This window comes from Oryzias latipes, chromosome 17 (genome assembly GCF_053564925.1).
Source record: "Oryzias latipes strain Hd-rR chromosome 17, Olatipes_Hd-rR_3.1".
Lineage (NCBI taxonomy): Eukaryota > Metazoa > Chordata > Actinopteri > Beloniformes > Adrianichthyidae > Oryzias > Oryzias latipes.
Genome location: NC_136253.1, coordinates 28,646,963 through 28,750,068, shown reverse-complemented (window position 1 = coordinate 28,750,068; position 103,106 = coordinate 28,646,963). Strand labels below are relative to the sequence as shown.

At 39.2% G+C, this 103,106-nt stretch overlaps 7 protein-coding genes and 3 long non-coding RNA genes across 27 annotated transcripts; 4 read left to right on the top strand and 6 right to left on the bottom strand.

Moving 5' to 3' along the window:
• Nucleotides 1–284: 284 nt before the first annotated feature.
• Nucleotides 285–10,388, bottom strand: si:ch211-13f8.1 (uncharacterized). Of its 2 annotated transcripts, none has more exons than XM_011486805.4 (10): nucleotides 10,127–10,388; nucleotides 8,365–9,559; nucleotides 6,323–6,395; nucleotides 4,481–4,630; nucleotides 2,693–3,849; nucleotides 2,117–2,264; nucleotides 1,611–1,830; nucleotides 1,355–1,467; nucleotides 1,064–1,254; nucleotides 285–984 (listed from the first exon to the last, which is right to left on the bottom strand). In XM_011486805.4, exons 2-10 carry the CDS (start codon nucleotides 9,524–9,526, stop codon nucleotides 791–793), a joined length of 3,408 nt encoding a protein of 1,135 aa, XP_011485107.1. In that variant the 5' UTR covers nucleotides 9,527–9,559; nucleotides 10,127–10,388; the 3' UTR covers nucleotides 285–790. The 2 variants fall into 2 exon arrangements, with proteins under 2 accessions (XP_011485107.1, XP_078791239.1); XM_078935113.1 differs by having other exon boundaries at nucleotides 1,064–1,269; nucleotides 10,127–10,364.
• A 2,484-nt stretch (nucleotides 10,389–12,872) lies between these two features.
• Nucleotides 12,873–30,558, top strand: rc3h1b (ring finger and CCCH-type domains 1b). 8 transcript variants are annotated; one of them, XM_078935117.1, is made up of 20 exons: nucleotides 12,873–13,074; nucleotides 14,238–14,634; nucleotides 16,290–16,410; nucleotides 17,561–17,800; nucleotides 17,937–18,112; nucleotides 18,270–18,470; nucleotides 18,592–18,724; nucleotides 18,863–18,981; nucleotides 21,569–21,681; nucleotides 21,821–22,057; nucleotides 22,220–22,425; nucleotides 23,394–23,803; nucleotides 23,893–24,036; nucleotides 24,199–24,357; nucleotides 24,628–24,850; nucleotides 25,538–25,625; nucleotides 25,760–25,847; nucleotides 26,093–26,266; nucleotides 26,361–26,464; nucleotides 26,565–30,558. In XM_078935117.1, the coding sequence occupies exons 2-20, from the start codon at nucleotides 14,404–14,406 to the stop codon at nucleotides 26,716–26,718; spliced, it is 3,321 nt and encodes a 1,106-aa protein (XP_078791243.1). In that variant the 5' UTR covers nucleotides 12,873–13,074; nucleotides 14,238–14,403; the 3' UTR covers nucleotides 26,719–30,558. The 8 variants fall into 8 exon arrangements, with proteins under 8 accessions (XP_078791243.1, XP_078791241.1, XP_011485105.1 ...); XM_078935115.1 differs by having other exon boundaries at nucleotides 26,358–26,464; XM_011486803.4 differs by having other exon boundaries at nucleotides 26,066–26,266.
• Nucleotides 30,559–30,750: 192 nt separating this feature from the next.
• On the bottom strand, nucleotides 30,751–33,903 carry zgc:110366 (putative oxidoreductase ZK1290.5). Of its 4 annotated transcripts, none has more exons than XM_078935119.1 (9): nucleotides 33,815–33,903; nucleotides 33,523–33,593; nucleotides 33,344–33,447; nucleotides 32,738–32,986; nucleotides 32,485–32,586; nucleotides 32,178–32,269; nucleotides 31,663–31,845; nucleotides 31,515–31,574; nucleotides 30,751–31,142 (listed from the first exon to the last, which is right to left on the bottom strand). In XM_078935119.1, exons 3-9 carry the CDS (start codon nucleotides 33,417–33,419, stop codon nucleotides 31,047–31,049), a joined length of 858 nt encoding a protein of 285 aa, XP_078791245.1. In that variant the 5' UTR covers nucleotides 33,420–33,447; nucleotides 33,523–33,593; nucleotides 33,815–33,903; the 3' UTR covers nucleotides 30,751–31,046. The 4 variants fall into 4 exon arrangements, with proteins under 4 accessions (XP_078791245.1, XP_078791246.1, XP_004079383.1 ...); XM_078935120.1 differs by having other exon boundaries at nucleotides 33,344–33,424; XM_004079335.5 differs by having other exon boundaries at nucleotides 33,681–33,883.
• On the top strand, nucleotides 33,870–36,267 carry extl2 (exostosin-like glycosyltransferase 2). Its single transcript, XM_011486799.4, has 5 exons — nucleotides 33,870–34,162; nucleotides 34,488–34,933; nucleotides 35,027–35,097; nucleotides 35,212–35,327; nucleotides 35,418–36,267. The coding sequence occupies exons 1-5, from the start codon at nucleotides 34,158–34,160 to the stop codon at nucleotides 35,812–35,814; spliced, it is 1,035 nt and encodes a 344-aa protein (XP_011485101.2). The 5' UTR covers nucleotides 33,870–34,157; the 3' UTR covers nucleotides 35,815–36,267.
• Nucleotides 36,268–36,639: 372 nt separating this feature from the next.
• parla (presenilin associated, rhomboid-like a) lies at nucleotides 36,640–41,136 on the bottom strand. Its single transcript, XM_004079232.4, has 10 exons — nucleotides 40,985–41,136; nucleotides 40,181–40,364; nucleotides 39,814–39,918; nucleotides 39,599–39,731; nucleotides 39,415–39,510; nucleotides 39,180–39,329; nucleotides 38,893–38,963; nucleotides 38,704–38,805; nucleotides 37,821–37,918; nucleotides 36,640–37,425 (listed from the first exon to the last, which is right to left on the bottom strand). Exons 1-10 carry the CDS (start codon nucleotides 41,062–41,064, stop codon nucleotides 37,293–37,295), a joined length of 1,152 nt encoding a protein of 383 aa, XP_004079280.1. The 5' UTR covers nucleotides 41,065–41,136; the 3' UTR covers nucleotides 36,640–37,292.
• Nucleotides 37,333–40,576, top strand: LOC144986830 (uncharacterized). The gene is made up of 4 exons (XR_013650676.1): nucleotides 37,333–37,470; nucleotides 37,756–37,843; nucleotides 39,852–39,961; nucleotides 40,144–40,576. It is a non-coding gene; the product is annotated as an uncharacterized LOC144986830 (long non-coding RNA).
• Nucleotides 41,137–44,986: 3,850 nt separating the features above from the next.
• On the bottom strand, nucleotides 44,987–48,813 carry LOC144986829 (uncharacterized). Of its 3 annotated transcripts, XR_013650673.1 has the most exons (6): nucleotides 48,693–48,802; nucleotides 48,538–48,620; nucleotides 47,295–47,440; nucleotides 47,075–47,135; nucleotides 46,746–46,875; nucleotides 44,987–45,109 (listed from the first exon to the last, which is right to left on the bottom strand). It is a non-coding gene; the product is annotated as an uncharacterized LOC144986829 (long non-coding RNA). The 3 variants fall into 3 exon arrangements; XR_013650674.1 differs by lacking the exon at nucleotides 48,538–48,620 and having other exon boundaries at nucleotides 48,693–48,813; XR_013650675.1 differs by lacking the exons at nucleotides 44,987–45,109; nucleotides 47,075–47,135 and having other exon boundaries at nucleotides 46,745–46,875; nucleotides 48,693–48,799.
• Nucleotides 48,814–49,099: 286 nt separating this feature from the next.
• Nucleotides 49,100–53,898, bottom strand: LOC111949084 (uncharacterized). 2 transcript variants are annotated; one of them, XR_013650672.1, is made up of 7 exons: nucleotides 53,763–53,898; nucleotides 53,137–53,244; nucleotides 52,925–52,996; nucleotides 50,928–51,101; nucleotides 50,764–50,851; nucleotides 50,574–50,648; nucleotides 50,339–50,478 (listed from the first exon to the last, which is right to left on the bottom strand). XR_013650672.1 is itself a non-coding variant. In XM_078935126.1 (6 exons), the coding sequence occupies exons 2-6, from the start codon at nucleotides 53,184–53,186 to the stop codon at nucleotides 50,529–50,531; spliced, it is 504 nt and encodes a 167-aa protein (XP_078791252.1). In that variant the 5' UTR covers nucleotides 53,187–53,244; nucleotides 53,763–53,898; the 3' UTR covers nucleotides 49,100–50,528. The 2 variants fall into 2 exon arrangements, 1 of the variants encoding a protein (XP_078791252.1); XM_078935126.1 differs by having other exon boundaries at nucleotides 49,100–50,648.
• Nucleotides 53,899–54,412: 514 nt separating this feature from the next.
• Nucleotides 54,413–56,904, bottom strand: LOC144986831 (uncharacterized). The gene is made up of 4 exons (XR_013650677.1): nucleotides 56,722–56,904; nucleotides 56,244–56,316; nucleotides 55,073–55,151; nucleotides 54,413–54,913 (listed from the first exon to the last, which is right to left on the bottom strand). It is a non-coding gene; the product is annotated as an uncharacterized LOC144986831 (long non-coding RNA).
• fgf12a (fibroblast growth factor 12a) lies at nucleotides 56,345–87,793 on the top strand. 4 transcript variants are annotated; one of them, XM_078935121.1, is made up of 6 exons: nucleotides 66,203–67,207; nucleotides 68,418–68,465; nucleotides 71,441–71,551; nucleotides 76,693–76,796; nucleotides 85,830–86,028; nucleotides 87,385–87,793. In XM_078935121.1, exons 1-6 carry the CDS (start codon nucleotides 67,012–67,014, stop codon nucleotides 87,498–87,500), a joined length of 774 nt encoding a protein of 257 aa, XP_078791247.1. In that variant the 5' UTR covers nucleotides 66,203–67,011; the 3' UTR covers nucleotides 87,501–87,793. The 4 variants fall into 4 exon arrangements, with proteins under 4 accessions (XP_078791250.1, XP_078791249.1, XP_078791247.1 ...); XM_078935124.1 differs by lacking the exons at nucleotides 66,203–67,207; nucleotides 68,418–68,465 and adding an exon at nucleotides 56,345–56,471; XM_078935123.1 differs by lacking the exons at nucleotides 66,203–67,207; nucleotides 68,418–68,465 and adding an exon at nucleotides 60,702–60,972.
• Nucleotides 87,794–103,106: the final 15,313 nt, after the last annotated feature.

Sequence of the window (103,106 nt, the reverse complement as noted above, 5' to 3'; positions counted from 1 at the left end):
AATGTCTTATTTACGTTTAAAAAATAATCTTATCAAGAAAGTTTTTGAAAAGCACAATAATCTTAGTTCAGAAAACACTTTTTAGTAACTGGAATTTTTTTCTTAAAATACCATTCATATTTTGGTAAGAGTATTTTCTTTACTCTATTGGCAGATTATGTTGCTTATTTAGACAACATTTTACCAATTGTAAGAATTTTTGACCCAGTGTAGTTCTAATTCTTGACATTTCATTTAATATAAATGAAGCTCGATAACTTTGTGGGCATAAATGTGCATCAGACTTGTTTTTTTATTTGTTGTTTTATTTTGAAGCAATAATCTCACGCTAGGTCATTGGAAAAATAAAATATACTATAGCCAAACATATACACTACTTTAAGTCAAGCAAAACAACAATAAAATCGTTTTTAAAAAGATTTAGTTTTTCATATGTTTTTAGCTAAGGAGTCTATGGGCGAAAATAAATTACTTTTTTAAAAACTTTACAATAGAAGCAAGATCTTACAGATTTAAATGTGTGTCAAAATTGCATCATGTCCAGAGCTAAAAAACAATTATGCATTTGATTCATTCTAATCACAAAAATAAGTTTAAAATCCATAGATATCACACGTTTCCCATTATTCTGCTTTTTGTTTGTACAATAAACAGCAAAACAATATCTAACTCCTTTGGGTGCATCTATTTCCTCAGTTCACTGTTTTACAAAATAAATTCATTTGTTCAGTCCGTTCATCAGTCAGTTTGTTGCTGGAAGAAGCATCTGTGAGGCGTGCTGTCCTGCCTGTCAGCGCTGATTGCGTCGGGCTGGCAGAATCCGCAGAGAAGCAGTGCTGTCTCGAGTCATGAGTCGAGTTACTTGATCCAAACTAAGCCCAGCCACTGCTTCTCCATTCACCTGCAGAATTTCATCCCCAACACCGAGGAGGCCGACATACGGGCCCTCTCCACTGCCATCGCCCACTTTTTCAACATAAACACCTACAAGGCCAGAAAATGAATCAGTGTCAATTTAAGAGAATATGTATTTTGGATTTAGAAAATGCAATACAAATCTTACCTGTGTCTGGACGACCTTTTCCTCTTGAAATCACAAAACCAAAGGGACCATTTGGTGGTTTAATGAGCTCCAGTAGGAGGGACCCATCCGGAAAAGCCTGGGTCACACGGCCCAGCGGACGCACTATTCTAGTGACAAGCACGTCCTCCACACTCAAAGTCCTGTGAAGCTCAAGCTGTGGGCTATCTGGGCTGTGGAAGCAGATACTGAAAGTCAAATTCTATGTGTCCAACTAAACCACACCACTTTTGTATATATTCCTGTTTCTTGCTTTGGTGGTGTAACACTCACCTGGGTGCCAGGCCATATGGTATCTGCACCTCTCCAAGAATAGTTGACCGCTCTGTTCTTCTCTCCAAACTTTGCACCGAAGAGGCTTTACGCAGCTGGGCCAGCGGCAGCACCTAGTGGCAAGAGGGTGGTATTGTAAAGATGTGAGGTGAGAGAACTGAGGTGTACTTTGTGAAAAGAGATTGTGTATTTATAATGTTTATTTTGATACTTTGCAACCTTTTTGGTATAAAGAAATATAGGTTGTCTGGCTCACCGTGTGGAGGGTCTGCAGAGACGGTGTCCTCTGTATACGAATGGAGGGCTGGGGTCTGCGTGTAGGACTCGGTGAAGCTGAGTTTGCTCGGGGAGCTGAAGGGATACTCAGCTGTTCCATACTACTGGAGCGACCTCCTTTCACAAGTCTGCCAACGCTGTTCAGACCGATGGAGGAGAAGAAGCGACGCAGGAACAGCTTTGGCCTCCCATCGAGTTTTCTGAAAGAACACATTGCAATTGCATTCCAGTTCAAACTAAAAACCTTTTATTTTGCTCTCCTCTTCATGTGCTTTAAGGTGCATTGCTTTTCATCACCAAAAGGGGGCAGGGTTCTCCAGATTATTAAAAACGTTTCAAACAGCGACACCCTGTGGACTGTAGGTCAAGGTTTTACTCTTTCAAATGCTGCCTGTAACATGCTGAAGTTAGGACCTGTACTGATGGGGGACCAGAGATTTGGGATCTAATTGGCAGTGAAAAAAAAACACTCTTATCTAGGCTCACCTAGAACCATCACTGTTCTCCTCCCATAAGGCCTCAGCTTTCAGATGTTCTGCTCGCAGCAGTTCGGCTCTGAGGTCCTCAGCCCTCGACAAACCCGGGCCTCGCACAGAGCGGCTGTCCAAACCAAAACCAGAGTCTCCACTCAGACCTGAAGAGAAAAACTGTTGTTAAAAAAAACAACTTCAAAATATTGATTCTTTGATGTAAAAATATATATATGAGTTGGGGGTAAAGGCTTCCACTGTGTTAAAAACTAGACTTAAGTCCAGTAAAATCTTTTACATTTTGATTTCTTCAACTCAATTTCAACCATATTTTCCTTCTTTCTCCATTAAAAATAACCATTTTTTGATTGGGTTTTATCACAATATGTCCCTTATCAACTGAAATCTCATATAAACTTAATTCAAAATTTCTCCCTGTCAAACCCAGAAGTAGCTTGAGGCTCCTGAAGTCACATTGAACTTCCACCTTTGATTTGTATGGATATTTTTGTTAAGAATTTCGTGTTTTTGTGAATCATAACAATAGTCTATGAGGAGGAAAAAACACATCAGGAAATACATTTCACATCACCTGCTGCATCTGGAGTGGTTTCCCAGAGGTCAGCAGATGGTAGATCTGCAGGGATTCTAGCTGGAGAGTATCTTAAAGTAGTGGGTCTGGCACAGGGTACTTGGTTGCTTGATGCTGTTCCCCCTTGGCTCAGGGACGCAGATGTCTCTGAAGAGTCCAGGAGGGGCGGCGATCCACCATCTCCCTGACTTGATGACATCTGAAACTGAACTGAGGACTGCCCTGCAGCAGAACGGTTCCTCGAGCTTGACTTCAGGGCTGACTTTATGGGCAACGATGGGGTAGGTGACTCTCTTGGCTCACCCGAGGGCGGCTGTGAGTGTGGCTCCAGGGTAATGGGACTGCCAGGTGCGAATGAAACGGTTCTGCACAAGTTGACTCTGTTCCGTGGATTTGAGTTACGTCGCTGAGCCCATGACGGGCCGTAAGGGCCGTGGCCAGACTCCAATCTACTTTCTCCTTTCCTGCTCCTTCTCCTAAGTTTGCCAAATCCAGAAGACTTCCACCCTGAACTTGTCTCTTTGTTTTCCCCCAACACATACGCCCCAGCAAATGTGACAGTGAGTGAAGCTTTAGGACGAGTGCTTGTATCTGGTTTGTTTAAAGGTACCCAGCGAGGAGTGGCTTTTCCCCGTATGTCCTCTGTGCTGCCTGCCTGCTGCGGCTCACTGCTCTGTGGATCTAGCGTGGACGCAGGCTGCTGTTCTCGGACTACTGAGCCACACGCTTCACATTTCTTGACCAGCACTATTATTTCTTTAACAACTGTAGCCGTTTCTTCACTTTTTGACACCTCATTTTGCTTGGGAGGAGGGGGCATAGAGACGCTTCTGTGGCCTCTGCTCCTCTCTGAACCACTGCTGCTGGAATCTGTATTGCTCTCCTTACTCTTGAACTTTGGCATCCCTGGCCTTTCTCGCTGTTTCACTCTGTCCAAATAGCGAGACTCCGCTTCTTTCTCTGATTCATCCTCGAAACGTACACGTGTCGGTGAACAACCGTGACGCCTGGGACGGCCTGTTTGGTCGGTGGGGGAAGTTTCTCTGCGCAGCGGGACAAGGAAGGGGCCCGAGACGGTCTGGGTTGAAAGATCCTCTTTGGTTTGAACAGCTTTCTGTACTGTGGTTGGACATGATGATTCACTATGGTGTTTTTTACTGCAAAAAATGAAAATAAACATAAAAAAACAGAAAAAAGGGGCAAACATTTTTAAAACGGTTTTTTGTGTGTTACTTGACACAACTGGGGATTTTATAGAAGAAAAGCTAAAGCTGATAATCTAAAAAAAAACGATTCAACCACCTCTAAGCATCAGGAAACGTTAACATCTGACATAAAAACCTACTTTTTCTGTAATCTTTTGTCAGATTATGTCATGATCAAAGATTTACCCTCTGTCTCTTTCTGTAGGCCAGATTTGTTTTTAATGTAAAATCCTCTGCAAATAATCTCAATCCTAAATTAAACAAAGGCTTCCTGTTTATAAAAAAAGGATTTTAAAAGCAAGACCACGTGATGTCCTCTCTCTTACATAAAAGGCATAAATGCTTTTTTTTTTACATTAACTTTTTGGATGTAATTATGAGGATAAAACGCCTCAATGGATGCTAATGCAAGTTCAACAGGGTGACTGACAAAACAGAGAGAAGGTGAGCCCCATATATAATAACTTTTCTTTCAAACCATGAAGTGATAGAAAGGGGTTAAAAAGAAAGATAAGTGAAAACTGAAGTTCAAGAGAAGTTGAAGGTTAAAAGTCATGAATATGAACATTTCTGTGCAACTTACACAGAGGACCTCTGATCCGAATGGGAGCGTCTGGGGCGATCGCCTTTAATGTGACTGGAGCGAGCTTTGAGTCTTGCACGCTCCAGAAGACGCTTGGCTTCCTCGTGTCTTGGGCTTAGAGGTAGTTCATCTCCAATTACAAGAAGTGACCTGATGTTTGACAAAAAAAAATCATTAATCAGCAGAGACTAATGCCACTTAGATGAGGGCGTTCTAACAAATCAGGAAATTATATGATTCATTTAACGCTTGTGCTATCTTAGATGACCCCACCCTTACATTGACGTGTTCTCCCTACCATGACAACAGAGGATAAAGGTGGAAAGATTTCATGTAATCCATGGACACCAGTGAAGATCACAAATCATTGAAGAAAAAAGGTTCAGAGCACTGTCTAGCGGGTCTAGATGACCCAACTCCCAATGTTAAAGTGCCTAGGATAGCACAAGGGTTAAAGTAGTTAGTGCTTGAGTGTTAAATAGGGAGAGTCTGGTCTCAGTTGATCCATATCCAGTAGTATTATATTTCCCAAAGACTGACTTAGAATGAATCAAGCTGCATCTTCCTAAGCTGTTTTATGTAACGTCAGCTAGATGGACCTGGGCGTGGTTGTGCTGGTGAACAGGTCAGAGAAACGTCATCCATCTTTCTATCCTCCCAAACTAAGCTGCTCTGCATTGTGCTCCATGGTCTGTTCCTGCCTTTATCCTCTGGTCCTGTGATAAAGATAGCATGATATACCATCCACATGGATTATCCTTGTGGACTGAGTCTGATTCATTCTCTCCTGTGTGTGAAGACTAAAACACAAGACAACTGTGTTTCAATTGATTAAAACTCCTTAAAATCCCAGAGTGGTACAGCATAACCACAGCAGGCATTATATGTTTGTAAGTTGTGCAACATCACAGAAACTTTAAGGATATTCCAAACTTTGACATGGAAACAAAATGTCCGTCTTGGTCTTCACCTTTTAAATTTAGTTATTAAAAAGCATTTTTCTCATTTACACCACCAGATTAGCAAAAAACAAAAAAACAAATTGGAAATAATACTTAACCATTGTTCTATCTTAGATGACCCCACCCTTACATTGACGTGTTCTCCCTACCATGACCAAGGTGGATAAAGGTTGAAAGATTTCATGTAATCCATGGACACCAGTGAGGTTCACAAATCATAAAAGAAAAAAGGTTCAGCGCACTGTCTAGTGGGTCTATATGATCCAACTCCCAATGTTAAAGTGCCTAGGATAGCACAAGGGTTAACTGAAAATACACAGAAACTGTTCCATTACAATTTAATTCCAAAAATGATTTTGCCTGATTTGGCAAACTATTCCAAAAATCTCTGTGTACAGAACAGATTTTGTTGCTAAATTAAAATAAATAAATACTGTGTCTTTTTCTACACACTGCAGTAATCAGAGATTGTTATCTTTTATCATTTCTGCAAAACAAAGTTGTTTTCACAGTTATACATAAGTACACAGAGACAGGATAATCTATCAAACAGCACTGTCAGTCTGCACATTATGACGCGTTTGCCGAAATAACCAAACAATCTAGCACAGCTTTATTTTTATTGAATGCCAGAATAAAGACTATTTGGAGCCGGTTAATATAGGAATCTCCTAAAGAGGTAAAAGTTTTTTTTTTTTACGTGCCGTATTGTGTAATAGAACAGAGGGGATAAACATGTTAAAACAAGCTAACTGACTTTAAATGGTATTCTAATGCCTTAAAATAAGAGGTTTTTTTACATTGTTTGATTGAATCAAATAAGGATAACTAGATTCTTGGGTTGATGAAAATTGATGTAAGAAGAAATGTGTTTACTTACCTTAAATAGGGCTCAAGTTCTTGAGCAAGAAAGGCAGTGTTGGTGTTGTCCAAAACACTGTGGCTACCTGAAACTGAAGAAAAAAAAGAAAAATCCACAACATTTGTCATGCGAGCTGATCTGGGAAACTAAACAGGTTTTTAAAAAGTTGTGACAACATGTAACAAGATTTCTTAGTAATTAAACTACTTAGGCATCATACCATAGGGATTTTTTAAAGCCTAATGCCCATAGATTCAGTCAATTATCTTTTTTAAGCCATCACAATTAAATACTTCATTTATTGAAGTGAAAAAGCTCTGCAACAAGACAGACTTTGATCTAACAAATAAAGTTCGTGACACTGACAGACTGCAAGCAAGAGAAATGATAAATAAAAAAAAGTGAAAATAGATAATCTGTCATCCAGCCTGCATACAAAGCCCTCCATTAGGGCTCAGACATAGATATAAATGTAGGGGCACTTCCCCCACTGCTCAGTCTGCTAATAATAGCAACAGGCTCACGCACATGTGCACATCTAACATCTGCTCGTTGCTGGGAACCTGCCAGGTTACATGTTGCCCTTAAACACATCATCTTGGATGGGTTGACAACAGAATCTAAATCATAACAGCTGGAAAACATCTCATATGAAGGAAATAAACAAACTCTTTTGATATAATGTTTATGTTGTCTTAAATAAATGATCCCAACAAAGACTAATATTCCAACTTTTCCATAATGATTTTACATGCACAATAATGTATGTGTCATGGCTTACTTACCATTTTAATAGCAGATGTTATTTTGGAAGGCTTATCCTGAATCAATGCTTAAAAATCCACTTCTATGCAAGTCGTATTTACTTTACAACGTATTTTTTGGCATTTTTTTTATAATGGAGGACACACATTAAGAAATTTAAGGTAAAAATGCATTTCTGAGTATGTCTTTATTCAAATCATTGTGAATCAGTAGCTAAAGAAAAAAAGCTGTTTGATAAAGATTGTATTTTTTATGTATAAAATATGCTGGGTGGGCCGTAAGCTCACTGCTCCGCTCCATTCTGATGCATCCATTCAAGCTACGTTCACACCGCCCTCAGCAGCGCATGTTCAAGGAGCCCCTTCCAAAAATAAAAGTCTACGTAAACACTTTGAACTTTCCTATTCATGCTTTGCTAGTAAATTTTCTGCTGCCATTTTCGGGCTCTACGTACAAAACGCACATCCATTGAACGCTTGTAGAAAGTTAAGCTAGGTTGAACTTTGACCAGTCAGAGACTCTGATTTGGTAATGACGTTTGGATGGCGTTCGTTGTACTTAACTGAAGTGCCAACTGTTGGACAATTGATCAAGAAGGAGAAATGCCAGAGTTATTTGACACCAAGTTATTAATTTATCGAAACAGAGCTGTAAAAGAAAAGCCTGGAGTAAGATTTGCACCACTTTAACATTTTGCATCAAGCCTCTTCCAACTGCAGATGGTGGACATGCGCCAGTATTGAGAAGCAACAATCCGATGTGAAAACTGTATGTAAAATGTGTGCTTTTAGCACATTCTTGACCCAGCATTATAGGCCCGGTGTGAACATGGATATAGATGACTAGATCCATGTGGGTCTTTGTTTCCTTCATCTGAGCTGGCAACATGGATAGCTCCAATTTCGCTCGCCGTTGTTGTTGCACTGGTAATGTCAGGTTGAGGGTGTGAGAGGCTGTAAGCTAGCGGGAAAGCGTGTAAACAGACAGCTCTCAGTAGTGGGGAGGGGAAGGGGGAGTAAGGTTGCTCTGCGCCAACAGTCCCACCTACAACCCAGAGGGGAATTTCTAAGGAACTCCTGCTGCTCTGCAGAAACTATGTCCAAGAAAAAGACACAGACTTGATTTTGGCTAAAAATGACATAATCATAATTAAAAGACCACAGCACACTTAAAATACCTCAAAAGATGATCTAAGTGGGACTTAAAGCATAAAATCAAAGCTAAGGAGTTCACAAGTCCTTCAAACATGGGCAAAGAATAATTATAAAGTTCCACTAAAGCATTGAAAAGCTTACCTTTATAATCCACTCTGTATGATATGTCTCCACAGTAGCCCACACTTTCTCCTTCACACTGATCTTGTTCCTCCCTGCAGTTTTGTTGTCGTTCCCTCAACTTTGCGTAGGCCCTCTCCTTCACCCGAAGCTTCAAATCAGCACAGAGCACTCCGCTCTGGGAAGGTAGCGAAGTGATGCTCTCCCAGGAGTCTGAGTTGCACAGTTCTTTGACGGGTTCAGCCAAATCTGACTCCCTTTGCTTCCATCTGTCCAGGTGGCACTCCTCACTCCCTGTCTGTTTCAGTTCTGAAGATGCATTGATGTCATCCAACCCACTTCTGGCTTCCTTTCTGCTGCTTGATTCAGGTTGTTCTAATTTCCTCCGAGGCTCTGTGCGTTCTTCTACCTGAGTGTAGTCCTTTAGAGGTAAACTAGAAGAGATGTTATCTGGGGCAACACCACTTAGGAGCAAGGTTTCTGGACGTGCAATTCTCCAGAAGCCCTTTGGAGGTGCCCAGTGTTTTGCTGAGGACAAGCTTGAAGTGGAAGCAGAATTGTTGGAAGCAGAGGAAGAGGAGAGCAAAGTTGATGGTGGAGGAGGCGATGGGTTGTCCTTCCTTCTAGAGTTGTCAGAGAGAAGACTTTCCAGACTGGCGCTCTTTTTGAAACCACGAGATCGCCCTTGCTGACAACCACTTTGGTGCTCATTTTTGTCAAATTTTTCATTTTCATCATCTTGTTCTTGATGCTCTATTTGTACATCAACTGGTGGACTATGGATCTGTAGCCTGACCTGCACCTCTACCTCCTCTTCTTCATCACTGCTGCTCAAGTGCTTCTTGACACCTGACTGCCACGAAGGAGCCGGCACAGATAGCTGTTCTCTTTCTCTGGCTCTGTGCCGCATAAAAACTTCGGATGGACTTTGTTCTGATGGACTCAGCCTTTCCCTTTCCTTCTCTCTGTCTCTCCCTCTTGTCTTTCTTTGAGTGAGGGACTTCACCTTCGTCTGTAACGCGTGCACGGCTGAACTTTGAGGAGGGAGTGAAGTGTTGAAGGACGAAGCGGAGAAAACTGGTTCTGGAACTGGGCCAGTGATGAGCCCCCAGTTAATGGGAAGCCCAGCAGGTACAGGGCTGAATTTTTTGTCAGTATTATTAAATGTGTTTTCTTCCTCCATTTGCTGGTCATGGGGAAAAGGTCCAGACCGAGTCTGAAAAAAGAAGACAAATAATTTAGCTTTCTTTTTGCACACAGGAAAATGTGAAACCAGTTTTCCAACACCGATACCTTTACTGTCTCCTGCTCCTTACAGTGGGGGCAGATATGTATTGTGGATTCAGTCACGTTGCCTTATCCTGTGATTACTTTGCAGGGCACAGGATAATCCTTCAGAATGAGAATAAGCAACTGCTGTCTGCTACTGAGACCTTTCAAGCCTAAGGAACACAATATGTGGTATATTTCTTTTACAAGTAATTTAAGACCTAAAAATCTGTCACTTGTGCAGTCAAAAGAACAGAAAGATTGCAATTAAATCACCCATAAAAACTCATCCATACATAAGAGCGTTAAGCAAACCTCATTCACAGAGAATTATGCAAAACACTTAGAGTATATTGAAACCGACGTGATTTATGTAAACAACCTATAAATTTAAAGGACTAATATACAATTAATGATATACCTGCATGTCTGGAGATCTTAAAGCACAGTTACAGTGATGAGCATCCAGAAAAAGTTACCGAAACAGAAGAGCAGCTGCACAAATTCAAGTTACCTTTCATGTTAACATAACCTGCGCCAAGCAGCCACGCAGACGTTGCAGCGCGCAAGCTCGGGTCTACTTCCAACATGCGGTGTGATGGGGGGAATAAAAAGAAAGAAGAAAAAGGCAGGAAAAAACGTTGTAATCCGAATCGAAAATGTAAATAAAAGTAAGATTTCTTAAAGCATCTCCAGGTCCAAAGGTGGCTGTTGTTTCCAGTCCCTCTGTGCGTCCATCATCCTATCCGAGCAGCGTCAGGCGAGCCGCGTTCCCTCTACCATGATTGGTCCGGTAATCCCTTCAGAAATCACTGGGATTAACAACGATGTAGAAAAAATGGATTTCAAAAATGCTTGTTTTAATTTCGCCCTTGACTCGGGAACCGACTGATGCTTTGTGTTACGTAAGTGCAGAGATAACACCACGTCCTGTGCGTTTAGGGAGCGACAAAGTGGAAGTAATCACCCTGTAGAAAAACAACAACAACAATGTTTTACATCTTATTACAACATAACAATGTGAAGCCAAAGAAAATGAACCACACATCTAATCTCAAAAGCAGTCAGATGGATTCTGTCAACCTTTCCAACGCTTATAATGATAAAGGTGCTATAAGCCTTTATTTAATATCATCCACTTTTTATTGTTTTTTTTTTTATTTCAGCTTGATTTTTAATGGATTTTGATTTATATTTTGGCTTATAATTAAAGTAATTTGATCATTTTGTGTCTCATAATGTTGCACTTCTTGATTTTCTGTCAAGTCTTAATTCATTTAGACTAATTGATTTAGTGTTTCCTTTACTCTTTCTTTTCTATTTATTTCTCACAGACCATTTAGTTTGTATTTTATTAAGAACATGTCGTTTTTTGTGATTGACATATTTTTTTATTGACCAAAAAGGGACCTTTTGTGTTTTCTGAAGGTCCATTCTTTCCATCATATCCACACATGAACACATCCAAATCAAACAATGTGCCCATGGCACATCTGACCCTTGATGTCAAAATGCCTTTAGGACAACTCCTTTTCACCAGATGGGCCCAGACAGGGCCTGCTCGGTGGCGTAGTGCAGTTTTTGTCAACTGGTGTGCTGTGGGAAATTATTGAATTTTACTTAACTGATCTAAAAAACATTTGCCATTGGCAGGATATCAGTTCTGTGGAAATATGAAGGTAGAAATATGAAGGATCATAAAAAAGACTTTTATCTGAGGAAACTTTGATAAGAATGACTTTATGTTGTTAATACAGACTTCAGGGTTTCTTGCTTTCTTTTTTTATATTTTCGGTTGGTGATGTGCTTTTGGGATTTTTGTTAAATACCTTGGCCCATTGACAAACACTGGTGTAGCTGTGAGGATAGGCCGTAGTTCAAAGCCCATCAGGTACTTTTCTGTGTGGAATTTGCTTCCTCTCTTCATGCATGTGTGGGTATTCTGCGGGATCTCGGCTTTCCTCCCACAGTCCAAAAACATGCTTCATGGATTATTTAGTCTCTCTAAATCGCCTCTATGCGTGCACGTGATTAAATATGGTTTTACTGGTGACCTGTTATTCAGTAGCTGGAAAGGCTCCAGCAACATTGTGACTCCAAAAGGGACTCATCAGGTTCGATAAATGGATAGATGGATGGAAATCAGACAGGAAACCAGATGTTAGCTGTGTTTTACTCTCCTCTAAATCTTACTTGATCATATAAGTTAGTTACAGGAAAAAAAAAATCTTTACTAAACACAGGGCTTGGGAAAATAAATAATAAACATAGTGAATACACACCTGATCAGGAAAGGAAAGAAGAATAGCAAAGAAGAATAAGTAAAAGGGAAAATAAGTATAGCTTTTTTTATGGCCACAGATTTTCATGGTGTTTTTTTAAACACCATGTTTTTTTTTTATATTATTTAATAAAACTTAATAAGCGAAATGTATGCATCAACTCAATAGAAATTTTAAAAAACTGGGTTGCACGGTGGTTAGTGCTCTTGCCTCACAGCAAGAAGGCCCCTGGTTCAAGTCTCGGCTGGGGGACCTGAAACAGAACATCAATGGGGGACCTTTCTGTGTGGAGTTTGCATGTTCTCCCCGTGCATGCGTGGGTTCTCTCCGGGGACTCCGGTTTCGTCCCACCGTCCAAAAACATGCTTCATAGGTTAAGTGGTTACTCCAAATTGTCCACAGGTGTGAATGTGAGAGTGCATGGGTGTATGATTTTTGGCCCTGCAACAGAAATAATAATAATCATAATAATAATGCATTGGATTTATCTGCGCACTGGCGACCTGTCCAGAATGTCCCCTGCCGGTATAGGCTCCAGGAGCCCCGAGACCCCAAAAGGGAACAAAGGGATCAGAAGAAGAATGGAAAAAAAAAAAGAATAGGCAAAATATGGCTCATAAATAATGTTGTTTTCTGTTAATAAAAACTCAAAACAACAATGTTAAAAGTATTAATGTTTGAACAAGTCGGGTTGAAAAGCACTTTTATTTTTTATTTTATAATGCAAAATATACATTTTTATAAGTACTGCATACACTGCAAGTGTGGGAATATTTGGAAACAAGATTAATTGAGGCCAGCAAAAGCCACCTTAAAGATGTGTTGTTTGACTGATTACCCAAAAATAATCCTAAGAAACTTCTGAGTTGAATCAATACTTTGGGCACAAATAAGAATCAATTACGAAATTCAATCTATTGTAAAAACAATCTCTTTTTAAAGATGGGGACATAAAACCGCCCCGTAATGCATTCCAGCATCACTAGATGGAGCCATTGGGACAGAAAAAAAAAAAAACACGGGCACGTACACACATCTTGCCCAGCTCAGCTTGCTGTAACCGGCTGGGAGTCCGTCGCCGAGATGACACCCTCCCAAAACCTCGGCAGTCGACATGGCAAGAAAATATAGCAACAGTTTTCTAAAGAAAGATGAAGTTCTTCCAATTCTTTTGGAATAAGTGAGTAATATATGCTAATGTTGATGATGTTCTTAATTGTCGGAGGTGAAGACAAGACGCGACAGGTTTTGTTTTAAGTCGTATGGAAATATTAAAACGATGTTTTTTGTTTCCAATATGAAGAAATTTTGCTAACAAGCTAACGGCTAGACGGCAGCTAGTAGTACTAGCATTTGTTCGTTAGCTTCTTAGCCTCTTGTGCTAACTAGCGGCACCTTTTGAGCTTATTAGAATGCAACAAACGTAACATGCCACCATAATCTATAACGCGTAGGCTACGTTGAATTGAATTTAGGTCGTACAGGTTTGCCTTGCTGCAGTAGAATAGGCAAAATATGCTTGTTAGCCTGAAATGCTAACGTTACATAATATCACTACAACTGAAGTCGTTGTTTGTAGTACGGTCCCGTATTTCTCGCTTCTGGTTCCTCGGCCAACGCCAAGAATCCATCAATGTTTTTGAAAGTTTAGCCAAGCTACTTTAGTAGTAATATTTAAAAAAATGTTAGAAGTTGATCAACAAAAGACTGGGCTTTAATTAGGAACTAATTTGTTTTGATCTGTTCACTTTTACTCGTTAGCAATGCTAACAAACTAGCCACCCTTAGCCGAAATGGCTAAAGGTAAGCTAGCACATAGCTTGATAATATTTTATCAACAAAATATTCGAATGCTTGTCACCGGGTCAGCGAATTTGTCCCTCATTCCTTGGAAATGTATAATGCTTTAAAATGACTTCATACAATTTGTTCTTCCTAGTAAGAAGTATTTTATGCATTTGTTGTCGCAGTAAGTCTTCTATGTTAGCTCTTTCAAGACCCTTTGTCCATAGTCATAGTGTTAACAAGCTTCTGCAAGTACGCCAGACATCAGTCGTTTTAGCCATTTTTGTTGTTGTTTTTGTAACAATATGAACTTGTAGAAGTGTTTGTTATAATCGATTGAACCTTTGCGTGTAACTAATCTTAGGTTGTAAGAAAAGGTTGCTCTTAATTTTAGTTTTTAGCTACTTCCTCTACATATTTAAAGTAAAATTCTGTTCAAATTTGTTTTAATATTGTTATGCTTAAATGTTTCCAAAAAAATGTTTACTCATGTTTCTATAATGCAGATTCTTTAATATTTTCTATTTTTTTTCTCTGTTTTTTCTTTTCTTATTTCAGGACTCATCACGAGATGTGATCCCATATCCACAATGTGTGAAGAGATTTAAGAACGTTTGAGTTCGGAAAAAAATTGATTCCAGTGGAATCTTTCATATATCTCTATATATATAATTATATTTTCTTTTTGTGTTAAGTCTTATTCTCGTCCCATTAACCTTTAACCATGCCAGTTCAAGCACCACAATGGACAGAGTTCTTGCTGTGCCCAATCTGCACACAAACATTTGAGGAGACTGTCCGTAGGCCGATCAGCTTGGGCTGTGGACACACTGTCTGCAAGATGTGCCTGAACAAGCTGCACCGAAAGGCCTGTCCCTTTGACCAGACAGTTATCAGCACAGACATTGAGCAGCTACCTGTGAACACAGCGCTGTTACAGCTGGTGGGAGGCCAGGTAAGACACTGTTTTTTTGTCACCGTACAGCTGGAACACCTTGGTGAGACACAAAAGCTATTTTTAACCAGTGTCTCTTTTGCAGCAGTGTGTGACTTGAGTGTTTTGCTCATTGAACAAAAATGTTTGTGACTAAGGCTACGTTCACACTGCAGGCTGAAACGACCCAATTCCGAATTTTTTGCCCCTAAGCGGCCCAATTCCGATCTTTTCATGACAGTCTGAATGACACAGATCCGATCTTTTCAATTGCGACCCAGGCCCCGTGGATTTGCCGTCCTGATTCCGAATTGTAGCCGTTCTTTTCAATTGCGACCGCCGTCTGACCGGCCAGGCGACTTGATTCCGAACTGTACGTCATCGACACGCAACAAACGTCATCATTTTGCGTTGAAGTAGGCGGGAACGAGAACGTAAACATCAACCATGGTGGACGATGCTGCTGAGATCAGTCAGTGGAAGAGAAGGGAGGTCACGGATTGGATTAATATTTGGGCTGATCGCTCTTTTCAGGCCAAACTCCAGGGCTCTGATCGCAACTGGGCGGTTTTTGAAAAAATTTCCAGATAAATGGCAGAGCGTGGTGTTTAACCTTTCCCGCGATGACTTTTTTTTCTTTCTTCCCTTTCCGACCGTGCTCAGAAGCGCAGGGGACCCGAGGCGATCCTCCTCCTCCTCCCTGTTCTGATCCTTAGATTCTCCGGAATGGGTTAATAAAGAGTCCATAGCATTTATTCTGGGGGAAACCTTCTTTTATCACCGTCATCCTTCCTCCGTAACACACAACATGAATGCGCGCACACACTGCCCCCCCCCCCCCCCCATTCTCTATCGCGGCACGCGCTTGCACACACACGCGGGCGCGCGGGCCCAACACATGCACATTTCCTTTCCACAAATGTGGGTACAGACGATCTCGATTCCAATGCCTTCTTAAAATGAGAAGATTGTAATTGTGCTGCTCCTTCGTGAAAATAAATTTAATATTACAAAAAGAGCTCCGCTTTTGACAACACTGTTGTTGACATCCATTGGTAACGTTTGCTCCTCAAACAGCAAGTGACGTCGTTCACCGTTGAGTATTCTTCTGGCTTCTGCGCATGCGGGTCTCGTTTGGGTCGTATCACGGTCACACTGGAGATCACAAAAGTTCGGATTTACTTGGAAATGTGAACGGTCTAGCAAACAAATCAGATTCTTTCAAAAAATCCGAATTGAGCATTAAGCCCTGCAGTGTGAACGTAGCCTAATGTCTTAACCCAGTTCTTTGCACAAATGAGCAAATACTATGCATTAGAATGTAGCACCAAAATAAAGTAGTTATGCGAGTTTGTAGACTCTGCTGACGGTACTAAAATGCTTTGGGTGAAACCAGTTTATCCTAATTCTTGTCCAAATGAAAGTGAAATTGCAGAATGACATGCCTGCTACAAACTAGTGCGAGAAATTGAAATCATGTTTGTTGTTGTTGGTTCACAAACAACTCTTTTCAGTTAGAGATGTTCACAAGTAAAATGGATATAGCCTTTAAATTAGATTTTTAAAAACGTATCTGTTGATTTGACCCATTCATTCATACAAGCTTAATAAAAAGTTGTCCTATATGTATTTTGTGTAGCCTGCACTAAATTTTGGTTGTTGTTTTTCTCTTGTAGATTCCAAAGGCTCAGCCAGTTGCCTTGATTACCAGTCCAGAAGACTCACAGAATTATGAGGTGGCCAGGCAGTGTGTAGAGGAACTGGCCCTTTATCTCAAACCCCTCAGTAACAGCCGAGGTACTTTAATACTTTCAACAACTTTCTCCTTCTATCCTTATTAGTTCTTTACGCACAACTTTTGCTCTCATTTTCTTTTATAACCTTCACAAAAGTTCAGACACATTCATGGAAACTGCCATTATATGTACAGTATTGTTTTCAATTGTACTACTTGTTTACAAAAATAGAAAAGCAGTTTCAAAATGCAATGCAAAAGTTCAATATCCCGAGGAAAAAAGGAATGCAGAATTATCCTTAGCATTCTAATGTGGTGCATAATAAATGTAGATTTGAAGCTTTAATTAATAGCTTTTTTTAAAATAAATATGATTTTCCAAACAATAATAGTGTTTTTGCGTAAACAAAGGACATGTGGCGTCTGTAAAGTTTTCCTAAACAAATCTGTAAAATACTTATATGATACATCAGATGGTTATAAAAAAAGGTTGTTGATGATTATCTGAATATTGTCAAACATCCAAAATATTTTCAAGACCAAATTCACTTTTATTGGTCCAATATTGTTTACACATGAAATCTATTTTTTTTACAAGGAAGAACAAATTGATTTTGCTGCTTTCATTTGATGACATTTTCCACTTTCTGTATTTAAGTAGCTCTCCTTGCATAGTCAGTTTTTTATTTTTTTTAATTTAATGTGCTTTGACCAAATACAACACTTATAAACTGCAGCATTTTGCTCATTGGTGTATTTTGTCAGAAATCATTGATCTAATGTATTTTTTCATTTAACTTTTGCCATTATTATAAAATTTATGGTGCAGTTTCATTACTTTATTTTTATAATATTTAGTTACTCTGTGAAAAATCTAGACTAAACTAAGTGTCTAGAAAGAGCTCAATGCATTTTTTAATTAGTTGATTCGTCCACAAAAAGGAATTCAAGGAGTTTTGTACTTTGGAAACTAGATTTTTACTTTAAGCATTGTGATGTCAATGTTAATACTAATGGCTCATAACAAGAACGTTTCCACTACAAGTCTTGGGTTCATGTTCTATTGACTTTTTTGTTCTCTCATTGTGGTTATACTCTAGGTGCTCCACTCGTTTATGTTTGCATCGACCTAAATGTAGAGGGATATTTCTGTGCTGAGCTGTTTTCTTATTGGTTATTTTTTGATTAACCTAGCCTGTGATGCGTCTGCAGGTGTGGGTCTGAGCAGTACAGCCCAAAGCATTCTGAGTCGACCCATGCAGAGGAAATTGGTAACTCTAGTCCACTGCCAGCTGGTGGAGGAAGAGGGCCGCGTCAGAGCCATGAGAGCTGCCCGCTCCCTGGGTGAACGAACTGTCACTGAACTCATCTTGCAGCACCAGAATCCACAGCAACTCTCTTCCAACCTTTGGGCAGCTGTTCGTGCTCGGGGATGTCAGTTCTTAGGTCCAGGTAATTTTTTTAAAAATTTCTGAAGTTTAACCGGGAATGCGACTGTGCATGTAATTAATAATTTTTTTAAAGATTTTTTTTTTTCCTTAAGTCTTTCGCCATGTAACATCTTTATTGTGGATTTCTCCTCCCATAGCAATGCAAGAGGAAGCTCTTAAGTTGGTCCTCCTTGCTTTAGAAGACGGTTCTGCTTTGTCCAGGAAAGTGTTGGTTCTGTTTGTGGTCCAGAGGCTGGAGCCTCGCTTCCCTCAGGCCTCTAAAACTAGCATAGGCCACGTGGTACAGCTCCTTTACAGGGCTTCCTGCTTTAAGGTACGTCTCCATCCGTCAACTAAACGAATGTCTCTTTTTTTTAAATATTGGACAAATAAAATCATTCTGTCTTGGTGTTGAGATAAATGTTTCAGTAATCATGTCATTAAATAATTTCTTTAAGCGTTGAACAGAGTTGTCTGTTTTGGCCCTTTAGGTCACCAAACGTGATGAAGATTCATCTTTGATGCAGCTGAAAGAAGAGTTTCGTACTTACGAGGCTCTAAGACGTGAGCACGACTCTCAGATCGTACAGATTGCCATGGAAGGTGGATTACGCATAGCACCTGACCAGTGGTCTTCTCTGTTATATGGAGATCAATCTCACAAGTCTCACATGCAGTCTATAATAGATAAGGTACACAACAGTTTGATTTTGCATTCAGTTTATTTCAAAATACATCATAGATATGCCTGTTTTGCTACACTTGTAGTTTTTTTTGTTTTGCATTTTCTGTACTTAATTGGTTCTCATTTAGCTGCAGACCCCAGCATCTTTTGCCCAAAGTGTCCAGGAGTTGACAATTGCACTGCAGAGGACCGGAGACCCAGCCAACCTGAACAGGCTGCGGCCCCACTTGGAACTGCTGGCAAACATCGACCCCAGCCCGGGTTAGAAAACTATTTTTTTTTATAAATTTGTGTTACACAGTGAAGCAAGAGCATGCCAGTTCAAGGAATTACATGACATAATGCAGACTTTGAGTGGTTTCTAACTGATTGATTCTGATTTATTTTAATTTTTTTTAGATGCTCCTCCTCCTACGTGGGAGCAGCTAGAGAAAGGGCTTGTAGCAGTGAAAACAGTGGTACACGGGCTAGTTGACTTTATCCAGAACCACAGCAAGAAGGGAGCTGACCCTCAACAGGTCAGTGTTTGAGTGACTGCACACTGCAAAAGAATATTGAAACGCTGTCAGATGGATGGATCTGGATTTTTGATCTAAAAGGTCGAACGCTATTCATGTTTAAATAGTCATTTTTTTTAAGTAATTTCTTTTCCTTGAATACCAGCATCTTGGGCAAAACAATTGGCAATGTGTTAAGTTGACTTTTGGAGAATCAACACACTGCTTCCACTAAATATGTTTCACAAATGATAAAGTTTGTCAGCTGTTGCCAAAAGCTCCCTTTAAAAATAGTTGTTCTTCTTGTGGCTGTCCATCAAATCTGGAAGTCTTAACAAAACAAATATGTCGGCAGAATGATTTCATTAAAACAAATATTGGCTTTTAAACCTAAAAAACGGTTACATTGAAATATAATTATTTTTACAACCTGATGTATAGATGGATGCTGTAGTAAATTATGGGATCTTCAGGAATGAAGGTCAGTGTTCGTTCATTTATCGCAGGGTTATGTTGTAAAAAGGACCTGCAAATGGTGAAATCCTTAAAGTTGGAGTCCAGATGTTTTAAGGCTATAAAACTCCTCACTACACACTTTATATGCTTTTCTTAGAACATACATTAACATTTTCACGCTTTTTTTCACACTTTTCTCTTTTGTTTAAACTCTTGAAAGTTCAAAGCTTTGTAGAAAAATATGTCCAGTGTTTATAGAATGAAAATATTTGCTCAAAAGCAAAGGTTTATATACATTTAGCAAATTGAAGGTATTCTGTACATGAGACATGGCACAGAGAAGATGGATTAAGAATGTCAGAAGGACACGTTCACAGTGTGCTGTGAAAGAAAAAAGCAAAAACAAGAAACATTGCAAAGAAAAAAAGTTGAAAAAAGAGAGGGAACAGTGTATCTTTAGTATTTGCAGCTTAATTACCGTAAATTCCGGACTACAAAGCGCACGCACCCACCCATTTTCACATGTTTAATTAGTTTTATACATACACAAGCCGCGTCAGAGTACAAGCCGCGCATGTGTTAGCCGATATTGTCATCCTGACAGATCACGGCCAGCATCCCAGAGTGAGTGCAATTTATTAGCACATTGTGGGTGGTGCCAGCTTTGCCTCAGGCTCACGTATTTGAGTATCGACATCTGTCAAACAGCATGGACCTCTATTCTGTTCACAAGTTCCTCAGTTATGGTGTTTTTATTTCATTTTTTTTAACTTATTGACAATCTAGGTATCATACATAAAATTACAAACAGTAACCATATAATCAACATTACATCCCTCAGTTATGATGAGGAAATTTACATCCGCGATTCCACATTTCCCATGAGTCTTAGGGGCTAAAGGCGGGGCCAATGCCCGGCTCGCCATACTGTTGTACGTGTTTAAGAATGAGCAAGTAGCAGCAGTGCATGGAGGGGTGAACGGGAAAAGCTCTCCTTCCGCTTGTGTCGCGGCAGCGTTATGGGAGTAACAGGACTGGTTAAAAAACACACCGGTAAAATACAGCGGCGACTGAAAAGCGCGCGCCTCAGCGTGATACGCGCGCCTCAGTGCGGCGCGTGCGGCGTGTGCGTCAGAATTCAGAAGCCTCTGCACTCCGCGGACGCCTCTGCGCTCCGCTCCCGCCCCGCGCGCTCCTTGTCTCCCCTTCCTATCTACTCCGACACCTCTGGCCAGGGCGGCTTCAAGGAGGAGCACTTCGTCCCCGTTGCGCCGGTGGATGGAGCAAATCGTTTCTGTGCAAAGCAATCGGACTTAATACTGTACGTTTTGTGTATGAGGGGCGGGTGCGTTGTTACGTGTGGGAGCCTTCAGACTGCCATCGGCCCCGCAGCTCAATCAGCAGGAGAAGATGTCTCCAGCTCACACGGAGGCTGTGAGTTTTTCAAAGCAAAATTCCGCTTTTACGGTTTCCTTAGAAACCGTAAATGGAGTGTAAATTCACTCCATGCGCTGTTCTCTCCGTCACGCAGCAAACCGGCTTTTCCAAACCCGTTGGTGACGGTGGACTTTTTTACGCTGCTTTTAACGATTGCTTTTAACTTGAAAGCTTCATCATATTGTAGCGGCGATCACGTGCACGTTGGGTCTAATGGCCCCAAAGGATTCTGGGATGCGGCTGGGCATGCGTGTTTCATTTTGTTGAACCATGACTGAAGTGTCTAAGACCTGAAGTCAAGTCCATGCTGTTTGGCTGCTTAGAGGTGTGTTGAATATAAATGCCTTGTGCTTGGTGTTAGATAAAGAATTCAAACTATTCACTGAGTTCGAAATTACGTACATGGCTGCCGCTAATTAAATCCATAAATTAGCCGCGTCACTGAATGAGCCGCAGGGCTGTAAGCGCAGGAAAAAAGTAGCGGCTTGTAGTCCGGAAATTACGGTAGTTTTTCAGAGAAGCTGGATTTGGTGGTGACCCCACTGCTGGTTTGTTTTACTCGCTGCATGTGCTCATGTTGATGAATACAATTAGTCTAATTGTTTTACTCGCTGCATGTGCTCATGTTGATGAATACAATTAGTCTAACAAAAACCTAATTCAACAGATGCTTACTCTGTCGTAAACATGTGTGATGTTACTCATTTACTTCCAGCCTCCTCAGCATAGCAAATACAAGACATACATGTGTCGTGACATGAAGCAGAAGGGAGGCTGTCCTCGTGGAGCCAGCTGTACCTTTGCTCATTCTCAGGAAGAACTGGAGAAGTGAGTCTAGGATACTGCTACAGCAATAATGCTGGATTCTTTCTTTTATTCTTTTATTTCTTTCTTATTTCTTGTTTTATTTCTTTCTTTTATTTATTGTCATCAGTCCAACATTTAATTTTGTGTTTTCTGTTGTTAGGTATCGTAAAATGAATAAGCGTCTGGCAGCCCGGTCAGGTGGGCTTATGTCAGACGAGGGGATTCCTCTCGAAGCAGGAGTGACTCGGAAGCCCTCCCCCCTCACCAATGGCACTGGGACACCAAATCTACCCCAACTTATTCCTCGTGGCACCGACAATGTCCCATATAAGACTCTGTCTGATCCCCTCAAGATGGATGGAAGAAGTTCAAATGCCCCTGGATCACCACCAGATGCGTGAGTTATTTCTTATATTTAAAAAATGAAAATACCAGCTGCGCTGATTTTCCTCTCATTACTTTGACAGTGATTTTTAGTGACAGCGTATTTGAATATGCCAAAGTGTGTCTCATTTAAATGCGTAAGAAAACCCACAAATTTATTTAAATATTACTCTAGCCTGGGCCATGGACCGAAAAGTCACATGCCGATCCCACCTCACGCAATGGGCCACCCACGGATGCCTGCAGATCACCTCCCAACGGTAAAGCATATGCCTGTGGTAGCCAGAGGTTCGCCGGTGTATCCTCAGCGACATCCTGACATGTGCTATGACACTCGTCCACCACCTGCCTCTCAGTATGAGCCCCCTCATTACCCCCCAAGTAAGTCCATAAAAAGAATTCATTACTATTTATTCTAAAAAAAAAAAGGTTGAGCAAGTGAAAAAATGGGATGTTGACATTTATGTTTTGTGGTTCTTACCCTTAGTGGTTAGTTGCTACGGTTACCATCCAAGTTCTGCTCTTTTTTTAAAATTATATACTGACATTTAACACAAGTTTTGTTTCGTTTTCTGGTGTTTTACCACCAAAACGGTATAAAAAGAAATTGGATTTCCTTTGTAACTGCAACTGCGAGGACTAAATATGTCGTCATATGTGTGCCAGAAATGAAGTCGGCTATGCACCTTCAGAGACTCGCCTCGCATCCAAATACTTGTTCCTTTTCAAACGGGAAAATCTACAGCCAGCTTCTAATAAACAAAAGAATCGAAAAAAGGATCAGAGCATTTAGCTGAAAAAGACTAAATGTAATCTCTCACCAAGAAATACTTCATAAAATACCTGGAAGGAAAGGAGAAGAAATGAGTTGAGTAGAGGCATGAGTCGCAGTAGTCTATCATTGTTTGATTTGTCATCAGCCTTTTATATTTTATCTGAAAACCAGTGACATAATCTTTTCCGCTGGTGCTTCCAATAACAGAATAATAAATAAAGACATGCATGTGTGTGACTCAAGTTCATTGTTTACTAAAGTAAAAGAATGGGGAACTCCAGGCTCGTCCAAAGTTTAGAGATTTTTCACAGAATCAAAGTTGTGTTTAGAAAAACTAGATATTCTAAGGAAAAGAAAAGGTCAAAAAATAACTAGCTGACAAAAAATTACATAAACTATATATATATATATATATATGTATGCGTGGCAGTTAAAAATAAGAAAAATATTAAATTAAACATACCTGTCCACTTTTTTATATTAAAGATTATTTTATTATTGAAAATTGTCTGTTCAAAAAGTCATTTTTGCACCTAGAAATGCGATTTTAATATCAACTGTTGTCTTTCTTCAGGTTACCCATACCAACCTTCACCACAGTATGTTCATGGGGAGTTCATGCGTAACCCGCCTCCCCCGAATGAGTCAGGACTGCCTTACCAAGACCCTTATGCTAACTACAACCACCAAGAGCATAACTATCAGCCCCCTCACTCCAGCCAGCATTTCCCATATCCCCACCCTCACTATGACAGAAATCACCCCGGTTCCTACAGCCGCCCACCACAGCCCCCACAGCCTTATCCGTCTCAGAGGGATGACCATGTCCGAATCCAGAGTCCAGCACCTCTAGACGTCGCCCCACCCACAGGAGGACAGTCCGGCTCCGTCTACCACCAAGAGACAAATGCCCGCGATCGCTACCCACCAGATGGCTACTATGCACCAGGAGCCCAGCCTCCCCCAATGAGGCCTTTTGTCAAGGTAAGGCCTGTTTATCTTTAGTCATTTTTATTTTTTGTAAACCAAACTACAGCTTCATTGTCATGTTTTCTGTTTTTGTTTGACCCTAGCCGTCACAGCCCAGCCTTGACTACCTGCATCAACGTCGGCGGGAGCTGATATCACAGCTTGAGGAAAGGAAAGTCATCTCCCCACCGCCATTCGCCCCCTCGCCCACTCTTTCCCACACCTTTCCCAGTGATTACCCCACAGAGGTGGGTGCAAAGTCACATTTAGGTCATTCAAGAAACTGTTTCAGGTCACACACAAATATGAATGAAGTGATAACTTTAGTTTAGTATTCACTCACTGTGCTGTTGGGATGTACAAATGTTTGCTTTGAGGTAAAAATGTTTTTTATATTTTTGTCTTTGCAGCGTTTGCATGATGATGGCTCCAAACCGATGATGAAATTCAGAGAGCCTGACTATGCGGGCCAGTACTCCCCTTGGTCTTGTGAGACTATAGGCTCATATATTGGTACAAAGGATGCCAAACCCAAAGATGTTATGGTTACTGTTGCCATGGACATGATGGTAAGAGCTGATACAGATTTAAATGCTCCAATTGTCAACATCAGAGATGGGAAATGTTGCATCTTAAATGAGTATTGCAGTTTGTGAAACTAGTTTGATTCAATCTTTGTGATTTTTTTTTATCATGTTTTTACCTGATGGTATAGTTAGAATTGACCTTTTACACGTTCTGACAAAAACGAGCAAGAAAAACACAAATGGTGTTTTTTCACCCTTTCAGACCTACACACAGTAACCTCTTGTGTCTGCATCGCTCCTCTCCTTTGTCAGAATGTGGACGCAAAAGGTTCTAGAGATCTAACATTGGACGTTCCACGGAGGGGCACAGAAGTAAAGGATGACGACCCTATTATCCCGTTTGGACCCCAGCCCACTGTGTCGCGCTTTGGCGCCATCTCTCGCACTTCAAAGACAGGTTACCAGACCAATTTCCCTGTGCAGACTATGGCCTCCACCCCGCAGAATCCCAGCTCTAAACACATGGCTATGTCAGGTATGTTACTGTGAAATATTAGATTAGATTTAGATTTGCTTTATTGTCACTGTCCATCGTACAATGAGAATATGAAGTTTGGTGACTAAGATCAATGGCAATTCGGTTGATGTGGTTTTAATCCTTCTAAGTCTTATTAATAACTAAGATTTGAGGTGAGCTGCCACCATATTCTCTATGCAGAAACCCCTTCAGGATTCTCTTGGAAGATTTGTGTGCTGAGATTCTTGCATAAAAACCATCACTAAGTATACATGAGGAGTGAATGAATAATGGACACATTGTAAGCGCTTTGAGCGTCTGGAAAAGCGCAGATAGATCAAATCCATTATTATTATTAATATTATTAAATACATCAGTAGATAAATAATCAATGTTTTGGTTTCTGGGTCTATTATATTTATGTTAAGTTCTCACAACCTCACTGGTTCTCAATATTAAAGGAGATTCGTTCATCTTTGGAATTTTTTTGGAATTAAAATGAGAAGCCTTTTTTTTTTTGGTTTTACAGATATACAAATTAAAACTATTACCCAAAACTTTGATGTACATAAACAATTTTGATGACACTCCTGGACTTTTAGGATTTTTTTCTGAGCCTTTCGAGGAGGTTCTGCCCTCTAAAAAATTTAACTTTCTCCTGAAAAAATTCTCATTGCTTTCATTTTACTGCTTTGCTGACAGCAGAATATTCATATGGGAGTCATGGCACATGGAGTGGGCCGTCATACCCTCCTCAGCAAACCACCTCCTCTCAGGGACATTTCAGTGACCGGTGAGCCTGCTGTTTCTGTCTGCTGTTACTAGTTGTTTCAATAGTTTTGCTAATAAACATGTTTACCTTAAAAAGGGTTTGAAAACTAAAGTAAAGGTTTTTTTTTTTTGTTTTGTTTTGCCTTTTCTTGACAGCCTTGCCCCTGACAGAGAACAGTTAAAGATTGAGCTTCAGCAGGTTAACCAGCAAATCAACCAACAGACTCAGTTGCACAATATGGAGGTGTGTAAATCTTTACAACTCAAAAAGCAAACAACAGCTATAAGTCTGAAGTCTGACATTCTTTGAACATTTTTAGAAAGGTTTGTGAGGGGGTAAGTACATTTTCATGGGATGTCGCCTTGATTGGATCAAATGGATATTACATTTTGAACTTCTTGTAAATATTGCTCATGATTCTTAAATTGCACCCCATCACACTTATTTCCCCTTTATTCCAGGCTGCTAGTAACTCTCTACTCCTGCAGAGAGAAGCTAATGCACAGTCCAGCCAGGGCCAGGCAGCAATGCCCTCACAACAGCAACAGCCCAAGTGGCCAGCAGGTGGTGCTAGTGCAGCAGCCGTTTCCAGTGAGCAACTCAGCATGGAGCTCCACCAGGTGGAGAGAGAAATTGGCAAGAGAACCCGTGAGATGGCTATGGTAGGAGGAGCTTGTTGAGCAAATCCAAGCTTTGCTGAAGGGAATATTGTAAGCAAATATACTGAAAGTTAATTTTGTCTGTTTTACAAAGCAGGAAAACCAAGTAAGCCATGATGTTCAACAGTACAAGATGAAGCCTGCAGAGAATGGACAACCAGAGCACAAGACTCAGCTGGAAGAAATTTCCCTGGCGCTTGGGTAGGTGTAAAATATACTTCACATAATAAATATATATTTTTCTTTATTGATTTTTTCTCATATTTGTTCTTGTTGGAATGTTTTTCTCCTCCTAATTCAGCGAGGTGTCCAATGGTTCCAGCAATTTGCAGGAAAGTGCAATGGGCGGGTCCATGCTGTCACTGGCAAACAAGACTTCTGCTTTGAGCCTGTGTTCTGATCCAGATGCCGCTGGTTCAGAAATGCAGAAAAATGGTGTCCATTCATGCTCTTAAGAAGTACTCATTTACACACACATGCAGATTTTATGAATACACAAATGTTAAGTCAATTAAAAAGCAGGACACATACAGCCGTTCTATTTAGAAGATGAGCAGTATCTGCCGTGAAGAATTTTCTTTTTTTTTGTTCTGTGAATGAGCTTTTTTTAAATGACTTTCCTTGCCTGGAAACCAGAGCATATGACAACATTTGTGTATGTTACTTTTCTTTAACTGTTTTGTATTGGATTAGATCAGCAAAGCTTGTGATTGATATACAAGGAGAAAACAAATGATGGTGATGCTGACAGTGTTAAGTAGAAATGGCCATTGCATTTTTGAAACACAACAGAGGTGGCAAAGGTATCGGACTTCACTAGCTAGGTTTGGTTTAGACGTTTTCCTGTGAGTGACCTGTTAAATGTAGCGATTCACAAGTTAACTAGCATTGTCCTGTCACATACTCAGAACTTTTCTAACCATCACAAGGTCTACAAAGGTATTATAGGAACGAACCGACATCTATGGCTGCGTACTCGCCCCCAAAATCGTTAGAGGTTCTCCAGACGTAGATTTCTGAGGAGGGAAACATCAGACTGTACCACCTACATTCAGTTTTATTTTTTAGGGGGTCTTAAGAGTTGGACTTGGTCATTCCTCACGGTAAAAAAATTTTTTGATTCCTGCATTTTTATGAAAACACAATCTGTTCTTATTTAGGACATTTAATGAAAGCATTCTGTTTTAAAGATTGCGGCAAACAATAAATGCCAACCTAATATATATATTTTTTTTGTAAAATAATTATTTGGAGTAGCTGCAGCTCAGGTGGTGCACTTTGCTCATCAGAAGGTCTGTAGTTGAATTCTTCACCCTCGGCAGGTCATGGGTCCTTGGGCAATGCACTGAATTTCTCTTGCCCTTAATGTGCGTTTGATGGGAGAGAACAAAAAAAGCACTGAATTAGTAAAAAAAAAAAAAGAAGGAAAAAAAAGTGCCTCATGCAAAAAAGCTGCTGTATGAGTGACTACAAAGCTTTTAAATGGTCACCAAAACTTCAAAAGCTTCAAAAACAAGTGATCTTTCTTTTCTTTTTCCAGCTGTTTTCCTCCGTGTGTTGCATTTAAATGCATAATTTATTGTCTGATTTTTACAAAGTTTTTTTTTTTGTTGAGTAAATGTGCATTTGCAGGGTTAGAAAAAGCAGATCTTTGCTTCAATAGTTGATCATTTCCCTCCTCAGAGCTTCTAATCTGGCCACATGAAAAAGCCTCCCCATTGGGATCATCTTGTCTTATGTCCTCCTAACTTCTATGAAGTTGCCTTTATTGGTGTTGCATTGTTTAAAACTTCTTTTTTTTTGGTCTTGTGTTTTACATTAGTAAGATTTTGGGCGGTGCAGAAAACCACATTACATCTTTTTTTATATTTGCAGCTGGAAAATAAATTAAAAAAAGAACCAGATCTTCAAAGCTATGTGTGCTCCGAACAGATTTACTGCAGTGCTTTAAATGTCCAAACCATTTATTTATACGTATTATACAAAACCTTGCTTTTTGTGTAACGTGCTGTCACCATCACCATCATTACTTACTCTTGCTCTTTCTCCATTAAATATAAATTGTTTACTGCCGATGCTCAACATGGAGCTCTTTGCCTTTTTGTAAACAGTTTGGAAACCTGCTAAGAGCAAAGGAGTCCTTGTGATTAAACGGTTAGAAGATGGACTCTAGATGAGACAAAGTTAAACGTTGAGTCTGTCATTTGGTCAAACAAAGGGCCCTCAGAAACTGACTCATTTTTTTTTTTTCTATCAACCAATGAGTAACTTTTAATAGACACAAATCTTTGTGTTTGACGTGCTCAATGGTTTTTTCACCATCATTATGGCAAATTTTTACCTTTTTGTTTTTTCATGTTTTTTTCTTTCATACTTCCATCTACTCTTAAAGCCTTTGGCTGCTCTGCTACATTTTTTAGGTACACAGCTCACTTATACATACAAGTATGTATTCATACATTAATATACTAAAGCACTATTAACGTGCCACCTCTTACTCTACTCGCTCAGCATTTATATTAAATGATCTCTACTTAGAATCCTTTTTTTTTTTTTTTTTTTTTTATTTGCCGTGTGCGTGTTTGTATTCTGTCCAGTGGTTGCCAGCACAGACTTTATCCTTTTCAAGATGAAGGACCTCTGTGTTTATTGATGGTTGTTCACTTACTTTTGTGTTCAAACAAAGTTGTTCTTTATAGGCTATGATTTCAAAGACGACAAAATCTGTAACTTCAGAAAATTTAAATGGAGATATCTTGTGTGTGCTAGACTGTATTGTAGAATTGTACCCTGATTCAGCTTTCTTTATTTTTTTTTCTTAACTCCCTTGAAAGTGTGCTGTACCAGTCGATAGTGTTGAAGATAGAAAGCAGGTTTTGGGTTTTCCAGTAACTGACTCAAGAAAAGAACAGGAAGAAAATCTGCTAAAGTTGTCGTCCTAAAACCTTCTTTAGTGCTTCATTCCATTCTACCTGGCTTTGGAGGGGAAGATCAATACAATCATGGACTCCGAATAGTACAACATAGGTGGACTCTAAAAGATCTTTTCCTCCTTTCAAAAAGTACAAATTTAAACTGAAATGGCAATGATACAACTTTCTTTTTTTTGGAGGGGTGAAATTTAGTTTTTTGCTTGTTTTGCAGTAGTTGAGTATATTTACTGACCTGCAAGTCTTTAATGCATCGTCAGGATTTATTCATAGTCGACAGCTTTAAGAGTGACTTGAGTGAGGTAAATGGCTTAAGGTTTTTTTTTTTTTTCTTATTTCTCTTGTTTGGATAAAATGATTCTACCAAAACTTACCATAAAATATAATTAAAGGAATAGGACTTTATTATTATAAATTGGCTAAATTAATTTATGATAATTTAAATAATTCTTCTATATGCAAGTCAACCCCAACGTCAGAAAAGCTGATTACACATCTTAAAACTAAAATTCCTTTAGCTCAGGAGAATCTCCTCCCAGTAATGTACAGGAACGCTCACCACAGCTGTGTGAAGGGAGAGTGTGCGGTCTTTTAGCCCTTAAATCGGGTTGAAATGACCTCAGAGGGATGGCAACGCACTGCTATTTACCTGCTTAGAAAAGGGGCAGAGGCAGTTTGTGCAAAAAGCTGTGTACATGCCATTTTGAAATAGTGCATAGAAATACCTTTAGCCCAAAGTTGTGTGTGTTCATCTGAAGTACACATGTGGTCATAAAAAAAGATAGAAGTAGTTTACTTTTCACAGGGCTGCATGGCGTAAATAAGAAAAAGGAGCTGTATTCCAGTCTTATTTGTTTGTTTCTGAGTGGAACTGCGGCCTACACCTCTTCCAGACAGTGAACCCCCTTTCCCGTCGCCTTTGACCACTGACCTCTGTTACTGCTCTTTAAGGCTCACAGTGTTTTCCTGGACTTCCTGGGGAAAAATTCACAAATGGCTTTTTATATGACGAATCCCTTGTAAAATATCTCTTAAATTAAGGTACAGGTTTGATTTCAACAAGAAAAGTTTTTATATGTATATTATACTCCATTAAGGAATGTCTAGAATTATCTTCCTCCAATGTGGATGTAGCCATTATAATGCCATTTTATGACTTTGTAAGAGAATTCACTGTGTGAAAATTGGTTTGCATTTTTGTATAATACAATCTGCTTTTTTGTTTTGTTTGATATGAGGGGGAGGTCAAACTGGATGTTTTATTAGAGGAAAAAAAAGATCCTGTTAAATTGAACACAATGTAAAGTATGTGCAACAGTGATTCTAAGCTGAGGGAAAAGAATAAAAGATATTGCTAACTCTTGAGTACCGGGAGTCTTTCAATATTTCACCTTTTTGCTTTATTGAAACATTTTTTTCAAAATCATTTCAGTTCAATTTTCTTTATGAATACTAAAGTCCTTTTTTTTTAAATATATAGATTGGATTCAGATTCTGATTATGAGGCCCACACTGCTTTTTAGTTGAACTGGCTATCAGATCGAGGTTAAAATAAAGTTTGTAATTGTGGGAAAAAAGTTTATTTTAACATTCACTACACTTGGATTATTCACATTTTAAATTTCAAATTCTAATTTTCATAAACACGCATGGTAAGTGTAGATTTTCTGCTGAACAAAGCAAGTTAAAACCAGAAGTACTTTGTGAAAAACGCATGAAATAGAGGAATAATCATGTGCTGTGATTATTATCATTATCCACAATGCTTTATATTAAAAAAAGCAACCACAGAAAGGGTATCAACACATTAGATCAGTTCTTTCCTTACTGAAAGAGGGTTTCAGGACAGTTTTTTATTTCACATTAGTTGGATCCCAAGTGACGCGTCTTCCATCATGCAAACTTCCTAAAGCAGTCATGTCTGTCTCCTCCAGTTGAAAGTCAAATACCTATGAAATAGCAGAGGAAAAGGGGGAACTAGCAAAATAAGAAACTTTTTAAATTCAAATTTAAAAAAGGATTCAAGGAGTGTTTATTGCCATTTTCAGTGAACAGAGCAGTTTCACAGAATTGGAATTTGCTTCGGTGCTTTCTGTACTTTTCTCTTTTACCCAATGGCATTACTTTTTTTTTTAATCTGTAAACTGCATTTACATGATGCTGGCTCAATGAGGATCTTAAAACAATTAACCTATTAACCAAAAACTCATCTCTACAATTAAGTTGAGAATTTTTCTGCTTAAAGATGTCACAGTGTGAGTAACTACAGCAATTTTTATTATAAAAAAAGAAAAAGAAAAGATGAGTGTCTTTTGACTTACTTGACAATTTTCTTGTATCCTGTTCTTTTTAGTAGACTTTGGTATTGTGACGACCCCATTCTGAGGAAAAAAATGTAGAACCAAAGGCAAAGGTGTTTAAAAGTATTTTCAAAAACATTCAAGGGAACTAAAAGGATTCCTCAACAACCTGAATGCTCCAGCGGACGCAGATCTGAGCTGGCGTTCGTCTGTACTTGTGTGCGATGTGACAAACAGTGGGATCGCTGAGGACCTGACCCTTGGCCAGAGGACTATAACCCTCAAACACAATGCCTCTCTCAGCACAATACTCCATCAGGGCTGTAGGCTGCTGGTATGGATGGAACTCCACCTAACAGGTCAGCACAACCACCAATATTCTAAGATTCAGAGGACAAGGTTACCAACATAATTATGTTTGATTAATTTCATTTAGATTTGCTCTTTTTGTATTCATAAATACTTCAGACTTATTTCAGAGGGACATTTTTGCAAACAGTTTTTGCACAAAGTTTATATATCTCTATGATCCAAGATACTTATAAGCGTCCAATTTATTTATAAAACCAACAGTGTTTGTTCCTACTAGTGTAGAAAAAACATCATTCTCATTGATTATTAATCAGTAATGTGACACTTAAAAACAAATAATCCATTTAAATAGAAGTGACAATAAAAACATACCTGGTTAACATGTGGTATCACACTACAGTCTTCTTTTAACTGCTCTAGATGGTTAATCAGAAAGTTACTCACGCCAATACTACGACAAACACCTATGAAGACAAAAATGTATTTATCAATCAGTGAGATGCATCTCACCAACAGTACCACGTTTTTATGGAACAGTTGGTGCAGCGGTGATTATATAACTAGGGTTGATTGGATTTAACTATTAGAGAGTTTTAATTTAATTTAATGTGAATTTAAGTTTGTGAAGCAACTTTGATTTGTTTTAGAAGGAATCAAAAGTAATGTTTTACTAAATTACCTTCTGTGTAAAGTTCCTCCAGAGCTCTCCAAGTCTCAGCTCTCACCTCTCTGTTGGAGCCTCCGTGACTCAGTGACTCTGGCCAATGCATTAGGTACAGATCTAAAAAAAAAAGGAGACTGGGATTAATAAAGAACACAGAAAAAAAATCAGAATTTAACTATTTGAGGCTACTTTTTTGAATTTTTATGTTAAAAGGGCTACTTGAAAATCCTCTGTGGTTAGTATAGTATAGAGTTTAACATGGAAATACCAAAATATTCAACTCCCATCTGTGAGCATGAGTCCAGACAAGCTTTTTTGGCTGCTCTGTATCCATAGTTTCCTGGCCAGAGTTTATTTGTAAGCCAGAGTTCACTTCGCTCTTGTCCACTTTCTTTAATGGCTTTGCCCAGATCCTCCTCACACCCATAGCGCTTTGCGGTGTCAATATGCCGCACGCCACACTCATTGAGCGCATAAACAATGGCCTTGTGAGAATATCCACCATCGTGGGACGTCCCTGAAAAAAACAAGGTCATTACATATGTACTTTGATAACATGAAATGTTATGTTCACTTCAAATTTGTTTTTGTTTTTTTTAAATAACAGATAATCCACTAATGCAACCCAGCATTTGCTGTAGCTTTGTAATACTGTTTTCCTCCAATGTTTTTGCCAAAACAACATGCAACAAACTTTGCAACACTTTTTCTTTAAATCAATGTGAGGACTCACAACTTAAAATTTGGATATAAAAAAAATCACATAAAATTATTCATTACGTCTTGGATTTCTGCAGATTGTAAACACGTCCTAATGTATGAATTCATCCACTTCCGGTGACCTAAATAACATTGCTTTCAAAATAAAACTCACCCAATCCAAGAATTGGGATCTGCAGACCGTTGGACAGCGGGATTGTAGAGTGTTTTAATTCCGGAACTAAAGGCATATTTTCTGTTCATTGAGGATTGTAGAGGCTGGTCAAGGAGGGGGAAACTGTTTTGCTTTTCAACTCGCAGGAAGTTCTGCTAAAGTAACATTGCATAACTTACCTGGTATTATTTGTGGACAAGGAAAGTTTTCATAGTTTACTTTCTGAACGCGGATCTGCTTCTTCCACAACCTAAACAGAAATAAATGAAAATCGAAAATGTGTCTTCTAAAATAGCGAATTATTTGAACTTTCAGCTATGCAGAAAGGGTGACTCACAGTTTTGTGTTTAAAAAAAGCAGCATAAAGTTAATGCATTGTTATTGCAATTACCGCAATATCCACCAGAGTTATTTTTGATACAAAAAGGCAAAAAATCTTTATAAAAATAGTAAAGTAAAAGGTATACTAACAAAAAACAAATTTCGTTATCCAACGCCAGAAGGCGGGGCGCGTTGTTGTCCAATCACATTTCAGGAAGTAAAATCCCCACCACACACACACACACACACACACCCACCCACACACACACACAAACCATCGCCTCCTTTTTATACCTGTTTCTGACCGAACTGACCGAACATATTGTTTTCAGAGAAGCTTCAAAATTCAAAAACGGGAAAAAACAAAAAAAAAAAGAGAGAGGGGGGGGGGGGACTCCATAAAAAATCAGAGTTGACGCCAGATGTGACGTTGCGGCTACGTGACCAACATGGCGTCCATGTAGCGAACTGAGATGTCAAGATTGTGCACAAAATGAGGTAAGTTATGGGGAAAAACACAAAAACCAAAAAAAAAAAGACAGCGCGACGTAAACAATAATTATTCGTGTATTTTACGGGAGGGGCGGGGTTTTATCCCGCAAGAAACGAGATTTAAACAAAAATGAACAAATTATTTGGTAGAATCAAAAATTCATTTTAAAATTAAATCGCAAATGTTGAGACTGACCGACTTGAATTTTCAAATTATTGTGTTGTGGCGTTGTTCTCTTGGGTATTTAACATAATTAAGACAAAATTTTACATTTATGTGCTCACAAACATCGCATGAATGGAATCTGAGACACTCCTTATGTTTATGCAGGCTTTCCCGTTGCTGCCTCGGAATTCGGCCCAAGTTTGTCGTCTTCCCCATCCTGCTCATCCTCCTGGTGGGAGCAGCGTTGACTTCTCTGCTTCCACCCGCTGAAGACCATGGAGGTGATGGTGTTCTGGGAGTTCTGAGGAGGGCATCGCTGCAGAACAAGCCCGAGTCTGCCCAGGGCCACAGCCCTGAGGGCCCACAGGAGAAGTTCACCATCATCATCCAGACTTATAACCGCACAGATGTTCTGCTCAAACTTCTGAACCATTACCAGGCTGTGCCTCATCTTCAGCGGATCATCATCATTTGGAACAACGTTGGCGAGCAGACCCCAGAAAAGTTATGGGACTCCTTCAGTCCTCATCCAGTACCTGTGATCTTTAAGGAACAGAAAAGCAACCGGATGCGGAACAGACTACAGCCATTCTCTGAGATTGATACAGATGGTTTGTAAATCTAAATCAACTCACCCCAATAGGTGTTGGTAATCCAAAAATATTTAAAAGTATTTGAATCCTTTGTTTTTCCTAATCCTCTAGCCGTTTTGATGCTGGATGATGACACGCTCATCAGCGTTCCTGACATCAGTTTTGCTTTCTCCGTCTGGAAGGTAATCCTTTTTTCTTTCTGACTTATATGTTGTAATTTTGTGATACAATATCTTCAACATACACACTTTTGATCTAACGGGTAAAGCATGAAAATATCTGCATTCCCCCCCCAGCAATTTACAGACCAAATTGTTGGTTTTGTTCCGCGAAAACATGTTTCCACAGCGGCAGGAGTTTATAGTTACGGCAGCTTTGAGCTGCAGGATCCAGAAACTGCTGGAGGAGATAAGTGAGTTGTTTTCTTTGTTGTATTAATTAATTAAATCTTTTTCTTGGACATTCTCTTACCAGCCGTGTTTTGACATGAACTCATATGCAGATACTCCATGGTTTTAATCGGCGCGGCCTTCTTCCACCGCCAATACTTGAAGCTCTTCCAGGATCAACCTCAGGAAGTCCTTTCTTTGATTGACCAAACGCAGAACTGTGATGACATTGCTCTGAACTTTGTTGTAGCATTGCATGTAGGGAAACAGTCAAAGGCGAGCATCAGACCCTCTGGGGTTTTTGTCAAACCTGTAGACCTTCGTAACCTGGAAAAAGATGCCAGCAGTGGATATCAGGGAATGTGGCACCGTCCGGAACACCTTCTCCAGAGGTCCTACTGTCTGAACAGGCTGACACACATCTATGGCGTCATGCCACTCCGCTACTCCAACCTGATGGTGTCCCAGATGGGTTTTCCAAGCTATGCCAACCATAAGACTAGAGGCTGAGGAGTTGCCTTCTGGCAGAATAAATAGATGAAACAGCTGAACTGAAGTAACCCGCTGGTAAGTTAGTTTAAGTGTCACTTGGTGACCAGCTGGTGTTTCAAAGATGGTGACCTCTGAGGAGCAGCTCCATGTTCTTAAAATGCAAATGTATTTAAGACAAACTTGAGGAATAACATTAGCTGTTACCTTTTGGAATTCCCCCCCCAAAGTTTTCAGTTTTTTCAGGGAAATGTTAGTTTGAGAGAAGAGGAACCTCTACAACCAAAAGGTCCACTTTTGATTTACTGAAATAGTTAAGAGTATGTACATTTATTTAAAAGAAAACCAGCAAATAAAGCTTTGTTTACAGCCATACATGTGTAAACAATTTAGCTATTCTCTTTTAAATTGACTGATTTTTAGAATTATATTTTGGTAACTTGGAGCTGAATAAAACCTTTAAAAAAACAAAAATGTGTTCCCAAGTTTTTTAAAATGTAAACAGAAGCCCAAAAATAAAGATTAGAGTTGGTAGAGAAGTTAATCTAGTTCATTTTCCATGGAAAAGGCTTTTGTGTATGTCTGAAATCAGAAACTTTTTGTCAGTACGGAAGAGGATTAGGGCCATAGAAGAAAAATAAATCAGAAAATTCTCACTTATTTTCTTTAGAATTCTGAGATTAAAGTCATAATTTTCTATGCCCCTTTTTGTTTCTCTGTGGCCCTAATCATCTTCCATACTTTTGGACTGTACCACTTTCAACTGGAAAAAATAACTTTAATAGTTGAGGCAATTCTAGAAATTCTGACTGTTAGGATAAATTCATGTGTGTTTAATCAGCTTAGTTTTTTAGTGGAAAATGTTACTTTAATGTTTATTAGTTATTTTGAGACAAAGAAAATATTTTTGTCTTTAACATAGAGTCTTGTTAAAAATAGTTGGAAATGCATTGACAAGCATTAAACATCACATCTTTTTCTTAAGGTCTTTCATCTAAAGGTTTCTTGATTTAAAGTAAGTATTCAACCTTAAGAAACCATTCGGGATAGAACAAATTATTCAAAACTGAATTGAAAAGCCAACCAACTTCAGGCATCTTTTCTTTTTTTTTCACCTAAAAATGCCACATTTCAGTGACAAGTCACACTTTACACTCAAAGCCATGAGCACTGGACACGGACACCAAAAGCAGAAAAAATGGGGTGCATGATTGTTGGATAGTATTTGGCTTTTTAAGAATATTCCACTTGAAAATCAACCAAACTGCTAAATTGTTTCAACTGTACATTATAGGACCACTGTTTCCTTTGCCTGTCCCCTGCCAAAAAAACAGTTTACATGCAACCATTAGACAGAAAACTCTGAAAAAGTCATGAGTTTAGGCGGTTCTGTCTTTAACAGACCTTTCAAACAATATCCCCTGATATCCCATTGTATGTCACTAAAGAAAATGAAAATCTTTGCATATTTAGCAGTAAGTTTTGGATCTCTGGGAGTTTTAGGGGTTTCCAGCTCCTCCACCAGCGCCAGGTTTGGATCCCTTAGAGCCTGGGGAACGCACGTCATGCCAGAGTTTTACAAGAGGTTCCCTTTTCCTCCAGATCAGTTTGTGACCGTATGCCACGTACCATCTGTGTGACAAGATAGAAAGTGTCAAAATGAGTCTTTGCAGGAAGGTATTTACGACAATATTTAACATCTTTCTTTGGAATGGAGGCTAGACGGTAAAAATGTATTTGAAAACATGTTTATTAGGAGCAAATAAACGTATCTGATAATTAAAAAAAAACTTTTTCTACATCATCATAGATTATCTTTTCAATTCTTCTTAGAGCTTTCTAGGAATTTCAGTTTTAGTCAAAAACAACTTGCTTATAAGTTTAAAAACATGAGTGAGTTATACATTATAGAAACAAGCTAAACAGATCCTAACTTTAGACTTTTATTTCCACCTTCCACAGGGTTTTATACCAACTGAACATGCAAATCAGGGAGGAGTTGACTATAAAAGTAAGAAGAGACTCACACTCCAAAGAGAGCTCCACCAAGGTGAGCCGCATGGTCAAACAGCCGCCATCCCAAAATTAGCCCAACTGTGTCCAGGGCCACGAGCGCTTTAAGGGCCTACATGTAAAAGCAGGGCAATGAGCAGACTAGCACAAAGATTTCTTGTAATGATGTGCAGATTTACACATTTTAGATGCGGTAAACAAATATTAGTTATGTAAAAGGAATTGTATGAATATAAAAAAAAATCAGGTGAAATTTAAGCATCTTCTTTATTAATTTTTCCCTTGTTTGCCCATAATCTGCACACTTTATAAAGAATAAAGAACTGGGTGTCACTGTCAAAAATGGATTCAAATACATTTGAAATCTAAATTCAAAATTCCACCAAAAAACTTGTCACAAAACTAGAGATTTTAACAAACCAAAGGTGGATTTGAGGACTTCTTACACCCAAAAACTAACTGAAAGGATTTTTTTTGCCCTCAAAAACAGGAGAACTTCCTCAAAATAAATGTATTGATGGATTTGATTAATAGATGATATGTTTGAACTGATTTAATTTCAATGGGTTAATAGTTAAAGGCAAATGTCCATGTATTTTTTAATTGATTTTAGTTATTTATGTTTTAACTCTTTTAGTGGTCAAGTGACATTGAGTGTTCAGAAAGGTACCTAATTAAATAAAATGTCTTATTATTAATAAATATTATTATATGAGAACCTGCACCTTCCTGATTTGATCACTCATTGATTAGCCTACATGACTGCACTTTAGGAGAGACAAACAGCGACGTGGAATCATGACAAAAAAGAGCAAAAAAAAAACAGGAATGAGACCCTTTGCATCTGTTCTAATAGAAACACTGATGCAGCTTTTACGCTCAAAGACGCCGACTTACATTTCCAGCACTGAATGTGAACATGGGAAGGAAGATTATTCCTAACTTGGCTTCTGGTACCTTTGCGCAGACGGCAGCAAGTACAGCCATGACAGCACCTGACTGTAGACAGAGCACAGTCCTGGGTCAGAATCAGTGCTTCATGTTCTGAAGTCTTGTCAAATGTAAATACGTATGTCAATTCTTTACCGCTCCTAACGATGGATGGAATCGCCCTGTTGCTGTTTTACAAATGTAACTAACCATTGTAGAGATCACACCTAAAATGACACAAAGAGACACGAAGTTACCTAAAGACAACCGGACTTATGGTTTCATTAGATCCGACTGAAGAGTGTGTCTGCAAAATGAAAGTCAAGGCAAGAAACTTGACTTGAAATGACAGAAAGCAATTGCACAAAGTTATTGAATATATGTTTACAATAACATAATTCCTTTGTGTTGAACTATTTTAGGAGAAATGCATTTAAACATACCTGCAGAAAGATAAACTGCAAGGAATTGCTCTTTTCCTAGAAGAGAGACGATTCCAGAGGAAAATGTCCATAGGACATACATGTTGGCCACCATGTGGATAATGGAGTAGTGGCTGAAGGAGGACAGGATCATGGGAAGGCATCGGGTTTCTGTCAGTAAAGAAAAAAAACAAAACAGCGTCTTTATTTTTATGACAGAGGTTAGAACAGCAGAGTAAATAACTGGTGTGCTTACTTGAGACTGGGTTTGACGTGAAGTACTTAATCATGTTTCTCTGCATTGATGGGATCCGCCAGCAGCAAAGAACTGCAGTGTTTATTGCAATAATACCTAACAAACGAAGGGAATGAATGCTTTTAATCGGCACATGCTGCACAATAATCGCATCAGTTCAGTTTGAAATAGCTCGACGGCTTACCGGTGACCGTCTTCTGGCCTTCTGATAGGCTGCTCCAAAAATCATCCAACATGGACATCAGGAGGAGGGCCTGTCGCTGTAAACCGGAGAGCTGGTTCCACCAGTCGTGCCAATATGCCATGTCCTGGGAACCCTGGAGACAAAAAAAACGTATTTTAGTGAAGGACTGGACCAACAAAACGCCACAAACTACAAGTATCATTAGGGATTCTCACCAGCACCAGTTTTTCTAACTCCTCTCCATCTTTTGCAGCCCGGGCTCTTGACTTCAGGGTCTCGTACTGCAGGATGGCCGCTGCGCCGAAGGAGCAGCCTGTAAACTGACATGGAATAAGAAAACAACCAAGGGAACCACCCCCCTCGGTACTAAATGTCATCAGAAATAATCCACACCAGTCCAAATTAAAAGCCCCTGACCTTTGGCTCCTAATGAAATTCATCAACTTAGCTCCAAACCTCCAGAGCGTGATCACATGACCTCTGTAGCTCTTTTCATGCATGAGCCGTTGTGGTTCATTTGTGCCTCTTTTTTGTTTTCTCACCAGATATAGCTGATTTCAGTAAAAATAAAGGACGACCTACCCCAACCGTGAACATGAACGGTCTGAAGAGACTCGGCCTTCGGATTTTGGGAGGAGGTTGGGATCCTGGCATCCCCGCCTCGGGAGGCAAGGCTTTTGTTTCTTTGGTGTCATTTCCTCTTTTGGTGTCCGACCTTTTTGCTTCACGACGAAAACCAAACCTCTGCTGGTGGTAGGGGTTGAATCTATTGTTACGACAATGGAAGCATGTAAAGACCGTAATTAATCATGTGCACACATACAGGACGATTAGTCTGATGACTTTACATCAGTGTTTTTGAACAGTAACGGGAAGCTGAAGAAATAAACAAAAAAATATATATATTTTTCCATCCAGAAAAAAATAAAAACACATTATTTGTAATGAATTTCTGTCTGATTAAAATCTCTATGTAAGTATGTTCATTAATCTGCTATTATTATCAAAATATACAATCGCTGGCTTGGTCATGGTTAATTATTCCAACTCTATTATTGCAGAAGGCAGTATATGGCACCTCCGATTATGACACACTTGCAGCTACATAAGAGATCCAAAGTCATACAAATGTATGAATATGCGTTGAATAATTGTGTTTTTTTTAAATAATAATTGAACTAATTTTAAATGAATGTGCTTTGATCAGTTAAGTAACCCTGATGGCTGTTGAAAGCCCACTGACTGACTGACTGACTGAACGCAGCAGTGCGGTTAGATAACTATCCGCTGTCGGAAGAGGAGACAAACACGCGGACAAACATCGAACGTGTCTTCGTTTTCCCCGATCTAACGTTTGTCCGCTGAGGGGATGCTCCATTTACTCACCTCGAACTACAGGGCTTCGTGTTCTGCGATTTAATGGACTCTATTTTGGACCATTTCACAAGACACCCCCTCCACGCCATGATTGTTGTTGTGACCTCTCAAAGAAGCCACTCCCACTTGTAGTGCTGCATTCACGGACTTTCCTGAAAGCTCGGACTTTTCCAATAAATGAAAGCTTGCAGTTCATTTTTTTGCGTGGTAAATTCACGGACATATAAGATAAAATCATAGACTTATATAAAACATATGATTGTTAAATTGTTATTCCGCCAATCACCCTTTTCTCAATATATCTTCTTTTTACTCTTTAGAGCAGCGTTTGAATCTGTTTCAATTGTATGAATCAAAAACGGCAGCAAATATCTAATGAAGAGTGCCCCATTAATTGTGTATAGCAAAAAGCAATACAATCATTCTGTTTTAAAATGATCTAAAAAAAGAGGTTAATAGGTAAAAGAGAGAGCAGGAATTAAAAAAGACGTGAAAATAATAGCTGAGCACAAAAGCAGAATTACCTGCACAAGGATTAAGATACTTAGTCATGTATTCTGAAGACAAATCAACTCTTTTGAATAAGTATGCTGTCAATAAATATATTTACAATGTTCTTTTATCCTATGTGCTGTTATGATTAACTCAGTTTTCAGTTCAAGTCATTTATTGATCCATAATATTAAAAAAGAGAGAGAAAATGGACTTTTAAGTCTTAAAATACTATGAATCTGGGTCATTGCATTAGAATATAACATAAACACACTATTAGATTAGTCGACAGACTGAAATTGTTGTTGCTTTCAAACATAGATGATAAAATAAAAGAAAAAGGAAAAGTTTACTCTTTAAAAGCTGTATGATTTGCAAAGATCGTTCACAACTGTGACCAAAGTAAGTGACTGAATCTGGAACAGAAAGGCTGAAAGTTAGATGAAGACAAAACTTCAAGGATTCAAGGATGGAACACTTAACTGTAAGAGGAATATTATTTCCTGTTCATAGATTATTTTATTGAAGAAGGCTGTAATGTTTCATTTAAACAATGATTCATTTTGTAACGTCATTTGTCATTGCTGATACAATTCATAGTTAATATTGCTTCACTGGACTGATCCGATTCGCTGACCTAAAATCGATCCAGGACATCTTTAGCCAGAAATTCAACCAGTGTGACACAGTGATAAATACCTACGTATTGAACAGTGCAGGTGAAGTTTTTTCCCATTCCTTGTATTTCTTGTTAGTTAATCAAGTGTAAATTAAATATGTAAACAAGAGTTAATTGTAAATCCATTCACATTTTAGTTTCCTAAAGTTCAGCCCACTGTTGTTTTTCCACATCAAAATAATGTAAAAGGGAGCATTATTAGAACATTGTAGTACACTGTATGTTCACACGTCTTAGCTAAACTCAAAGTGTTTCCAAACATTGGTCTGGAATGATGGACTGATCCATTTTTGCTCCCAATAGTCAAATAAACGTACCGTGCCTCAATTCAAATGGTATTTTCCAAGATCGATTATAACAGATTTGTTACTGACACTGGTCAATTCGATTAACAACTTTCCTCGCACAGATTGATGTAGTTGGATGGTAGGAATATAAAAAGATTAATCATGACACCTCTATTGATGAACAAATCATGAGAGATCGCTGTCTTCAGGATTTAAACAAATATGATTTTTGGGGCTACGAGGGCCTGTAAGCTAGTGGAAGAGTGTGTTAATAGAAGGGGGATGGGACATGGAGGCTGGGGGTTATTCTGCACCAACAGTTCCCCCCACAACTCAGGCAAAGTATCAGTTGCATTGCAGAAATTATTATCAATTATTATATTCGATTTTGAGCCATTATTTCTAGTCAATGTGTTTTTTATGCACCTTTTAGTTTTCACCACAAAAATGGCTAAAACGTCTCTGAATACACTAAACAGTTTTTTTCACAATTGCTTTGACCAGAATTATTGAATCTGGAAATTCTTTATATTATCTCCAACATCCAAAAAAATTAAATACTTTTAGTGTTTTTTCACTGATGTAAGCCTTGGACACTAGGTAAACAGTATTGACAGGCCTGGGGGAAAATTGCTGGCATCCTGACAAGTTCCACCACAACCCAGTCTCATCCTAAAATGTGTAGTAGCTACATTTGTCCACATGGAAATGCGTGAGAGTTTTACAAAAACGCCCCCTAAACTGTGAGGGGGATACGTTTCATTTTTCTATTCATTTTCTACGAGCCTTCTCAGGATCACGTGACTTTGGAGGTTTGGCCTGCCTTGAGCAAAAAACATGGCGGATGCACGTTCATTTTTTCGGTGGAATATCCCATAAAACAAGATATTTTGAAGACTAATTTTTATTTTGACAACATTTCTAGTGAGAAATATACCATTTTCTTTTAAAATATGCTTTCATTTAGGACATACAGTTTGTAGTTTGCTTGTTTCGTTCAACTTTTTCTCCCAAAGGCTCTCTGTTACGTTGGAGAAACACGTTAACTTTCATTCATATCTGCAGACGTGCGCGTGGGTCACGTGACTAATATGTTTCTCTTTTTTTCCGCAGAAAATGCCATAAAATAGGAGTGATTGTGGACTAATTTATTTTTGAAAACATTTCTAGCAGTATATATCCCCTTTATTTTCATAATATCCATTCATTGCAGACATGCAGTTCGTAGTTTGTTTGTTTCGTTCAACTTTTCCTCAAAGGATCTGAATGCGTTTGATCTTGTCCATAAATATATGCAGCCTGACGTGGGTCACGTGACGTGACGTGAGTTTCTCTTTTTTCATATAGAAGATCTCGTGAAAAGGTACGTTGCTATTTATTAATTATTTTTATTTACATTTCTACGGACCCGTGTATAGGTTTCATGCTGTGTTGTTGCGACTTTGAAGGACATTTAAACAAACCGGAAGAATGTTGTTCAGGAACGGACTGGAGAGTTCTCTAAATTTACTTAGCGATTTTTTTATTCAATATTCTTTTACATGTTAAAGTATTCACACTACAAGTCTAAATGCTGTGTACGATGTCTGATCTTTTCCATCATATCTGTGGGCTGACGCGGGGTCATGTGACGCGAGTTTCTTTTTTTTCCTGTGGAAAAATCTCGTAAAATAAGATCGTCTGAGGTTTAATATTTAGGTTTAATAACATTTCTAGGGACCGATGTACTCTGTCGTAAAGTCCATGCAAGCGTATTTTTTCAACATCAACTAGTTGAGTTTAGAAATACACTGTAAATAATAAAAAAAGACGTTTGGCTCTAAGCTGGTTTTGTGATTGGTCCCACGTTTATCGGGAAGGTTAAGTTCTAAAAATAAGCCCAGCGACAAACAGGTTTTTATTTTTATTTTTTTTACAGAAATTAATGTTTCCATTACTAATGCAAACTTTTTGTTTTGCAGGTATCATGTCGCATGACAGATTGCAGTTGTTTTTTATACAAACTTTATTGACTGTAACAATTCAAAACAACAATTCCCAACAGCAACAAGAAAGAAACAAACCAGAGGATTATTATGAAATTTTTCACAAAAACATTGAAAGTGACGCACAGATTGAATGTTTTAAATGCTTTCTTATGGTCAGAGTTTCTTATTGTGTTCATGTTTTGTTTGAACTCATTGATAAAGATAGAAAAATGGGGGGTATAATTTCTAACTTTGTATTTATGAATGTGCCATATGAATAAAAATAATAAAAGGTTAATGATGTAGAATTGTTCTTTTTATGGGATGGACAGTGGGTGAGGCACGACAGATTGCAGTAAAACTAAACAGTAAAACAGTCAAACTGCTACCACAGTAGCGTTGAACTTCTGTTGAGAATAATTCATTCATAAATCTGTCTATATATTAGAATATCAGCATCTGGATCATTTACGTCTATTTTAACATAAAAGGGTCTAAAAAGAACTAACATCAACAAACAACAACTACTAATAAATATTATAGGAAATAAGGAAACTAAGTATAAAAAAGTAAAACAAAATAAATGTACATAGTATATTATTTATTATTGTAAATAAAAAAATAAACATGTCTGACTAAGAGTGGGGGTTGAGGTCGGGGTTTTTTTTGTCTCTTTTTTGGAATCCAGCGTAGAGGCCATGACCCCCCCCTGCAAGAAAAGTAGAGAAGGTTCAATCAAACAGTGATAGACGATGGGCTACAGTTTGTTCACTCAGTGCTTACAGGACGACTGTTTTTAATTTGATTAGTGTCAGTTATCCTTTGTAGGAAATATTAGTATTATTCAAATATTTATGAATAATTACAATATTACATTGATTTTTAACGCATAGCACAAAAGCATCAAATAATCAATATCTAACAACTTGTAGAACATGAATAATAAAACTTGGACATGCATCCATCATCTACCCCTTTTGTCCTTTTATTGACAAAGAAAATTAGAAAATATTAATATAATTTTAAATAAACAAAAAAACAAATTAGGCTGATTATTATTTGGACTTATTTATTTGCGACCAAGCAAAAAAACTGATGGAAATTCATGTTGAAGAGGCACGTTGCTGGATTGTCCGTACGTATTTTAACCATAACCCCGCCTTCTTTACTTGCAAATAGGCACTTCAAAATAAATAAATAAATTCATTAATAATATATACAGCATAAAACATGACGAGCACTCCATTAACTCCATCTGGGTTTCATAAATAAAATAAAAACGTTTACCACTCAAAACAATCATCAGAACTCTAACACAGTAAATATGCCAAACAAATTAATAAAAAAGCATTTATATACATTAGAGTTCTACTTTAAAATAGTAATAATGTAAAATAAAAACTGCTCCTTTTTTCTTTAAATGTCCTCATTGCATATTAATCTTTTCCTCCAATCACACGGCTGCATTCTGAAAGATGAAAAGTGTAAACTTGTTTAAGAGATGTTTAAGAGGACTACTGTAAACTAAGATAAATGTGTTAGTTAAAATAAAGTAATAATGCATAGTTATTTTATAATAAAAGACTAAAAAAGGCAAATTAATAATACAAAATCCAAATCTTTACAAATTCTGCAAGTATTTTGTCGTATTACTTTTTACTGGTGGAAATGCAAAGAAAAGCGACAAATTAGAAGAACTGGTTTGAACATGAATTATTGCACAAAGACGGAAAGGTGGGCGTGTCTCCAGGAAAGAGATCCTCATGACAACCAAGATGATTTTTGATACGGAGGCTGATGCTTCAAGGAGAAAAGAAACGTCAACAGCCAGTGCTGATCAGAACACAATCCAATATTCTCATCATTTGAATAAATCCTGAAATGTTCATCTGCTGGTGTTTGTCTGCATTTCTTGATGAAATTTTGCTGCAAAATAAACCCATTAACCATCACTGTTCTGTCTGTGATGGAATAAACGCCAGGGCTACTATTGTAAGATATACGGTAGTCAACATTTTCTTGGAAAGGAATCCTTTTTTATTTAAATAATATTTTATAGAATCTTTTAATAGTGTGTAAAATGTTTTTAACTACAAAACATTTTAATTGCATGTTATATGTTTTATATCAACTGTAATGCCCATTAAAAAGAAAAGCACAAGTAAACTTGAACTGAATTATTTTTTTCTTATTAAAGATTTGAGGAAAAGAGTAAAAATAACCACCAGATGAATTATTCTGTATTTTCATATTTCTTTGGAGAAACATTTGTTGAGGATAAAAAACACAGGAATATCTAAAAAACATATCATTTTTGCTAACTGTGCAGAAAAATAAGATTGTACCAGGATAGTAAAATGTCCGAAGTTGGCACACTGGTGGACGGCTGTGGGGCTGAAGTGGTGGGAGGATGGATGTCTGAAACGGTTGATGGTTGGACGGCTGAAGCACTGGAGGGCTGCTGGTTTTTCCAACCTTAATGGATGAAAATGATAAAATGATTAGTGTGGTTGTTTTGGTGAGACATGACCAGATCTGCTGACGGTTCACAAATGAAAGTTTCTAATCAAACTAGAGTTCATGCAGATTGAAGATGTGGTGTCATCAAGCTTCCATGAATAATGAGGAACAACAACAGACTGAGGTGAATGTAAAATTATTATTACCAGTATACCTGATACAAGGCCTTCATCCAGTCAAAGCACGTTTCTGCTTGATCAGGGAACTTAGGGCACCTTAGGGGGCACAACATGTGTGTGGTAAGAGGCGGGACTTTTTGGCAGGTTTGGCAGCAATTTTTGTATCGTCATCGTCAAAATTTAAATTATCATACAACACTGTGAACAGATCGACAATTGGTTAATGACTCTGAGTCACAGATGGTAAATACATACCAATACAGACACTTCATCACATGTGAGGCGTTCTCTTTTGGCCTGAAATCTTTGTAGCCCGCCTGACATTTGGATGTTTTGGTGGCCACAGCGATCACCGCTTTGCAGTTGATGGAAGACGTTGTCGAGCCTCGTGGCAGATTCAGCTGAAAATAGGAAAAGCAGAATTTTTATGTCTCCAGTTCCACATTCTGATAAGATTTGGGGAAAATATTGCCATATCAATGACAATGGTTGTTAGTTTTACAATTAAATTAAGGTAGCAATTGAAGTCTAACAGTTTTGTAAGAATGTGCAGGTTATTAGTTCTGAATTTTAAAAAGAAAAGTTATAAAAAAAAAAGGTCATGAAGACTTGGTTTTGAGCTGAAGATGTCTTTCCTCTTATCCAAAATGATTTCTGGAATAAAACTGGTAAAAAAGCAGTTTGACTGGATCAGAGAAAAGGTCTGAGCGAGTGTGACGTCACCCATTTACTTCCAGATCCATCATAACAAATTCAATTCTGTCGTCGTTTCTCTGTGATAAAGACGTCACCACGTTGGAGCCAGTTGACAGTGATTGATCTGAGTCAACATTTCTATGGCAACTACTGTCGCCAATCAGGAGTAAGCTTGTTGAAAGTCCACACTGCTTCCACTGAAAGTGAGCTTGGTGGAATTTGTCAAACAAACATTCAAGGTGGCACATGCTATTACTGAGGCATCTGTTGGTCAGTCTATAATTTGAATAACTTGTGATAAAGAAACAGTTTTGTAAAACAAATAACTGGAATTAGCAAAAACATGTTTAAAAGGGTATCACAACAAGAATGGTTAATCTGACCCATAGAATGACTGACTAACAGCTGTTTGTTTCTCTTTAGAAGTCTATAGGATTTTGGCTCCTTGGAGCCAGCGGGTACTTCCTGTTTGGAACGTGAGGGGGAGGAGTCAGTCAGTCCAGGTCTCTGAGACAGAGACTGTTTTAAAATATTTACAAAACCAAGTCCAGATGATCGTTGTTACAACGTTTTTTGTGTAAATTTGGAGAAAAACCCTAAATAGGTCAATCATAACACTTTAATATATCAGTAAATTACTGTTCCTTTTTTTTGCCGGGAAACCGGCGGTGGCGCGAGCGCTGCCATAATCATTAGCTAATGTAACCCCGATTCTCACAAACCTCCCTTCCTCTGCTCCACCACAATAACTATACAGTCGAAACAAATAATTAATACATTTTTCTATGATGATCATAGTAACCTGCAGTCGTGTTACGTTCAGTCTCTCGATGGAGGCCGTATTTTTCAGCCCCGCTCTACAGTGATAACAACAGCGGCATTCATCTGTCAGATGAAAATACTTTTAGATGATCATAAAGTATTTTCATTAATGCCTCGTGTGTTCACATTTCTTACCTTTGAGACTTCTTTAGCTCGTGCAGAGATGCAGAACGCGCGACAACCAGATTACCTTTATTGACGCCCAGCACCCACCGACCGGCGCGCGGATACGTGGGGGTGGGGTGGCTTTATGTGCACGGCGCGCACGCATGCGTATTTGCACTAAAATTTTCACATGGCATATCTTTGGCATATAAACCTAACATTTCTATCATTTGTGTCTAAATTACGAGCATTAAATAACACAACTTGATGTGTGTGTGTCAAAAAATATTTCATGTTGGGTCTAAATCAGATAAGCATTGTTCATCACATCAAATATTTACATATTTGCTGTATTATACTGTTTTCATTTATTTGTTACTTTTATCATCTAAATTGTCCTAAGATTTATGAAAAAATGAAAATCACACACTGAAAAATAGGGTTTGCTTTATCAGTTTATTCTGCATAATGGAATGTTTGGCTCAGAACTGAGCTCTTTGGCATCAACTCAACCATTGGGTTTGGAGGAAGAGAATTGCTACCTATGACCCCAAGAACAGCTTCCCCACTGTCAAACATGGAGGTGGAAGCATTATGCTTTGTGGCTATTTTTCTGCACAGAGCTACGTCACCACGTTGATGGAGCCATTAATGGAAAATCCTGAGTGAGAACTTCCTACCCTCCTTAAGCCAGGACCCTTCAAATCAGTCATGAATGGGTCTTCCAACAGGTTAGTGACCTAGAACCTACAGCCAAGGCAACCAAGGAATGGCTGAAGAACAATCATATCAAGGTCATGGAGAGGCCCAGCCCATGTCAATCCTATGGAGAGATCTCACAGTCGCCAAGCAACAGCCACCAAATATTCATGATGTAGAAGGGTCAAAAGAAGGGCAAATACATTTATATAAATTCTTTCAACTTGATTTCTTTCTAGGTTTGCAATTCTGCACAACAAACAAAGGACAAAAACTTTTTTTCCTCCAAATAAAGGCAAAAACCTTGAAACTTCATGTGAGTTCTTGGCAACTGCCATTTCCCAAATCCTGCTCATACTGGACCCACATCTCCATGTCTTGGATATAAGTAATTAACTTGCCAATAACAAAGACTTATTAAAGGTCACTGAGGTGAACTTTGTAGACAAGTGCGGAAACTGTATAGTGTAAGGCTGATCGGCAAATAAAAGACCATGAAAGTCATCTTGGACTTTAGTAGGCACAGAGGAGGGTTCACAGCTTCCCTTTCCTGGGCATCCCCATCTCAGCTGATCTAACTTGGTTTCCTAACATCCAGGACGTTATCAACAAGGCACATCAGCACGTCTGAAGCTGCTGGCAACCTACCGCTCAGCCAGTCCAACTGTATCATGGTCTGGCTCTCAGATCAAACTGAAGAAGAGCAGTAGAAGCTTCTGTGCTGAAGATACTGGAGCAGATCATCGGCTACCCCCTTCCCTACCTGTCATCCTGTCTGAGTAAAGGAACGTGTCAAGGACAGCACCCTTCCTGCAGCTAACATACTGATAAATACACGTATCACTCCACACTTCTAATATTCTTAATTTCTCATGTCATTTACCCCTAATTTAAGATAACTCATTGTCATTTTGCTACATTTTACTTCAGTCTTGCTACAATTAAAATGTAGTCTGTACCCTGACATGCATGTCTCACTGGGCAGAGGCCCTAAGGGAGACCCAGGACACGCTGGGGAGACTACGTCTCTCAGCTGGCCCCGGGGTCCCCCAAGAGGAGCTGGAGGAGAGGGAAGTGTGGGCATCTTTGCTAAGACTGCTGCCCTCACAACCTGGTTCTGAATGAATGGAAGAAGATGGATGGATGGATGGAACATGTTCAGTCCTTTCAGCAAAACTCCACGACGGTAGACTGCGATCCTTCCTCATTTACTTTGCCAGAAGACTTGTTGGAGGACTCTGGTGCTGCCACAAACTTTCCTGCTCCACATCTCCCATCTCCAGGATTCTATCAAAACAAATGAATGTCGTATATTAACATGATGATATGACACAAAATACAATAAAACATATATGCAGGCGTGTTCCTTTTCTTGAGGAAGAAGACATGAAAATAGCTTTACATTTTCTATTTCCCCATGAATGCAGTTCACAAAGGAGGTCTCCACAGTGTTTTTGGTCAGAAACGCATCTTCAAAATAACCACTGAGCCTAAAAGAACAGAAAAGTTTACATAAGAAAAACATTTATACCATCAAAAATGTAGGTGGAAAAAAAATTTACACACCCCAGTTGGCTCTCAAAACAGTACATTTTGCAAGTTCCATCCACTGCTACGGCAAACATGGAGGGAGAGCATGCAGGACCCTGAAACAGATGAACCTGACAGCCTCTCCACCTCAAAGTTAGCAGATCAGTCCAGGAACTATTTGTACATGTTGTCTCCAAATAACTGACCAGTCTGAGAGAGGAAAGGGAAAAAAACATGAGGTTCTTTTATGTATATACATACACACACAAAAGAATCAGGAATCAGACATTCTAACAGAATTTTTAGCTATTATAAAATCGTTCCCAGTGTTTTTTTTAATTACGATCATTTTGTTTTTAAAGACATTTTTCTGCAGCACAGCAGCTCATAAGAATTTCACCTCAGAGCTGTGGTGCAGATGTTTGCCTCTGCTAATTTCCCATAAACCGTTTGTTGATTCTCTCTCCCGCTAGCTTATAGCACCTCACAAGCCCTAGCCGACATTAGCATAGCAAAAAAAAAAATCAATGAGCAACATTGGAGCTATCCATGTGTACACTTTTGAGCCAGATACCAGCTCAGACAAGGGAACTCAGGACATTAATGGATCTACTGGTTTTTGTCTGCAAGTGGATGCATCAGAATTGGAGTGGAGCAGAGACTTTGGCCCATTCATGGCAGTTAGAGCGTCACAAATAAGAGCTTTTTGAGACAATGAGTTTCATCTTCTCCTGATCCATCGAGATTTGAATAAATACTCAGAAACAGTTTTAATCTTATATCATTGTGTATCTGTTTATATTTTTGTTAATGTTCTCAATAATGAGAAAAATGTTTGATCTTAAAAACATGACTTCCATTGGAGCGGCTCTTTAACTTTGTTGACAACGCTAGGATAAATAAATGTGGTCAGCCAAATCAGCCATAATTGTTTAGACCAGGGGTCTACAGCCTGAGGCTCCACAGCCACAAGTGGCTCCTTGACCCCTCCTTTGCGGTTCTCTGACAAAAAATAAAAATGTTTTTAATTCAAACAAATATCCTATTTTTCAGACGACACAGCGCATCACGCAAAACAAAACAGTCAGATAAGTCAAACTTTACTCAACTTGGTGATCTACTCAACAGTTGAAGCAAAGTATTACTGTGCCAGGCTCCTGACTACAGTACCCATAATGCTTCAATAATCTATCAAGCGGTGATGCACAATATTTTAAGAAATTCCAGCATTTATGACAAATTTTTTTAAACCTGACAACGTACCACAAAAAATCAATTTGAGGTCAATACGCACAATTTAGAGGGCCTATACCATGCTAGCCATTTAGAATAAACTATTTCCTTGATCTCTGAGGCTCCGCCTTTCGTTTCTTGTGGGTGTCGCCTATTTCATGACATCAACCTAGAGTCGGCGTCGGCAGCGTTTCTGCGTTTCTTCCATCCAAACTTTTGCAAAGATGGATGTGAATATTGTGCAATGAAAGCATTTTGCTGATCACCGCTAGCTCCATTGAGAAAGTGGGCGTGTCTGTTAGCCTGGAGGCGGTTTAGCTGCACAGGCTCTTCCTAGAAGAGGCTGCTCCTCACTTATGATGACGTCACAATGTGAGGACCCTCTTATTGTGATTTGGGAGGGGCTGGTGCTCAGAGGGTTTCAGAGGAATGCTGAGAGATGCGTGAATGGATCAAAATACTACTGTGGATTTGTTTTTGTGAGGAATTAACATTACAATACACTTAAAATTTTAAAACGTTGATATTGCATGATATAGGCCCTTAAAGAAATACTGGCTGAGATGTACTAACAACATAAAATCTACAATGTGTAAAAAAGAAAAAGCCTTTGTAAACCCCAGTAGTTATCAAGTTTCCAAAATAACATAAATGCAAATGAGTGTTTGATTTTCTAAAAGCTGAAGAGACACCTTGTGTGTCCTACTGAGTTCTGGACAGTGAGACATTACAAAGGCTCTTAGCTGTTTAAAGGGCTGCAGACCCCCGTTTCTGGCTAAATGACCCAAAAGGAAACTTACCTCTGCGGAGACCACGTGACGTTTCCGCCCCCGTCCTCTATACAGAAGAGGCCTTCACCGTGATCCTGCGGCCTTTTCAATTTAAGATGGAAAAACGCCTCGTCATTCAACGTTAATCCTAAACAGCCAACACGTTTTTACTAAAAACCATCTCTGGTTTCCCAAATCTAAACATTACATTTCTACAGAGAAAAGTTCAAATCATCGCCCACCTTCCAGCTGTCCAAGAGTTCTTCAGCCGCGCGCCTTCCTGCGGGTTCATCCGGGGGGGTTTCCGGTGGATTGGGGTGGGGGTGCCCGTATGACGCTGCGTTCACTGGCTTTTCGAAATGCGCACTTCATGTCAATTGGGGCAAATTGAAGGCTTAAAAGCCTGTTTACTTTAGATAATATATCCTATTTAATATATCCTATTTAAAAATTTATTGAGAATTACTACAGGAAACAGTGATGAAACCTTTTTTAACAGATAAATTAGAGCACTTCATTGTAATACTATAATATATGAGATACGTCAAAAAAATTGACAGTTAAAGAAAAAAGAATATAATAGATCCTAATATTTTATAAACTCCATCAAAATAATTGTTTCATCTCATTTATCATAATATTTATAGTTTTTTTAATCACACACCATTAGACTCGTAGTGTAAATAAATTAAAATGCAGAAAAATCAATTTAAAGAACTCTTTGGTCCGTCCCTGAACTCAACATTTTTCCGGTTTGTTGTCACATGTCAATCAAAGCCTGATCGCCGCAACAGCAACACGGAAAGAGAAAACCTATACACGGGTCCCTAGATATGTAAATAAATGAAATTAATAAATCGCAACGTACCTTTTTACGAGATTTTCCACAGGAAAAAAAAGAGAAAGGCACGTCACGTGACCCACGTCAGCCCGCATATATGAATGGAAAAGATCAGACGCTTTCAGATCCTTTGAGGAAAAGTTGAACGTAACAAACTAACAACTTCATGTCTGCAATATTACGAAAATAAAGGGGATATATACTGCTAGAAATGTTTTCAAAAAAAAATCAGTCCATATTCACTCATATTTTACAATTTTCTGCGGAAAAAAAGAGAAACATATTAGTCACGTGACCCACGCGCACGTCTGCAGATATGAATGAAAGTTAACGTGTTTCTCCAACGTAACAGAGAGCTTTTGGGAGAAAAAGTTGAACGAAACAAGCAAACTACAAACTGTATGTCCTAAATGAAAGCATATTTTAAAAGAAAATGGTATATTTCTCACTAGAAATGTTGTCAAAATAAAAATTAGTCCTCAAAATATCTTGTTTTATGGGATATTCCACCGAAAAAATGAACGTGCATCCGCCATGTTTTTTGCTCACGGCAGGCCAAACCTCCAAAGTCACGTGATCCTGAGAAGGCTCGTAGAAAATGAATAGAAAAATGAAACGTATCCCCCTCACAGTTTAGGGGGCGTTTTTGTAAAACTCTCACGCATTTCCATGTGGACAAATGTAGCTACTACACATTTTAGGATGAGACTGGGTTGTCCACCAACTTGCCAAAGACTCTAGAAATAGAAAAAGAAGGTAGAATTTGTGGGGTGAAGTCTGCACTGCAGTATCTGCAGAGTAGAGCTCTCCCCTAATGCAAAATCTGCACTCGCTGTGTTACTTCCACTCTGTATAACATTGCACAAAGAACTGCTGTAATGGTGTTGAGGGGGGTGTGTGTGAAAAAAATTAATGCTTTGGAGTAACAAAACAAGTAATTTATCTTCACTAAATGTGACAATGTGTCCCTGTTTACAGTACAACACTGTCTCTGAGTTTGCAGGGAAATTAATTGTTGGACAAAGATATAAGGAAAGAAGAGAATTATGCCTTTGCCACTGTACAGACCAAGGACATACAGGCAGGTCAGATGATATTGGGTGCAGGTCTGGGGCAGAGAGGACACTGGGATGAGGAAGAGCAGTTAGAGGTGATCAGATGAAGAGCAGCAGTGGAAACTGTAACAGAGCACAGGTCAGGGTATCTAGAAGTAAAATACAGTCAAGTGAAAAGAAATGTATTTTTAATTGAAATACGTCAGAATCTTCAGTACAATGATTTCTGAATGATTCAGTGGGAACTCAAACTAGTTTCTGTTCATTGCAGTTCTTTCTCACCTCACAGAGGTGTCCTCTTTCAGTTCCTTTCATTGATTCTCTGAGATCCGACGCCGCGGCAGCACGGAGGCAAGGCCACCTGTCCATGTGACAGGAAGCATTATGTGTGAAATCAGAACAACTTGTCATTCGTGTAGGACAACCATTTATCCCACTGCAACAATATCCACACGGACAAAATAATGAAGCCAAATCTGATGCTCTCCTCCTGCAAATGTGCTGAGATTTGAATCTGGATTTGAACGGGATGCTGTCAACGTCATTTGGCCTTGAGGCTTCTATTTCAGCACAAACTCTGAAACATCTTATACCAGCAGCACTTTCTTTTTATACCATCATAGGAAACTCTAGCTGCTGTCATAGCGCCCCATCAGGGTGCTGACGGGGCGCTTTCTAAGACACTGATCAATGGGCCAGTTAGTACCACACTTGTTTTTTATGTCCTGTCCAGCATATTTTGTGCAATTTTGGTGTTCGGAGCATAATTGTGGTATTTTGGGGCAGCAGAGATGGGCATTGGGTGACCAGTCAAATATTTATTCTTTCAGAGGATACTAAATCCAGCTGGTGTTAACCTCTAACTCCTTTCAAAAGTGAAAGTTACTGCAATAGCAGTGCCTTTAAAGTTGGAAGAAGAAGAGCAAAATGAATACAGTTGGTTTTTCCTGAAACCAACATGACAAGTTCCCCACTGTTCAACTAAAGTTAATTTGATTGAAAGTAAGCTCAGTCTGGATAAGCAGCCATTGATTACACAAAGTTCTACTGCTTTGTGATCAAATACCATGGAAAAATGCACCATCAAATTACTAGAACATGTAAATGATCTGATTTCTGCATGAAAAACTGATGTTTCAGAAGGTATCAGTTCAGCAATATGGTCAATGTGAGAAAAAAAACGCCCTTTTGTGTATTAATACCCAAGCTAAAAGTGAATTTGGTACCAAATAAAATGTTAGTCACCTTCTAAATTCTACGCCTGAAAAGATGTCACAAATATTTATTGGCATCCAATGCCAGCAGATTTTAAAAATGGCTTGACATACTGAATTTATCATCATCATCATCATATTATAGTATGTTAGTTTAGCCAACACTACAACACTTTTGCATTAAGACAAAGACCAGCCTGCAACCCCCCCCCTCCCCCGCCCCTCCCCACATACTTTACCTGGGTCCCCAGTCCACCCAGGAGAACTCCAGACAGACCAGGAGAGAGGGAGGCTTATCCAGTGAAGCTCCTCCTGCGAGATAAACGAGAGTCTTTGCTCTGAGGATCCAATTTCTCCATCTATTGTTTGAACTTTCTTCATCTAACTTCCCGTCCAGAGAGCCGCGCAAGCGTCACTTTACGCAGCAACTCCTGCAGAGCACGAGGACATGGGTGACAAAAACGCCGGTAAGAAACCCCTGCTCTTAAAGAACTTATGGACAAATTGGATCATCTAATGTATGTTTACTACACCGCCGTGTGAGTTTTCAGAGGCTGCAAACGCGCCCACTGCTCCTATTATCAAAGACACAGGGATGCGTTTTCAGAAAAGGAATCAATTTCTCTTCTGGATTATTCAGCGCTGCAGCTTGATTCTGCTGCTGTATACCTGCTTTGCAGCCTCGAATAGTTTGCCCACTCCTGCGTGCACCCTCACCTCTTCAGATATCATCCTCACCATCGTCCTGGACGCATTTTTCCCCACACTAAAATGCATTAACTGTGAATGAAATGCGACTTTAGTTGAAATGTGTCCGTTTCCCCCTGGAGAGTTGCGCATGGAAAACGTTTCATTCTGCGTGCTCCCTGCTCTACTCTGTCAGTGCTGTCAGCTGCTTTGGGCAAAAACTGCTGGCTCTCCACTTTCGCCACTGTGCGCTGCTGTTCCCTGTGCAGTGGTGGCGGTGTGGCCTCGGCGTGCTGTTGACACAGCTTTTAGACTGTATGAAATGGGTCCTATGGTCCATCAAACCATCCAAAATTCTGCTGCACTGGGTGAAGTCAAAGCCTCCTATAGAAGCCGCACGCAGCAAATGTTTCCCCTCTTACTTGTCTTTGTTGTGACTGGTGCTGCTGTAAGCGTTTTAAAGATTAATGAGGTTGAAGTAACTTTACCTGCAGATCACATAGGTGGATAAAGTAGAGAGTGCCATTGATTAAGTAGGGTAACCTTCTAATCATGTGTTGTTTTAGCCCTGCTTACTGTAAAGGTCAAAGTGAAACAAGGTGAAAAAGTGAAAAGCCATAGACAGAAGAAGGAACTCAGCAATGTTTGCCTACTCAGTTTCAATTTGGCGTCTAAATTAAAAAGTTTATAGAGTCACAGCTGCATTTACCCAAAAAACATGACATCTTTTATTGAGGAAGGCTCCTTTTCTCCAAGTGTTCACATGGTTGTGTTGAAGTCTATAAAAGGCAGCTGAAAGTTCTGCGTGGATTTCTCTGAATGAACATTGTGTGAGCACTTTAGTCGCATTAGCATGGGTTCATATTGAAAAACAAATAAAAAAAAATAAGAGTGCACACTTGTCTATAATTCTCTGGGAAATTTGAGAAGCAATTCAACATGAATAGTGGCTTACATATAATTTTTTTCTTTTCCTTTTTAAGGGACATTTTTATTAATGGAACTACAAAGAAAAAGTAGTTTTATTGGCACTATACAACAATTCACTTTAGCTCCTGATTTGTTTCAGTTTGATTTAGGTATACAAAAAAAGGAAAAGTTCAGAAAAGTCTTTATTTGTTAATAAGCATGTAAGGATGAAGAAAAACCTTTCAGTTGGCTCATGCCTGCATTTAACATAATAAAACAATACATCTTTCTTAAGTTTAATTGATGTTTGACACTTTACATGTTTAAATGTAGATATAATTGTTGTCGTGGAGATACACTTTTTAGGTTCAAACAGCGGCGGTTCTACACTAACTTACTCTCCGGGCGAGTACAATGTCTCTTAACTGCTCCCCCTCATTTTTAAGATGTAATAGACTTTTTCAAAAAGATAACTTTTTACTTCCTGGATTACTTTATTTGGCCTTTTTTTGGCCCATCAGTGTAGAAGAATGCAACTGAATGACATCAAGGGAATAACTCGGAAATGTCCAACAGGGAAAAGCAAAACAGAGATATGACTTAACATATTCAGTTATACTTAAGATCAGGTACAGAAATCCAAAAGCAGAAGTCCAAAAATAGCAATCAATGTTATATTCCAGAAGAATGCTTACGCTGCAAATCTGAGAAACCTTGAGAAAATCAGAGAAAGTTTACAAATGAAGTGTAAAAGTGAAAATAAAAAAAAAGAAAACCAAAGTCTACATAAATTAAGCTTATACTGTAACACGGCACACATTTGGGTCTATTAAATGATATATTTAAACACTTTTTTGAGATACTTATGCTTAGGATTATTGGAAGTGTTAGCTGGTAAGAACTGATTGTGTCCATTTTAGACTTTATCTTTATTTATTCCAGGAAACAAAGACTAAACGGATCTTTTTTGATACATTTTTTATTCATTGTATTTTTATCAAAAGAACACAAATTATCATTTATTTACGTTGATAATTTCAAATTCTCAATATTGATCACTTTTAATTAGACATGTAGCTTCATTTGTAATTGAAACTCATTGGTAAGTCGAAGACCTTTTTCTTACCCTTTAGCTTTTGTTATGATTGGCTCTGCAATAAGAGTATAATGATTGCTATACATATAGAGCAGCATCATCATAACTGTCACGCTGGGTCTAAGGCCAGCCCTTAATAAATGCCTTTATTCTTCACTGACCTCTTGTTATTTGCATTGCTGCTGATGTTGAAGCATTTTGCTGACCTGCTGCATTCTTTATGCATATTACTATAGTGCATTTTATGAACAGCACCAACATTTTCTCACATTATTTTATGCTGAACAATGAGGTGCATCTCTGGTGCAATGATGCATAGAGATCATTTAGAAGAGTGTAAAAAATGTGGGGGATACATGATAAAAGCAGATTTAGACATTGTTGTTGGTTAGATATGCTAACATAAACAAGTAATTTGAATTATTACCAAAATTGTTGTTCTCTGTTCTTTGGATGTTTAATTTTATATCATGACACCCTCTAGTGGAAAACTAGCAGAATTCACATAGTGCTGGAATGCTACAGTCATCTTGGTCATAAAAATAAAATGAGTGTACTCTGGCTTTTAACTCATGGTTTTTATCAACTTACCATTAAGTTTATTTGAAATTGTTAATCATCTTTGGATAAAAATTTATGGTTTATACAAATTTTCAAGTTTCTGGTTCCATTTCTATATGTCTGACAGTCTGGTTTTTATTATAATCTTGAGCTACATAGACTATAGCTTGGTGTTTCAACATGGTGATCAACTTCATGTCTATCTAAATCACACAGCTGCAAAGTTCTCTGTTTTTTAAATGTTTAGTTAATTTTTTTTAAATAATTATTTTGGTTAAGTTAGCCAAGTTGTGTCACCTTGAATGCTTACACTCCAAAAACTATACAAATAGGTCAGAAATTCTTAAAATTAGAAAAATAATTGGTAATAAATGGTCTTACAAATAATCCTCATTTTAAGTTCCACTCTGATCAACTGTTGATCTAGTTTTAAAGCATTTCCAATGTTTTTTTTTTAAAGGTGATTTTACCATATTTAGCAAAAATCTTTTTTTTAATAACCCCATGGTTTTCTATTGGACATAGTTTCTGCAGAGGAGCTGTAGTTTAATGGAAATTTGCCTGGGTTGTGGGGGGAACTGTTGGTGCAGAATGAGTCCACCCCCATTTCCCATCACCCTTCTGTTAACACACCCTCACTAGCTTACAGGCCCTCATACCCCCAACCCAACATTATGGGGAAACGACAACAAAAAACGCAATTTTTATTGGAGTAGGTCTTTAAGAAAAAGATATATTAAAGATATATTTTTTTGAAATTGCTGTTAAAAAACTATAAAATATTGGAAGACACTATATATAAGACATTTTTTGTGACAATGGCCCTTTTACTTTAGATTCAGTGTTTGCAGTGTAGTTTTTGGAAGAAATCTGCAGCAAACGTGCAACAAGCAGTTCAGCTTTAAAAAAAATTGTCTTTTGCACCTGGATCAGTTTAGTAAAAACTTTAAAAATTGCAAAATGAGGTGGACCTTTGTGTCATCAGAACTGAACTATAAACTTTCTGATGATATCAAACATCTCGGAGAAACACCGTTGGCTTTGAACCAATGAGCTACAGCTGACGTCGACGCGTGCGTGGATCTCTTTCTGGTGTTGTAAAAAGGGAAGAAAAAAATGAATGGCTTTTGGAGCTTCCGCACCTGCATTACCACACTCGTGGCCACTTAGCCTGCAGTTTAACTTCAGCGTGCGCGCTCCCTTCGCTTCTCCCTCCCCGCTCCCCTCCGTTGCTGCTGTTACGTCCGCTGCTGGTAAAGACGCTGAGGGGAGGGGGTAGGGGGTAGGGGGTGTACAATTAAGAGCACATTGTAACGTCCTTGCGTTGCCTGCTGTGGCGGAAGAGGAGGGTGCAGTGAACGCGAATGACCGCCGGTGGACAGTAGGAGCTGTAGACGTAGAGAGAGGCCAAAAAGGCAAAGAAGAGAGGGGGGATCACTGAAGATGTCTCGTTTTAGCGTAATTTGTCCTGCAGACTGTGCCCTTCCGGCGGTTTGAGGGCTGCTGTGTGAGCCTGCAAGAGAGAAGCTGGCTGGCTGGCGACGCTATGCAGCCTGACCCTCCTGTGTTGTGATAGCCCTGTCCGATTGTTTGGATTGAGGAAGGCTCCCATCAACCCAAATCAATGAGGATTCTGAGGACATTCCTTCAGAAAGGAGCGCATATGCTGCAGTGTTTCTGTGGACAACGATCGAAGTCGACCACTATCCCCGACGGTGAGAGTGGAGCAGCTTCACGGCTGTATTTGCTTTTCCACTATAGAAAAAAATGTATAAAGAGAGTAGGGTGAGTTATTTTACTGAATATCTCCTGAGTCTGCTGCAGAGAGAGCATACTCATGTGTTCTTCATATCTTTCTCAGAGTTTTGCGTGCAGTCTCATCTAGCTGCGGATGACTGCTGCCAGTCGGCAGAAACCCGCACTACTCCTGAGAGAAGACTGTTCCAGATACTTTACTGGATTGTGCTGTATTTGCATGAGTCAGTTTGGCCTTCAAAGCGAGCCAAAACAGGGACAATAAAGAGATTAAGTCCTTAAACTCCAGGAACCGGAAGCGGCAGCAGTGAGGGCCCCAAAACAAGCGTTTCAGCACCATGGATAGCATCATGGTTTACGCACTCCTGCCAAGCGCCTCCAACTTTTCCTGTGATCCAATAGATTGATTTATTGTTTTAACTGTGAAGAATACCCTTTTAGAAACTGTGCAAACTTGAACATTTGATTGAAATGCAGCTAAACATGCCTTTTATTGAATAGTGTGCAAAAGAAAATGCCTTCAAAATTAGATTTTAGGTCACCATTATTTTTTTAGCATGTTAAAATTGTGTTTACATGTTTGCCAGAACTTGTTTTTACCTCAACCTGCCTAAAAATCTATAAACTGACTGACGTACATGAGCTCACACAAACGTTCACGCAACCGCTTAGCAGTATTTGGCATCAAGCCTAAGATGCATGTCATGTCCTCTATCTCTCAGGTAGTGGACTGCATTGCTACTATTGTTCTTTCCTGATAAAGCTCCACACTGTCTTCCACTGCATTAAAGAGCTGTATCTATAGAGCAAAACGGAATGATGTGTAACTGGTGGACAGATGTAACACCTTCGCCTGTCTCCTCTCACAGTATCTCAGCTCTAAAATTCAGGGCAGACAATTAGAAACTCCATTAGTTGATTTCCTTTGAGGTCTTTGGAGCATAGTAGTGGCACACTGGGATCTGTAGGACTTTCACAGAAAGTACTATCGGTGCTTATCCTGCATCTCAGTGTTATATGAACCCTGTGACCTGAATCAAAACTTCATATGTCTGCTCATAAAGTCAGATACCAAATGCGAGAATACATGAGTGTAGGGATATTAGTCTATCATTTACCTTTTTTTAATTGAATTTTTTTAAATCTGTAATTATTTTTAGGTTCTTCACACTAAGAACTTGCTTTTCTATTTCAAATTCCATTAAAAACCAAATCTTCTTTTTTTTCTAATGGAGTATAATTATGAAATAGATATTTTGTTAAAATTTTCCACAATGCTGTTAGTTTACTTTGCACTCTATGCTGCCCTACTATCTTTCAACACACAACCAGTCAGAAATCAGAAGGCATAGAATAAAAAAAAAGTATTCTTCACATTAAAGCAATACGTCTTGGATATATTTTTCTAAGTCTGATGTGGCAAAACATATATTCATAAATACATTTTTAATGTTAAAATTAAATCTTGATTTGACCCTTTGTCTTAAAAACAGTAACATATTATTGTTCTGGAGCTTTGTTTTTCCCCCTAAACAGATACCTGACGACTTCTTACATTTCCAGGTTTATGACATTTTAACTCATCATGTTTCAGGTTTTTTAGTTCACCACAATTGGATTTTTTTTTTTTTACAATTATCATTTATATAGCAATTTTTAAGAACCCAGGCTCACCAAAGTGCTTTACAGGTTAACAAGAGAAAGAAAAGACACGTTTGAACTAACTAGAAAATCGTCGACAGTTCAGCAGATATATGTTTGATCCATTTAGCTTTAGATGCACTCTTTAATAACATAAGCCGATTACATTAATTGGACAATTCGTGCAAAACAATAGACTGTGTTTGAAGGGCAGTTAGTCACAAAATAGCTCTTGTTCTATCACATGTCAGTTTATCACCTCCTCCAGACTTGATGATTAGTACAAGAACACACCATCAAATCTAGTTCCAGCCATTGTGAATCAACAAAGCTGTGAGGCAACTCAAGGACGTTAACTTTCAAGTGGCAACACCAGTTTCTTTTTTGAGCGTCTGTGGTTCATTTGTCCCCCACAAGATGGAAGCAAACTCTCAGCAGTTGGCAAAGGTACTTACATATATAGAGGCCTCAGCTGCATACACACAACTAGTACAACCATGTCAATTTGCAACAAGAAAAGTAATTTCTCAATTGCTTCCAAAGGTCTGAATCCATCAGCATCAACCGGTTATGTGTGTTGTTTGAGATCCTAAGTTTGTAGATCATTTCTGTAGCATGGTACAAGAGCAGGAAATCAAGAAATCAGCTATCAAAAGTGAAAATACATACAAAATTGGAAGGGAACAAGGGTTAGAAACTACTTATGCAGATCTAAGTTTTTGAAAGTACATCAAAGTGTAGTTTAAGGCTACTCCAACATTGTTTGCTACCTTTATGGGGTGCATAAGGCTTCTTTGGTACAAACTGTTGTCTTGGAAGTTAAAAGGCCTGGGATTGTCATAAACAAGATGGCCACATGATGTCAGCAAATATTACAGGCTTCCCCTTCAGACTAGAACTACTTTTAAAAATTAGTTCTGGGATGATTGTTAATTTTAAGATGATTTAATAGACAATATAAAAAATATTTTTTTTGTGAATGTCATAGCACAAGCAGTATTTTCACAGCTTATTGATTTCTCCTAACAGAATTGAAGGAAATAGCAATTGGAAGCGGTCAAAAATAGTTCTTTTTTTATTCAAATAAAGTATATCCTTTGTGCTATCCTAGGCACTTTAACATTGGGAGTGGGGTCATCTAGACCCCACAAGACAGTGTGCTGAACTTTTGTCTTCAATTATTTGTGATCTTCACTGGTTTCCATGGATTACATGAAATCCTCTCCACCTTCATCCACCTTTGCCTTGGTAGGGAGAACACGTCAATGGTCATCTTGTCCCCATAGGATAGCACAAGGGAAATACACAACTTCTTTATACTTTTTTTTTCTAAAAAACAAACGATTATTTTGATTTACACTACAAGCTCTTCCTTACTTTAATTTCAAAGCATTTAAAAATATATCACACATTTGCAAATATGATTATTATTGATATTTTATGGATATTCAGTTATACTTGAGTGCTATGAGATTTAAGCACTAATATATAACTGATAAAAAAATGATTCAGTTTATAAAATTATGAAAAATGTTTAAAAAAACTCTGTCTCTCCTTTCTTTCCTTGTCTACCTGTCAGTCTTTCTCCCTCGTAGACACACAGACATGCTGAAAAAGATGCAAAACTGTAACTAGGCTAATAGCTTTTTAGATTCTGCCCCCTTGTCTACTTTGTTCAAATCTTACATAAGGGGAGCATGCGGTGGAAGTCAGAAGAAAAACTTTTCCCTCTCTTGCTGTCTCGGTGGATTTGGTTTGAGAAGAGAATGTCAGAGTCGCAGAGAAAGACTCTAAATATTTCATTCAGTTTCATCATGGGATGAAAGAGGTTTGCAATGCTCATTTTTTCCTTTAGCCCTTAATGGTTAAAAGTATCTGACATTTCTTTTAGTCCATGTTCCGCAGAACAACACCCACACACATGTGCATCAAAGTACCTACAGGGGTTTTAACCTTCTTTTGGCCAAACTTGAAATGGTCACTGGTTATTTTTGAAACTGCTCTTGTTTCAAATGAAGGGAAAAATATATGAATGAATGTTAGGATTTTAGAGGAAAAAAACAAGGGCAGCAAAATTCTGTTTTGTTAAATGTTTGTGTTGATGTGCTCTCTGTGATGACTTGTTTCATACATCCCGTCTAAATCTTTTCCATTCTCCTTGCATTGAAATATGTGGCTGGCTGTTGTGAATTATCTATCCATCCGTCCATCCATTATCAGAACCTGCTGAATCCTTCTCAGAGTCATGGGGCCGCTGGCACCAACCCAGTTACTGTTGAAGGCAGGGTATACCTTGAACAGGTCACCAGTCTGTTGCAGGGCCTGAAATACATTGGGGGTGTAATGATTCATTTTAACAGCGATTCAATATAGATCATAATTTTTGGTTGCTGATTCGATTCGATATTGGTTCATTTTTAATGAACCGATTAGATCCGATTTACTGAACTAATATCGATCCCGGACATCTTTAGCCAAAAAATCAACACGTGTGACTCAGAGATAAATACTGAAGAGTGCAGGTGAAGTTTTCCACATTCCTTGTATTTCTTGTAGATAAACAAGTGCAAATTAAATATGAATACAAAAAAATACGTAAATTGGAATTAAATGGCAAATTCATTCAAATTTTAGTTTCCTAAAGTTCAGCCCACTGTTGTTTTTCCACATCAATATAATACAAGAACATTCTAACACACTGGCACATATCTGCAATATTTAAAGTGGTTCCACAAATTGGACTGGAATGATGGCTTGATCATTTTTTGCTGCATCACAGGTGTGTATTGTCCGCTGTGATGACACCTGGTCGGCTTTATTTTACAGTAAAATAAACCTACCATGCCTCAATCCAAATAGTATTTTCCAATCTCGATTATAATCAATTTGTTTCATTTTGAAATGATTTTACAATGGCATATATCAGTTCAATCAACAACTTGCCTCAGGCAGATCGAACTGGTTAATTGTAGGAACATTAAAAGATTAATTGATTAATCGTTACACACCTAAAACAATATGGAAGTAAATTAGTGCTTATATTTTTCTTGTAGGCTAATGCGTCAAACCACATCGGCTCCAAAATTACCTTAATTTGGCTTCTACATGAAATCAAAAAGATAATTATTTTTTATAGTTGGAAATAAATGTAGGCATCAAGGTGTTAAATTGTCTTCCAAAAATCATCTTATTTAAATGATTTTTGCTCTGACCTCAACCATATGAGACTAAACGAAGGGGTACCGTCAGTATTTTCTGCTTCCTGATAAGATCATCAGTCACGTCTAGTTGTGATAAACTGAGGACTTAAACCCTCCACTCCACAGAGAACCTATCACAACCTTATACAACACATTTCCTCCTTAACAGCTGTTTGTCATGAACTTTGTTTCTAGATGATCAATTGTGTCCTCCGCCGTCCGTGAGAATTGCTAATACAAACCTCAATCACGTATGATTGCGTTAAGAGTTGGAGAGCGCGCGGCGGCGGTGGGGGGAGGGGGAGGAGGGGTAAGGAGGCAGGCTCTGGACCGAACGCGCGCTCTCTGTGTCGGAGCTCTGACAGTCAACAGCGCTGGTTCAGGACGCGCATTTACTGTTCGGGCTCTGGGACCAAACACCGTGTTCGGCGCGTGTTCGGCACAACTAATTGTTGCTTTTCAAGCGGGAATTGCTCTGCTGGCTCCACTTCCTGCTCTGCAGCATCCTCGCAGATTCCATTTTCCAGGACTGCGTTTAAAAGAGGGGGTGACATCGACGGAACCGAGGAATGGGTTCACACATAGGGGGCTTCCTGCTGCTTATCTGACCATTAAGTTAACGGGGGGTCCTGTAGATCAGCTGCAGCCTGCGCAAAACCTCCCAAACTTTGCATGTTTGGTGCACAGGCGCGCGCTTGGGTTCATGTTGACTGTTTGAAGTCAGGGATCCAGGCTGATGTGCAGATGAGGACTCGTGTTAGTCAGACGCGGCGCTGTTCACCTGGATTTACCTGAGGCTCTTCAATGACAATGCAGCCGCATTCACTTCCACACTCTTTAGTGTGTTTTCACATCTGACATTGATCTTGAAGGCGCAGATTTAGAGCTGTTGAAACCCAAAAGCAGCAGACTTCTTCTCCCTGCTGCTGCTGCCGTCCGTCTCCTCCAGTCCAGAGGATGCCTGGCGCGCCGTGAGGCTCATGCAGGACTCCGAGGATTTTCTGATCAGGATGACATTTGGTTAACAAGCAAAGACTCCCTCTGCACTTGTTTATTTATCTATAAATATATATTTGTTTTATATTTGAGCCAAAAAGCTGCGTCGAGATCCGAGACCAGTCGGACTAGACTCTCGGTTCTGAAACTCGGTTCGGGGAGATGGCTGCGATCGCCAGCTCCCTGATCCGGCAGAAACGCCAGGCGAGGGAGTCCAACAGTGATCGGGTCTCTACTTCTAAACGGCGCCCCAGCCCCAGCAAAGACCCCCGCTCTCTGTGCGAGAGGCATTTCTTGGGGGTCTTCAGCAAAGTCCGTTTCTGCAGCGGCAAGAAAAGACCCGTCCGGCGGCGACCAGGTCAGTGAGGTAGATTTTTTTTTTTTTCACCCCCCCCCCATCCACCGACGTTTCTTATGTGTGTAGGGAAGCGCCCCCCACCCCCACCCCTCCCCTTTTTGGAGCAGCAGAGGCGTTATAGTATACTGCAGTCAAGGGCTTCGTTTTTACCGGGGAAGAAGTAGACCCTTTCCAAGGTGCAAGAAAAAGAAAAAATCCACATGTTCCATTCTTGTGAGACACTTTGCTGTCTGCTTAACGGTGCTGCACGATGCAGCCCCCTTTATTCCGAGCTGGAGCCCCTGCATTCATGCAAAAGCCATCCTCTAAGCACAGATTTCTGATCAAAGCAACACTTTTTTCCCAAACCAAATTGATTTCATGCATCTGGTTATAGCAGTATGTAAGCCCATCACTATGAGGAAAATCCATCCCATCATAAAATACAAACGAAACTTAAATTTACCACATAAAGCTGGTAGAATTCTATATTAATGCAGGATGAGTTATAGAAGGGGGATAAGTTGCTCTGCAGTGCACCAAGGCTCCTTTGAGATTAAATGTTTTCAGAGTAGATGTCTTGGTTTTTCTTTTTTTGCAGAGGCAGCTTTGCTGCAGAGAAAAGAGGTTTAGGCGTTGTCATTAAGAGTTAATTGCCACATGCAGGCCCCTTTCCTATAGCATTTCACGACACAGACATCTCTCTTTTTAGTCCACTGGTTATTCCGTCATGGTGCACAACTCAGCAGTGCAAGCCGCCGCAACCCCCCCCCCCCCCCCTGTCCAGCATCCAGACAGTTCTGGTTGGTGATGAATTGCCCTCAGGACGATCCGCTCTCAGTTTTATAGACAAACTGATGATGGATGAGAGGGGGCTGCGTTGCTGTTTAATGCACAGCAACAGAGACATGTCACCTGCCAGACAGCCAGCCGAACGGACAGACAGACAGACAGAGGTAAAAGCCCGCTGCTTCATAAGACCCTCTGTGCCAAAGCATGTTCGGGTTACCGAGCAGACAGAAAGACAGACATAGAAGTAAGGACTCCATATGGTTGGGTCAGAAGGTAACTCACACATGGACAGATGAATGCTCTATATCCTATCTTTGATTTCATTTCCACTGATGCCTTGCCTTATATTTGCTAATAAACAGCCGATAAACTCAAGCCTTTATGAATTCTGCCTGTTTAAAAGACTGTTGTTTTTCCTTTTATCCTCCCCCCTCGTAAGATGCACCTTCGAAATCTCCACAGGTGTCCCATAAGGGCTGCAGGCTAGGTCAGTAGCTCAGCCTCCATTTGTGTATGCTGTGTTTCTCCTCGTCTCCACCCCATCTCGCGCCCATGTCGTCAGCCCCTTCGGCCAGGGAGGAGTGGGTGGGGGAGGCAGAGGGTGGGAAGGGGCTGGGGGCTTCAACACCTGTCTTACAGCCGATGACGCTCTCCCTTGTTGGTATTCTTTTTCTTTTCCTCCTTTATTGTGGCTTTTCTCAGTTTTTATGCTTGATTTCTTACTGCCGTACGAACAAAGGCTCAGCCGTTTATTGCTGTCTGTCTCTTCATTTCCTATAAGTCTCATTATTTTTGTCAATGTCAGATCAGTCTTTCTCCCCGCTCCTTGTTCTGTCTGTACATGTTAGACTACAGTGATTGCAGTTTCTATTGTGGTATGATGTTCTTCTCCTTGTCAAACTCTATAAGAACGAGTGATCATTCACCATTTCACAGTCGTGATGTCATTTGTCAGCGTACATGAATGTTTTTGTCTTATCTGTATTGGTATGATGTAAACCTATTGTTGCTGTAATGGTCCATTATAGACTCAAAAGAAAGATCTTACGCTTCCTGTCAGCGAAAGGCATTTTTCATGAAACGTTGAACGCCATTTTTCATGGAACAGCAGCGGTACCTGCACACAAACACTCACAAACATGCACAGTGCACGCACTCTCTGCTAAATGACTGGAACTGATGAGCCGTCAGCAATTGCCCAGGGAACGTGGTGTGGCAGGAATTTATGGAAGTGTAGTTATCACATGTGATTTACTGATATGTCCACTCCCATGTGCTTTCACATACACACATAAATACCCACACACCCACGCTGTTCTCAAGCTGCCCATGATGGATGATGAAGTGCCTGTCCCAGGGATTGATGATTCTAACCCAGGGGTAGGTGAGTTGGGAATTGATGGTCAGGATGATGTAGAGTTGAGCAGACATGAACCCACTTTCACCGCGGGTCAATGCTCGGTGTAGTTCCTCAGCTAGCTTTCTTCTTCTGTACAGAATAAATAAAGTTTATACGCGTCTAATCATTGCAGTGATCAACTTTCAAGCAATTACGTAACATCTGTTTAATTCTGCTGAATTCATATCTGGCTAAAACCAACTCTCTCCTTCAGGAAAGAAAGTTTTATCTTTTTTTGCGCTAAATTATTTGGTGTACTGTGCGCCTGGCTCTACTGAAATAAATTGTGAGTCCTCATAGTCTTGTTATGACCTTGAATAACCGTTGGGTTCACCCATTTTTCTTAATCTCAATCACATGCATCATTTAATAGAGCACACATACCTGCAAGACAGCCATTTGCAGTTTATTAACGGACATAAAAAGAATATAAGCCCCATTAAATTGTGACAACATGTAGAATTTATTTCTTTGGTCACACAAATAAACAAAAAATAACACATTTTTTAGATTAAATCTCATTAGATTTGTCTAGTTGAGCAGTTTATTTTCTATTGGAAACAAAAATGCTGTATTTACTAATCTTTCTTATAGTTTTAGCTTTATCTGAAAATTATACATCTGATGCCGTTTTCAAAGTCAAAAGACATGCTGGACCTCAGATTGACGCAGAGCGCACTTTTTCCCACACTAAAAGATTATTTTCCGAACACGTATTTTTCTCTGGCATTGCCTGAAGCTGAGTGGCCTTTCTTGCCCAGAGCTAAATCTTGTTGCTCCGCTTGAAGTGGAAGAAGCATTGAGCAGCCCTCTGGCTATATTCCAGAAGTCTCACCTTCAAGAGTTGGAGGTCAGTTTAGGGTTATTTTCACTTACAAAAAAAAGAAAAAGTCTTTTAAGGTCAAGAAACACAAAGACTCAGACTGAGTAAAGATGTTAGCTGATGAGCAAAATGATAAAAAAATCACTTTCCAATAAAAGTAGATATTTTTAAAACTAACAGTTGCTTTTTTTACATTACATAATCTGGTGGCTTTATCCTTTGGTAAAAACCATAGTATGTCTGGTAACAGATTAGTTATGACAAAGCTTCCATTTCTGCTTGAATCTACTTTCACACCATCTTTGGCAGCGCGTGTTCAAGCGACCACTTCCAATGAAAAGTCTGTTAAAATGTGCGCCTATGTGCGTTTCGGAAACTAAGTACAAAACGTGCGACCAATCAGGAACTCTGGTTTGGTAGTGACGTATAGACGCTGACCATTTTAGTTTACGAAGTGCCAACTGTTTGAAATTTGATCATAGAGGAGAAATTAATAATTATGATTTGTGTCTGACCAGATCATATGACATCAAATATTTCCTATATTGGAATAGAGCAGTGAAAGAAAAATGCTTGGAGCAAGATTTGTACCGCTTTGACATTTGGCAACAAAACCTCTTCTAACTGTAGGTCGCAGACATGCGCTAGCAAACAGCAACAAAAAAAAGAAGGAGAAGCCCTTCCCTGCTTGGCCAGTGACCACCCTATGCATGTTCAAGAACGCGCTTTTACCCCATCCTTGAATGTGTGTCACATGACAGATGAGAATGTACAGTAGCTCCGTTGATATTCAGTGTCTGGAAGAAGGAAATGTAAATGCCTGATGCCTAGAGCTTTTTTTATTTGTTGGCAGCTTAGTAGAATGAATTGAGTCACTTTTTTCCCATTTTAAGAAAAATTAGTATACATGTTTAACATTTAGCTCATTTAATGGCTTAAATACACATAATCTTACATAAAAATAAAACATTTAAAGTGAAAAGCACTCAGCTATTTACCCATACTTTGTCTATTTTTCAGCTTATCCTGTTGCAAAAAATATTTTCTGTTTGCAGTTTTTTTTCTCTGTTATTGTTTGAGCTTTGAACATTTCTGAAGATAAGAGCAAAATGATCAGTATATCAAGTAAGGAGCGCTAATATATTCTTGGTGGGGATGGGGCCTACTGCCTGTTGTGTATCTGTGTTTGTGCGTGTGTGTTTGTCCGCATGTTGTTTGTGTGTGTGTCTGTGCATTTCAGAGCCACAGCTGAAAGGCATCGTGACACGACTGTTCAGCCAGCAGGGTTTCTACCTGCAGATGCAGCCGAATGGAACCATCGACGGCAGCAAGGACGAGAACAGCGACTACAGTGAGTAGAGCGGCGCAAATGCTGCAGCTCCACATGCTGCAGCTCCACATGCTGCAGCTCCACGTGCTGCAGCTCCACATGCTGCAGCTCCACATGCTGCAGCTCCACATGCTCCAAAAGCTATTTATTTTAACATTTCACAACATTAAATTGATGACTTCATGGTTTTACATTGTTGTTTGACAAATGACATTTAGTTCATCCTAAATATTTCAAAATTGGGCATTTTTAATGAGATTTTCTTTACGAAAAGGCATTTTATCACTTATCTAGGGTGGCAATTTAGCTCAGGCGGTAGAGTAGGTCGTCCAACAACCGAAGGGTTGGCGGTGTAGGTACCATAACCGTTCGGGCTGGAACTTCTGTTTGGGGTCCTCGGACTAATGCTGACATCACATTATGTGATTGGCTGTACATTGGTCCGATGACGTGTCAGATAGTGATTGGTCTGGACAACTTACGATACTACGATAGAAGAAAATATTATGAAGTCTTTTTATAAACAAACAGAGCTCTGACATAGAGCGAGATTGTCTTCTAAACATGCCTTTATTATTGTTATGATTATTATTGAATGCATGTTCGCTTATAGAGTTTTTAATCCGTGGGCCCAGTGCTTTATTATTGGCAGGACGGTCCCGGAAGAACAACATTTAGCTGTGCTGACAACATTTTCAGCCACGGCTGAACTTAAACTGGAATAACAAGCGGATTGTGGCAACATGTCTTTATAAAAATTACAAAGAATATTGTCAGACACAATTTATGAAGGAAAAAAACTTTATGTTAAAAAGGGAACGTGAAATGAAAATTTGTAGAGCCCGAGCAGATGTCGACGCTACGTAGTTTGTCCAAGTGGGGTTACCGTAGTGTGACGTTACCTTCAGTCGAAAGGACCCCGAACGGAAGTTCCAGGCCGAACGGCTATGGTACCTACAGCGGATCGATTCCCGCTCTCCCCATTCAGCTGTCACCGCCCAAGCGCGGCTAGTCCGCAGCTCACTGCTCCCCCCAGGGGATGGATCAAAATGCAGAGAAGAATTTCCCCATTGTGGGATAAATAAAGTATCAATTATTATTAACATTGTTATTAATTATCTATCCCTCTGGGATCATACTGTGCCAAATGGTGTGGTATTTAAAAAATGCACGATATAAAAATAAGGCAAATTGGGAGCTGGTTTAGCTCGTGCTGGTTTGCAGCGCCTTCCGTCCGTGAAACCAGGGTTCGACTCCGGGCTGCTCCCTGTTCCCTTCTCTACCTCTGTGCCGGTCCCAAGCCCGGTTTGAGAAGGTTGCGTCAGGAAGGGCATCCGGCGTAAAACATTGCCAAATTTACCATGCGACTTGTTCGCTGTGGCGACCCCTGATGGGAGAAGCCGAAAGTGGAAGAAGAAGATAAAAATAAGGCAAATTATCTATCACAGAAGCCTATAAGTGAATAAATGGTTTTATCGTTTTTTTATCTGTAATCTTTTATTCACCGTTCACATCCTCAAAATCAAAAATGGGGGTAAATGAATCAAGCCTGTGGGGTAACTGTTCTACCTTAAAACACAGGCTTTTGGAAGAGTTTTCGTAAGGTGTCAAAGAAGAGACATATGTTAGAGAAGAATTGTCACTAAAGTGATGATGATGACCATCTTCGGCTGGAGTGAAGCCTGTCTGGAAAACAAATCACGACCTTCCTTTTTCTGAAACATCCTGCCAATCTTTAAGGAAGCCAAACTGCTAGACGGTTGCAGTAAAATTGAGCTGTCTCTCCTCGTCACATGTCCTTTTATATTTTATGATAAAAGAGGCCTTCAGGTACTTTCAGCATTAAGGGGAGGCCTTCAGGACAAAGGAGATTAAACCATTAGGGGGAATCAAGATCATCAAAGTGCCTTTTACCTGTGCAACTTAGAACATTGAAATATTAAGGGTATTGCTGGTGAAGGACTCTTCTCTGTGAGGGTTTCCCGACCTTTAGATAATCCTTTAGTTGAGCAGTCCTGCTGGCCACAGAAGAGAGAAAAAAAGCATTAAATAATTTAACCCCAAACAACTAAAAATACCACCTTCTCTGTTTGTACCCAATAAATAATTCTCTATAAGAGATGCCTGAAGCTCAGACAGTCCAAAGGAAGACGCAGAGGAGACGAGACGGGGGGGGGGGGGGGGGGGCACGAGGTGCTGCAAAAGGAATTTATTCAGAGCAACAGTTAAAGATGCACCAGAGAACGACATACAAGACATGAGGAGAGAAAAGGAGAATGTGGAGATTATTAGAATAATAGATTGCCCCCATGTACCACAACACCCCCTGACCTGCAGCATCCTAAGCAGCTGCAGATAGAATAGAGTCATTTAGTTTCAGGCAATTGATCAGTGCAACTGATACCATTAAGAAACACAAAAAGGCTTCTTCACCATACCTCATATTTCTGTGAAAAATTAATACATTTATTGAACCACACAGAAAGACTCTGAAATAAAGAATTGTTCGGATGAAAATACAGCTTGTGCTTGATAAAAAAAAGTATACAATTATTTGTCTTTTTTCTGTAAGACAAATTACAGTTCAATTATTGAATGGATGGCTTGTGGTTTTTAAGTGATTTTATAGGAACGAAAAACAGCTCATTAAATGGACACCTTGAAATATACCAGGCTGTAATTAGTTTACAATCCTTTGATCAAGTGCAGTTTATGTGCACACTTTGCACACTCACAGACTCCAGAAACATACTATAGTTCTAAGATAACAATGATAACTGACTATGTGGATTTAGATTTTGGCTTCAAAGGATTGAGGTAACTAAAGATGGATTTTCACCTTTAAAGAACATATTCTGCCTATGTACAAACATATGAACTCAATTCATTTTCTGAAAATCTTGACTCACTAATGATGTTTATTAATGCCCATTTTTCTATCCTGTGCAATTTTGTGGGATTCTGACAGTAAAAAAAAAATCATGAATATCTTATATTTGCTCACAGATCAAAATGCATTCTTATATAAAATACTCACTCCGAGATCTTTTGAGCAATTTAAAGGTCTTCCCTGTGTTTTCTTTAAATTGTGATAATGCTGTTTTTAGCCAAAATTCGAAGTTCATTAGAAATTCGCCTCTAAGTTTGGCCTCTTCCCCTCCCCATTGTTGAGAGCTCTCTGTTTGCTCACTCTCCCTCTAGCTTACAGCTCCTCACAACCCCAACCTACGAACAACAATGGCAAGCAATATTGGAGCTATACAGCCTTACAACTTTGAGCCCAATTCCAGCTTAGACGAGGAAAACGAAGACCCACGTTCTCCAATCAAATGGAGCAGAGCAGGGAGCTTGTTGGCCACCCAGTGTATTTTCCATCAAACAAGTATACGCTCTTTATCAAATGGCATTTTTTTTGTCAGCTCATTCACACAGATTTGAAAAAGATTTACTCAGAAATGCAATTTTAAGCATAATTTTCTATATGTCCCCCATCATGAGAAAATGCAACAAGAACATCTTAAAAACAATGCAATTTTCATCGGAGTGGGTCTTTAAAAGTTGAACAAAAAGGATAATTTCAACAATTATGTCAGTAAGGATGTTGACATGAAAAGTAGACTTTCCATTTTCCAAACCTTTTATTTTAGTCTCCTAATAAATTTCACTTCCTTTAGCCTTTTTTGAATTAGGCTTAACTTTTCAAAACTTTTTCTGCAGGGTTTCTGCATTAACCAGTAGTTCTTACATGAATTTCTACCCTTAGTCGGTCTGCAGGATTTGTTTCAAGCTGATTATGACTTGCCGTTTTAAGGATTTTGCTCTGTCTGTGTGTCTATGTCCATTTTGTCTTACCCTTTGACAAAACAGAAGATCCTTGGAAATCTCTCTCTGCTCCTGCCCAGAGGAGAAACACCCCGAGGACAGTCATTCGTAACAGCAGCCAATGCTGCAGTAATTATGAAATCCATTAAGTCTTTCAGCTTTACTGAAAAGTAGGATAGGAAGTGGCGAATCCTGTCCATCTTTGTTTATTTTGTTTTTGTTTTGTTTTACAGGTATTTTGGATCTGAAAAAGCAGGCAGTGATTAAAAAAATATGATTCGGAAAGCTGTTTTTATCTCTACATCAAGGTGAATTGTGGGTTGTACCTCTGTTAGGCACCGTTACATAAAAACAAGGGCAACCATCATCAAATGCTAATGAAAAGAGGACAGGGTGAACAAACAGGAGGAGAAAAATGATGTAAAACCAGGGAGGAGATTGAGAAGCCTGAATGTGCGAATCCGTTTCTGAGCAGGCTTCAAGGACACCGATCTGCTGTGCAAAAGCGGTCAGTGTGCATCACCTACTCCAGTGCCTTCAGGGCCGATTTAAACCTCTGGCAGGCAACAACACTGCATCAATATTTATTGAGGGAAATTAAGTCTTTTCAGAAGACAGGCCCATTTTGAAACATTTGCTTATTCCCACAATCTTTATTGGATCATTTTTGTCAGTACCAGTTACTAATGCGGTGAATTAAAATGATTGAAACCTTTATTGAGCCAAAAATAATCAAACTCCCAGCTAAAACAGCTTACTGAGTGAAGATTTATCATGGTGGTGGTGTAATAGTTGTGGCAGTTTGGAGCTGATATTTTATCTATGCCCCTTTTACTGAAACTAATCAAAGTTCTCTCATACACTTCTTCTAAGAGACATCAAAGTGATTTTTTAAAAATCTTTTTAATATCCCATAACACGCTGTTAAATATTTTTAAATTGACTTGAATCCAATTATGAAAGATGTATCACAACAGTACACAACATGGTTTCTGTCTAAAAAATGTATTTCCTATGATTATGAATATTTATGTGCATCATTTATTTTCACTCCAAAAGTTTAATCACTTAGATTACTTTTTGAAAATTAAGTAGCAGAGTTAATTGATGTGCAAAGAGACGTGGATGAAACTTCAAAACCTTATTATCCTCCGATTTGTTAGCTGTCCAAATAAAGTTTTGGGTTTCCACTGACATGTCCCAGCCAAAAGACTGTAAATCGAGACCGTAGTGTCTGCAGGAGTTAAGTTAAAAGTCAAATGTCTTGTCCTGTGCTCCCTGGCTGCTGTCGTTCCTTTGTCCCTGCTTGTTTTTAACTGCCACTCTTGTTCCTTTCTCAGCTCTGTTTAATCTTATTCCTGTGGGTCTGAGAGTGGTGGCCATCCAAGGTGTGAAGAGTGGATTATACATTGGCATGAATGGGGAAGGCATGCTCTACAGCTCGGTAAGTTCAAAGTAAAGATGTGTCTTGCCAGTATTAATTATTTACACATTTACTTATAGAACTTTCTAAGCCTTTGATCTCACTTTAAGCGCCTTTCAGATGTTCTTTTGTATTGCACTGCACCACTTCTCTGAAGGGTTTTACATTCACACTTGGTCTACTGGAGCTCTACTAAAATGACTTGACAGTATTTTGCCTGCTCCGAGATTATTTATGTATAATTTGGACTATAGTGAAAAGATATATTAGACTATTTGGGAGAATAAATAAAAACACATTGGGATAATAAATGAAAACTATCATTCAGTTTTCCACTGTCACCAAAATTTTAAACCTATTTATCTTTATTTCATGAAATATTCACCTTATCAGGCCTTTTCCAGTTCATGGCAACCTCCTTAAATGTCATCGTTTTCTACTCGTTATTTTGCCACTCTTGGCTTAAGACCATTAATGGTATACGAAAACTGGACTGCGTGGCCCTTCCCCCCTCACATTCCAAATAGGAAGTAGCTACAGGCTCCAAGAGGCCTAAATCTCATAGATGTCCATAGAGAAATAAAGAATATTATATTACTCTGTCATTATATTTGTCAGAATAACCAAAAGCCATTTTTTGCTCTGCTACCTTTTTTTTCCAACATGGTGTTGCTAATCCTAGTTTTTTTTCATGACGTTTGTCTGTAGTCAAAGTTATCCAAGTTATGAACTGCCCAAATCAGATGCCTCAATAAAAGTATCTGGTTTCATGTAGAACATTCAAAGCAGATTCTAATGAGCCCGCTTTCAAGTGGTGGAGGTTTGAACTTCCAACAACCTCACACCTGATTAGCGAGAGCGGTTGCCATAGAAACTGAGACCAACTCGGATCAATCTCTGCTTACTGATAAGTTCTGGTTCCTACATTGCGACATCTGTACCTCGAAAAATGCCGACTAAATTTACTTAATTTCATTGAAAACGGAAGCAAGTCATTTTCTATGGGTGACGTTACACTCGCTCAATCCTGTTCCCATTTAAAGTCAATAGTCTACAGTTAAGCTATGACTAGGTCTTAGATTCAGAAAGCATAAAAAAGTCAGAAAGACTAAAGGATAGAGCAGAGGAAAGAGCAGGAATAATAAATTAAATTCTGAAATATGACACCTCTTGTAAAAGGCATGCAGCCAATTTCACTGCTATGGTCATTCAGGGTAGGTAAGACTCAGATCTCCTTTGTGTTTTGAAATGTTTGTGATAAAACAACCTTAGAATTAAACATACACTGGAAAAGCCAGGATCATATTGATCTTGTGCAGTTTTTCTAAACCAAGCAATGATGTGGCAAATTTTAAAAGCTGTCATAATGACTGGCTCTGCATGTCTAGTGTTAAATTAATTAGCAAGGTTTACAGTAGTTTATACTTTTGCTTGCTATTAAGCTTTAAAGACACACTTTAATCACATTTTGATCTATTTTAAAAGTGTTCCCTGTGGTCTTTTGATTATGATTATGCAATTTTTAGCCTAAATAAAAAAAAACCTGTAATTTTCAAGGGCATAGTTTCTGCAGAGCGTCAGGAGTTCACTAGAAACTGCCTCTGAGTTGTAGGTGGGACCACTGGCGCAGAGCAACCCCAACCCTCCTTCTTGTTGTCCATAATTGAGAGCTATATGTTTTACACACTTTCTTTCTAGCTTACAGCCCCTCCCACCCCCAACCTAACAATACATGTGCAGCAAAAACGCCGAGCCATGTTGGAGCCATCCAGCTGTAGAGTTTTGAGGCAGATGCCAGCTCAGACGAGAAAAACAGACGTACATACATTAAATGTAGACGTCTACAAGTGGCCCACACAGTGTATTTTCTTTACATCACAAATACACTTTTTTTTAAAAGGCATTTTTTTTGTTTGCTCCTGTTTCACAATGATTTAAATTAAACACAAAAGTTTTTTATCAGAGTGGGTCTTCCCTCTTCACAGACACATGGAGGTGAAATCAGTTGTCTTAGAATTCAATCAACTTGTTTTGTTTTTGCTTGCAGTTGATGATCTCAATTCAGCGCTAATTCTTAATGAAAATAAACTGATTTTTATTTAAGTATAATTAACTATCATGACTATAATTCAGTAAATTTGCAATGGCTTTAATGAAATCCACCAGATCACGTATTTACACACAAATCTCAGTAAGACAGAGGCAATGACTGTCCCACTGAAAACTCTGTGATAAACGACCGCCCATGACTTGAATTCAGAAACTGCCCGTCAAACTTTCTGCTCATAAATACTTGGAGGACACACTAAAGCCACTGCCGGCCATTTCTACATTGACAAAAAAAAAGAGTGCATACTAACTGCATAATTTCTACATCGAGCACATTTATGGGCTGTAAAATGTTTTACTTTTTTCCGTCTGAGCACAACCTGACGGACAAATGAGCCACTCCCAAGTTCAGGGAAGGACAAACATTCACCGCAGTTGTAACTCAGACAGTTTTATTATTCAGAAAGGCTTGTGCAGCATTCACAGTTCTATCACAAGGCCTATAACAAGCCCCCCACCCAGGAATCCATGTCTAATTAATGTTTAATCATGTCCAGACTCGGGTCTTTTAATTTGTCAAGCCCATTCTAAGTTAAGTTCTACCCGATCTACATTCTCCCCTAAATGCAGACCTGATGGATTTCATTACTTTTATGGATGACCCAGTGACGTGCGGTGAGGTTAATGGCTGGTGAGGCACTGACGTCATCAGTCAGATTTACAAACATATGAACCATGAGTATAAATAACTGAGTAACTTATTCACCATTTGATTGACAACAGTTAACGTTTTGTTTAAAATATAATTTCAACATGTTTTTTTTCATATACAAACTGCAGCATAGAAAAAAGCACAAACGTTATTATCGTCTTACCTTTAGTTGTAAATAAAGTCCATACGCCGCTCCTTCTGAAGAAAATGACTTGCCGCTTGCTATCACTTCTTCTAGTATTTTTAGCGTCATAATCTCAGGGCTCACCGGCGCCCCCTAACATGAGGCACGAGAACTGCAACATGAGGCACGAGAATGTCTGGCCTCACCCAGCGGCTTTTTCGCCGTCGTTTAGCGCTCAGCACAAGAAACACGTCCCTCACATACAGTTATTTATAAAAACAAGCACTGTGCATCATATACATCTGCTAAATTATTTAAACTCAGCTCATATAGTACAAGTGATTGAACCGACATACAGAGAGACAGCAGTACCGTCTGACTGCATAGGTATTGCGCAATCCAAGGTGAGGCTCAGCGGGCTGGTGCCTCATCGCAGGTCACTTAGTATCTGAACGGCAAATGCGGGAATTCAGCGATTTTGAAAAGAAAAAACACCCAAAAATGGTACATTTAAATGGAAAATGACCGCAAAGCACAACTTACTGATTAAATATAATAATTGAATTTATTTTTTCTCTTTTCTTCCCATAATGACAGGTGAGGCTGTGCCTCACCTGCCTCTCCTGACTGCACGTCACTGGGATGACCTCTACTCATCTCTATCCATATAAGAAATCATCAGCTGCATCCAGTCCTTGATTACTATTAACACAAGGGATTGAGTGCCTCAGTGTCAAAAGGCAGCTTTCAGTATATAATTATAGCATCATTTTATAAGAGGAAGTTCCAATTTTTGCCCTTTTTCGGAAAGGTAAGACATTTATACAATAATATTTAAAGGACCATTTCAGTTTAAATTTTAGAATGATTTGATCACGTCCAGCATGTCCAGTCAAGTGGAGCATAGAGAGGCTTATGAACCACACTGAGACATAAAATACCTTGAAGCAAGATTTTTTTTTTTGATAAAAGGGGGAAGGCAAAGTATCACTAATTCCACGATTTCCCATTTTTAATGCATCAGTATGAAAAAATAAAACAAAGAAGGCAGCAATTTTTTTAACTTTACATATAAACTCGCATAGTGTAGTCAGCTTCAAATAGAATTTTTCTTTTCTGCTCATATTTAAATTATTTTTCCCTTGCTTTCTTTTTCCTCCCCATGTTTTTCATTACTCTGTGATTTCTGCAAACTACAGGAATTTCTCAGTGCTTGTTTGCTTGTCTTGTTTCCCCTTTCTGCCATTGGAGAGAATGTGCTTCCCTCTATGTTTCTCCTCTTGAGAGATAATTACTGTGGGATATCCTCCAACGTCTGCATCATTCCCTCTCTTTTTTTCCCTCTCCCTTCTTCAAGATACCCTTCGCAGCGTCGTGTTTCTGATTGAATGTGGCATGCTTCATCTTCTTTTGCGATCAGTCTGACAAGTCGAGATGCAGCCAGAAGATGCCCTTCTTTTCATCTTTATGTCAGTTACATGATGAGTTTGTAGCTGCTTTACGATTGCTGTTGACCATTTAAGTGCTTAAAAATCACAGGCTCTAAATTGTTTTCACAGTTTGCAGTTCATAGCTCTCTGCTGAAGCTTGTTGCTGATAGAAACCAAAGACTGAGAGTGACGATAATGCTTTTGTGGGGTGTTTAGTGAAGGAGTGTGTGGGTGCTGAGCATCTACAATGAAGAGTTCCCCTCCATTATTTATAACACACAATATGACCTACTTTACTGCACATCAGCAGCCGCTGTTCTCTTTATCTATCTATCTATCTATCTATCTATCTATCTATCTATCTATCTATCTATCTATCTATCTATCTATCTATCTATCTATCTATCTATCTATCTATCTATCTATCTATCTATCTATCTATCTATCTATCTATCTATCTATCTATCTATCTATCTATCTATCTATCTATCTATCTATCTGTCTATCTGTCTCTCTGTCTCTCTGTCTCTCTGTCTCTCTGTCTCTCTGTCCATCCGTCCATCCATCCATGACCTCTTTTAGAAAACGTATTATTAAACTGTTGTTTGAATAATAACTCATTGGACAGAGGATCATGGCTTTGTTGAATAATTATCCTCGGCTCCACTGATTATCAGTCATTGTCCATCTATGATTGTGTGCACGTACATCATGTAATTCCATTGAAGTGTTTACTGTGTGCCGTGAGAGAAGATGGATGTATGGGAAGCCCTGCAGAATAAGAGCATAAAATAATAAAGGTAAAGCAAATTTCTTATCAAGTTTAACCACAGGATAGTTAAAATGTGCCTGATATCATATTTGTTTAAAATTCATATTCTTGAAAAACTTTAATGGAAAAAAACATTGGTATTCTGGGTAATTTCCCATCCTCTCCTAGGTCATGTTTTAAATGAGATTCTCAACCTCTCTGCCAGACTGTGGTTAAATCTATAAATATTTTATCTCTTTCTTATTTCTTATGATTCTTTTAAAGGTCTCATGAATCACTCTGGTACCATCTGTTTAAATATAAAATCAGATAAGACACGGCTTCTTTTTTTGTTTTTCTGTGATTGACATTTGTAGTTACTTATTCATAAATTACAGTTCTTCAAAACACAGTTAGCATTGCCACAACAGCTTTGTCATTTAACCAAGACTTTATTTATAGCTTGCAAAAGATGTCACACAGTATTTTATTTTCAATTTATAATCTAAGATTAGCCAGTGTCACAACTGTTCTTAATGTATAGATTGTATTCCACTGGGACTGTGACAAACTATACTATCATTGCAGGATGATTGCTGGATTAAACTAATCTGAAAAATCTGAAACAAAATCAGATAAAAACAATAAAAACATTTAACTACGAGTAAATAAGAAACCTTTATATCCTTTTACATTTCCATAAGACATGTTTGACGTCTGCTAAATGTGACTGTGAGTTCTGAGCACCTTCCTATAGAAGTAATTTAAATGCAATTTGTATAGGCAAAGCAATAATACAGTTTTTCTCAGACACTTTAGTAAAATTCTAAGATCAGAATGAAATTCCCAAAACTATTTGTTCAATCTTCACATCATGATGTCACTTGTGCACATCAAATAAGCAGTTTCTCACTTCTTTGAACAAGTTGCAATTGCTTTGGTTCATCCATGCAAATGATTATGTACAATTCTCTGCTCTTTGCTACATTATCAATTGTTTATGTCATGTTGATCAAAATGTATTATATAGTTCATTGTGCAATAGTCTTTCTCCTCAAAACACCCAGTCATTAGTTCATCGTATAAGTCATTAACTGCAAAATGGTTGACCAAGTTGTCATAATGTGACAAACATATTTCGCTGCATTGTGAGAGAGGATATTTGCTGTGATGTGGATGAGAATTTGTGTCCTAACATACAGGAACGACAAGAGGTGTAGGAAGACCACACCAATTCCTACTGCACTGCCTGTACTGTTGTACAGAATATTGTCCTATCTTTTTTTCCCTTTGTGTTACTGTTTGCAGTGGGTTTTTTCTATGTTGGTATGACATGGTCTGTCAACAAATTACAATACGAACAATAAAAGTGTAAATGGGAATCTTGTCCAGTCTCTTGCAATCAAACAAAAAAGGTGTAACTTCCATTTTACAATAATTTTCATCCAAACTTTAGCCATAGTTTACATCAGAACCTCCCTCTAAAGTACACAGTTATATTGACAACATGACTAAGTAATTTGACTGTCTTGCTCGTAGACAATGACACAAGGACTTGACATTCTGATGGCACTGCCATGTTCAATGACATAAAGACTTAGTTTTGAGAGATGAACTAAAGATTTTGAGCAAGTTACAGACTTTTGCAAGAAATCCATAGTGTTTTGCTGTTTGTACAAATTGTTTTGAGAAATGCACACACGTATTTGCAAACTTCAATTCTGATCTGAGAATTGTAGTAAAGCGACTGAGAAAAACTGTAATAAATAATAATTTGCTTTATGGACTGAAATTCTGCTCTTTACTCTGCTTATTTTTAGAAATTGGAATTGCTTTAGCATCTTTTCATTTTAAAATATCCCACTAAAAGTTTGAAGAACAAAACTGTTTTAGAGCTTTTAGTATTTAAAAAATAAATAAAACAAAAGGTTTTAACTTTAACTACTCCCAGTTCTACTTCAAAGTTCAGGTATAGCACTAATATATATATATATATATATATTTACATTTTCACAAATAACCCATATGTGCTTTGAAATAAAGTTTGAATTAATCTGCTTTTCAAACCTTTATTACATTTTTTTTAAATATCTGTTTAATTAAGAATTGTGGTAGATGATTTAAAAAGCGAATAATTTTAAATTCTGTAGTCTATGTTGGAGGCTTTGTTCACGATAGGTTTCAGCATGTTTACCTTTTTTTTTTTAATACATTTGTTTGTTTTTCTGCTGCAGTAATTCCATGCACATGCCCCATAAAACAGAACTTAAACGTGCCCCTCGCCTTTAGGACAAATACAGACACAGACCAAAAGTTTTCATTCAAATGAAGGAGAAGGTGTGTCCATACTTTTGGTCTGTACTGTTTATTTTTAAATCAGCTACACTTCTTGTTTAAGCAAAAACAATTCAAAGCAAACCTTGATAAAAACAAAAGTATTTTCCCAAATTTGAATTTCCTTTTTTTTGGTGATGTAGACTGGGCAAACTCATTGGTGTACTTGTATGTGTGACCTCCTGTGTCATGCATGGAGCATGTATGTGTGTTCACCATTGTGCTTTTCTATTCTTTTCATTGTCCTTTTGGTTCTGTGGTTCATGTCCAATAAGGTGATCTCATTAATCAAAAGAAACTCCTACCCCGTCTCAGCACCTAATATTTCTACTCAGCCATCCACGAACAAGGTAGTTTGTCAAAGACTTCAAAGTCACTTACATTCCACCCCTATCATTCCAGAGCTACAGCCAGGATGCTCACTGAACTTTCCAAGTCGCTCCATAAACATCCCAAACATTGTCCTTGTGGAGAAATCTGGATAGGACTTTACAACAAGTATGCAAAGCCAAGCCGCTGACTTAATAGTAAGAATAAAAACAAGAATGCATATGTGCGCTCTGTCTAATTGGAGCTGAAAAAGATGAAAAAGAGATCAAACAAGCTGGTATATACGTGCCTCGTGCCACCCAACCCAAGCCCATATGTTGGTGCTTGCAGAGGCAGACAGGCTCTACGTGACCCCTGGTGCCCCAACAGTGACCGAGATGTCTGGTTTTTGACAGTGTGTCAGCATGTCCTGATAAACTCAGCCTGCGCTCCTCCTCTGAGTCCGTTCCCCTGCTGCTAAAAGACATTTGAATACAGCTGACCATGTAAGCTCACCTTCCCTTGAAAAACATCCCAACATAACACAGATTAGAAGAACTACCAATGCTACACACAACCTGAGTTGCGGCACCAAGTTGAATTGGGCTGTGAGTCAAATAGACAACCTTAAAAGGACACCTAGCTCTATGGGGATATTAATGAATGAAATACAGGAAAATCACGGACACACACTGGCTCAGAAAAGTCGGCCAAATTCTGGGATGGTCCTTCAGAACAGCTGTTAAGCCTCGCCTCCATCAAGGACTAAAGTTTTGCCTCTTTGCTGGATACAAGATGAGCCTGGCATTCCCCTCAGAAGCAGACATGAAATAATGCACTTTGCTGAATGCACAAAGATTTTGATAGAGAGAAGATTCACGCTCTGCTGCTGCAATATTTTTAGTAACATGGCCTTCATTAACCTTGTTACATATCTTTAATGACCAATTAGATCTGTGATGGATTACAGCAAAAACAGAAATTCTTTCCTTCACCGTAATGGTCACGAGCAGACACCCAACAGTCATGACACTGTGCCCAAGATTTTTCTATTTGTCATTCATCTCTTTTGTGTCCCTTTGACTTTCTGTTTGACTTACCACTTTGATAATGAAGCTGGAAGATAAGATCCTCCCTTTTTCACCTGCATTCTTTCCACACATAAATTCCCCATCACCTCGATCTGAGAGAGTGGGTGTCTGTGTTTTGTGTGGGACAGTGTTTGTTCTCTGACCTTGAGAAATGGCCCCACACTGTTGAGGGTCAAAGCTGGCATTGAACAGACAAGAGATAGACTGTCTCTGTGCTGCTTTTATTTTTACACACCGCTCTTCACTCTTTGCAGGAGATGTTTACACCAGAGTGCAGGTTCAAGGAGTCTGTTTTTGAGAACTACTATGTGATCTATTCATCCACTGTGTACCGACAGCAAGAGTCAGGCCGAGCCTGGTTCCTTGGGCTTACCAAGGAGGGGCAGGTCATGAAGGGCAACAGGGTTAAGAAGACTAAGCCCTCATCACATTTTGTGCCCAGGCCCATTGAAGGTAAGTAAGTGCCTTGAAAGCAGATCTGATGTCTTCTTTTAATGCTTTTTTGCTCTCTGTCGGTGGTTACAACCGATCCTCTAATGGCAGAAAATATCAGGTGCTTTGGAGCACAACAAGCGATCACCTTCACCTCATATCAGCTTTCAAATAATGTAGTGGTGTTGACTTTTTTTTGTTACTTTATTAATGATTAATGATAACTAGATTTTAGGATCTAGAGATTTAAAGATAAAAAAAAGTCCCCATACTTTGTAAAATTTCCCCAAAAAACAAGAGTTATCAAACATGAAGCATTAAATATATTTTACTTGATGATTTTTCATAGATTATTATTTGCTTGTGTTGCCATTGTTTTCTTTGTTTATTTTATACAAAATAATGACATTTTAAAACAAAATTGAATAAATGTTTTTTTAAAGAGCCACTCCATTTATCTGTGGATCTATTGTAAAAGAGTTCCCAGTGGTCTTTTAATTATGATTATGCCTTTTTTTGCCAAAAAAACATAACATATAACAGCAAAAGCTTATTAGAAATTTGCTTCAGAGTAGTGGGCGGGACTGTTGGCAGGGATTAACCCCTTTTCCCCTACCCATCACCCATAACTGAGCTCTTTACATGCTCTCTCATTAGCTGACAGCCACTCACAACCCCAACCTAACATCACTGATGCAACGAAAATGGCGAGCAATATTGGTGCTCCAGCAGTTCACTTTTTAGCGAGATGCCAGCTCAGACAAGAAAAACCTTGACATACATTGATCTAGTTGGGCTAATGTATCCAAATTGAGCAGAAAAGGAAGCTTGTAGCCGACCCAGAGTATTTTGAATGTAACAAATAAGCTTTTTTTCAAACAGCAGTTTTGTATCTGCTCCTGATTCACAAAAATTTTAATGAAGAAATACCCAGAAATGCAATTTGATTTTCATCAGAAAAATTTCACAAGATGCAATTTTCATCAGAGTGTGCAATTTTCATCAGAGTGGGTCTTTTAAGATTTATATGGTCTGATTTTATTCTCAAAGCTAAGCATGTTTGTTGTAATGCACTTTCGTTTATTTTAACCAACATGACTGCATGCTGAATATTAAATGTCACCTGTTTGGGTTTTTGATGAGAGCAGTTGTATCATGAAAACTTGCCAAGCAATGTGCTAAAAAGCGCTGACAGAGCTCTCGTTCCCTTATCTCCCCTGTCAGCCTGGTATAATTGTCCCAGCCTCACACCTGACCTTGTCTGTGTCTGCACACCCACCTTCTCAATCTGCTCCCCAATGTCCCCATTTCTGAACACAACCTATCTTTGCCCTTCCTTCTGACCTCCTTCCTTCTTCTTGCACCTCTCTGCCACAGTCTGTATGTACAGGGAGCCATCCCTGCATGAGATAGAGGACAAGCACCGATCCAGAAAGAGCTCAGGGACTCCCACCATGAACGGAGGGAAAGCTGTCAATCAGGACTCCACATAGCACCAAGAAGAGGGGCTTCCAGCAGTAGAGGGGGCGTGGCTACATCCTGACCTAAGAGAAGGGGCCTTTGGAATATTTACCACCTCAACAACATGCGCCACTATATTCTTACCAGTGATGGTGTTGCAGCGACAGCAAGGAGCTGCTGCTGTGTGACAGAAACAGAAAAAAAAAAACCTGAACTCTTGCCTGTGAAAACCTTTTAGATGAATTCATATAAACCAGAGGGGACATTCAAATATCATTCAGAAGTTGACCAAGATTTTATGCAAAAAAAAAAGAGAAAAAACAAATGTCAAAAACAACAACAAAAAAATCAGAAAAGCTGTGATAATGTAACGATAGTCTCCCTTCACGCAAAAATTTGTCATTTCCAATTTATGCTGTGAGAAACAAGCTTTAAAACATTTAAGATTTTCATACATTGAGACTTTTCCTATATGAACTCACATGATTTTTGTGGTTCATTTAGTTGGTGATAGTTCTGACACAAATCCATAGTTGACCTTTCATCCTGGTTACTTTTACGTTAAACCAGCACAATCTTGTTTTGTGAGGGCCTTTTCTTTTACAAGCTCATGTAGTTTTCCCTTCACTAAGAGTGTTTCAGGTGGGATGTACTTTACTCAGGTGTGTACTGTTAAATTGAACAACTATGACTCATAGGAAATGTCCTTCTTGACATGCTTTGGCGTGCTGGAACCAACCAGTGTCCTTCTAAGTGGAACCGATTTTGTTACATGCCAGCACATGGTGTGCTTTTCAGTTAAAACATACTAAGGAAGTTATGGTAAGTAAAATGGCAGAATCACATTGATCTTAACTTTGCAAATATTTTTGGATTATAAAAGGAAACATGTTTCAAACTCAGTAAAATATAATAGTTCAGTTGGAAACATTACAATTAGTAATATGAGCCAGGCCATTTTTGCATTTGCACCTTATAGAAAAACTCCTCCTTTTAAACACCTAATAAAAGTATCTATCACAATCATACCCCATGTGGATAAATGTGGAGAAGTCCATTAAATAAAGGCTTTTGCTGCTTTGCTAAGGATGAAAAAGTGTTAAACGTTTCCTTGGCTTGGGAGAAAAGAGTTGTAATTTTTAGGCTCTGCCATTTAAGTCACTTTTTTGTTGCTAATCATTAGAGACTCTGGTGGACAGGGTGCCTGACTGTTTATTAGAATTTTGACTTAACATATTGACATTTTCAGCTTGCTCATTACAACTCTCCCATGACAATGGGATGGGTTTAAAGGAAATATTAGGTTAGCATTTTCTGACCTGCTAACACATTCGTTTTTCCCTGCCTTTGTGACCCTTAAAAGTCATCCCTTTGGTCCATTGTGGTATGGAGCTTCTCTTCAATAAATCAACATCCTGACTGGGCTGCTTAATTGACCGGTACACCTCTAATAGTCTGCTGAGCTCATTCTAAATCCCAGCTTAGATTGTCTAACTCAGGAAGTCCTCCAGATAATTCAGTAAATGGAGCCAGACATAAAGGATGGCAATCTAATTTCCAGCACTTTTTGCACATAATGATGTCTAAGGTTCGAGATTGATGTGGCCCACAGAAAGGCTGGAAAATACAACCATGCATGACCATCGCATGACTGTAAAAGTTGATTTTTCTTTGAACTTGTGGAAAATTAGTCCAAAACTTTTATATGCAATGTTTTGATCATTGTTTTAGTGAGAGTCTACATGTCTCTTCCAATGTATATCTGGCTGAAAACCTTTGACTTGGTTGGTGATAAGTATGCAATAGCACACAGGCAAACAGGAGTGACTTTTCATCATGGGACGACCTTCCATCTACAGTCTGGGTCCTATGCTAATGCAAGTTCAAGAGCTAATGGTAGATTAGTTCCATTTCCACATTACCTACAGTATTGCAGTGAAAAATGGAATTTAGGAGGTGAAATCGATAGTCAAATGGAAAGACCAGCAAATAAGTATCTTTTTACAGAGATTTATATTGGTGCAAAAGATATAAAAATGCATGAAACTGAAAGTGTAATTGTCAGCTAAAGGATGTGGAATGGTAATAGAGGAACAGAGGTGGTAAAATAGCTGATGTGTAAAAAGAAAAAGCAAAGCACTTTCTATGGGTTACTTGATGTATGATAAGAGTCAGCAAAGAATTTTGGTTGTATGAGATATTAAATAGAATATTTTTATGTTTGAAGATGATTTCACGGCATTGGAACACACTCATATATGCATAACAAATTGTGAGATGACAAAAAGAAATATGCATTGATAAACAATACAATTCTAAATAAAGTTAGAAATTGTTTAAGAATAAAGAGTATATTATCAAAAACCTTCTACTTTGCAGTGATTGATTCAGTGTGTGGCTGAGCCAGACGAATTTCAAGAATCAGAAAAGCATTCCGAGCAGCGGTCGTGGTGTGTTTGTACTTTTCCGTGTAAAAAAAAAAAATCCAATCTGTTCCATCCATCATTCACCAACAGCGATTTATTTTCCTGCTGGCGCCCAAATCCGAAATGTCATTTTAGGATGGTGCTCGTTTGCCCTTAATTCTCATGTTGTCATGGAAACAGGCCCTACTAGGAGAATGAGGGGGAGGAACGGAATGTTGGGATGAAGGCTCCTCTGACTTTTAGGATGCGCCTCGTGTTCTGTGTTTTATGGTGGCTGCAACACCTAACAGCTGTGTTTGAAGGGGGTTAACTTGTTCCCTTCTATTTTAGGTGGTTTCCTGTGAAACAGTAAATAGCAGAAAAAAAAAACAGCAGGGCTGCCAGTTGGGAGACAGTATGTAAGTACAAAACAAAACAGACAAAAATGAACCAAAGCTGGAAGCAAAGTCACTACTGTGACTTTGCTCAGTTTACAAACATTCACATATGTCCATTTTTCAGTCAAATAAAAAAAGGGCAAAGAACCCCCAAAAAAGTATCTTGTCAAATGGTCAGGATGCATGTTGACTACAAATTTTAAGATTTTGTCATAAATATGTAATGGGTACAGATTTCATTGCTATTTTATTTATGAATTTTTCAGTTGTGCTCGTTTGATTGATTGTATGTGAAGAGATAATCGTTATCAGTTACCTTGATTTTTTTAGAGTGTTAAGTAAACAGTTTTTGAATTAATAACTGAGGGATTAATGCTTTTTTTTAAAAATTTTTTAAAATTTGGGTACTTTAAAATACGCAAGAATGTGGCACAAAGAAAGATAAAGGTATTTATTTCCAGCTGTGTTTGAGCCTCTGGGATTTCACTTGCCTCCTTTTCCTGAATCTACTGTTAAGTAAGTGGGAACTCACAAGTAGGACATTCCCTTTTGCTCATTAAAAATAATTGGCTTGTGATCAATTATGATTCATTGATGCTCCTTTGATATTGTTGGCAGTATTTTACCCAGTTGTAGTGAGAATAACATCTTGAGCAAAGCAGCTCAATTTACATTGCACCTCTCACACTTTGAGCTTTACAAAGGCAACTAAATACATACATATCAATGAAAAAGCAACAAAACTTTTAATCAACCTTTTAGGTCCCGAGCTAATTTTTGAGCTAACCCTCTACACATGTGGTTACAGGGTCCCAGTTAAGGTGAATTATCTTCTGTAGGATTATAACACATAATGTGACATCCTCACATATGGATGCCAGGTCTTAAGAGGCTATGGAAACAAAAAAATATAAATTATATAATCAAATAATTTTGATGTTAGCATTATCAATTTAAAGTCAAGTTTTTACGAGAATTGAAGCCCATACAAGGACTCTTGTGTTTGCTTTGAAGTGAGCGCTAAAAGTTTTGAGACAGTCATCAATCTGTGGCTGTTTTTTGGAATTCTTAAAAATTAAAAAAATTACTTTAACAGCACAACACCCCATTGAGGCCAAGATAGTCACATATTTGATTCTCAGATGAAACTTAATGTTCCTTTAGGAACTCAATGAAAGCTGACCATACATAGTGGTTTGGTCATGTCGGGGGGAGAAGGTAAGAAACTGGCTAAAGAAATGTGTTCAAGAAACAGATTTTTATATAGACAGGTTTATGGTGTTCTTTGATTTCCAGTTCATGAAGATTGATGAAGAGGGGTAAGTGTTGGGTTAAAACAACCTGGAACATCATAACAATTCAAAAAGGAAAGAAAGACAAACAGACCAAGGTACCTATACGAGGAAAGCAACAGAGATTTTACCCAGTTAACAATCTCTCTCCACTCTGGCGCATATTCCTGTCGCCTCCCTTTTTATTAAGTTTGTCGGGTTTCCCTAATGTACATATGCGCTGAGCTCTAAGGAGGGGGAACAAGAAGGCACAGCTGCAGCACGATTAAAAAACATTAATTACGACATGTCTATCATTTGCCGCCTTCTCACATCATCTTCGGACCTGCACAGCCTTTTCACACGGATAAACTAACACAGAGCGTCCTTCGATTCATAAAGATATTGGACAGACGCAAAGATAATAGTTTTCTCCCAAGGGTGTCTCCTCTACCTTCCTGTGAAATAGAGTTGGACACAGACACTTCTGCAAACATGATTATATCACCTATATAGCTAGGTGATGCATAAAAAAGCAAATATGAGATAACTTATATACATTATTCCAACAGTAAGGTTGAGGCAAACCAGCTCTGAGGTCCCTGAAGAAATTTTAATACCTAAATTGGTGATGTGATTTATGCATACTGGAACAGCTGAAGGATGGGCTGTATTTCCCCATTTAGTTTTGTTCAGCGGAAGGACAGCTGATTTGTTCCAGTTAACAGAGTAATCTGCAATTGTGAGAATTGATTAAATAATTGTATAACTTCTTGTAATGATGATTGAGGATTTTGTAGAAACAATAAAACATCATCAGCATATAAACTAATTTTATGGTGGGCTAGAGATTGTTTATGAATGGCAGGTCCAAAGGTTTATGGTCAAAAACCTCAATTGAAACAAGCTGCTTTAATTTAGGATTTAAACATCATAGAAGTTAAAAAGTTCAAAGGTTAAATAAAAAAACTGCTCACCCTGATCCCTCACCCCTTCCAGAGTATGAAACTCTGAGACAGAAGCACATAAATACAAATATTAAAAAAAAGACAGTTAAATAATAATAACATCTCATGATGGGTAAAAAAGCTTAGGTTTAAAAAAGGGTTTAACCCTTGTGCTATCCTAAGCACTTTAACATTGGGAGTTGGGTCATCTAGACCCACTAGACAGTGCTCTGAACCTTTTTTCTTCAATGATTTGTGATCTTCACTGGTATCCATGGATTACATGAAATCTTTCCACCTTTGTCCTGGTAGGAATACCACGTCAATGCAGGGGTGGGGTCATCTAAGATAACACAAGGGTTACAGGCTTTTTTTTAATGGCAATGATAATAATGCCCAAGTATTTTGATGCTGCAGGAAGCCTTAACATTCTAAAATATTTTCTCAGTCAGGCTGCACCATTGGCCTGGATGCAGTAAACAACATGGATGATTAGTTTGTCGTCACAAAGTTTTGGATTCTGTCTGTGGCTCTGTGATGGACTGTCCTGGGTGACCCAGTCTTTGCTCTGACGTAGCTCGCCAGACGCCAGAACCCCCCCTGGACTCTCCACAGGACTGATGCATGGAAGGATGGATGTCTGTGCTGAGGAAGGAAGAAAGCTCAATGCATCTTTCTGTTGAGATAAAAATCCGGAGATGACCAAGTTATCAGGGTAGTTTGTTAACAAAACATGCAAAGTTGTTTTTTTGACTGGTAACTTGTGACCAGTATGTGGTCACTTGTGTAACTGAGTGCAGTGGTTAGCGCTTTAGAAAAAAATCACTTAAAGTGACCAGAAGAAGTTAGCAAATCAGCTCGGACCTGAAGATCAAATTCCTGGTCTTTGTCTTTGCTGCTACATCTCAGTAATGTGATGATAAAAACAGAATATGTAACTGATAATAAATCCTGCATTATTCGGGTTTCCACACTCTCATAGCACAAACCCACTCATCACTGCCTGCCCACACATGTGTCTTGCGCTCAAGGACTAGTAATAAATAAACCTTGCAGCATCTCCATGTTAATGGATTAACCGTGGTTCCTAGAACAGAGCAGAGATGTCCTGTTGAGTCGAAGTAGCCCAGGGGCAGAAGAGATGCTTAGCCATGGCTTTGACAGCGGTTATGCCCTGACAGTGTTAGTTTAATAATTTCCTCTCATCTTCTTGCTCAATCTCTTTATGCCTCTCATTCCTTCCCTTCCTCCTCTTTTTTAAGCTTTTCTCCCTCAACACCTTCTATTCAATTTGCTACACTTCTTCAATCTTCCTTTCATTTCAAAGCATGCATGATTTATTAGGGCCCGAGCACGGAGTGCAAGGACCCTATTGTAATTCGAATGTTTATTATTATTAGGGCCCGAGCACGGAGTGCAAGGACCCTATTGTAATTCGAATGTTTATTAGGGCCCGAGCACGGAGTGCAAGGACCCTATTGTATCTGTTAGGTTTATTATTATTAGGGCCCGAGCACGGAGTGCAAGGACCCTATTGTATCTGTTAGGTTTATTATTAGGGCCCGAGCACGGAGTGCAAGGACCCTATTGTATCTGTTAGGTTTATTATTAGGGCCCGAGCACGGAGTGCAAGGACCCTATTGTATCTGTTAGGTTTATTATTATTATTATTAGGGCCCGAGCACGGAGTGCAAGGACCCTATTGTATCTGTTAGGTTTATTATTATTATTATTCTTCCGACTTTTCCGTCGCCTTTTTGAGGCCTTTAACATACCCCAAAACTCACCAAATTTTGTATACACATCAGGAGTCGCGAAAAATTTCATATTTTATAGGAGAACGGCATAGGTAAACAAAAATGGCTCGATAGCGCCACCTGCAAAATTTGTTTTCGCGAGCACCTCCATATGCTTTATAGTACAAACCTGATTTTAACAGGGCATGTTCGTCGGATAGAAACCTACAAAAAAGTCTCTTGGGACCAAGCTGTCAGTCGCACAGGAAGTCTGATATTTTGATGACAATATGTCATTTTTGCTGTATTTTGGTCATTTGCAGGCCTCGCTCTAGAACGAACTCCTCCTAGAGATTTGAGAGTAATGACTCCAAACTTTGGTTTTGTAAACTAGACACATGTCCGATGTTAAATTGCAAAGCTTTTAAGTTTTTATGGATGTTTGTGACCATGGCGGCGCGTCAAAATTGGAGGTCGTTTCGAAAACACGCCATGAAAAGAAAAATGGCCATAACTCAGCCATGCATATTCCAATCTGATCCAAAATTGATATGCATGATTGTAGTCTGACTCTGAACACATCTGCAGTGAAAAAATCTGGAAAAAGTGTAGCGCCACCTGCTGGCAAGATGAAATGACATGTTTTACTTGGAGCATCACTGCTCTGAGTAGGATGAGCCGACACACCTGAAAATGACGTCCACCTGTTGAAAAGCCATTGAAGTTTACTCTGACAAAAAACCATAACTTTCAATGCGGGGGTGTGGTCGTGACAGAGCGGCAAAGTTGGGCATCTCGCTATGCACACAAAAGTTGCTCTCACGTGCACATTCCTTGTCCAATCTCACTGAAATTCAATGGATATGATGAAGCTTCTATTCTGAACCCATGGATATGACAATCTTGGACGAGCTCTATAGCGCCACCTAGTTATTGCATTGGGCACATTCTGCCCTGTATTTTCTCTTTGCTTTGTCCGATGTGCATGAAATTAAAACTGGAGATACTCAGAAGGGTCTTCTCTCATCATGTAAAGTTTCATGGGTGTACACCTGACGGTGCCTGCGTAACAGGAAGTGGTCGATTATGTGCACCCAAATAATAGAAATTTATTATAAATCAGCCGTTTGTCTCAGGAAGCTGAGATTTCAGAATTAGATGCCTTTAATAACCTCCAGCTTTGATATGTAACACTATAGGGTCTACGAGAAACTTCATCACTTGATTTTTTTAATGAAATTTTGGACTGAACAAAGATTTTTAGCATAAATTCTGTTTAGGTTATCAGCACCAAGAATTCAACTTTCATAGGCATTTATGTGCTACTGCTTCCTAAAAAAATTCAGAATGATTGAAGTTACAGGTGACATCTTAGAGAGCATTACATCCAAAAAGGTCCGAAAACGTCTTTTTAGGCAAAACTACAAACACCTATTTTTTTTCATAACTTAATCATCATATATCAACACCATTTATTTTTTTAAATGTAGGGATCTGTGTTTGCTGCCTTCCATATTTTTTTCAGAAGTCCAGGTGAAACAGATGATTTTAAAAAAATCCTGATTCATCCCAAAACCTGTGCTTTTTCCGTCTGGACTCCAAACAAGTGTGTTTTAAAATTACTTATGCTTCAAATATCCACACCAAGTTTCACACGCATATAGCTGAACATGTCTAAATGCTTCTTGAATATTCTTTACAGATATAAAATGAACTGGTCAACTGTAGGATGTCATTTCCTCTTACATGTTTCAGTCTTTTCCTCATGCTGCAGCCTGCTCCTCAATCCGCCCTGTTGCTGGAGTCAAATTTCACCCCCCCCCCCCCCCACACACACACCAGCTGCCTGTTTATATGCTAACTAACCCAGAAGTGAGGTGACAAGAGTTTAGACACAAGAGGGAGGGCAGACTGCTTTTTCATTTGTTTTGTATGTCTTTCATAGATTTTTATGAATAATCATTGCTTTTCTAGTCATGTAAAATGCAATTAACTTAATATTTTATCTTTTTTTTTTTACAAACAAAACATATGAATGTGCTCCAAAACAAAACCCAACTCTCAGTACAGTTCTACAGATGTAACATAAGACTTAGACAGTAAATGTCTCTTTTATCCTCTTTTAATCAATGCTGCAACTTCTTTTCCTTAATATAAATCCAATGAAATTAAACTACAAAACCAAAAAACACAACCTATAGCAAATTTCTCTAAATAAATTATGTGTATATACAATATGTAGCACTTTTAAACAAAATAATAACAAATCCTTCCAATACAAGCACAGAAAAATGGAACACAAAATTTAAAACCCAAATTTGAAATGGCAATTTTAAAAAGATAATTTTTTCAGCCTGCTAAAAGTGCACAATTGTAAAAGCTCTTTTATATAGACAACTGTTTGGTTGCTTAGAGCTCTAAATATAAAAACAATGCCTTTATGGACGTGGCACGGATGGCACGGATGTTCAGCAGGGTAAACCCCAGGAAAGCGGCGGGACCTGATGGAGTTCCCGGAAAGGTTCTGCGGGCCTGCGCCGATCAACTCTCCCAGGTCTTCACAAAAATCTTCAACCTGTCACTAGCTCAGGCTTTCATCCCTGCTTGCCTGAAGTCATCCACTATCATCCCGATACCCAAAAAGTCCTCATCCACAGCCTTCCTCACGGACTTCCGCCCAGTTGCACTCACTGCTGTCATCACAAAGTGTCTGGAGCGGCTGCTCCTGGGACACATCAAAGACTCCCTCCCTCCAATCTTCGTCCCCCACCAGTTTGCTTACAAAGCAAACAGATCAACGGATGATGCCATTTCCATCACCCTCCACACTGCGCTGAGCCACCTGGAACACAGAGACACCTACGCCAGGATGCTCTTTGTGGACTATAGCTCAGCCTTTAACACAATCATTCCTGACATTCTGGTCAACAAACTGTCTGAACTAGGACTCCACCCACTCACCTGCTCGTGGATCAAGGACTTCCTGACAAACAGACCACAGACAGTCAAACTTGACCCCCACCTCTCCTCCACCCGGACGCTGAGCACAGGCTCCACACAGGGATGTGTGCTGAGTCCTCTGCTGTATACACTGTACACAGCAGACTGCAGACCAGCCCACACCAGCAACACCGTGGTGAAGTTTGCAGACGACACTACTGTGGTGGGGCTGATCTCTGGGGACGACGAGACGGCCTACAGAGACGAAGTCCTGAAACTCTCAAGGTGGTGTCAGGCTAATAACCTCATCCTGAACACCACCAAGACCAAGGAGATCATCCTGGACTTCAGAAAAAACAGAACAGATCCACCCCCACTCTACATCGATGGAAACTGTGTGGAGAGGGTCCACAGCTTCACCCTCCTGGGCACCACCATCTCTGCTGACCTCACATGGTCTAACAACACCGTGACTGTCATCAGGAAGGCCCAGCAACGCCTGCACTTCCTGAGAAAACTTAGGAGGAACGACGTCAGCCAGGAGCTGCTGGTAACGTTCTACCGCTCAACCATTGAGAGCATTCTGTCCTATGGCATCACAGTGTGGTTTTCCCACTGCACTGAAGCAGAACGGCAGAGTCTCCAGAGAGTGGTAAAGACAGCGCAGAGGATCATCGGCTGCCCCCTCCCCTCACTGAAGGACATTTACCAGTCTCGCTGCCTCAGCAGAGTGACTAGCATCACCACTAACTCCACCCATTCTGCTTTCCCTCTGTTTGAACTGCTGCCCTCTGGAAGGAGGTACAGGTCCATCAGAACCAGGACAAACAGACTAAGAAACAGCTTTTTTCCATAGGCAATTATCATATGGAATGCACATACGTCCACCAACCACACCTCACTCTAATTTTACTACAATGCGTGCAATATCCTGACTGTCTAACCGGGTCACTGTGCAATAACTTGATATTTATTAAGCTGTGCTCACAGCAACTCATGTAATTCCTTTCTATTTTATTCACAAATATTTAATATTTAACAGTTTCTGTCCATATTGTTCATTTTTTGTTAAGAGTTGTAAATACAGTATTTCTTTTTCTATTCTATTTTTATTTTTATTTTATGTAACTCCTTCACTCCAAGGCTGCTGCAATTTCATTGTATCCCCATGTACAATGACAATAAACGATTCTGATTCTGATTATATCACTTAGACACAGATGGAGAACCATATCAACTGGATTGGTAACAGCAACAACCACCGACCAAGCCGGCAAGCCCTGGCAGAAAAGATCCCCACAAGAAACCCTGCAGGCTGTTCCATAAAAAATATAGTTTTACCATTGCCTTGCAGATCACAGTTGAAGTGGTTTAGTTTTCCTAAAAAAATTCAGAATGATTGAAGTTACAGGTGAACTTTTAGACAACATTTGATCCAAAAAGGTCCGAAAACGTCTTTTTAGGCAAAACTGCAAACACCTATTTTTTTGCATAACTTATCTTTCAAATATCAGCACAAAAAAATTAAAAACGGTAGGGATCTGTGTTTGCTGCCTTCCATATTTTTTTCAGACTTAAAAGTGTAACAGATGATTTATAAAAAATCCTTTTTCATCCAAAAACCTGTGTTAAATCTGTCTAGACTCCAAACAAACATTTTTTTATGGTAACTTATGTTTCAACAATCGACACCAATTTTCACACACCTATAGCTGAACATGTCCCATAGCTCCCTGAATATTTTCATAGATATAAAATGAACTGGTCATTCTAACATCTGGCATTCTAACATCTAACATCTTACATGTCAAAGCCTCTCTCAGCCTGGCTCTGCTGAAGGAGTCGTGTTACAACCCCGCCCCCTCCTGCTGGGACCCCTGCTATGTAAATTAGCAAGCAGTGAACAGAGAGATGAGAAGTAAGAATGGCCATTACTCAGGCATGCATAATCCAAAGACAGCCAGTTAAACACTGAAAGACATATTTTTTCGGTATGTCTTTCATACATCTTTAGTATTAAAAACTCTCCAAGATGAATGTGCCTGACTCCACCTGCAGGTGGATCACAGACTTCCTGACGGACAGACAGCAGTATGTGAGGCTGGGGAAGCTCGTCTCAGATACTCGGACCACAAGCACCGGATCCCCCCAGGGCTGTGTCCTTTCACCCCTGTTACTCTCCCTGTACACAAACAGCTGCACAGCTGGTCACCTGTCTGTCAAACTCCTGAAGTTTGCTGACGACACCACACTCATCGGCCTCATCTCTGACGGAGATGAGTCGGCCTACAGGAGTGAAATAGCCAGGCTGGTGTCATAGTGCAGCGCTAACAACCTGGAGCTTAATGCTCTGAAGACAGTGGAGATGACAGTGGACTTCAGGAAGGCCCCAGCCCCCCTCCCCCCTGTCATCCTCTGTGACTCCCCGGTGACCTCTGTGGAGTCCTTCTGCTTCCTGGGAACCATCATCAGCCAGGACCTCAAGTGGGAGCAGAACATCAGCTCCATCACTAAGAAGGTCCAGCAGAGGATGTACTTCCTGAGGCAGCTGAAGAAGTTTCACCTCCCTGAAAAGATGCTGGTAGACTTTTACACCGCCATCATCGAATCCACCCTCACGTCCTCCATCACAGTCTGGTTCGCTGCGGCCACGGCCAGAGACAAGGCCAAGCTACAACGCGTCATCCACTCAGCAGAGAAGGTGATCGGCTGCCACCTCCCGTCTCTCCAGGAGCTGCACATCTCCAGGACCTGGAGGCGGGCAGCCAGGATTGTAGCCAACCCCTCTCATCCAGGACATAATCTCTTTCGGCCCCTCCCTTCTGGCAAGAGGCTCCGGTCCATCAGGACCAGGACCTCGCGCCACAAGAACAGCTTCTTCCCCACTGCAGTCAGCCTACTGAACAGAACCCCAACTCCCCCAGGTGACCCCCCCTCCCCCCCGGCCCACCAAAGGACTGTCGGTGCCACTTACAGGCCCCACCATCCCAGCCCATCTGTGCTCCCACTTTAATTCACCTTACTCTACTGTATATAGTGTGTTGTTGTTGTTAACTTAATTTTTAACTTATTCTTAATTGCACTATACACCAAGTCAAATTCCTCGTTTTGTAAAGTGCGCTCTACTGAACCTGGCAATAAAACTTTTTCTGATTCCTGATTCTGATTCTGATTCTATTAATCATTGTTTTTTATTCATTCAAAATGCAATTAAATCAATATTTTATCTTTTTTCTTTTCCTTTTTCTTTTTTTTTTATCTCTTATATCCTTTTTTATAATCAATGTTTGAACTTCTTTTCCTTTCTATTGTCATGGTTTCAGTTTGTTGTCTTTTTTTTCGCTTTAGTTCTTGTTCTGCCTTGTTTGGTTCTGTTTCCTGTTTTATTTTGAAAGGTTTCCTGTCTTGTCATGTTTCTTGAGTTTTACTTCCTTTGGTCCCCATCTGCCCTAATCGTGTTCACCTGTGTCTTGTCTGCCCTGTCTGTATATAAGTCTTGTCTCTGCCTTCCTCCTGTGCTGGTCCATTAACTTCTGCTCATGTTGATCACGTCTTCTTGTCTGGCGTCCATGTCCCTTGCCATGCCACAGTAAGTTTTTGTTTTTAGTTTTGTCATCCTGCTCTGCAGCGCTTTTTGTTAGTTAAATAAACCCACTTGCCCTGAACCCGTTTGCCTCCCGTCTCTGCGCCTGGGTCCTACCTGCTCTCGAGCCTCCCCCCCACACGACATCTATACATCCAATGAAATTAAACTACAAATCAACAAACACAACTGATAACAAATGTCTCTAAAAAATGATGTGTATATTTGCAGAACCTTAAAAACACCAAACAAATAACAAATGCTTCCCAATTAAAGCACAAAAAATGGAACACAAAATGTAAAACCCAAGTTAGAAATTGCAATTTGAAAAATATACTTTTTTCAGCAGCTTTTCAAAATCAATCACCAATTCTACTCTTCTGTGGATGAAACAAAGAACTCCAGAACAATGAAGCCATTTCTCTAAGTCTCTCTCACCTTCAGTTTTAAACAAGGTCTGTGAAAATCCACCATACATTGGTCACATGAACTCAGAGACCTGCTAAAAGTGCACAATTGTAAAAGCTCTTTTATATAGACAACTGTTTGTTTGCTTAGAGCTCTAAATATAAAAAAAATGCTTTTCTATCACCTAGACACAGATGGAGAACCATATCAACTGGATTAATAACAGGGTGGCATGTTTAGACAACATGAAGCTGTCCATCACATTTTTGACCTAAACATGTAAACACATCCTTGGCTCTGCGGTTAGGAAATGGTATTTGGGAATCTCTTTATACCAGGAGCCAGCCTGGCCATTGGAACATCGCCACAGTGCCCATCCAGACTGGGACAGCAACGGGGTCCACTTCAGAGCCGTGAGCTGCTGTGTTTAACTCCAGCTGTCCCAGCAAGGTAGACAACTGCAGCAACATCCACTGACCAAGCTGACAAGCCCTGGCAGAAAAGATCCCCACAAGAAAAACACTGGCTCAGGCAGGCTGGTCAAAAAAAAATAGTTTTGCCATTGTCTTGCAGCTCGCAGATCAAGTGGTTTAGTTTTCCAGTAATGTCAGTCAAGAATGCAAGTTCAGATTCACAATGTTCATATTCACCATATTCAACAGACATCTCCTCCAATAGCACCTTAAAAATCCTGTGCTGTTTTGCTTTGCAGCTGAGGTTGTTTACGATTTTCAGAATAAGAGTCAATATATGTCCAGAGCCAATCACTTCTGCACATAAGGCCTGCTGGTGAATGACGCAGCAGTAATGCAGACATTTTGGAAAGTCTGGGTCAGCTTTACAGTGAGTGATGAAACCTGTTTGTCTATTGATCATAGCAGGAGTCCCATCTGCAGTCACTGCTACCAGCTTTTCTAATTGTACCTTTTTCTGCACAAAAACTCCTTCACCGTGTTATACATTTCAACTCCTCTTGTAGTTGTCTGTTAGGGCAGATGTGTCAGGAGTTCTTCTCTTGTGGAAACCAAAAGCTATGCTGTACTGTTGCCGTCCACAGACTCATCACACTGGACGTTAACCACCTGCACTTTGCAAGATCCCGGTCCAGCTAATTGGCCAAGTTATCAGACATAGCTGACACTCATCTAGACATTGTAGTGGAAATTGAATGAGTTCTATTGTTCTCATCCTTAGGGACAGTGATAGCAATTATCATCATTGCTTGAATTTTTTTCATGCTATATGCAAAAGTCTTTGTCCCTTAAGGCAACAGATTACAGCCCCCCCCCCCCCAGGCTGCTGTCGTGTTAACAATAGCTTGGAGCTCCAGAATGGACAAGAAAAAACGACGAGAATGGCTCGAGCAGGGCGTTGCTCACGGGGCGGTCGCTCGTGCCATGCGGTCGCACGTGCTCGGGCCCGCTAAATGCTACTTGTAGCTTTAATTATTATTATTATTATTCTTCCGACTTTTCCGTCGCCTTTTTGAGGCCTTTAACATACCCCAAAACTCACCAAATTTTGTATACACATCAGGAGTCGCGAAAAATTTCATATTTTATAGGAGAACGGCATAGGTAAACAAAAATGGCTCGATAGCGCCACCTGCAAAATTTGTTTTCGCGAGCACCTCCATATGCTTTATAGTACAAACCTGATTTTAACAGGGCATGTTCATCGGATAGAAACCTACAAAAAAGTCTCTTGGGACCAAGCTGTCAGTCGCACAGGAAGTCTGATATTTTGATGACAATATGTCATTTTTGCTTCATTTTGGACATTTGCAGGCCTCGCTCTAGAACGAACTCCTCCTAGAGATTTGAGAGTAATGACTCCAAACTTTGGTTTTGTAAACTAAACACATGTCCGATGTTAAATTGCAAAGCTTTTAAGTTTTTATGGATGTTTGTGACCATGGCGGCGCGTCAAAATTGGAGGTCGTTTCGAAAA

Coding starts and splice junctions, on each gene's coding strand:
- si:ch211-13f8.1 (XM_078935113.1), bottom strand. CDS start 9,526: ATGGAGGAAGAAAACACATTTAATAATACTGACAAAAAATTCAGCCCT. Junction 4,631..6,322: donor GAACTTGAGCCCTATTTAAG/GTAAGTAAACAC, acceptor GTCAAACATCAG/GTCACTTCTTGTAATTGGAG. Junction 1,831..2,116: donor GAGAACAGTGATGGTTCTAG/GTGAGCCTAGAT, acceptor GTGTTCTTTCAG/AAAACTCGATGGGAGGCCAA.
- rc3h1b (XM_011486800.4), top strand. CDS start 14,404: ATGCCAGTTCAAGCACCACAATGGACAGAGTTCTTGCTGTGCCCAATC. Junction 17,801..17,936: donor ATGTCAGTTCTTAGGTCCAG/GTAATTTTTTTA, acceptor CTCCTCCCATAG/CAATGCAAGAGGAAGCTCTT. Junction 25,626..25,759: donor CAGGGACATTTCAGTGACCG/GTGAGCCTGCTG, acceptor TTTTCTTGACAG/CCTTGCCCCTGACAGAGAAC.
- zgc:110366 (XM_020711068.3), bottom strand. CDS start 33,706: ATGCTGCTTTTTTTAAACACAAAACT. Junction 33,594..33,680: donor CTTTTTTTAAACACAAAACT/GTGAGTCACCCT, acceptor ATTTCTGTTTAG/GTTGTGGAAGAAGCAGATCC. Junction 31,143..31,514: donor GGATACAAGAAAATTGTCAA/GTAAGTCAAAAG, acceptor GCTATTTCATAG/GTATTTGACTTTCAACTGGA.
- extl2 (XM_011486799.4), top strand. Junction 34,934..35,026: donor CTCTGAGATTGATACAGATG/GTTTGTAAATCT, acceptor CTAATCCTCTAG/CCGTTTTGATGCTGGATGAT. Junction 35,328..35,417: donor GAAACTGCTGGAGGAGATAA/GTGAGTTGTTTT, acceptor ACTCATATGCAG/ATACTCCATGGTTTTAATCG.
- parla (XM_004079232.4), bottom strand. CDS start 41,064: ATGGCGTGGAGGGGGTGTCTTGTGAAATGGTCCAAAATAGAGTCCATT. Junction 40,365..40,984: donor ACGAAGCCCTGTAGTTCGAG/GTGAGTAAATGG, acceptor TCGTAACAATAG/ATTCAACCCCTACCACCAGC. Junction 39,511..39,598: donor AGGCCAGAAGACGGTCACCG/GTAAGCCGTCGA, acceptor TTCGTTTGTTAG/GTATTATTGCAATAAACACT.
- LOC111949084 (XM_078935126.1), bottom strand. CDS start 53,186: ATGAACCCGCAGGAAGGCGCGCGGCTGAAGAACTCTTGGACAGCTGGA. Junction 52,997..53,136: donor AACTCTTGGACAGCTGGAAG/GTGGGCGATGAT, acceptor TAAATTGAAAAG/GCCGCAGGATCACGGTGAAG. Junction 51,102..52,924: donor GTCACGTGGTCTCCGCAGAG/GTAAGTTTCCTT, acceptor TTCCTCTCTCAG/ACTGGTCAGTTATTTGGAGA.
- fgf12a (XM_078935121.1), top strand. CDS start 67,012: ATGGCTGCGATCGCCAGCTCCCTGATCCGGCAGAAACGCCAGGCGAGG. Junction 68,466..71,440: donor CCATAAGGGCTGCAGGCTAG/GTCAGTAGCTCA, acceptor TGTGCATTTCAG/AGCCACAGCTGAAAGGCATC. Junction 71,552..76,692: donor GGACGAGAACAGCGACTACA/GTGAGTAGAGCG, acceptor TTCCTTTCTCAG/CTCTGTTTAATCTTATTCCT.